The sequence below is a fragment of the Dromaius novaehollandiae genome, chromosome 13 (assembly GCF_036370855.1).
Source record: "Dromaius novaehollandiae isolate bDroNov1 chromosome 13, bDroNov1.hap1, whole genome shotgun sequence".
Lineage (NCBI taxonomy): Eukaryota > Metazoa > Chordata > Aves > Casuariiformes > Dromaiidae > Dromaius > Dromaius novaehollandiae.
In genome coordinates, this window is record NC_088110.1 from 4,508,504 (window position 1) to 4,611,685 (window position 103,182).

The 103,182-nt window shown below is 38.5% G+C and overlaps 2 protein-coding genes and 1 long non-coding RNA gene across 5 annotated transcripts; 2 read left to right on the forward strand and 1 right to left on the reverse strand.

Annotated features, from left to right (window-relative positions):
- Nucleotides 1-14,034: 14,034 nt before the first annotated feature.
- On the reverse strand, nucleotides 14,035-71,985 carry LOC112984314 (uncharacterized). The gene is made up of 6 exons (XR_010391366.1): nucleotides 71,747-71,985; nucleotides 68,101-68,148; nucleotides 67,096-67,147; nucleotides 27,775-27,873; nucleotides 20,416-20,555; nucleotides 14,035-14,106 (listed from the first exon to the last, which is right to left on the reverse strand). It is a non-coding gene; the product is annotated as an uncharacterized LOC112984314 (long non-coding RNA).
- LOC112984287 (receptor-interacting serine/threonine-protein kinase 2-like) lies at nucleotides 40,449-56,748 on the forward strand. Its single transcript, XM_026102051.2, has 12 exons — nucleotides 40,449-40,554; nucleotides 43,045-43,225; nucleotides 45,383-45,536; nucleotides 45,744-45,899; nucleotides 46,047-46,195; nucleotides 47,770-47,819; nucleotides 48,987-49,148; nucleotides 49,954-50,039; nucleotides 51,600-51,668; nucleotides 52,480-52,648; nucleotides 53,601-53,765; nucleotides 55,207-56,748. The coding sequence occupies exons 2-12, from the start codon at nucleotides 43,074-43,076 to the stop codon at nucleotides 55,527-55,529; spliced, it is 1,635 nt and encodes a 544-aa protein (XP_025957836.2). The 5' UTR covers nucleotides 40,449-40,554; nucleotides 43,045-43,073; the 3' UTR covers nucleotides 55,530-56,748.
- On the forward strand, nucleotides 69,463-102,157 carry SLC7A6 (solute carrier family 7 member 6). 3 transcript variants are annotated; one of them, XM_064519486.1, is made up of 13 exons: nucleotides 69,509-69,596; nucleotides 72,036-72,137; nucleotides 72,574-72,687; nucleotides 73,612-73,769; nucleotides 75,854-76,426; nucleotides 79,858-79,983; nucleotides 81,931-82,075; nucleotides 86,191-86,314; nucleotides 97,279-97,382; nucleotides 98,462-98,558; nucleotides 99,350-99,499; nucleotides 100,220-100,403; nucleotides 101,247-102,157. In XM_064519486.1, exons 5-13 carry the CDS (start codon nucleotides 75,895-75,897, stop codon nucleotides 101,339-101,341), a joined length of 1,557 nt encoding a protein of 518 aa, XP_064375556.1. In that variant the 5' UTR covers nucleotides 69,509-69,596; nucleotides 72,036-72,137; nucleotides 72,574-72,687; nucleotides 73,612-73,769; nucleotides 75,854-75,894; the 3' UTR covers nucleotides 101,342-102,157. The 3 variants fall into 3 exon arrangements, with proteins under 3 accessions (XP_064375559.1, XP_064375556.1, XP_064375558.1); XM_064519488.1 differs by lacking the exons at nucleotides 72,574-72,687; nucleotides 73,612-73,769; XM_064519489.1 differs by lacking the exons at nucleotides 72,036-72,137; nucleotides 72,574-72,687; nucleotides 73,612-73,769 and having other exon boundaries at nucleotides 69,463-69,596.
- Nucleotides 102,158-103,182: the final 1,025 nt, after the last annotated feature.

A 103,182-nucleotide genomic window follows, 5' to 3' on the forward strand; every position in this document is an offset into this window, starting at 1 on the left:
ACTAATTACAGCTGGTAGAGCGAGAGCAAGAGCCCGAGGGAAGTAAATCCAACTAGAGCTGATTAAGTCTAACAACTCCTTGGAGGAAGCTTATTTGCAGCAGCAGCCAGCTTCAACCAGTGGGGAGAGGTATCACATTACATACCCCACTCTACAGGACATTGCTCACCACAGAATTGCTTTAAAAGCTGGGGAAATAACATATTTAATGACACTAGCACATGTCTCCAGAGATGCCTTGCCTACTGAGGAAATGACCTGATAGGAAGATAGCAGGTCCCCCACATGCATTTAACTTAACAGCAAAAACATGGCTGTTTTGCTTATTTAAACTCCTAAACAAAGTTGTTTTGAGAGAGGTCCAAAATCTACAAAGTGTCTAAGCAACACATTAAAACAAGCCCGAATTTCAAGTTTGTAGTGTTTCTTTATAATCACCTAGTATCAAATATCATGAAGGAGTTCTTTCTGGCTGAGTAGCTGAGTATCAGAGAAGGATGAAAGGGCATTTGGTAGCTGTGATACTGTATGATAGCTGTACTATAGGATGATTGCATACAGCCTTAGCCAGCTATTCCCTTGCTTCCACAAGTACACTTCTCATGAAAACTAGGATTGTTTTCCTCCTGGTTTTATTCTGCTTAACATTCAGCAAGGTAGTCAGTCTGTTTAGAAGGTAAAACACAAACATTTTTCAGCTTGTAAATGCAGCTTACACATATTAATTACCCCTTCAGTCTCCTTGTCTGAAACACTAACAGGAATAAGGCTGTTGGTGGGAGAAGGAGCCTGTCAACATTCCTGAAAACTCACTTTTGGAGCATCTTCTGTGTTTGTTTTTAAGAAGAGTTTGATCCAAATCACACCACATTAAATGGAGAGATCTGGTGAAGCAAAGGTAAGCCTTCCATTAAATTTCAAGGGCGTTTGGAACAGCATTTCTATATAATTGATGTATAATGATGTTCTTGTATTACAGAAAAAGGTACAATGTTTTTCATACAACACCAAGGCAGTAATCTCAAAGCCTTAAGAAGAGACCTGACAAAGAAGATTAATTAAATTAAAGATCAGACTGCTCTTTCTAGTAGGCCTTTATATCTACTTAGAAAAAACATTTGCTCCCCTGCCCCTGGTGTGGAAAAGGGTAAATTAATATTAAATTAGAAATGAGCAAGTAAGTCTTATAGAGCTTAGAGCTGGACCAATCTCCTTCCATCCTACTCCTGCCAAAGGAAAGGCCAGACAAGCATGTCTTCCAGTTCATGTACGTAGGCAAAACATAATAACGCTAACCAGCCAAAAAAGGAAGCATAGCCTGTGGTTAAACAGGCTGCCAGTCTTTCCTTTTCCTAGGGATGCACTCCTAGCCTGTCTCTCAGGCAACCATTACAAAAGATATTTAATCCTGCCCTATCTGATGCAATCAATTCACAAGCATTAAATGTTTATGTAAAACACTCAGATAATAAAGAAAAACAGATTCTAGAAACCGTAATCTGCTTCCAGTTGGATTTATAGTTGCAGCTACTTTGTCACACCTGTAAGTCCTTTCTTCCCTGGCTCACCGGTAGCCTATGCAAATAATTCAGACTTGATCTGAATACAAGTCTGTGTTGCAGGTCAATGCCTGCTACTTCCATTTATGTGAAACCAAGAGTTCAGAAGTATCTTGCTTGCTTTCAAAGCACCTTCAGCTGCTCTTTCAATCCCCTAACTTGCTGGCAGCAGCACAGATGGGCTTTAGTTTCTATGACCTAGCACCTTCTCATTTTTAGCCCCTTAAAAAGATGGACAGACTCCTGAAGTGCCAGTTCTAGACTGACAGATACATTTTTAACTTTTCAGCTCTGGGGTTTTAAAATCATTCCCACTCATGCTGACAAAGCCAGCTTGCTGACCTCACCCACACCTATCACTTGTCTCCTGACCTCCTCCTTCCTGACTCATGCTCTTAGTATGCCAGCAAGTTCACTTTACTCTTACCTTTATTGCAACTGCCCCACTCCGGTCATTCTAGCATTTCAAAAAAATCTAGTCTCAGAAAAATCCATTGTATATTAAAAACCAGATTTTTACCTGCATCTCATATACACTGATCAAACAAGGAATGGGCAGATGGAAGCTGCCTTGTCATGGGTGACTAACTACAAGCTATTTCCTACTACTCAGTTGGCAGAAGAACCTGTTCAAGACGACTCACATATGAAGCTCAGTTCCAAAAAGTATTGAACTCACTCAAGACAACAGCATGCACAGGCTCAGGATCACATTTCCCTCACTCCCCAGTTAACAGTTTTATTACTTTGTACCATATACTTAAGGAATAACAAAGACTCAGATCTGAGGATAGTTGAACTAAAAGAAAATATCCAATCTAAGCAATAACCCTATGAGACCCTAGTGAAAGATCAAGACTCCCTCCCTGAGAAACCAGAAACCTGTTACTTCACATAAGCATCCAGCTTCCCAAAATAGTGAACTGTTAGCTCAGAAAGCATTAGCACGTGGTCTGTGCAGGGACATAATTTCTTACTGACTTTTGCATTCGCAGCAAGATCAACAGTAAGTGATTAGTCCCAAAAGATGGTGAAAAAACCTTTTATCCTTATCACAGATTCACTCAATTACACAGCTTGTTGTGGCTCCCTGGATACCCTGTGTTCACTGCTCAGCACTCTGAAAACATCATGTTTGGCAAACTATGGCAGTACTGTAGTCAGTTTACAGTAACAGGAGCTTTACTTCTGTCTGTGCTGTCTCTCTCTCAGAGCACTTTTCAGCCATACCCAGATACTAAGTGTTAATTTAAACTCAGATTCAGCTACTTGAAAAGCAATGCTTCCTAGCAAGATTCCAGAAGAATCTGATTTTAAAAGCAATGGGCAGAAAGATTTAGAAGGCCCAGGTCTTGACACACTTACTCTAGCATGAAAATAAGGGTTATTTCCTGATGTTTTTCTCATGCAAGGTAGGCAAGATGCACAGGAATAACAGAAACATCCACCTCTGGAACCCAGAGTTTACACTACTGGTAAAAAAGAACATGACGTAATAGATGGAAAATCAACTGAGATATTTGGGTTATCTCCAGACTTGAGTGAGATTTGGTAAGTCACTTCAGCTTCCTGTCCTCCGATTGTAGTTATATTGCATGGACAGGGAATACTTTTCAATTCATGTTTGTACACTGTTTAGAACAATTAGACTGCAATCTCTTTTACAGCTTCAAAATATAGTACAAAAATTAAATGGATGATATCTATAGACCTATAATAATTAACATCTGACTTTTAGCAAATAATTAGAGGCCATCTTTTCCAAATATATAATTACACTTCATGACTCTGGCTGAATAATCTGAAAACCCCAGCATTTGCTATATGGGCACCAGAATGGAAACCAAACATATTCTGTAATTCATTTTCATGGTTTCCTGAGTGGTTTTAAAGTTATATAGAGTTACATTTGTACGGAATCAGAAAGATATGTTACTCTTCATAAAGATACTGCCTCATTTCCTGTGGGTATTTCATTATCATGTCTCTGAACCGAGTATGGTCCCTGTGAACTCCAGCTGAGACACTAAAAAAATCTTCTGGACACATTTCTGTATTAAGTGGCCTGCAGCCATACCACCGCAGGCTGTGATCTCATACAGCTTCACAAGTGAAACAGGACTGAGCTAGCCACATTTAGCTGGAGAGGTCCAAGGAAAACAAACTTAACAAGCATTAAGGTGAAGTGTGATAGTTTGAATAAGATTACGTGATGTGATTGCATGGAAAAGCAGGGGTCTGTATTTAGTGATATGGGTATCTGTTTTGATGCTACAGTCTCACTCAAAATACTGGAAATCAAAGACAATATTACAAACATTAGGAGTGAAATGTGATCCTGATAATGCTGTGTGCTTTCCTATAAGTCAGTATTTGACAAAAATTCCAACAGGATACTTGAAGTGCCATCTTGTGGAAAGTCAGTCTGAGCTTCTGAGCAACATCAGCAACTGAATAACATTAAAGACATTTTAAGTCCACCTACAAGAGAAATTCAGATATAGTATCATGGTTGAATTCAGGTTTGATTGTCACAGTCTGTCCCCTGAGGAATTAGCAAAACAATAACATTCAACAAGCTGATGTCTCTCAGGTCAGTATTGTTGGCATCACAGATACACATAAATATTATGGAAGTGGTACACTTCACCCAGCTTGATCAGAAACTGCTCCACTGCAGCCAGAAGAGCTAAATAGCAGCTGGTTTGAAAACAGAGAAGGTGGTTCTATATATTTATGGAGCACTTTCTGAATGAAAGGTATTATGTAGGAGACTTTGCTTCTGAGATAACACAGCTATATGGTCCAGCTGATGGATGAAGTCCTGTGCTGGCACGCCTTTCCTCACTGAGTTCACAAGATAGTGCAGGTTTTGGCCCAGTTACTGTAAGATGAATAACACACTCAACTCCAATCCATGCAGCATAAGTGCAAGCCAAAAAAAAAGCTAGGATAAAATCTGCCTTATGAAACACCAAGAAGAGGGGTTTTTTTAAACAGTACTCAAACATATGCCATTGTGATTTACATTGGCATTTTGATCAGAAGTTTTCATTCAGGCATATTCTGTAGATTTGTTCTGCCTTGAGATACTGAAATACATATGTTTCTTTCTGTATTTGGGGTACAAATGTACATTTTTGAGATTAAGTAACTCCTTTCCAATAAAAGGAAACCAACAGAGCAGAAAATAACATCAGCAAACTCTTTAAAACAGCAGTGTGCCTCTAACACTGCCTGCATGCAATCTGAACACAGTTGCTCTTGCAGAAGGCAGAGGGGAAGGCACAATAAACAGGAAACACCTTTCATTTACAGGGCATTATTACACAACTAAAATATTAGCATGCATTGTGCACCGTATCTCAGCTTAGAATTTGACATGTTGAATGAGATTTTACTCTGAGACAAGGAGAAAGACAATCCTAACTATTCTGGTTTCAGAAGAAATTAGCAATGTGAAATTCACAACTTACAAGCTATGCTCTGCAAGGAGGGCAAGAGCACTGCAGCAAAGAAAATAAACATTTTTCCATTTCATCTACCACACCTACTTTCCTCGCCTGGAAGTCTTAGAGCTTATGGAAACTACACAGCATTCCAGTCCTTTATCAAAAGTGTCCATTTTTAAGTGATATTAATAGTTTATGCACAGCAGTTAGGGCTACTGTTCTGATTTCCAAAAATATATACCAGAAACTACTCAAAAGATATCTAATCAGTTTACAACAGATACTAAAGCAATGTATTAGAAATGTATGTTTTACATTACAGTACCTTTTTAGGATTGGCTCCATCTTTTTCTTCTCAGCTACCAAAAATGTTTTGCTTTGTATCATTAATAAATGCATAAAACCAATTAAAGACTGGTATAGTCCCAACTAGGTGACTTAAAATCATGAAGCCCTAATTTCAAAGATTAAATTGTTTTTTCAGCGGTTCTCCATGTACAGATTGTACTGAAATCTATAATATATGCAAGGGTATAAATATGGCCTAGAAGTGAACTTAATGGCTTGCCATGAGGCATTTCTAGTCAAAAACATGGGCAGAAGTTTCAGGTTTCTAACATTTCACACTTCCAAGTTTTCTGCCAGAAAACTGATTCTGTATTACCAAAATGGTAACACCAGGGAAATGGAAGCTTTTTCAAAATAGCTGCTTAGTACTGGTTTAAAAAACAACAGAATTAACACAGAAAGGAAGAGTCAGTCTCACTGAATGTATGTATACAATGTTTACTGCAACAGATAACTAGATGTTGTTGTAATACAATTACTGTTACTTAAGGCATGATTTCAACTCCTACTAGGAGTTCCCACACTGACAACTCTATAGGGTATGTAAGCAAAATGCCCCCAGACAGCCAGAGACCTGAAATAAATACATACTTAAAGGACCTGAAATAAATACATACTTAAAGAGGCACACTCAAAGGGCTTGGAACCAGTTAAGCTGACATGCAGGTGATATCACAAATATACAGTTCCAGGAGAGTGTCAAAGACTATTTCACACTCTGTATTTGACCTTGTACTATAAGCCTATCAACAACAAATTCAAGAAATACTCAGAGTAATTTGCTTTTAATTAAATATTTATATTTAGAAATTGACTCAGTATTGCAATTAAACTGAAGAACCCCCCTTGCACAGAGGGGAAGCAACCTTACCATCACCTTTGTGTTTGTTCAAGGAGTTTAATTTCATTGCACAGGTTTGTACCACTTCAGACAGTCTTAAAATCTCAACAGGAAGGTAAGTTCCACAGACCGCTTTCCACTGCCTAACCCACAAAGCCATGCTGTAATTAAGGAAAGGACTCTCAGGACATGGTTGATGATACAAACCATCGGCAGTAAGAACAGCTAAAGCATTGTATTTGTCCACCCTCCCTGTCACTGGTTGCTCATCCTACCCACACTGTGCTCAGTTGCGTCAACACAAGCAGTTGTTGACACAGTCTATCAGAATCAGGATCAAATCCATCTTTTAAAGAGTTAAACTTGTTTTCACCTTCCTTAAGCCAGTAAGCACCAATCCAGTCTGCCAGCTCCAACCTCTTTATTAGTCAACTTATATCTACCTTTAGAATTGCTACAAAAACAAAACTTTCCATCTGTAACATATCAGCTTACACCTGTGACAACCCCAGATGTCCAGGATGGAATAGTGTATCTGCATAGATGGTACTAAAAAGTTTTGGACAGGGTCATTTTGAAACAAGAGTCATGCTGCAGTGAAACTGGAACACTGCGTACATACCCAGGCCTCTTCCTCCAGTCAGCCTCGATTCAGACGCACATGCGCGCACAGAGCAGAGGGGCCCAATTTGTCATATGTAACTGAGTAAAAGGCAAAATACAGTCTAGCAGACTCTGCTAAAAGTTTTAGAGGGCAGAATTTAAATATTTTTAACCTTTTGATCTCTGAGACATCTACAAAAACTCTACACTAGCTGGGCTATTGGTCATACTCAACCTACTGCAGCCAGGACAAAATTGCACAAGCATCTGAGGTTGTTTTATGAGTCTGTGCACAAGAGGCACAATTAGTCCATTGGGACTCCAAAAGCAAAGGAAATAACTGTATCCAAGGCTGCATGCAATAGCATACATGGAAGGAAGGAAACAAATCTTTTTTTCCAGCCACCCTCTAGCCCTAGAAAGTAAAAGGTTTCACAGCCAAGAAATTCCATATGTAATTCAGGCTTTGCCTCTCTTCAGAGATCAACTCATTAGTTCCTTCAGAGACAGTAATCCATTGCATTCCAGCCTAGAAAAGCCTCGAATCTTCCTTACCTAAGAGACTTTATCACATAGCCCCCGTAAACATTACTGGGAGCAGGAGGGGAAATCACATTATTTCCACTCAAACCAGTGGTCTTCACTTCCTTGTTTCCTGTCATTCCCAGAGATTTGACCATGGCCCACAGTTTTGGAATCAAATTTCATGACTAGAGAGCCTATTAGAATAAATATAGATTACAGAAGACTTTGATAATGCATTCTTTTACCTCCAGCCTTCCTCTGATCAAACTCTGTTAAACAACTCAGTCTTATTTAAGGGCCTAATCCCTACCAGTTCTACCTGATTCCCTCAGATAAGGGCCATTGGCAGGTTTAAGAACCAACCTGCAGTTTACTGACTAAATAACCCATACAAAAGTAAAAATAAAGGATACCTAGCTACAAGTCACACATGGATGAAACAGCCGTTTTGTGACAACAGGAGCAAGATAGAGAGCAGATTTATGCAGCAAGTTTAGGCTTCCAACTAGAAACGCATTCAGCTAGAAATTCCAAACAAAAAAGGGAATGGCTCCTTAACATGCATTGTCACAGCACACACCAGGTTTTTTGCTTTGCTTTTTATCTCATGCTTACTATTTCATTGCTTGCAGTCTGATTAAGACTAGTCAAAGGTATTTCACAAAGAGTATTTCATGGAAATCAAAAGAAAGCTACTTGGAAGAAATGGCCTTGAAACTTGGTCTAGGGGATTCCAGGAAGCCATGGATTACTGCAGACTATTCTCAGAAAATGATGTATCGCAAACTGCTGTTACATTTTAAACCACAGAAACAGCATAAGAGAATTGAGTCCTTGATTTCTTCTACAAGCTGTTCATATTAGCTCCAGTTAGATGGTTCGCATGTCATCTCAGTGTGCCATTCATTATATAAATTAGAAGAGAACTATCAGCTTGTAGAAGTATTCTTACATAACTTGAATTATGAGATTAACACAGAACTATTTCAGAAATCATGCTGATGCTGCAGGCCCGACTGAAGTCAACACATGCATTGCCTTTTCTCTCTCTCACCTAAGGTCAGGTGATTTATTGCCAGGGCATAGCAAGAGCTAGATGCTCCTTAATGACAGGAAGCAGAGCACAGTAGCACTGCTGGTAGGGCAGGGGCCAGCCGCAGCCCCATCCCACCACCCCCGAGCAAGGCAGCCCCAAGGGCAGTACATAGATTCATCCAAGAGTCCAGATCTCCAGAAGAGTCCATAGCAGCAAAGCAAGTCTGAGGTCAAACCAAGAAGTCAACTGACAGGTTGGGATGAGCCCGGGGACTGCCCAGCAGGTCTGTGGTGACGAGGCAGGACCAAGGCCAAACCAGGAAGTCAAGCCACAGGTAACCAGGGCTCCGGCCAAGCACCAATACAAAGACCAGCACTCCTACAGCACAGTTCAGGTTAGGCCTAAGGGCCCAGGGCTGAGCTTAAATGAGGCTCCCGGGCCTATGGGGAGGAGGTGTGGGGTGGAGACACCAGGTGAGGCTGGTCAGGGCCATATGTGCCCCCAGGCCCCTGACAATTACAAAAATAAGTCCCAGCAACTCTTCTATTAGTCTATCCACGGGAGTCAAGAACTGAATCATGTCAATACGACAACACTGCTATTCTGAAACTCATCTGTCCACATCAGAAATAAGCACATTCAGCAGACATGGCTAATTTTTCCTCCTCTTGCTGCTTGCTGTATGGATAAATAGGCAATTTCCATCCCTGTGGTGTTAGTCTGAACTGCTCATAAACACTACTGTTCACCCTAAAGTTTTGGTAATTACATATGTATACAATTCTATCATAATATCTAATCTATCGTAATATATGCAATTCTATAAATGCATGGGAAGTGACCAGCATCTAAGTTGGGGTCTCAGGTCCTAATTGAAGTGCCAGTGAAATCAGCGTAAGTCTTTCCATTAACTTCAGTAATCTGGATCATACCTCAGTATATTAAATGAAGCTCTAATTTTGTAAACCTTCTTGAGCTTTCTGTTTTGGCAAAAAAAAATATTTAAAAGTTTCTTTTTCCCAAATGGGAGAAATGTTGTGTAAGAATAAAAGGATAGTATGCATCTTCTTGAGCAACAATCCTTGAAAATTGCCTAGCATGAAAAAAATTTGGTTTTTAGCAGTGTGAAAGTGAGTGTTGTGTTGTCCCTTGAGCAAAATACAGACAACATGCTTCTCAAGAGTAACAGGAATTATTAAAGGAATAACGACATCGGAGCATGCTGGAGGTGGGTTTGGGAACAACTTCTGATTTTTAGCATTCAATTCAACCAAACCAGAATGAACTGCCTTCAAAACAGCTCTGGATCTACTGGAAAAAATTGGCTATGACAGTATGCATAAAGATCAGTTTATCCCATGTTCATCCAATGTTAATAAAACATAGTGTCACTTTTTTTTTTGCATGGATCTCTGTTCAGTCCTTTCTGCTTTCCTACCAGTGTTCTGACCAGTATAATCTCTATTATTTCTGGTTAAAAAAAAAAAAAGAAAGAAAGAAAACAGAACTTTGACACTAGCAGCTCTGATTCACAAAAATCAAAAGGGAAATCTAGACTCTGGGGACAGGTAATAGATTTACAGTATCACGGGAGCTAGTGCATATTTGCTGTAAATAGCAGGTTAGCATTTACTATCTCTTCACATCACACTCCTAACAGAAAAGCAGAAAATTAGCCTGTTTTGCATTCCAGAACATTTTACTATTCTCTGAACAAAAGGGGACTGAATTTAGCTCTGTAGCTTCCTGTAATAAAACACACAAAATAAAGTTCCCATGAGTTTCTCACTAATGCGTCCTCTAGGCAAAGCAGTTGCAGAGAGCACATGACAAGGCTACCAAAGACTAAGAGCTCCGTTATTCTCAAGGGAAAGAAAACGCCTGAAGCCTCATGTGAGGGTGAGCTGTTGCCTACCACCTTGTCTGACCCTCTCCATCCCTTCCAGCACTGTTAATTCCTAAGGCCCTATGATCCCACTGGTGCCTCCAGAAATCACCCTTCTTCCAGCAGTGAAAAACAAGGGGGAAAATTAGGAGTGGTAGCAGCAGTGCTGATCTTCACAGAGACTTTAACTGGTGCCAGGGGAAGTACACAGCAGACAGCAGCTCGCACAGCCTGGCTTCCAAAGCAAAGCTTTCTCACACGCATTCAGTCTCAGACCCAAACATCTCAGATATATATCTCTACCTTCAGGGACTTTTCTGCCCTTTTAAACTCTTCTTTGTTCTTCTGACCTTTAAATAGGCTGTAAATCCATTGTTAAGAAATGCTTTCTACCTCAACTCAGCGTGAAAGGTATCTTCTCTCAACCTCCATATCCACAGTGATTACTTGCTGTATTATTTGTCTTTAATAATAAAACTTGAAAAAATAAAACAAAGGCTTCCTGACTGGAAGTTCTTTTTCAATATACATGAACTTTACCCAACCTGAGCTAGCTTCTACTTCAGCAATGTGTTTATATCCTGTGTCTACTCTGAAAGCAAGCTGTCATGGAGTGATTAGTGAAACTTTGACTATTTTTGAAGACATACAGTATACTACTGATTCACAGTTCTCTGCTCTCAGCTGTACGATAGCATACCCACAACAAGAACACTCCTTCAGCTCCCTCAGAACATCTTCAGACAAGCTAAGATCTCTGCCTACCTTCAAAAAACGAAACAGAAGAGCATAAAGAAAAAAAATTCTTGGGGAACCAAAAAATTCTATTCATTTTTATGCAGAGTAGATAGAAAAGGTTTCTTAGACAAGATTTATACATTCACTTTACCTCAGCAGAGAGAAAAATAGTTTCACTCTCTCACTTATATCATAATGCCAGTGTTATAGACAGAAAGGGCTTCATGTAGATAACTTCTTTCCACTGGATTTTCCCCCATGATTCATAGAACAGCGCTGCTGCCAGGCACATGTTTCAATACAAATGGAAAACAAACAAGTTAGTCTGAGAATGGCTGTGTCTAATCTGGGTTCAAATAAGTTTAAGTGACCTTTCTTCACATGGTAGCAATGCTGTATATTTACTGTTGTCTCCATCATGCTTTAAAATGATCTCTGCCTTTACATCACTGGCTGTTTTGGTGAAATCAGTAATCACTTTCTTTTACTTCTAGTCTATTAACTTGAGCACAGTGTTATATGGAGATGTATTTGTACCTTCCAGTGACCAGTGAAATCATGGACTTTTGATACAGAAGAATCTTTACATTCATTCTGAATAAGACAGTCCCTTTAAAGAAGCATGCAAGCATTTTGTCAACAATGAAATCCATCAGATGAAGGAGCTGTTTTCCCACAGCATGCAAACATTTAAACAACTTTAACTGACATGCTTGTCTCAGCTCCGACTGGCTCCTCTATCTTTCTTCATCCTCCTCTTCGCAAAGGTCCACTTACTAAGGAATTTTATTTACTGTCCAATAAATATTTACTGTACTGGAAGCTAAAATACACCCGAGATTAGTGTGCTAAATAACAATGACTGTGCTCTCTTTGACATCACTATTTTATAATAGCAGTGTCCAAATAAAGGATATGCAGAGCTGAGTTGAAAACTTACTGGTAACAATATACTGATGTTGGAAGAATGAAACAAAGAGGAGAAAAAAGCTACCTGCAGAAATTTAAGTAGTGAGAAAAGTAACTTAAGTCTGTCTATCCAAGCCAGTGTTAGATAACAGGACGCGGGGGGAAAAAAAAAAAAAAACAACCTTGGGTTTCTTGTTCCAAGGCATTCCATAACTATGTGTCCTTGGAACAGTCCAAATAACAAATCCCCCTTGTACAAAGCTTTCCTGGCATTCTGGTCTGATCTGCTTCTCCTCTCTTCTCATTGTTAAACATATGACTTCCACTTACAGAAGAAAAATCTTATTTGTGCTTATTTTTTTTCTTTCTTTCTACCTGCTGGAATATGCCTGACAGTACCAAGAGGCCCTAATCGCCCTGATCAGCCTCATCTGAGGCCTCCACCCACACACTGTCTGCCTTCCGGCCCAGGAACTGTATTTAAGCCCAGGCCCTGGCTCTTCATCCTTGTCTGAGCTGTAGTGTAGTTATGTTTAGGCTTAGCCTGGTATTTTGCTGATCTGGGCTTGCCTTCAGACCTGCCTCATTGCTTGAGGCTTCTGTGATGCTCCTCAGACCTGCTCTGCTCCCTGGTTCAGGTACTGTAGACTGCAGCCCACAGCAGTAAAAGCACTACTCCTGCCTGCTGTCCCCCTCGGCTCCCTGCTCACCTGTCCAGGCAGAGCAGCCTGCTCTTGCTGCTCCCTAACAGCCTGCTTGGTGAGTAAAGTATACAGAAAGTTCCCTTTCAAAGGGGCTGAGACAAAAAAGAATGAACCCCAGCCAAATGAAGGGGGATCAGGGGAAAAAGATGCAGCCACAAATCCCACTATGGAACTTCAGCAGCCAGAGAAGTAAGTTAATGAGAAACACCTCAACTGGGTCACTGTTTATCTGCTTGTTGCTGGAGCAAAGGCAGTAGCTGGGACTCTTCAATGGAGTCTCATCTATATAATGACATTTCTAGCTAGCCAAGGTACATACCTGCTGATGGCTTCTGAGGGGAAGTAATTGTCCAATGAATAAGCTGAAATCAGAAGAACAGACTGCAGTTTCTAGAGCCTTTGGGGAACTTTTAAATTACTATGAGTCTGTATTGCTCAGTTTGTGTGTCTCTCTGCTAATGTACAATGTAAACTTTAAAATGAATTCTCAGTGTCACTAAAATCACTTATTTGTAATATGTATGGAACTAATAGTCTGTGTCACAAACTGTGGCCAAAATGGGCATGTGACTGTGAAAGAGGTAATCTTTCATTCTGTATGTTATTCTAATTCTCATCTTCATAAGCTTTTTTTTTAAAAAAACTCCTTCCAACAGTAATACATTTATACCATTATAATTCAATTGCTTTCTGCAAGTTGACACATAAAGATACAAAGGGACAGTGTTCTGTAACCCCAGATAACTCCCACATTCTGCCCTCTTTGGTCCAGGAAAAGATTAGGGATGTGTTTTGCATGCTGTAGATGCGTTGCCTATGCTTAAAAATTATCCTGGCTTGTATTAAAATATGTAGTGTTTTGGTGACAGTGGGCAAACTAAAAATAAACCTGTCCAAAGTAGCTTAAACCTGCCCATAGAGGCAGTTTGTTACTGCTGCTTCCAGTTCACTGCAGTCTGAACTATGAGTAGCTTGGGACCCTGCAGGCTCAGGCTGTAGTTAAGATAAGACAAACAAGTGAGGAGACTCAAGGGAAATGGGAGGTTTTAAGACACAAACAGTATCTTGACACTTGGAGGTTGTTCAGGATGGGCTTAAATCAGCAACAGAAGACTGGGAATACTGCAAAGATCACGTATTAGAAAAATGAAGTAGAGCTACTTAAAGCTGGTGCATTCTTTTGCTTTCAAAATATGTGCTAGTAAGATGGACGATGAATTTTCCTAGTTGTAACAGGCAGATTTTTTTGCTTAAAAAAGGGTTCTGATATAGATAATACACAGAATACTGAAAGGTAAAAATGTGTAATTCCTACTGCCAAAGAGAAACAGACACTGTTACTGAGAACAATGAACACCTGTCAGGTAGGGCACCCTTGTCTCACACTTGAGCAGTTTTTCATGAAATCAGCTTGTCATAACAACCATACCTGTGGGATGACTGTACATTTCTGCCGAAGATTAGAAGCCTTTTGGATAGGCAAATCTGGTAAGCAGCTCCATTCTGCTATAAATATAAAGCAAAGATTTTAGTATATGGATGGATATGCATGTCAATTGTTCCTTAATTCTTATTAGGAATACCTTGATTGTCCTTGCTGTGTAACACTCCAATCGCAAATTAAACATATGAATTAGTTAGAGCTGCCATTTGCAAGTCTATTAAACTTTGTGGAAACCAGTGTATAGATAGCTCTCTAAAGTGGCAGTTTATGAGCCTTCCTGTAGAAACTCCTCCATTTCTTTTGAGATGACCAAGTGTTCACATTTGTCATTTCATGATTTTTCATCTCAGCTTGAGGGAAAGTAGGGATAATACAGGGATAAACATTCATATTGAAAGTGGCTGATACAAACTATTCATATCAATCCAGGCTGTGGGCACAGGTAAGCATCAATTTCAATATTAATTATGTACTTAAATATTAAAATGATACATCACAAATCTGTTTTTCTCCTGCTTCACTTTTAGCAGCTCTCAGGCCACAACCATTTACTTATATTGGCTACTGCCTTTTTACAGGGACTCAGATTGTAGCAAATCTTGTCTCGGATCTCTAGGGGAGAAATCAGTGGAAATGTCTCCATGAGTTCAATCCTCTCTCTTTCTGACAGGAGATATCAAAGTTAGAAGCCTTCATGCAAGGCCTATGAAGCACTGCTAATCCCTTTCTCAGGTTTGTTTAACTGTAAAATATTAGAACGCACACGTTCCTTTTAGCGAAAGAGAAATGTCACTGCCTCTCCTCATAAATGCAGGGAGGATTTCAGCATATACACTGGTGTCACCAGTGTCACTGGCCGTCTGTACACATTAGCCTTAGAGCAAGCACTGTGCATGATACAATCGTATATCTACACAGGAACTTGGCTCTAGCCAAAGCTTGTTTAAAGACAAACTGCCAGCATGTTACCACAAGGATGCTATAGTATTTAATTTTCATCCTTCTTTCACATTTTATTGTTCTACTTTTGACTAAGCTGTGCTAGTAAATAGAATGTAGGAAACTTCTGGTTAGTTCTCATGCTCTTTTTCAGATGCTAGTGTTCCTAGCAGGTCAAGGGAGGGGATCCTCCCCCTCTGCTCAGCCCTGGTGAGGCAGCACATGGAGTACTGTGTCCAGTGCTGGGCCCCCCAGTGCAAGAGACATGGAGCTACTGGAGTGAGTGCAGTGAAGGGCTAAGATGAAGGGACTGGAGCATCTCTCCTACGAGGGAAAGGCTGCAAGAGCTGGGACTCTTCAGCCTGGAGAAGAGAAGACTGGGGGGGGGGGGGGGGGGGGGGAATCTTATAAATGTGTTTAAGTATCTGAAGAGAGGGTGTAAAAAAGGATGGGGCTAGGCTCTTTTCATGCCCAGCGATAGCCTGACAGGTAACAGGCACAAACTGAAGCACAGGCAGTTCTGCCTGAACATGAGGAAAAACTTCTTTACTGCAAGGGTGACATAGCACTGGAGCAGGTTGTCCAGAGAGGTTGTAGAGTCTCCATCCTTGCAGATATTCAAGAGCTGTCTGGACATGGTCCTGGGCATCCTGCTGTAAGTGACTCAGCTTGAGCAGGAGGGCTGGACTTCATGATCTTTAAAGGTCCCTTCCAACCTCAACAATTTTGTGATTCTGTTTTCAACTGATATTTTCCCTGGCTTTTTTTTTTTTTTTTTTTTTTTTTTTTTTTTTTTGAGTGAAGAGTTTTGCTAGAACCTAGCCCAGTTTAAGGTCAAATAGAGGGTTAAAATAGGGATTGATTAAAGTAGATTAAATATACAAGTGATCTTAGCAACAATGCTAGTGCAGACTCTTTTTCACCACCTGATCTGATGCACAGAATACCACAAAGATTTAAGTATATGCTGGTTTCAAAAAAAAAAACAAAACAACAAAACAACAAAAAACACTTCCAACGGGAATAAAAACAAAGGTCAGATTCTGCTCTAAATGACATCAGTGATCTGGAATAGTCAGGGTATGCTTACTGCAGACTGAAAATAATGTAATGATGTCCAAACCTCCCCAAGAATTTCCGTACCATAATTTCTTATGGTTTCTGAAAGCTGCCTTCAGATCCTGTCCAGAGTCTACCCAGAAACCAGAAGAGGACTCAAACAGTGTTTCATTTTCAATTCCAAGAACCAACCCATACACTTTTTCTAAATAATGAATATACAGCAGATAGTGTAGTTCAGTAGGAAAGAAGACAAAAGTGCAAATCTGTGACCCACAAAGACTGGGAGATTTGGGATTCCTGAATCCAGAGAAGGGGCTGAGGCAAGGTAATGAACCCCAAATACATAGGACTGTTGCAGTTATGTCTAGCACAGGGCAGATAGGGTAAGCAGTGCTGTAAAATTGCAGCAAGGAAGAATTAAGTGCGTTTGGGAAAACCTTCTCAGAAAGTGGAGTGAACCTGTATAATAGATGGCCTGGAACAAACTGCCTTAGATTTTAGAGAATCCTATCAAAGAGGATTTCCAAACCTGGTTCAAAAAACATTTTCAATAGAAGACAAATTTACTGATCTTGTCTTGGATCATGGGGATAGACCATTCCTCAGACTGCTCTCAACATTATTTTCTGGGAAATGTGAAGTGCCATGATCAAATTACAGGGAATGGATATTTTCTACTGATTTTGACTATATTGCTGCTTCTAATAATAACAAATTTCCTCCCCTGGACTTGTCAGGCTTGCGGTCAAGGGACTGTCCTTTACACAGGTGACACTGGTGTCAGTATCCTGGTAACTCCTGCAAATAAGCTATCATCACACACTTGTGATAATGTTGTGATGAGTAATAACTTGGTAACCAAGTGACAGCAACATTCAAAATTGCGGTGAGACACAGCAGCGCCTCACGGAGGCTTCAGTAAACTTCCAGTTGTTTGCACTGATTATGATTGTTACAGAATAATCACTTTCTTTCATTTTGAGCATCAGTTGTATTTGCTGAACAAGAGGCGATCAGATTTGGACATTAATAGAAAGAAGTACCAGGTTCTGTAAGCTTTGAGTGTTGGTATTTTTTTGTCAGTTGTAAGGCACATCCTCAGTGCCTATACAGTCTTACAGAAACAATTATTTTCAAGCATGGAGAGCAGCTGGAGGGAAAACACTGGGGCATTTGTTTGACAGTTTTCAAAAGTAGGTTATAAAGGATGATAGGTCAAGCAGAGATGGATCTGGAAATGAAGGCAAGCAAGCAGTTCTCTGACCTTTCTACAGACAAGTCAGGCTTGAGAAAATTGGCAAGGTGTCATGGTTCACTGGGCCCACTCTATGTCAGTCCCAAGACAGCTACAGTGGAAGAAACAGCAGACCCAGTATACATCTACTAGAGCTTCTTAGTTTGGTTCTGCATCCTGCTGTTTTTGCCTTATTACTGAAGCTGACATCGGTTGGGTACCAACAGGAAAAGAGAATAGGGAGCTAGTAGGAAGAACCATAAAAAGAGACATGAGTCAAAATAATAGGCTAGGAGGACTTTAAATGAAATAGCAATCCAGACATGTATGGAAGGGCACAACTACTTTCATCATGAAAAGTAGGAAAATTTCTCAGGCTAAGGAAATTCAATCACAAGATGAGAATCTTCGTGAAAGTTTGTATCTTGCATTTGTCCTGCAGCAAGAATTAGGAAGACTTTAAGTGAGAGAATCTACAGACAGGTGTAAACTCAAAGTGAGCTCTGTGACAAGCAGAACAGAATGATTTCCCCAGGGATTTAGATTTAAAAAAAGATTTGCTGAAGTAGGAAGAAGGTTATGAGCTCTGGTTTAGCCATGCTGAATTTAACACAATGTTAAATTATCCATGAGTAAGTTTTAGTTAAGGTTCTCATCTGGATAAAGGACAGGAATAAAAAGGTAGATCTGTTAGTCCTCAGTAAGTGTTGACAAATAATTTTATGTTTGCAAATAAGATGAATCATAGAGAAAATGTGGCAGAAGAAGTGAACAAATAGAGGCATTTGGGTTTCCCACATACAGAAAACTGGAGAGAGGATTTGGAAGAACTCTCGAAGACAGACTGAGGGGAATGAACAGAAGGATGCATAACAGACATCCAGGAATTCGCAGGAGTCAAGGGAGCACGAGGTTTTGAAACAGTATGTCATCACAGTCAGGGAACATGAGGATGAAGTACCACTCTTGACTGAGTGTTCACTGTAAACTTTGGTGAGAACAGCTACTGCCTTAGGAAATTGTCCAAATTTTTTTGCTTTATTTATTAAAGAACTAACTAAAATATTAAAGCAATGCTTTCTTTTTTAAAAAAAAGATCTAATAATCTTTTATAGCTCAAATTATTCCTATACTCACAAAAGTTTCTGGGAAAATTTCTGAAAGCATATAAGTCACTTGGATGCTTCTGAAAAGTTCATCCCTCCATTGCTTTGCACTGTCGGTATTGCAGACAGCTGGACACTTAATCTGATCCAGACATTCCTGACTAACTGAAACCATGATTGCAGCACATCTCTGGTACAACTCACTTGAAAACACCAGCCGGTTTTTGTACTTATTTCCATTCTTGACTAAATGTCACCCTGTAATTGCTGCTCTCCCGCCTGTGCTGCTAATGGTTTTAAGGAATCTTGCCTTGCATAACTGAAGGACAGTTATATAAAGGATTCCACAGTTCTTGCATGACAATATCAGGTGGGAATTTACCAAGGTGCTTAGTTTCTTAAATAGGAACAGAAAAGACTATAACATAACAATATAAAGGACTCTTAATGCCAGGGACAAGTGCCAAAACCTCTTTGGAAAACAAAGAGTGCTCATGTTAAGATTTCCTGGGACAGTTTAGTTATGTTTATTAACTGTAGGAATTTTTTCCTCGTGCCAGCACTGATGTGTGATCATAATATGCAAAAATCTAAAATCTGGTGAACTTCCAAGGAGCAGACAGTTATACAAGCTCCATGTATGAAGTTCTTATTAATGGAATCCATATTCAGTCCTGCTTTGCAAATGTTCAGCTAGCACTGAACTCAATGGGTTTCATAATGACTGGAGGTCAGCCCTTAGTATCCACAGCAGAACTGCAGCCAGTATAGGCAGGTCCACGTTTTCATTAGAGGGTACTGTTTAAACTTTCCTCCATTTTGTTTGTAGCTCAGTTTGAGAAATAGCTTGGACTAGCTTTTCAGAGAGCCTGAAGGTTCACAACACCAAATAGAGCTACAAGATGAGAGCCACAAAGAAAAGAGAACTTTCAGCTTGTCTTGAAATGAACAGCTAAGGATACAATAATCCAGAAATTCCTGCTGAAAAATTTGGCCTAAAAATCTGTAGCGATGGTTAACATTCAGTCACATGAAGACTGCCTTGCTTGATGAACTGAACACGGGATGCAGAAAGGCCCAGAGTAGATTTAGTCTTGCCTCGTCTCCAGAGCTCTGGTCCTGGTCTAACAAGGCACCTCCTGAACGCAAGCAGGTAATTCTCCTGCACTGCATGGGCAGATGAAGTTAAGGGCACATGTAAATAACCTACTAGATTGGAGGCAGAGTGCTCAGCACTATGTAACATAAACATAAAAAGTTTATCTTGATACTAACCTGGCTCAGTTGTGATTACAGATAATTTCCAGGTAAATGTTCAAAAATGGTTTGGACCTTGATCCTGCTAGCTGTTTGGCAGAGGGGAAACTATTTCATTTCAGTGAGGCTCTGCTCCTTAGGTCTTTCTTAGCCTGAATTCTGATCTTAAACCCTCTCCACATTGCTCTCTGACAGGAACAAAGAAGAGTACAAAAACTCTTCTTCCTTGCACCTGTGCTTTGCTTTTGGCAGGCTTTCTCAGACCACTGGAGCCTCACCCTTTCTTTCTCCTAGGTCTGTGCATCCTGACTGACTGCAAAGCAGTCTTTAATATCTTCAAAATTATAATCAACAGTCCCCTGTTTTCTTTCTTTGCTTATTCCTTGATTGCTGCTCTTACAGGATTATGCCCAAGAACAGAGAGACCTGGTGCTGTGCTTTCATTCTTGTTTCTTTTAATGGACAAAGGCCAGTCATGGCACTTTTCTATTGAGGAAGAGCATGAAGAACATTTCAAACCACTTTCTAAAACCATAACAAAATTAAAAAATGAGCCCTGATAACACTCCAGAATTACTGAGGCACAAAAGAGTCACTTACTTTTTTAAGACTGCATAAAAATACTGATTTACAGGTTTGAATCTACAGTTACTAATGAAACTTTCCATTTAAATAGGAAGAAAATGTCAGGCAATACTACATTTCTTCATCTTTATTCCATGCCTAAGAGTCTGCATAGGGTAAAACTTTGCTGGGGTAGAGTTATTTCTCACCTTGGCAAGCATCCTGAAAACCTGGGGGGGGACCTGGGGATGCCTGGGACTAATGAGTCAACGTCACCATATCTCGCCTCACATTTTGGATTCACTCCATTCCACCTGACTTCAAAATGGTGCTGAAATGTTGCAGGCACCTAAAAAAATGATCAATGGTGTGAAATAGGTAACTATTTTTAAGGCATAACACACAAAGGAATAACTGAACTGTAAATTTACAGTACCTTAGCTGTTCTTTATTATCCCATTAATTGATACTTTAGTCACTTATTGAGAAAGAGGGCCTTTTGCTTTATTCATTCACAATAAGCAAATTTCATATGAAAAACTGAGTGGGATGTTAAAGTTGTATGAGATATTATGTTTGTTTCTTTATTAATATTTTATTTTGTATGTTGCTCGAAAGACTATCACCAGCTTGCCCTGAACTGCTTTGCTTGTCTCATTTACTGCCGTTGTGGATTTGTAAATAGAATAGAGCAAATACAATTAATTTGTGAACACAGACCTGCCTATGACACCTGTCTGAAAACACCCGAATCCTTGGAAAAGAAGACTGATGATCTCCCAGTTTACATTTGCTATTACATAAATACCTTTTGGCTAAATATTTTCTCCATAGAAAATGGATTAGATATAGTTTGGCTGTATCTGAAAATGCTAATGTGTTAAACCTAAAATGATTCAAGAACCTCAGGTATGATGAATTTTCATCAAATCCAAGACAGGTTTGCCTGAATTCGTGCCTACGCTCCTGATCAGGTATTCCAGAGTTGGGTCTCTTTCCCTCTTTACCAACTCCCCCCAATATCATCCTTTCATGACAGACTTTCAGACACGCCTCAAATCCATATCTCCAAAACAGACCTGCATGGGTGCTACTAACAGCAAAAGATGACATTATGTGAAAATAGCGCCCTGTGTGTGTGTACATATATATATATATATATATATATACACACACACACACACACACGTATATATATCTGTCTGAGCTTCCTGCTAGTCCAGATGAAACTGTCAAGAATGTAAACTTTACAAACAGCTGCAGCTGCAGAATCCTGGAAGTATGTTTTGTGTATATAGCTCATCTATTGCTTTTCTCCATGTTTCCAGGAGACAACAATTTCAGGGAAATGTTTATTTGCTTAAAATCGCAAGATTTCCTGTGAATTGGAAATCCTTTCAGGCAGGCCTATCAGCCACACTGCAACAGCATTTATCCAAATAATGCAACAGTGACCTCTGCTGTACAGATGACAGAAGTGTTTCACATTAGTTCAACTAAATTAAACCTACCATTAATATTTTTCTGGGTAAGCTGAAACAAATTTTTCAAAAGCAAGTATATTTGCCTGGATTCCTCTTTTTTATACTAATAGGAGGACTTCAAACCACAAAAGAATATTTTTCAAGTTATTGGCATGAATATACAACAACTTAGCTGTAATGCTTTTGCAGGATATCAAAGACAATATTAGCATTAAATGAACCTTGATCTACTCTCATAAAATATTTCTGTTAATTTTACTGGGAGGGAGCCTAAGGCACAAGCCACTGGGTGATTTGCCCAAAGCCACGCCCAGAATCAATGGGCACAGGCATAAAGTTCAGGAGGACTGATGATTTCAAGCCCTACACTTTAATCACAAGGTTATCCCTCCCTTTCCTGTGCAGGATCAGCAGAATATCCACCAGCTACAAGTGGTATGTGTCACACCCGTAGGTTATGCTTACACCACCCATATGATAAGGAGAAGCAATACAATGGAGAAGATAGAGGATGTTTATTTTCAGTTCCTGACTCTACTTGGTCACATGGGAGCACAGGGCCATAAAGCAGTCATGTGCCTCTTGGTTTGATTTGAACAAAGCACTGAGCAAAGGCAAACTCTGCGGAAGTCAGCAGGGGCAGAATGCGAAAACCCCTCTCCTTCCCCTCTCCTCCCATCACTAACTCTGTCTTTGTCTCCACTCAGTCCTCCTGGGGACCCAGACCTGTCCCTGTAACACATCCATCTGGAATTTGGGTCCGGCTCCCATATCAGTCCCTCATTATTGCATGCTGACTAGTTCAGTCAAACAGGTTGAAGGTGGCATGGAGCAAAGATTTAAGATCCCACACTGCTATTTCGGGTAAAATGGGCACAGCCCCCCTGTTGGGGAAGGCAGCAGTCCTTCCAGCCATAAGCAGAAAGTTTTCTGCTAGTGTTGTGAAGTTGTTATTCATTTAGCACTGACTGTGACTCCTAACTGAGCTGGTAATAAGAGAAGGAAAAAAAAGTGCTCTGAACTCTCAAAACGTGCAGAAGCAAAGGACAGCAAGCAAGTGGGGGGAGCTGGCTTTTGGTAGTATCAGTGAAACACTAATGCCAACTGTTGATTTCTTGCATTACTTAGCAATGGTTCAAAGAAAGAGGAAACTAGCGGTTAGAAATATCCCAACCCCAAAAGAAATACTGTGGACTTTCCCCTGGCTGCCATTCTTCAACCCCTCCTCTGCCCTTCTCCCTGTAAGCAAGCCAAGACTTCTGTCCTATTCCTCTTCTCTTTCCCTCCAGGCGTTCTAATCCTATCTTGCACACGCATCCTAGTTTGCCCTGATTTCAGAAAGTCTTGCCTATGTGTCAATTAGAAAAAATATCCACTGCAGATCCTGACCCACAAAAATACCTCAAGCCAGCCCAGGGACCAGAAAGAAATTACCAGCACTGAGCTCAGCGTGGGCTAATCTGCGCAGCTTCTTGGCAAAGCTGTACTTTGTGCTGCTGTGGCTAAACTGTATAATGCTGATGTGACTAGCTCTGTATTACCCTGTACTGTGGAGTGTATAAGCACCCTTAACTTCTGTGCTTCAATTCCCCATCCAGAAAGTAACCATTCCAGTTTTTATCTGACTCATGCATGTACATTTGAACCTATCTATAGAGGAGGAGATCTCTTCCCATGTGTATTTACAGTTCTTCACACAAACCTGTCTGACTACAGAACTGATGTCATTGAAACAAACATGTAATAATTGATAATTACAACTGAGGAAGAAAATAAATTCCAGAACACTGATATCAGAGTGTTAGATAAATGAGTTAAAGCTAACTAGGGCTGAGTGCAGTCAGACTTAACACCTTTACCTTTTCTGAAATCACGCCTTCTTGCATTAACTTAGAATTAGGCTCTAAATTTCAGCTGCTTGGAGATTATACCTTCATTACGTCAGATCTGTATCTGTCCTCTACACTGCAGGTTTGTGGTTTTAGAAATGCTTGCTAAGATAACTCCTAATGGACTATTTTCATCCAACACCATTTCATTCTCCAGTTCTGCTTCCATTCAGCTTTCTTTCTGTCTTGCAGTAAAGTATTTTCTCCAACTCTCAAGCTTTTTTGTGAATCCTATTCTTCACTCTTTCCAATTTTTCAGCATTTTTGCAGAGACATGCTAGAGCTGGATGCAGATTTCCACCTCACCAGTGCCTTCTACATAAACATCATTGCCCTGCTTCCATCTCCCTTGCCCCCATATCATTTTGGGAGGTACCACTTTCCAGGATATGTCTCTATTATCTAGTCTGGCTCACCTTCCTTGCTCCACGATGCATTAACTTCAGTGCTGCCTTTATAAAAAAAAGCATTTTGTTGCAATGGGCCCAGCAAGCAAACAATCTAGCTCTCTCTTATGCCTTGCTCTTTAACTTTCCAACCTTTTTTGCATTAATCACAGAAATTTATCATAATATTTCATATTTACTTTCAGATTGCAAATGATAGTGGTATTAGGCCTTCTACAAACTCCTGTGAAACCCTACTAGAGATGCATCTAATTAATAGCAGTTCTCCCCAACAACTACTTTCTTAGATTTTCCCATTAGTTCACCATCAACTTTATGTCTCCTTACTGTTTGTAAAAAGTCTGTTTACTTTTTAAAATATCTGTTATTATCTGGAATATCACAGCATACTAAAGCTCTTCACAAAAGTCTATGTATATTAAATCTATGCAGATATATTAAATCTAACCTGAACTCTTAATCTCAAAAGATGAAGTTAGTTTTCTTTGAAATAAATATTTCCTATCAAAATATGTCAGCTGACATTATATTCTGATCCTTTCTCAGATGAATCTTTCCCATGCTTTTCTATGATCTTGCTCAAAATTTATGTCAAGCAAACTAGTCTGCATCTTTGTTTTCTCATTGAATCCTGGCACAAAGACCAGCACTCTTCCAGTTTCATGGAAGTTTTTTTAATACATTTTATAACTGCAAAATATTTCATATTTGAGCCAAATAATACAATGCGGATTCATACTTCGGGAATGTTTTGTATTTTTATGTCATATTGGCACAACATTTGTAATGCTCCTTGGAGCTAAATGTCCCAGAAAGTAGGGATAAATAGATTATCTTACTGATACTCAGCAAGTAAGTACTCTTTACCTGTAACTGCATACATTTTACTTAGCATTCCTGAATGTTTTCCTCCAAATGAGATTCAAATGTACCTGTAAAGCTTCCTAGATTGATGGAATATCCTCCTATTATGATTGGTGTCAATATGGTGTTTGTAGCAGCAACTGTCATACTATCCCTCCTGCAGGAGCAATACGTAAGTCGGTGGCTTTTCAATTTATGATAAATTTAATCAATAAAGTCAGTAAGTTTGGTCAGATTGATTTTTTGGCACCAAGAACTAGACTAAATCTTTCTGGAGATGACAAACGGATGATCATCAGTACTCTCAGATTTGGTAACACTAAGTATCTGGAGACAAGAGATCTCTTCAGCTGACTCTTTGAGAACTTTTGTTTGCAAATGATTCATAGTCCAATGAAACATACATCTTGCAGTTGATGCTGTTTAACACTCTCTGTAGTTACTTTAGGATTAGAAGGTGTTTTCTTAATCCTCTGCTTATACAAGCATTCATCCTGCTTTTGTCAAATATCCAATAATTGCTTTATACAGAAATATTTCACTACTGTTGTGGTTTCTGAATCACAAATAATTTTTGTGTCACCATCTAAGAATGACCCTCTACTATTGCTAGAATGAGATATGCCTGCTTTTTTCTTCCTAACATATTTTTCTGATTCTTTTTTCAGTTTCGCACCCTAAACTAGGTGAAATAATATACCAAGTCATCCTTAGTTTCTCTGACACATCAATTTCAGGTACAAGCCTCCTACTCCAGTAGTCCCATCCAGCCCTTCAGCACACTGTGTTTCTGTTAACCAAACTGAACATAGTGCTTTCAGCTGAAAACAGAACTGAGTCCCCCTGACGATCGCCACCTCTGCTGTGGGCACTTTGGGATAATATCCACCCTTATAATGAACAGTGCACTTTACCTGCGAGACTGTGAAGCTCCATTTATGTAAATACGTGAGAAAAAGGTATGTATATCTGACACAAAGCAGAAGAGGGCATTAAAGGCTTGCAACAGTGTTCGGAGGAGGAAGAGAAACATCCTTGTCATAGTCCTCCATAAACACCTAAACTAAAGAACTGAACCTTTCCCTCTGTTGGTCGCGCAGTTTTGTAGTCTGCTAAGGCTACAAGCTCGCCTCCCACTGTTTGTGCAGCCCTTTGTCCACATCCACCAGCCTCCTAGATGACTGCTGGAATCCTCTAACCTTTCTGTCTCCTACAGCCTTAAGAAACTACCTCTTCTAATCCTGGAATTGAAGGTTTCTGCTCCCTTTCTCAGCTACTGACTCTGCTATAAACTCAAAATCCAGTTTACATGTGCCTCTCTGTTTAAAATTCTCCATAAACAATATTAGGAAATACCATCTTCTTGTTTACCATGTACCTCCTGTTCCTCTCTCACTACAAATCTCGTTGTTGATGATACCACTGGTTTTGGTAGCACTTTCCACCTCAAACATTTGTATGCCTTCCTAACATTTCACATTATTATAGCTATTCGTTCAGCACTGATACAGAGAAGTACTAATAAATGATCAGAACCTCGCTGTGCTAAGCACTGTACACATACATCACACTGCTTCAACCACAGACAGGTTACAGTCCTTCCAAACAATGAGATAAAACAAGGGAAGGGAGAGCAAATCTGTGGAAGTCAGTAAAAGAAAACAGCAGCAACACTGTACAGCCCAGCAAGAGATACAGTACTCTCAACACATGAACAGTTTCAATTAGGGCCAGAAACAGAGTGACAGTTTCCACCCTATTATCTTTTTTTTTTAATCTATAGTATTTCTTGGTTTTTGCCATATGTCTGCAATACTGGCAAGCATCTTGAGATTAATCTTGTAAGCAGATACTATAAACAGGAAAAGCAATGAGGTAATAGCGTATGCTCTTACCCAATGCTGAAAGGGACAGTTTTCTCTCTGAAATCAATCTAAAAATAGGTCTAAGATTCTTTATGAGACTAAGAATGAAAGTGGATGTTTTGCTTCAAGTAAAGCTACAAAAATTTGCCAGAAAAACCCACTGACACACCAGCAGGAAAAAAATTCCAGCACATTTTTCACAATACTGAATGGACAAGAATGAGAAGTAGTGGTAATGTGGAGGCTGGACAAAATAAAATTGTGTTGAGGTGCAAGAAAATAAAATAAAAATAGATTTCTTTTAGTACCTTTCTATTCGTATGCATTGTGAACTCAGTTTCTTTAAAAATAAGCTATCTTTGCAATTCAGTATATACACTGATTTTTCAAAACATGCATAATATTGTCTTGAAGGGTTAATGCTCTTTTTTGTCTTCCAAATGATGTGATGTGTGGCTTTCCACTTGTTGATAAAGCTCCCCTAAATGAACTGTGAAAGTTTATTCTGGAAGGAGACCACTGACATGAAACTTGCAGCATCTGTGAAACTGTCCCTACTCTAAGAAAAACTGAAATTGTTCACCTATCTGTCATAAAATGCTTTTTTGACCCAGCCTCCTGTCTCTCTTGGCTCCCTGCTCACCTGCCCGGGCAGAGCAGCCTGCTCTTGCTACTCACTGGTACTAATCACGATGCTTTGCATAAAAGGAGCAAGAAAGTAGCTGCTTCTTGTTTAAAAAAGAATTCTAGTTGACATAGAATAATATGAATACAGGATGAGCCATTATGGTAGCCCTTCTTTTACAGTTTGTTTCTACAAACTCTCTACAAACAGAAGTGAAATCAAGCACAGGTAGAATTAGGTGAGACAAAGAACAGCTGAGAGGGACCGAATTGAAAACTTATTTGAATTACAAGTAGTTCCATCAATACTAATGAAGTATGATCTTCTAAAGGCTTGGATCCTGTGGCTAATAATTTTTTTAAAATTCAAGTATACTAAAGCTGCAGCATAAACCTAGTGACAGGTAAATTCTTTGGTGTCTCATAGGAGCTTACCTCTTGCTGTAGCATCCCTGATTCATCTTCTCTGTCTTCCACCCAGCTCCTTATTTCCAGTCGACTGTTGGGAAGTCAGTGTCCCTGACAGTCTTCTTCCTAAGTAAAACATGGTTAAGAGTTTTCAAAAAATTAAAATATTATGAAAAATACATAGACTGAAACATGGAATGACTTTACCATTATATTCTTTGTAAACTAAAATTTAGGAAGTTCATGGACTTTTTCCTTGTGAATGCTGAGAATTCAATTATGCTTGAAATTACTGTTAATAAACTGTGACATACAAATGTAGGAGTGAATTAATATTTTTATCTTTCATTGTTGTCAGCCTTTCTGATTGCTTTGCTTACTTTTATTTCCATTGAAGGTATTCTTACAACATACCTATCATGTCACACTGTCTTGTAGCAGAGAGGCTCTTCCACAGTTTCTGAAAGCATCAGGAACTAAATCATAACTACAGTTAACAGGAGTATGGTGAAGTCCCAAGTTCTGCTATCCCTGGACTGGGTAACAATACAGTTCTGATGAATAATTTTTTGACTCTTAGAGAGGTAGGACAGCAGAGTTAAGCAAATGTTCTCTTCAGGCAAGCAAGAAAAGGCAGTACTGAAACTCCATACAAGCCTCTGGCCCCAACTCCCTCATGACACGGGGAAAACTACAAAAACCTTAGTTTTGGTTAACTGATCAAGCCATGTGTGACAACTCAGACACCTACTGCTGACAGGTCTGATTTACCTTATTGATAAAGAATTCATGACAACAGCTATTATAAGCAATTGGAAAGTTAACTTTAGTTTTGTCAGATTTAAAATGTTTTAGCTGAAGCTTTCCATGTTGATGGAAACATGGAAAGTACATGGTTGTATCTTACTGAATAGTCTGGAAAAAATAGGCACATGAAAAAAGAATGTATCCAAATTCTATTGAGAGTTTTAGACACAACATTTAGAATGTTCTTAGAAAGTCAAAAGCACAAGGCTGGCCAAATTTTAGGATAACAATATAATTATGTTTAAAAAAACCAGTATGGCCATAATGTACGGTATTCAGTATATACGAGGGTATCTGAGTTTGGCCTTTTGCTGTCTCTGCATTCTGACATAATTTAAGAAAGTCAGCCACTAGTGATGCAAGTGCATATGCAAACCTGAGGAAACTGTGGAACTCCCCTTTTCAGAAGTTGCCAGTAGTCTTTAGAATTAAAGCTAGAATCATAAGCCAAAGATCTCCTTTTTTCAAAAAAAGGGGACTAGCTGCCCAGCCATAAATATGCCTGTATTTATTTCATTACTTTTTATTATAATGTCGTTGCAAATGTCAATTAACTTCTCAGTCAGGAGGTAACAACAGACAGGTTTCTAGAAACAGGGAGCCTGAGCAAGAACAAAAGCAAAGAATGGAAGCAATGCAATTTTTCTTGCTATTAGATTTAAAAGTTACAGACAAGATAAAACTACTATAGAATATCAAATCTCAAACAGGCCTCACCTGTCCCCTTGATGTCTTTTGAGATGAATTTTATCTCCATTGACTTTCTTACCTAAACGTGTACAAAGCTAGCTGGCTTCTCTAAAACTCCCTCATCTTATTATATAAAGTACACCAGACTACAGCAAATGTTTTCCACGTCAAGATTTAACATACCTGACACTTTGTGTAGCAGCCTTAGAAAAAGAACTAAAAAACATGGCTCACTTATCTCAGTGAAGATTTTTCCTGATTTTTGCAACAGTTCAAAGCTAATAACAACGTTAAGCAGCTGAAAATGTTTTAGTGCATCACATCCCTTCTTAGAACTATAAGTCACAGTTGTTTTACAGAAAGATTTTTTCAAAAAACCACAAGACTCATAATCAAGCTGTGCTTACACAGTCTGTCAGTTTAGACTTGGTTTAATCAGCTTGATGTAAAACAGAACTTATCCTATGCACCCTAACATCAAAGGATATTACTAGATTCTACTATCCACTCATACAGTCAAGCAATTAAAAAGAAAGTCAGATGACCATAGACCATAGTCAGAAGTCAGAAGGAAACATGTATTTTAAAGCCAATATGTTTTACTCATTCATTAGCAAAGGTCATTTCCACATGGATGATTAGATATTTTGACTGAAAGTAACAATCTTTTATGTATTACATACTTTATCTTATCCTCTACTAGAACAGCAATCCAGAAATTATCCAGAGCTAGCAGCACATCTCGCATAAGCCCTGTATGCCAGGGAAAAAAAGACAGGATAAAGAAGAAATGGTATTTTGATTATCTGTATTCCTACTGCAGAATGAGAACATCTTGCTATTTTGGTTAAGTGAAATAAAGAACTTTGAACTGATTTGCTCATAAATCATAAAGAAAACTGAAGGGGATAGGGCCATTCTTTCTGCAGCAGACGGGTCTGCTTTTGGAAAGGAGAATCATACTCATTACAATGTACTCTCTGTGCCTTAAGGGTGCTCTCCATGCTGCAGAGAAGCACCAGATTCTTACCTTCCTTATTTCATAGTAGCCACTGTGTAAAAATTAGAGCATCAACTGAGTGTCTGGATGATCACTTTACTGAGATTTGGTCATGAGAGAGGGTGATTTAAGAGCCTATTAAACTTTAATTTAGTTTTCAGCTGAAGAGCACCATCAACTCGTATGCCCCACCTGCAAGCTCATCAAACTAAAACTACAGAATTCTTCAGAATAAAAACTTGTAGATTTGTAAAAACTGAACTCCTCTAACCAATTGCTAGACAACTGACATAAGCTGTCTCTTACAGATTGGACTCTACAGCCCATCACTAGGCTCCTACCACTAGAAAAATGACTTTTCTTTGTTTTCATGTGCTTGCATGTTCATTTTTAAAGTTACATTTTTTTTAGACTTAAAATTCTGTGGCTTGGGACTTTTTTGGTTTTAAACACTAATAATTAAGGGCCTAGGCACATGTTTCTTTTTTCTTAAAAAAAGACCATGCTAGCCTAGAATGTAGAAGTGGTATGATATGATGACTGTGCTGGCTGCAGTGGAAATGCCAAGCAAAAATCGCAACTTGTATGCACGCTTGACTAGAGATGTCGGTGAAGACTAATTAGCAAGCTCACAGCAGCAGTAAAGGAACAACAAGTAGTGTCAAGATCTTCCTGTCTCTTAAAAGAGCACCAATAAAGTGTTTTTGTTGCAGAATTACTTAACCCCAGTGCTACCTCCAGGCAAATGTTCAGAGTTTTACTGCTCTTCTCACTGTACATGAAGCCACACAGGGAGAAGCGACCTAGAGAGATCTGAGCTCTTCCTTAATTTTTCTCAGCACAAAAAAGGATCTGATTCAATGTATTACAGATAACTCCCCTCATGTGACTGAGCTGAGAGCAACCCTCTGACAGTTGTAACTACACCAAGTGAGGCAGAAAGAAAGAACAGGACCAGGCCTCGATGCCGACTGCAAACTTAAGAAGCCAGTTTCTAAATCCAAATCCCAGCTCTAACAGTCCATCTGATTTTTGCAGCTGGTAGTTGCTGTGCACAAGCAGCTTTACAAAGTCAGTGGGGGTGCAAACAGAGCCCAGGAGCAGGTGGGTGATGCCCGGGAAGACATTCTTGCCACTCACAGGAAACAGTGCTGAGGATTATGGTTTTGGTGCCCTGGAAAGGGGGATCAGGGAGGCCATGGGGACCAGTGTGGCAGGGCCAGCACTCTGCAACAGCACAGCACAAGTGCTTGCCAAGCTGCATGAGCGATAATCCAGAGTCACTAAATTCAGCATACCGACTGCTGAATGTATGCTGTTGTATTTTGCTGTCAAAGTATTTTTCTGTGGCTTGCATGCATTTGTGGCAATATGCCTAGTGACATTTATGAACCTCCAAGTGACATTTACGTAACCTGGAGAGACCACACCTTTCCCTATGCCTGCCTGCATTAGCGGGTATCAGTCTCTTGCACAATTTCTCAATGTTTCCTTTTTAATTTTTTTCCATATAGCTGTTTGTTTTGCTACCTACTTTCCTGTACAAGGGAAACCAAGGGGAAGAGGGTGTATGTGTCACTTCAGGACATGGGTAAGCCTTGGTGCTTTTTTTGTGTCTCACAGTATAAAGGGGGAATTTGCAATAGGTCTTTTTTTTTTTTTTTTTTTTTTTTTTTTTTTGCTGCTACTTCCTGGTAAGAACACAATAGAACAATATGCACCCTGTACAGAACCATTTTTCACTCATGCCACACACTGTTTTCAGCTATTTTCAGCTTTAAAAAACAAAAGGCCAAAAAAAAGTACTTAAAAGGTGATGTTAATAAGAACACAGTTTACTTTTTTCAGTTAAGTTTATCTGCCTGTATTCAAGTGAACAGTTAAAAACAGGTAATTAAGGAAGGCTAAAAACTCAGGTAATATCAGTCCTAAAAGATTATTATGTGCATTATTGAAATGTTTTCTTAAACCATACTGTTTCTTAATTCTTATTTTTTGGCTCAACTGTCTGCACTACATGGATGAAGCGCTGGCCTCTGAAGAAAGCTAGCAAGATAGCTACCCTGGCAACACACCTTACTGATGACAGCACTTGGCTTCTCTGGCCTGTTTGGAAGCTGCCTACATGTTATTTCTCTCACTGCATGCCCCTGTTTTCTCACCACTTTCATGGGAGAAAAGATAGCTCTTTGTATGGGGTAAGCAAATAGAAATCTACAGAGGAAAATGTAAAATAAAAGCTAAACATTATATGTTATTAAGTCTTATTTAAGGAGTCCATATGCAATATTGCTACCTCAAACATTTAAGGATTCAGCCCCTCAAACTGTAATGCAATGGAATGTATGATTGCTATGAAACTGTGTTATAAAAACTAAGTCTTGTGTCCTTCTAGTTGTTTTCCAGACTCTTGAGTCTGTAATGGATACAGTTTCAGAGGGTGTGGATTTGACAGCCCCCCAAATGAAAAGTGAAATTTGTTTTTAGTCTTCTGATTACCAGAATTGGGCTCTGAGAGAAACAACATGTTGCAAGATCTGACAAAACTGTAAAGGACTGAAATTTTTAAAATAAATTTTGAACAGGACTGCAGTTTCATAAGTAGTTTTTGCATAAAAGAACAGTTGCTTTACCCTTTTTTTAGCTGCTATCTCTTCACATCGCTCCCAGATTTTATGGATTTTAGCCCAGTTAAAGTTTTGCAGGTGGACAAAGGCTTGTTTGATCTTCACAGGGCAGCAGCACTTGTGGTCGGAAAGACTGTTGGGGAAACCATGGTAAATCCTCCTCCTTTTAAGTCCTTTGTACTAGTTGGCCATCTTCCACAGAAGACAAGGACATACTCGCCTCCTGGAGTGCTGTGCTTAATTCCAGTTTAGTGCGCTAGTGACTAAATTCCAAAAATGAGTTCAATAGCAGCCAATTTCAGGAGAGCACAGTTTCAGCGTAAGAAGAGCATTTTTCCTAGATGATTGCAAGTCCACTGATGTTTACTGGAGCAATTGAGAATTTTCTCTCCATGTCACTAAATTCAAGTGACCTACAAGTAGACTCCATTATACAAACATTTAAAAGGAAGTCAGTAGCAATATGTCTCTTCCAGCTGCCCTTTAATGTACCGATTGTTGCAAATTTGAGAAAGGCAGCCTCACAATGGAAAAAATATATATGAAAGCCAAGATGCCTCCTAAGAAAGTATCTGACTCAAAATGGATTCATTAGACAAAAGGGAAGAAGATACGGGAAGGAAGAAGAAAGAAAAGAGAAACCTGGCCCATTGACAAATTGCTCTTCCTGCTGAACACCACATAGCAATACTTCTAAAGATAGAAAAGATTGTGTAAGGAGTTAAGGAATTATCCAGATAGGACAAGTCAATTTACACAAGCCGATACAAAAAGAAATGGCCGGAATAAGGTACAGGATTGTGAGAAATAAATGAAGGAGAAAATGAAGAAATGAGTGGGAAAGAAACATGAGAAGAAAAAAGTGAAAGGACAAGCATAAAATACAGTTTTCTAGTTAGATTTTAATATTGCCTTGAGACTCAAACCTAATATGCTATTCATTATGCAAGCAGAAGAAGAATCAGGGAGTATAAACTTGGAAGGAAGGGCACAAAGAAGTGAAGTGACTGTCTAAGACCCTGCTGCAGGTCAGTAACAATGCTGAGAGTAGAACGTGCTTTCCTCAAACTGCATCCCGCTCCCTCCTTCCTACCAGGTGATATTCAGGTACAAACTCTGCTGGAGCTTTTTGCAAGTATCTATTCTGCTTATGATCAGAGAAAGCTTTTTTGATGCATCTGAGTGTCCTACAGACTGTATCTAACTCCCAGTTTAAATTTATGACAGGAAAAAAAGAATTTGCGGAATTCTTTTAAAAATATGCCCACAACATTCAAATATGCAGGATGCTCTTTCTCCACAAGTCTGTCTTATCTGTACAATTCTTGCAAGACAAAAGCTTTTCTGAGTGTGGTAACTCAACTCCTTTCCTGCTTTTTCCCATGTTAATTTTAGAGGTTAGATACAAAGTGTTACATTTTTAAATATGCTCTATGGTAACTTAATAATGGATGGATGTTGAAAACAAAGTTCACATGTATGTGACAGCAATAACACTTTCTTAAAAACATCCCATCAAAGTTTATCCAAACTGATTTCTTTTTTCACAAGTATTCCCAGTCTCCAGAAACGTCTGCCTAGGGCCTTCATATTCTCCTGATACTAAATTTTCTGCCAGATGTCTTGGTTTCCCTAGATATGGTTTGCCTGCTGTACCCATTGAGTTAGAGTTGCTGATTGCTAATGCTCGTTCAGACACCACACCCTCTTAACCTTACTAGAGGTGTTCTGCAGGTAATTAACTCATATACCTGTAAATGGTAGGCAGAGCAATATTCTAAAAAATCTTCTGATGAACAATAAATCGCAGAATTCCCTCAGCTTGGGACCACAATGAGTCTATACTGCAGACTCAATTTACTTTTGCCTTACATTGATAAAACAAGAGCTGATATCAAAGACCTCAGATTAATAAAGACTTTGCTTGCATTATTATTTGTGTTAGCTACATATTTCCACATTTCAGAACTGGCAGGTAGAAAAAATACAACACTTAGGATTAGAGTCAAACAATTGAAGAATTTGCCCAGTTTAATACTTCATTTAAACTGAAAAAGCAAACAGGAAGCTGACCTTCATATTCTCTTTTTGCAGTAGTCTTTCTGCTTTATAAAAGCATTTTGCATTTGAGAATTGTTTCAGCAAATTTGTATTCCCAAAGTTATCACTGTGCATGCACATACTTTCTATTGAGAAATGCTAGTATTTCAGTAACCACTCACACATTAGTCATCAGCTTTTCCTTGAGCATCAGCCTCCCCTTAAGAACTCATATTAGAAGTATTAAGTAAAAGTTATAACCATAGGGAAAAAAAAATGTTTTTGCTTATATTGGTGAAAAAATGATATGGTTGTATATTTGCACTCACAAAACAAGCAGAAATTGCATTTTAGATATTAATGGACAAAGTACATGTGACCTCAAACCATTGGTTTCAACAGGGAGAAAGGAGGGGAATCCTTTTGAACACTACCAGAAAAGAAACAAATGACAACATCATCCTGTTGCATTTGAGTTTCAGAAGTAATTTGAGAACAGGAAATTACATCATTTCTCATTGTAAACTGAAATGTGGGCTAAGTCGCTTGAAACAAAGGAGCACTCTGTAGAATTCTGTATTAATACGTTACAGAAGTGACACAATATCCCAACCAGGAAAATCAGACCATCACAAAGATTGAAGAAAAATTGGTGTTATGTTTAAAGGGGCTTCCCAGCTTAGAGGAGAAGGCAAAACATGGTCTGCTTTGAGCAACCATCACATGGGGCACTGTTATTTCTCTTAAATTAATAACACTCAGAAATCCACCAAAGAATCGCATTTCTATGGATATAGAGAACAAGACTACTTGGTGCCATTAAACACAGACCACTGTGCACCTGCTCTGACCCACCAGAAAACCCAGGAAGCAGGCACAGAGTTGGTAAAGCTGTTATTACTGTACCCTTCTATGGGACGGATTTCCTCCTCGGGATCTGGTGTATATGGCTCTACTTTCTCCTACCTTGGAAGACTGGTATTCTTGGGGGAACGAGGAGGGAGCACTCACTGTGCTCCTTTGCCTATAAGACCTTGAGTTTTGCTTGGGATTTGTAAAGGTTGTTTGAAAGCCTGCTTATGTCCTCTTACATACCTGTGCTACGCGTTCACAGAAAGCTCACACAATCTAGGTCTCGGACATTTCACCATTAGCTTTACTGGAACTATTCCTCTGCATGTACATAATTGATGCACCTGACAGTTTAGCATTTCTCCACCCTGTCTCAGTGTATCTTAGTACAACATATTCCAAAACAGACTGCAAACTCTTGGGTTACAGACTATGGTGTTTTTGTTTTACAAAGCATTTAACAGGTTCATGCATGTTTTCCTAAAATGATAGTTCTCTGCAGTTCACACCTGGTTCTTAATCTGATTGTTCACATTTACAGGAATTACACATTGTGTGATACCTGTTTATAAGATTCAACTATTTAAAATACTTGGGTAAAGCATTAATAATTTCCATGGTGTCATTAATTAGCAAAACTGCTTGGCACTGTTCATTTTATAGAAACTGCCTAAGGCCAGCAGCTGTGATACTTTTGTTTAGTCATCTAATTAATGACAGGGTGAATGTTTTCAAAACAGCATGGTGTGGGTGTTTGAAGAAACAATTTTCTTAGAAAAAGAAAAAAAATGGAAGCCCTAGTTCAGCTAGGAATACAAGAAATGGACATTACAATTTTATAGCTTGTTTGTGCCTATTTTGAATCCTAACTTCTAAAGCAAATGATTATATCACTGGCTAGTCATGGATTTTAGCATAGGTTTTATAGAAGCAAAATATAGACAGTTTGAACCCCACAAATTTAAAGCCTAACAACATTTTTATATTCACTTCTCACAACAGTGTAGGAGTACAGGAGGTGCAAGATAAAAAGAACCTTAAGAACCTAAGTCTTTGCTGAAAGTTCTCCTGTACAGATGCTCGACTAGAATAACCAGATTGAGAAGTGGTGATGAGAACTCTCCTCTGAAATATCAAAGTGCAGTATTTACTGAACATGCATCAGAGCCTTTGGTATTTGGGTCATCTAAATGCTTCAATCTTCTGATACTGTGTCATTCTTTTATTGTGCATACTCACTCTGTTAACACTTTGTTTTATGCTGTCAGCCTTCTTTAATGCTGCTGCCTGTAAAGCTCCCATATTGTATTAAATTTGAATGTATCTGAGCTCACTCTACTTGATTATTAGGGGGCAGGGTGGCTATAAATTACTTATGTCTTAGACCATAATATCTTTTAGGCATTACTGTTATTCCTACTTTCTTTGGATGATAAGACCACCCATACGTGTTTTTTGGCTCACTCTCAAGCTTAGACAGTATACGTAGCACACAGGCGAGTTTGAACTGAAAAGGTAAATGTTTTGGTTCTTTGTGCAACTTTAGGAATAGGTATTAAAAGGCCTCCTTTAGACACTTCAAAAAGTTTAAATATGTTCTTTTTTCACTACTGTTTGTTTCCTCCTTGCAAACCCAGTCAGGCTCAAAGCTTTGCTTCTGCCTTTTGAATGAAATGAAAACTATCTTTTGGATTTTTTTTTTTTTTTTTGAGATCCTTAGCTCTTTTGAAAAACTTGGGCTATCATTTGGCATGAACAAATCTACATATGAAAAATAATGTTCTTAATTCTCTCTGCAGTTACAGTCCCAACGCCTACTATGTGTAACTCCAATCATGCTGCGATGCATGAGTCACTCACTGACTAAGGAATCCTGCAGACACTGGCATGATGATCTTCTCTTATGCGCTCTTTGGATTACCTTTCTGTTCATTATTGTTCTCCCCTTGCATATAATCTAAACTGCAGCCAAAGGCATTTCTGTTAGGATTTCATAGTCTTTCCCTGTCCTTGACGACTGTGCACAGTCAACAGGCATTAAGCAGCTACTGTTTCTGCAAGACTTGTCTGCATGTCACCAGTATCTATGCATTTGAGTATTTATAAGGCAATGAATGAATCCTATGCATTGGAGACTGGAAAAATGTAATAGGTCTTTCTTGTCCATTAATCTTTCTTGGAAGGTTTTATTCAAAGTATTTTCCATAAGTTTATTTTAAAAAGGCTTTTCCTGCCAGTCAAACTGATATTTAGTTTTCCTAATTTTGCCCAATTACTGCCTAAGACAGCCCTTGTGTGACCCTACAGAATTTTTTTCCTTGTCCAGTATTTATAAACTTTCATATTATGCGAGAGAGGCTTTAAAGTTTCTCTAGATACATTATGTGTAGCTAAAATATTATTATTGATTTTTTTCATTATCATTTTCAATAATAACAATAAATATTTAAATAATTCTCAGATCTGCACTAGAAATTGGACTATGTGACTATATTCTGGTATCTCCGAATATGGACTAAAAGTAAGCGTTAGCAGTTCATTCACATTGAGTTTTCTAAGCTGAAAACAATAGTCAAAAGGAGTAATCAAATGAAGGATTGTTCTAGCACTTTGCTTCCCCAGCACGTGACATTCTAAAAATAGAGGAGTACCTCAGAATACCTTGAGTGGCAAAGAAAATATTTCTGGAAAATTAAGTCCTTTAAACTCCCTAAAGAAACTTCCTAGGGAAAGTTTTTTAATTAGAGTTTCAAGGATTTTTAACAATGGTGATTCTGCTGCAGCACAGTTGGAGCTGAACAGATTAACACCTAAAACAGGAAACATTATTAACGTACTTTTTATAGAAATGTAGGCTATGGACAGCACCCAATGCATTGTTGAGGAATTGAAGTCAAGGGGAAGCAGACCCTGTGGCTACAGTGACTTGCTGCTCTTCCAGCCTTCCCAGGGTTGTTACTGCCCACTTGTTTACCTTTGCTATCTCATCTCCCAGGTACTGGTTTCGTTTTTGGAAGGGTGTACTGACCAGAGAAAGAGCTGATGCTATTCTCCGTAGCAGCCCCTTCTGTTCAGATAGCTACAGCTTTCAGGAAATAATGCCCTGTACATGGACTACTGCCCACTTTCCATTCGTAGTGTGCTTCCTCTCATGCCACAGGGCCCTAGCCATATGATTTTTAGATTCGAGGGACTTTCCCAGGATCACAGGAGGATTAGGTAAGTACAGCTTGTCCCATCCCTTCTGTGGGGTTCAGCTTTGTTCCAAAACCCACTGAAGTCAGTGGACAGACTCTCACTGACTGAAATTGTTAAGATCAGTTTTAACAAAAGGCACTCTTTGTGGAGTGAAGAAGTTTCTGTGTACAAACTTGACCAACTGAAATATGACTGATTTCTCCCAAAGTCCCCACCCTGCACTGAGCAGTCCCATCAACCTTCAGTGTGAATGTGTAAGCCCAGCACCTAGCAGCAACACAATTCACCTCACCAAATTACCACAAAATGACAGAAATGCTGGACCTTTGGAGGTTTATAGTCCAATCTGCTGCTCAGAACAGAAGTAGCAGCAGTGCTGGATCAGGTCAGTCATGTCTGACTGACTGACGTGACTTGCAGTCATGTAGACTGACTCTGTCTAGCTGAGTCTAGAAAACCTTAAAGGAGGGAGACTCTACAACCTCTGAGCAATTCATTCTAGCACTGCACTACCCACCTGGTAAAAAATGCTTTTTCTACCATCCAGCTTTAACCTCCCAAGTTGAAACATCTGGCCATGCCCCTTGTTGTTATCACCTGCCACTATCAAAAAAAATTTGGCTCCATCATCTTTGTAATTGATCTTCAAGTAGTTGTTGGCTGCTAGCAGATCACCCTGCAGCCTCCCCTTCACCTGACTGAACAAGACTAGCACCCTCAACCTCTCCTTGTAAGTAGTGTGTTCTACAGCCCGTGACAATCTAGGTAGCCATCTACTTCACCCCCTCCAGTTTCCCAACATTTCAACATTTTCTTTGAACTGAGGGACCTAAAACAGTATTCCAGGGGCAGCCTCACCATCTTTGAGTACAGAAGCAAAATAACTTTCCTGACATTGCTGACCTCACTTCTCCTAACGTAGCCAAGTATGCAGTTTGCCCAGTTGTGATGAGAGCACACTATTGGTTCGTGTTCACCTGCACTTCCACCCTAACCCCAGGTCCTTTTCAGGAGGGCTACTTGTCAGCCAATTGAGTCTAATTTCTTTGCAACCTATTACCTCTAGGCTTACCTACCCTCTAATCAGAAAGGGAGCAGTTTTCGACCTATTTTAAGATCAACTTGACTTACAAATTTAAGGGGATTTTGTACCTGTGCTGGGGGTTTAATCTACCGCAGAGACAGTATCAGCTGCAAAGTCTGCATAAAGCCCTACACATCGTCCACATTTGGACTGGATCCAGTAAGGTGTTTTTCATCGCTGTATTGCTTTCTTTCCTTCCTGGCATTCTCCATCAACAAAAAGTAACAAGCCAACCTCTTTTTCTGTAATCTTTTCCACTTGTTATGGGCAACTGCCAAATCAGCTTGTGAAGAGACATCTGCAGGCATTGAAGAGTTGCAGCTTTTCTACCCTACCAGCAGATGTTAGAGGTTTGCAAGCAGCCAATAGGCAGAGAGACAAATAGTGCAGCTGACTCAGGGGCAGGAAAGCTGGGCTGGGCGTGCCGGAGGTTCAGAGCAGGCTCACAGCCTGCGTCCGCAGCAGTGTCACCAGGCTGCTCCAGAGTTTTTACGCCCGTGTTTCTGGAGGTAAGTTGTATTTTGTTTTCAATTTTCTTTACTTGGATGTTCAAATGTTACTGTAATGCAGAAAAGTTTCTCTCATACTAAGCAAAATATCCTCACTATGATTTACTTTTAAAGTTACCTTTAGAATTATAAACTTGGAATAAATTGTTTCACAGCAATCTCTTACCCTCCCTGACTGGGAGAAGATGACAAAGGTGTACTGAGACTTTTGGTGTCTCATTAAAAATAATAAAAAAAACCTTCATTGCAAAAGTAACTTAAGAAATATTGGTTTTGTGGTTTGATACTGAACTTTTTAAAAAGTCTACAAGAAAAAGCATTCAGATGAGCAGAACTATTGAAAAAAATGGCTTTAGTACTAAACTTTCAGTCTGGGAGTTAGAGAGATTTTGTTATCTGTACCTGCATTAAATAGTCTCATATTCCATGATTATTCCCTCCAACTATTTCAGTGGCACCTTGGATAAGCAAAAGATCTCTGAGTTTAGGGTCAAACTCTCTTTCGGGGATAATCAGCAAACTGCTCTAAGTCCCGGTGTGGAAACAGATGCACAAACCCTGATATAGGGAAAATATTGCTTGACATGTGATGGTTTGTAACTCATGAAGATAAAAGTGTGTTTCAATCTGCTTTTACAAAAATTTCTAGTCAAGTTAGGTTTTGCAAATCCAAAATAGGAGCTGAAGGCTAGGTTTTTATTTTTATCTAAACCACCAGTTAGCAAGAGCTTCAAACATTATTATAGCTTTACCCAGTTCCATCTGAAATATTAATAGACATATTCAGGAATGGTTTAGATGCTGTATTCATTAGTAGATCTTCTTTGTCCTGTATTTGGAGGTCCAAGTAAATTATTTTGATTATTTAAACGTTATTTATCTTAGTATATAGACAAAATGTGAGATAATTTTGCTTCTGCCAGCTTCTTGACTGCCTCCATTAAATTTGGGATTTTTAGATATGCATGCTTTGTCTTTATCATCTTTAAAGGATAAATGGCTCATTTGGAAATTTATCTTCATTCAGAGGAGCCCGTTGTAATTTTATCAAACTATTAACCTGTCTGTCTGCCTCATGCCATATTTCATTTATTCTTTATTAACTAACTGTAATTGATCCATTTATGGCAGCTGTTGCTTTCAAATTACAGTAACATAATAAAAAGTAGAAAGTTTACTGTCCTTTCCTATCAAAAATCAGATACTATTGCAGCTTTTAGGGCAAATCAGCTATGGTATTTTTATTATTTGCATTCTGATTCTAGTTACATGCAAAGCTGAGCTTAGCACCCCACTGTGACTGTGAAAATGTCTACATGGCACAACAGAGATGCTGAGATTAACTGAAAATATATTGGCCAGGAACTAGAAGCAGTTCAGCTATGACAGCACAGGTTAATTTATCTTCAAGTTCATATTTCTATTTTACACATGGAGAACTGTCTTTAAGTGATCTGCCCGAAGTCAGAAGACTTGCAAGCCTTCTGCATCTCAGAACCTCTTTTTATTGAGCCCTTCTTATAGAAGTGTACAGTTCTCTCTCAACAGTCCTTACTAATTACTTCAAAATTTTTGGCCCTGTTACTTCACTTCCCTCATGGATTTTCTTTTCTAGCACAGATCTACTAGACCCGGCAGGGAGTATTCCAGTTTGAGTACTTTTGATGCACTGACTACCTGTCTTGCAGTATTCCTTATGAATGACTTACTTCACTCCATCCGTTTTCTTTGCTTGCTCTCATTTTGTTTGTTCACCATTAACCTTTGATTATCTGTTTCTAAAATATCTTTGAGGCATCATTGAGAATGTGTTACTCCTGCAGTAGCACAGGTGATGCTTTGCAGAGGTTGGTTATCTCTCATCCATGTGTACTGTCATGTACTTTGTCTATGTCAAATATATTCATATATATATATAAAAATATACACTGTATGCCAAATTAGTGGCTGCTGTACAGACACGGTTCTATTTAACAGAGTTCTGCCAGTTTACAGCAGCAGGAAATGTGATCCATTACCTCACTTTTGTATTGACATGTGGTATCATATTAAATAACATATGAAGCAGTGATGCAGAACATGGACTGGCATTGGTTATTGAAAAATTGCATTGTATCCATGAAAAGTGGGGGAAACTATTTCTGTCTAGCATGTAACTGTAAGCTATTTGGTTTTGCCTACATATTTCAATATCATTTCAAAATCACCTTTTATATTATAAATAATGGATCTACATTTCAAAGTGATCAGATGGAAATAGTATGGAGCAACTAATTAGCCTTGCAACCTCAGATGGTAAGTTATGGTTCAGACACTCTTCTGCAATCTGTATACTTTCCCTGTCTTTATAAGAAAAATCTGACCCAGAGAACAGTAAAAGGAAACCTACTGGATTAGGGTGAAGAGTATTTCCGAAGTATGGGTTGGTGCAGTGCTTTGGTAGTAGTGAGAAAAAGTAGGCCTAAAAACATCTTTTTTCCTCTTCTGCAGATTTTTTTACCCAGGCCTGCAATCAGGAAATGGCCAAATCATTGCCTGTAATATCCCAGGAAGATTTGGATAGCTTTACCCTGACCAGGACAGCCTCGGGCTTTGCACTCAAAGCCTTTCACGTTCCTTGGAATATTCACATCTCGGTGAAGCTGCTGACCACTCAGAATACTACAGACAGGTAAGTGTCTTATCTGGCCTACGACCAATACAGATCGGCAGCAAAAAACTGCAGTGATGGCACCAGAATGAATTGTGGCATGCCCAGGATCATCTGATCCCTCATCACCTCTCCATTCCTAGGGATTGCAACTAGCCACAAGGCAATGTGGAGGCAGTTACACTGAGAAATGAGCTCAGTGAATTTTTACAAATGTTATAAAAGTAGGGCTTAATTCTAAAGTCATTAATTATTTCTGCTATACTAATGCACACTCGGATCAGTACTCAGCATGTCACAGTATAACATACTCCTGCAGAGCCCTGAAGAGATCTCAGTTATTTTCATATAAAGCAGCTAGTACGGAAGAAGGAGCACAGAAATGGTAGGAGGGAGGGATAATGATCAGGGTTACAGAGCAGTGAGATGCATGTGATGTGGTAATTATAAAAACAAACTAGCAGCAACCGATGGGCGTCAGCCTATCGCCTACAGAATTCCAATGTGCTAACAAACAAAAGAACAGAAAGTTTCCGAGAATAACCCGGTACTATTTCTGATGATGCAAGACCAAAGCATTTTAGAAAATGCGTTGACCTGACTCCCTCTATCAAAAAAAGTGTGTCTGATGTACACCTAAGGACTGTTAGAGCTCATTTGTTAACTGAGAATGTTGACATGTATAGTGTCCTAGTGGAACACATAGTATTTAATTTATTCCATTATAAAGACAGGGGAGGAAAAAACAGTATATCAGATAAAACTTTAACTGCTCCTGACTTCTGGCAGCATTTGCTTTTTGAATTATCATCTTCAATTAAAAATTGGGCGGGGGGGTATTTTGCTTGTTTTTAAGGCAATAGAAGTTCAGTAATTTTGTAATCTGAACCAAAGTTATTTGTTTGATAGTTTGTTTAAAGAAAAAAGTAATTGTTCCCTCCATCCTCTCTCTACATTTTCTTAAAAAAATAGTTAAATCAAGTTATAAAGAAATCAACTTTTTATTCTCTCTTTTGAATTTAACAGGCTATTCTGATTTGGCATCTTTTCACTCAAACTTGCTCCCTAAGACTTAAGCTGGTATTCTGCTTTTTTCTCTCCTTCTACCATTCTGATCTCCAGTTTACACCAGATAGAGTATACGAATACTGGGACAATAAGCTGCATTCTACTCTGCCTGCAGACCTTCTAGCTATGTGCCAATGGTAAATATTTCAGATTTGTGGAAATAAGAATAAAAACACAGGGAGCTGTAAATCAGTTCCAGAGATTAGTTTATAGACTTGTGAATCAACACAGCAAATACGAAAAACTGAAACTGAAGTCCCAGTGCAAAGATTGGTTAGAATAAATAAAGTAACCTCTAGATCTGTTGATATAAATTGAATTTTGAGTGAATTCCAATGTATTTTCAGAAATAGCATAGAGATAATCAGATCTTTAAAATCAGATACACAGTAAAGAAAGTTGAACCTATAGCAGTAGTTCTGTTATTTTCCATGAAAACACAAAATTGAATTTGCAGTTCAGTGTTTGCTGTGCACAAAGAAGTAACTGAAGCCCTTAAGTGAAGTTTTACTTTTCTGATAATGATGATCAAAGCAAAGCTTCATTGTTTTTTGTAAATACTTTCCATTTGAATTCGAGGCTACAATCCAACTGCAGACAAACTGAAATCAAATTTTACAAAGTTACTAGAGTGACACTGTTGACATTAAGTCGGAATTTGGCTTGTTTTATATCATGCTTTGACATGGTCCTATCAGATAAGCAGGGAAGACCATAACTTCCTTGTAAGAGAGGGTATCGCTAACAGCAAAAGGATAAAAGGACAGTAGGGAGAAAACTTGATTTTTTTTCTTTTTTTTTTTTATCTAGCATTTTATATAATACAGCTTTCTCCTGCCTTTGCATTTCACATCCTGCTTTAAACTGTGCTCAGACATATTAATGCACCTAGAGCTCTTCCATATTACATTAGGAAACTACACTACAAAAGGTATTGGTCAATTTTCTTCGAATTGGTTGGTAGACAATAAAATATTGGTATTATTGAACACAAACTAAGAGAATGCTACTAACCATACAGTTATCTTTCATTCCCATATCTCACTCTATCCCACCTCTAGCTGAAATTCCTCTGTCCAAACTGCCTCTAAGCCTTGCTATTTGTTACAGGGAGTGGAAGTTGCTGCTTCAGGATATAGCAGACATCCGACACTACCAGTCTGAACGTCTCCTACCTTCTCTGGGGATTTACCAGTGCCATGGACTTGTGGGAACAGTGACTGAATGGATGAGCAATGGATCCCTCCATTCCCTCATCCATGAGGTACACAAAAGAAGTTATCTATCTTTTATGTGATAAAATGATTTACAAGCTAAGCCAACAGAGAACAATTGGCACGTAATTATGGACAGTGATGGACAGTAGTCACAGTCTACTATTTAGCTGCTGTATTGCACTTTTGCTTACTGGCAATTAAATGTGAATAGTAGCATTTCCACATTACCAACACCTGTACTTTGTGTTACTTAGCGTCAGCTGTACCCAGAGCTTCCATTTCCCTTACTCATAAGGATCCTATCGGATGTGGCTGAAGGACTGCATTACCTTCACAGCCTCGGGCCTGCCTTCTGCCATGGCAGCCTTAAGCCTTCCAATGTCCTTCTGGATGCACAGTACAGAGGCAAGGTGGGAACTTTTTTCTTTTAGCCTATAGCCTGTTTATGTAAACCCAGTGATTGTCCTGTCACTGCATATATTTATTCTAACGATCAACATTTAATACCAAGACTGAGGTATCATTATTAAAATTTACTTTTTCTCCCATCTCTGTAGATATCAGATTATGGTCTAACCTACTGGAGGAAAGAGCAACGGAGGTCAGACCTGCAGAACTGCAATCACAGAAACTGCCAGGATTTAGTGTACCTTTCTCCTGAAATATTTGAAGGAGGTTTTCCTTCACAGGAAGGTGATATTTACAGGTGAATGGGATTTCTAACAGCAGGTCATACCTAATCCTTGCTACCTTCCATAATGTTGCTAAAATGCTTGTTTTCAAAGCCACTACAATAAAAATACCAAATCTACATAATGCATTTGGATAGTATTCTACAGGCCTATTACAGCAGTGAATTAAATTTGAAATTCCTCATATTTGAGCAATATACTAAAGTTAAGAACTGTTCTTAGAATTCTTTTATATTAATATTTATATAATGGACCTAAATGTTGAAAAAAGTGTAACATAGTGCCAAAACAGCTGGTACAACTTTTTCATATACATTTAGAAACCTAGTAACTACAATTCATATTGTTTCTAAGTGTGAACTATTGTTGGACTTCATTTCAGGAAGAATTGCTGACATTCAGGTGGCCATTCAGGATACCCAAGAAGATAAGGCCACCTAAAAATAAGACCTTTTTCTCAACAGTGTCCCATTAATGTCTCATGGAATCTCTCCCAGTATAGTTTACTGAGCCACTCAAGCATTAATAACTTTTAACTTAATATTCCTCCTTCATATAAATCACTTATCTACTCTGTCACCACATGCACCTTTTGGACATGTAATATACTTCATAATTGCCTCAACAAATGAGACAATATCCAAAACTGCAACTATTGGCTGTATGGACATACATCATTACAAGAGGCATACACAGCCTGTGGACTAACATTATAAATAACTTCTAAGCATGACTGGTCTTCTGTCCTCAGAGCTTTTATCTTTTCTGGAGACAACAAATTGAACTCCTGTTTCACTGCCACAGAGGAAGGCACTAAGATGAAACATGCAATGTCTACACTTCAGGATACCTATAAATGATGTGACTAATCTGATGCTGCTCATAAACACAATATTTCAGCACAGGGAAGAGTGGAGACTTACTTTCAGGTGGCACAATTCATTTTCCAGTGTGTCATTCCCTGTTTAATTTTAGATGCTCAGATGTGACTCAGTGCATTAGACAGGTGTATGTCTAGATGGTGGTGCAATAGGAAAACAAAAGTGTGTGTCATATGTCAAATATTACTTAACTACATGTAAGTTACATGGATGTCCATATTACACTAATATTTTCCTAGAAGGTATTTAAGTAAAAGTGATTGCAGGCTGTATGTGGAAATATCAATCAAAATCTGCTGAAACAGAGACACAGTGGGTCAAGATCAAGTTCTTTATAGGTTAACTGACTGATACCCTGGTCACTACCTGCTGTAATGTCCAGCTCGTTTTGTTGCTATTTAAATTAGTTGAAAACAACAAAAATGAAGGAGAAAGGAGACGAAAATGTTTTGAAATTCATAAGGGCAAATTTAGATTTTTACCTGAAATGCAATTCTAATTGTACCTTATTATTTTGTAAAAGCAAATCAGTTGGTAACTGAACCTTAATAATGCAGGGAAAAGAATCTCCTGGACTCGGGAAAGACTTGGATAGACTTTGTCTTGAAAAATCCCTGTCTTTCAAACCAATATACTCATTTTTGGGAAATAATGAGAACACAGACTTCCCAACTAATAAGCATTCTTTCACTGTTCTTTCTTTCTAGTTTTGGAATACTGTGTTGGGAGAGCCTTAGCAGACAGAAACCTTTTGAAGGTATTTATCTCTGTGTTTCATGTCTGATTTTATGTCTCCTCTTAATTTTTTCCACCAACTCCTTTATCTTAGGGAAATTATGATGCAAATAGTACTGTTGTTTCAGATGTCCCTTTGCCTTATATCACTGTCACAGTGCATAGCTCCACATTATGGGACCCAGAAGTCAACAAATCCTTGTTGTTTCCAAAGCAGCTGATTTTTTCTTCAGGGGAAAGATGTAGATTCTTGTCTCACTTTTATTATTTATCTCTGTTTGCTGAAGCACTCTTGTTACTCTCAGAATTGAGTTTTATGCCTACCTTTAGTGAGAAACAATACCCTTTCATATTTGTGACAGTCAACATTTTAAATCAGGCAACAGTTCAGTGGCAACAGTTCAGTGGCAGGTAGCTTACTGGAGGAGCAGAACTGAGTCTTCTAGTCCATTTTTAAAGTTGCTCTGAATTTCAGATCCAAGAAATGCTGGCTTGTGCTAAATGCTCTTCAGGAAGCCTTGAAACTTGCTTTCTTTATCCTGGTAGATGAAAGGGAGCAGTTTTAAAGAACTTGGTTTACAAAGCACTGTGTAATATCTGTCGTGGTCTAAGAATGATCCCCATTTTATGGAGGTGGAGACCAAAGAAAAGGTTCTTTGGTACAGGCTTTTTTTCTGGCAAAACTGATTTAAAGGACTCCTATATTTTGCAGGCTGAGAAGGACATATTAAAAATACTGCATAGAATATTATGTTAATATTCATACAGCTTTTACTTGTGGTTGCCATCTTGTGGCTGCCCAGAGTAACTAGTTTACTTTTTGTACAACAGGATTTATATTCTTATAATGCAGGTGTATGGCCTCATACAAAACTGTGTGCTTAAGACATATCCATAATAATGGCACGTATATCTAAGGTATTTGTGCATGTAGTTTACAAAGCATGTAGACATATCCATTTGTGACTTATTTGGATGGAATTCTTTATCAAGAAATGACCTGTTGCAATGTAGCTACGGTTACTGTTAAAGGTTAGCAGATCTATTTACAACAGTGTTAACAGGTCTCTATTTTTGCTTTAAAAGCAGACTATGTTTTCAAATACACAAAATAACTTATGCTGAATACATTTTAAAAGAATTCTGAGGTCTTCAATATTTTTCACTGACATTTTTCTGTAAATTGCAGGCCACAAAACCTTGCTGGAAGTTTTGACAAAAGTCTGTAGTGGTTTGCGTCCTGAGATTTCAGCAAAGTTTATACCAAGCAATTTGCCACAGAGGAACAGACTGTTGCACCTCATCGTTCTGTGCTGGCATCAAGAACCAGATTACAGGCCACATGTCAGAGGTAACTTTCTGGATTTGCTATCTTTGCAGGATTTGCAATGGAGATAAATCCTTTTTGAGAGTTTGCTTTAGCACACTAAACAACTGAAGTAGAAGGCAAAGCAGTCTCTGGATCATCATCAGAGTACTGTATTTTTTTTTTTTTTTTAACTAAAGTTTCCTCCCAGAGGTGGTTTACTTATCTCCAAACTTTTTAGTATAATGTAGAAAATTGCATACAAAGAAAGGAAGGGATATTGTCAACTCTGTACTATTTTAACAAAGATCAACCTCTCTTCAGCATTTCTTGTTCTTCATGTGTAACGAGCTCCCTTCAAAGTGTGCTAGCATTGTTTATGGTCATGGATCTGTGTTAATTTATACTTATCCTCTGTCCCTAGAAATATAGCCAAGAAATGTTAAAACCCTGTTATTTGAGGACTGTTGATCAGATTTTCAAAGCTGTACATTCAAGAGCTAGGGAAGCAATTTGCATATAGTTTTATTGTGATAACTTTATAGAATCATGTTCAAAGCTTTTGCAGATAAGTGCACTACATCTGTACGAACACTTAAGTCACATTAAAAGCACATTTTCTTTAATTGTTCTTTAATATCAGTTCAAAAAGCAATCCAAGTGGAAGTACCAGGGAGAAGTTGCATTAAATTGATCTCATCTACTAGCAGCTACTCAATATAATAGCAAAGTTAACATTCAATAGACTTGAAAAGTTAGGTGCAGTACATGCAACTAACTATGATGCAGAAATATACACATATTTTTAAATGTAACCTGTGGTATTTAAAATGCTTTATTCCTTCTGCAGAATGCACAGACCTTCTAAAGGGAATTTTGACTAGTATAAATAAGGAGGCAATTTCCACTGCAATCTACAACCTGATGGATGCAAAGGTTAGTGCAAAACTAAGCTGGTTCCCATACAAGAACATTGCCTGATTTATAACAATCTTTGTGATTCACGGACAGAAAATGTTTGGTCTTCATTGCTTTTTCAGACATGCCAGAAAGATGGAGAGTACCTTCGAGCTTCTCATGTTCATTCAGCAATTGGAGAAGATAGATACTGGGAGGTTAAACATAGGGCTAATTCTCTAGCCTGTCCTCTGGAAACACTTTGCCAATTGCTACCTGAGATTATAAGAATGTGATCACTACTTTCTAGCCAGCAGGTGTAGTAAGATTGGTAAATCCATGCGAGTGAGAACAAGTCTCAAGTAGATCAGATTAGGTCTAGAACCAAGGCTAATTTCAGATGTAAGAAATGGTTAGAGGATATTTATTCCAGAACCTGGATGGTGCTGCAGCAATGCCAGTATCAACACTCTTCTGTTCACTGCTTCTAAATTGACCTGCTATGATTTTTATCAAGCACAAAACAACTACTGTTTGCCCTAGGGTCTAAGAGGGTGCTCTGATACTGAAGGAATGGATGGGGAACAGTATCAACTGAGGGACACAGCAAACACCATATATGTCTACATTGCCATGGGAAATCTGACTGCCACAAATATAGCTGTGTGCTATCTAGCTAGCTTAGAGAGCCATAGCGGTGAAGCTGCAGTGACAAGTGCTTCACTCACTAAATCAGAATTCTGACTTCATCTGTGCTTACACAACCCATTCTTAAGCCCATGTTGCTACAGTTTCATTACTGTGCTTATGTGAGCTGCTTACATTAATGCACTCAGGATTACTTCTACATATCGTGATCACATGCTAGGATTATAAAGCAGACTTGGTCATTGTTTCAATAGGTGACATAGCTACAGTCTAAGTCACTTAATTACCACTGAAATTTATGGAGTATTTGGCAATACATCCCTAAACAATTTAATGCTGTAGACTCCCTTGAGCAAGGTGTTATTTTTCCATTGACTAAATCAGCAAAGAGCACTATTTACTGTTCAAACTAGTGATAATATGTACAAAACCACTTGAAAAAGCTACTGGAGATACTTAAGAGGGAAACAGATTGATTCAGAAGTGTTAAAATGCAAAAATAAGTTGAACAAATCAGCAGCAGACATACAAATCGGGGAAAAAAAAAGTTGCAAGTATCTACACATCCTTATTGCAGACAGCTTGGTGTACTTAATACAGGATGACCTTGCTGTTTGGATACTTAAAGGAAAACATGTTATAGCTAGCCCAGTGCTCACATATATATCTCAATATAAGGTTATTCTCATCTTTCCTTGCATGATTCAAAACTAGCTTTTAAATTAATTTGGAAACAGCAGTAACAGTAACAGGGTAGAGTTGTCAGATTCTACACCCTGTTACATCTGTTAAAATTCAAAGTTGTTCCATATAGCACCTTATTGTTACACAACAGCATACCTAAGGGTAGAATATGACCCAGTGTCAATATAAATTCTTGCTCTTGACAGCTGTAAATTGAACAAAGATAAAATACATGCTTTACTACCGTTACTGTGTTATTTTTTTCAGGAGACAGCACTTAATGCATGCAAAGGTTCAGAAATATACACATTGCAGACAGGCATACGCAATTCAGAGGTGAGTAAAAGGCATGCATTTGAGAGTTTTGTTTATAAGAGTATTTTGTAAGCTGTATGTTTCTCCTGCCAGGTAGGACAATGCATAATACACTCCGGAGCAAAATGTCTTAAGCTTTTTGTCCCTAATCAGGGTAGCTGTCCAGTTCATCAGAGAAGCCCTCTGCTATACTTCCTTTCAAGCAGCAGATCTTGATGTTGCTCTTAGGAAAACAAATTCCTCCACTTAGAGTCACTCTGAACCTCTTCTTGAAGATGTCCTATCAAAATGGCAAGAAATGGCCTTTTCTCTGACCTTTTCAAAATGCCAGCTGGGGGGGAAAAAAGCCCGAAGCTTAATTCTAGCATTTGTAACCAACTTTCTTACAGAGCAAGGCCAATTGCTTTGTAATCTCTCCAAAATACAGTTAACTCCCACTTTCAGATTGATTTTGGCACTTATGGCAGATCTGCCAATACAGAAAAATCCAGGGGTAGGACTAGAGCTCTTGTGCATGGATCAGAGCTAGCTTTAAGCTAAACAGCTCATGTTCTAGTGACACCATGACTGTTGGCAGCATGGGCTGCAGAAGTCATCAAGGACAGCAACAAAATCCAGGAGAGTTAGCCTGTGGATCTGTGCTGCCACAGCACTGCATGATAAGTAGCTGAAGTGGAACTAAGTAAGTCTTATAGGTTCAGCATTTTCTTGCCCCCTTCACCCCACCGCAACAGACACAGCCTTAGATTCCAAAAGAAAACTGCTTAGGAAAGGACATCTCTGAATAGAAGTTTCCAAGAAGATAATTCTTCTCTATTTTGATCTTTTTCAGATCATCTGTCCACAAAAAAACAACCAAGTCATCAACAAGAAAATTCCTTTTGTAGTGCCAAACTTGTCAGCTATTCTATTTGACAGCAGTGCAAATAACTCAGGAAGAGAAAATACTCTTGAGACTGCTTTGGCAAATACTATCCCACGGAACACAACAACAAAGCAAGGTCTCTACCTTGAAACATATTCAGCTCTAACTACTCTACAAAAAGGAAAAATATTCCTGGTTGTTCAACATTCACATGTATTTTCCAAGCAATTGCAACTACTTGGAAATTCCAAGTAATTCCATTTTTCCAATTGTCCATTCTCAGAGTACAGCTGTGCCCTCTGCCAGCGTCATTCAAAGCACAAGGGTTCACTGCAGAAAACCAAAGGCACCCTGAAATCTTTTGATTTAGTGTATATACCAAAAAGCCTCTTTCAGAGAATTTTTTTATAGAACCCTGACTGTGATGTACAGTTGCCTTTCCTTCACACATTGAATACTGTTTCTACAGGAACAAGTGCTTTCTGGGGCCCACTGCTGCAGTTTCTATTGCCTTGTGCCACCATGAATAACTATGCCTTTTTTGTAATCTGCCAATAAGAAAAGGAGTTATATTTTAAAAATACCATGTCTCCAGGAACATATTAACAATTCCTGGTAGTCACCATTCCCATATAAATAACTTCCTTTGCCTTTCCCCTGTGGATTTATCCTGTCAAAGTGTTTAAATCTGTATCAAGAAATAATACTTCCTTAAATGTTCTTCTGTATTCCTCATGCCTTCGGACATAAAAATTGAGCCATTGGAAATTGATTCACTTATCATAATGGCCTCTGCATTCCCAAGCACTTTAGTTCTGATCAACAGCTGTCAGACTTTTGGATAGAATAAAATTTTCCATAACTTCAGAAACAAATTCCTAAAGGCAGTTTTACTGAGGTTTGAAAAACCAGATGTGCATAGTAATATTTGTCAAATCTTCTTATGAAAAATTACCAATTATCCAGTGCCCAGAGGACAGCTCGTGATAAGTAACTTCTCTCAAGCTGGCTTTCAGTGGCTAATATATATTATGTCCTGTTGTTGTTCAATTCAATGTTCTCACCTTTCCCATCTTAAATTTTTCTAGATCATCCTGGTTCTGACAGCAGAAAATCAAATCTGGGGCCTTCCTTTTCCGCTTTTCCGTTATCTGGTCCAACTACAGGCAGAGAAAGCAGTCTGTGCCATAAGGACCCACCACTGCTACTCCAGCACAGCCCACAAAGCACATGTCTTGAGCAAGCACTGACAGGTGAGACTCCATTTCCAGTCTGAGGTGGCACTATTCTGCTTGGTCAGATTACAGTCGGTGATTAAGTGTTTAGAGTTTGCAGGACACAAATGACATGTTTTCTGAATTTTCTTGCACATTTTCAGGTATTTAGTGTAATACCTCACTCAAATTTCATTGTTGCTGCAGTGAGAAACAGAATACTAAACAAAATGACTCAGGAGTCTATTGGGGTATGACTATTCTTATGTTCTCAGAAGTTCAGGCACTGGCTGCTGAGAACATTGACTTGTTCCTTTCCAGTGTCATATTTAGGCTGAAAACAGGCCTGAAAAGACTAGAAAGGACCATAATGAAAAGACAAAAAATATAACACACACTGTGAATACGAAATACATTCACTGTTTAATAAAGTCTAGAAAAATGCACTTTGTGTTATTTTGAGCTTTCTTTGAGTATTTCATACCTCTAAAAAGTAACTATTGACTATAGAAAAGGGACAGGGGGAACCATTCCTCTCCCTTCCTATAATGGTCTTGACTTTTTCCTACTAACAGAGGCAGAAAATATCAGCTTCTGGTTGGTGAAGCCTATCTCTTTTCTGTAGGAAAAAGCTCACAAACTTTCTTGTCAACTTTTTTGCAAACTGGCCTATGGTAACTCTCACATCTAGCTTGCCGTCTTTCTCTACTTCAATTTACTACTGAGTAATGACATAATTTCTGGATAAACCAACAGAATAGCTCATGTAGAAAGAAAGAAACCAGAAAATGACAGAGGCATGCTCTCCAAAGTAACAATGGCCTTTGCTTATTAATTTTCACTTAGTGTACAGTATCTACCCCACACTAAAACCCTAATGTCAGTACTAAGCATCCTAATAGATGCAGTCTAACCAGTCCATGAAAAGGGGCAGCAGAATCCAGAGCTCTTGACCATTTTGACAAGAATATTAGTTTTGCTGCCAGTGTGGCCTCAACATATATTCAAATTCTCAGTTTCAATACAAAATACAAGAAAATACAAGTTTCAAACAGTCTGCCATCCTGAACTACCTGGGCTATTATCTATACTTCCACATTCTACAGGACAAAGTTTTCTCATCTAGGTTAAGCTAGACTGTTTTGAGTAAAGTTTGATACAGATATACAGAAATATAATACAGATGCTAGAAGAATGAAAATCTCCTCCCACTACACAATCTGATCACTTAATAAGCAATCTTCAGAAATAATTGTTTTCTGTATTCTGTTCTCCATTAGTTTTGAACAAAAGTACAAATACTTTGTACTAGTTTTGAACAAAGGGTGCAAATAAACTAACGTTTCCTCATCACCTTCCTTTTCTCCACTGAATTTCTATTTCTGGAGGTTACTTCATTTCTCTGTGTCAATGCACTTGCTAACAACTTATGGAAGAACACAGCACTTAGTTCACCATATTGTTTCCTTTTTCACTCAAGGTCCTTGCTGCAAAGGAAACTGCTGTCAAATACTAACCTGCCGTCGAGAAGCCATACTGAGCCGCATGACAGAAGGACGCCTCAACCACATCCTAGATGTTCTTCGCTCACAGCAAATGTTGTCCCGAGTGGACTATGAAACAATCACCTCGTACCCCACAGTGACTGGCCGTGCTCGGGCACTGTTAGACACTTGTCTTTGCCTTGGAGAGAGGGCAGCAGAGGTTGTAGTGACTGTACTTTCAGTGAGCAAATGCAGTCCCTTGGCACAAAGCAGCCATTGCACAGACTGTCCTTCTAAGATAAATAGGCTATTGCAGTGACTTGAATTATTTTTTGTGGCTTGTTACATGGATCAGAGCACTGGTAGTTTGGAATGGCAATGATTCACGTTCATTCCTCATAACTGTTGACTGAAGTCAATCCTTCCTACAGCCCATGATTTTAGTCCTCTAATGGAAAAGGCTAGCTGGATTAAAACGTCAAGTTACCCACTGCCTGAAGAAATTACCAAGACTGGTAAAACAAATTCTAACTTGGACCTCAGAAATGGGAGGATTATAATGCGTGCCAGAGCAAATATACTTCAAGTCACATGACAACTCATTTACTTGATTCTGAAAGAGCACAAAATGGATCATGAGTTTTTGGAGCTGACATTATGGAAGAAAGGCTGTTACTAAATCCTTCCAACTAAAGGCACTTAACAGGGTGCTGGATGAGGAGGAAAAAAATCCCTTCCTTTCACTGAGCTCATAAGCAAGCCAACTGTTAGAGAGAAAAGCTTAAGAAAGAATCAAGAAATCTCTCTTCAACAGGGCATCAAAAAAGCTTTGGAAATTTTACAGTATGCAGATAAATTATTTTATTTTCACTCACAAATGATCATACACTCTCAAAATAGGGCACTGATAGCAAACACATTTGGGGGTGAGGCTTAAAATATCTGGAAAATTGAACAAACTTAATACCTCATATTCATGCAGTTCTCTGAGTATGTCTGCAGTTCAAATGTGAAATTAAATCAGGAAGAAGAGACACCAAGCTGATCATCTGAAATAGTGGTTCTGCTGAACTGTATAGGAAAGTAGTAAGATTATCTTAATTATAATGAAAAGGAGGTTATACAAGCTAACTGCTTTTGAAGGCACAGTGGGATTACTTCAAGCTTCAAGGCACTGGATTAATGTGAGAACATTTGTTATATGAGCTACAAGTATTTTATATGTAAAACTACAATACTGGGTTTCCTTGCATTGCATTTGTTCTCTTTGCACTTTCAAACTGCTTATCTGATTTGGCAGTCTGAGAGGTTGTAGTCTTAAATATGGTAATGATGTGTTCTCTAAGAACATTTCGGATATAAGGGATTCATTATTTCATGTACTACAATGCTGCTGGAACCATAAACTTTAGCTAAATTTTTTTAACAAATTTATTAAGCTTTAAGAGTGCCTTGAAGTGATATATTGTTACGATTTAAAGCAATGTCTGTCAAAATGTATTGAAAATAGTTTTGCCTATTAAAGGTGCTAAACATCACTGTTGAATTTTTTCTACAGTTTAAATGGGAATTTTCAACATTTCCTACCAAAGGATGTCTTATGCATGAGGAATAGAACTACTGTCACGATGTTTAGAAGGTATATGATATTCAGAGTAAAACAGAAAATCTTTCATCTATTGGAATTATGTATAGACTATTAAGAGGGAAACTAGCAATATTGTTAAAAATTATCGGCTTTCAGAAACAATTCCATTCAGTTGTTCTGCTGAACATTTTATACTTCCATGGAATATGTGCCAGCTGGCAAACTATGCTGATTTTGTCATAATTGTTTTGACATGGAAACAGTTTTGGTTCTGGGGCGTTTGGAGGAGGGTTTTTTTTGTTTTCTTCTTGAAACAGTTTCCTATTTGAGAATATCATTTGATGCCAGACCTAAGGCCCAAACTCAATTGTTAATGGAAGAACTGGCATGAAACCAGTAGGTGCACAAGTTGTCTATTTTTCCAGACAGGTTTTGTTCTCTTCATATTTGGCTTTCTAATTTAAGTATTCTTGATAAGATGTGACTTTTCAGAGTTACTAATCTATTACCATCATGCTTACACAGATTTTTGTTAAAATAACTCAAGAAGACAGCTTACAACCAATTATAAAATAGGGGCAAAATTGCTAGTTCATGTTTAAATAAGTTTGAATGGACTCCTTTATTTTATTTGATAATTAACTCTAATCCACGACCAGATTTTGCCATCTACTCAACTGAAATCAATGCTTCAGTTTATTGAAACCTTGCATTGATACCTCAGCTAAAAGCATTGTCATAACTAGCTATAACACTGCTAAAGCCTTGCTGTAAGTCTACTTGGGCTAAGGAGAACTTATGCCTTAGCCTAGGAAAATGCATAGACTTCCTCATAATTCTACCTTGTGCAATATAAACCTTTAAGCTTTCATTTTTGTTGACAGTTACAACTGTAAGGAATCTTTTTTTGTGTGCGCAACTGGGGGGGTGTTATTAGTTATTGAGATTAAACTGCTATTTACATGAAAAGGTTTGATACAAAACCAGGACAGGATAAGCTGAAACTTGAATAACTTAATTTTCTGCCACCAAAAATACACATTCTTATAAGGCCTATCATGCACTAGCCATGTAACAAAGTAGTTAGTGTAGATATATTAATCACTGATGTGAAATATCAAACGGCCTAAAGCTTACTGTATTTTGTTATACCTGTATACAAATTATGTTCATTAGCAAAGATTTCTAGTGTCCTTGCCTCTGTCTTCTGCAGTATTCTTGATACCACAAAGAAGAAACACAGCTTATATCTGGAAAACAGCAAGGGGAATAATAAAAAAAAATTACTTTAGGAGCAAATATACAAAGTGGTTAGTAAAAATTATCTTGGAGTTGGTCAAGAAAGGCAAAACTAGAATTAATAGCTCTTAAAAGATGAGTCATATTCAAATGCTATTGAGCAATTTAGATTTACTAAAGGAAGAGTAAGTGGAGTATGCAAATGGTTATTTTTTTCTGAATTAACTATAATATGTATTTTTTTCTTAATGTTAGTTTCAGCTGTCTTTTGCTGGCTGTAGCAAAATGGTGACTGTCCCCTGTCCTTTCTCCTATCTACTTCCTGCAATGTGACAACATCTCCACTAGAGTTTGTTTGAAGTTAACTTGTGGACAATTAATCTCAGGTACTGAAAAGAAGCTTCTAAGGGATTAGTCCTTCCAGTAGAGAACAAAACAAGCAAAGCTATAAAGAACACACAACAGTTGCCACCAGTACATTTTAAGAAGCACAGTTCCAGAGAACAACAGAGGAAGAGAACAAGTGTATATCCATAAAATACACTTGCTACGAAATTAAAAAATTGCATTAATGGACTAGTAGCATAAAAGAAATTTACACCAGGTAGGTAGTTTAAAATGTTCAAGAACTGGAGCACTAAGCAAAACATACTAAACCTCGTGGATTTTTATGATACTATTTCAAGTCTGAATTCTACATAATCTTGCAAACATCTTCACACTTGCATAGCTTTACTCATTCAAGCTGTCCATGTGAGTATTTGCGCAAGTAAGGTTGAGTGTATATGTAAGTACTTGCTGGACTGGTTTATTAGTGAAAGACCCAACTATTGTCAAAGCTGGCACAGAGAATTTAGGATTCTTTACTGCTATTTACTCATTAGGATGTTATAACAGCTATTAACTATGCTCTCCTTCAATAATTCATGTTGTCTCCAAGACTGATGGTTCTTTTGTGCATGAAGAAATCTTGTCTTGCACTATATTCCCTCTCTTTCTTTCTCTCCATCCACCCCCTTTGTAATATATTATACAGAGGCTCCAAAAGGCCTTAGCGTAGTTTTGATTTTGTTCCTTATCAAAGGAAGTAATTCCTTGCCTGGTACTGCATTCACTTTATTGAGCACATGGTTGGCTTGACAGCTGGTACGCCAATCAAGTTAAACAAGACTTCTGGATTTTGAAGGTAAGTCCACCATAAATTAAACAACCTTACAGGGTCTGCAAAGAATATATTTAATGAGTTATTTGTGTTACATTAAAGTTAGTGTAGCTGCAAGGTACTACATTAACTCCATGGTTAAATTCAGTATGTGTTCAGAAAGGTTGCTGATAATTGAAGCATTGCATTTTCTTTGATCCCAACATGACAAAAATGGTAGATGAGAAGCTCAGATATATTATTTCCAACCTGTGTTCTGATATGACATGAATATCGTGCTCAGTATTTCATTATTTCCTACTTTTATTTCTCTTTTGCCAAGAACACATTCCAGGTAAGATTTACGGAGAGGTATAGTCCCAAACTGCCATCTTCACTTAGCTTTAAGGTTGGCCCTTCCTTTTTCACAGAAGTAAGAAATGCATCGGTTGAAGGAGCTGTGGACTCTTTCAGCCAGGCTGAATTAAATGGCAGTTAGTGACTTCAAATAAAGACTTCTTCACCCTTGAAATGTGATACCTTCTGAAGTATTTCAACACCCGTTTCCAACTGTTGTTCTTGAACTTTCCACAGAGCAGCAGAAATATCCATATAAACAGAATGTGCAACTGAATTTCACCCTTCCAGATGCAATCTGGCTGTACTCCAGAAAGCTCTGTACAGTCAGTCCATCCTTTAGTTTCAAAGAAAAGTGTTTGTACTAGGTAATAGAGTGACTACCGACACCATATTTGTTTTCCTTTGTTAGCCAAACAGGGCTCTATACTTTTCTCAGCTCATTAGAATGTTATCTGTGAAAAAAACCTGAGAGAAGAGATTAAGCAAGGAATACATCTGGAGAATAAAAAACAAAGATATGAGGATTTCAACCTTGGAATAGCCGCATATTATGTTCCCAACAGAATTGTCTTTATCCCACTTACATGTGTTGTGATAGCATCCCATCACAAAAGAACAGGAAACCAGCAAGGGAACACTGAGGTGACAGCCTGCCACATTCGCTCAAGTATGTGTGCAAAACACTGAAGTAATCATTGTTTTCCATTCCACACTGGCAAGGTCTTAGCTGGAAAACAGGATTCAGCTCTGGGACTGCGGAGAGCCCAGAAGAGGGAGGAAAGCTGATAAGCAGTGAGGAAACCTGACATGTACGGATAAATTGATAAAACTCTGTCTGATCTAAAAAAAAGTGAAGGCCAAGGGAAGACATAACAGCTCAGCTGTCCAGTCTGGAGAAGGGATAGTGAATATCTAGTAATGAAACAGAGGACCTGGTACCAACCAGTTGTCCATTCCTACAGCTTTTTGATTCTGGTGTGGCTTTCAAGCAGATGTTCAGAAAGATTTAAATGACATTATGAAGACAGCCTCCTCCTTTCCCACATGCGGAGCAATTAGCAATATTCATGAATTACTTCTTTTACCCCAGCAAAACAAATACTTCAGAGCTCTTTAGTAGGCAAAATTAACAAAAACAACAGTGATTTATTAAGAGCTTTCCCTCTGCCTGACAATTAGGTATTTGGGATCTGTTTATGCAAACTACAATGTTTAACTAAAGTAATTTCAGGGAGAAATCAATGTCTTTTTGTTGTGTTATACAGCATGAATATGATACTCATCCTGCAATTTAGTCAGTGTTTATTTCACTACAATCTATCTGTAAGCCATAAACCTGTTAGCAAATCAGCCATACAAAGAATCTATGAGGAAGACACAATAGAGAAAACCTGACTTCCTGTTGCTTAAAAACAAACCAAAGAGCCCTGGGCTTATTTCCACCTTCTACGGGAAGGGGGCGAACCCCAAAATAAAAGGCAGCACACCTACATTTTCCCTTTCCTGCAGATCATGATTGGTCTTCGCTCTCCAAAGAAAATCTTCTCCACCTTTATCGCAAGGCAATCTCTACCAAGTAACATTTCTGTCAATCCCGTGAATATTTGCTGAGAGTCAATAAAACATGGAAACCTTATTTAGAAAAATTCAAACTGTATTTAAGATTCTTTGTTACCTATAATTTTCCCTAGTTCTTTGTCTATTTTTGCAATGAGATTTTCTCTTCATTAAAATATTTTCCTCCCTCTTTTGGCATGAACCCACAGGAACATAAAAACTGACAACACAATGTCAAACATACAAACAAAATAATAGAAAAACCAGAGATTATTTGTACTGAACTAGTAAGACCTCACACAGAAATTTGAATTTTTTCGAAAGACTGCATGTCTCTGATAAAAGTTTCACTACACAAAGTGAAAAACAAAGAAATATTTCAGCTCAAGGAAGCTTCTGCAAAACAAGCTAATACTCGTGCCTCCTCCCTTCTGCTCTGACTCATCAGAGCCGGTTCAAATGCAATCTGCACATCTCTGGCTAAAACCCTGTTCTCTGAAGTAAAATCAACTATACCCTGATATTCAAAGCTACAGATTTCTTTATTTTACAGAAATCTGTCACTTAAATATACAGTTAATTAAATATACAAGAGAAAAGAGATTTAGGCACTCTTTTAAATTATCATGTCTTTTTCTGGATAAATCAAAAACAAAATCAGATAGTCCTTGAGTTCATTTGCTGTATGAGATAAATAATAGGGTTAAATATTCAAAATAGGCATAGGGTTTAACAACTAGCTAGCTGTTTTATTTTATTTTAATGTAGCACAAATGTATATGGCTACCCCATCACTAGTATGTCAATAAAGCAATCTAATTCATTCTTAGCTGGGCTGGGACAAGTTTTTTTAATCTGATGGCAACTCTCTGTCTCTTTACCCAAACTGGCCACCAGCAGCAAAAGCTGTCATTTCTTGTTCAGTGTTCTGTATATTCATCTTCAGTAGCAAGAGAAAAGGCATACACTATAGCTGAGCCTCTCTTACTCACAACTATTAGTGCCAATCAACCGTACCAATTACTGTGTATACTGACAACCACAGAGGTAATGGCTCACCACAAATTCGTTACTTGAGGGTATGCTTAGCCATGTGCGAGGATGTTTCTTGTCTGCTTTCCCAGCTGACTTTCTATTTAATCACAGACAGTTTACCAACGTTGCAAACAAGATTTTGTTGGACAAAGAAATCCCTTTTAAAGGACAAAATAAAATATTATGATTTCACAGCTGTAATTTTACTGTACAGTATACACCAGATATGACTCCAGGAGTATACAATACAGCTGTCTTTGGATGATTTCAATACAGTCACCTAAGGTAAATCTGTCTTTGTTTTTTGTTTTAATGACAAAATGGTATTGACAACAATAACATATGCTATTCCAACACAGCATGATCCAAAAGAACAACTTTTCCATTGATACAGCACTTCAGTAATAAACTGTAACAAGGAGAAATACAGAGCTGTGGATGTAGTGTGACACTGAGCAATCTGCATGATCGACTGATTAAAGTGTGAGGTGAGGACATTTAAAAGGCTCCGACCACAAAACTTGTTGTGTGAGATGACACTGGCCCATCTTAACAGTTAACCTGGCCATCCCCTGTAGTTTCAAAATAAGCTGAGGTCTTCCAAGTTTTCCCACAGTAATGACACTGAGGTAAAAATATCTTCCTGATCTCCACACACAGTAATATGACACCCAGAACCATGAGGTTTAGTTTTCTTTATCATACTGTCTGAGCACTAACACATATGCCTAAGTACTTGCCCTCATTTCACTTACTCTTACAAATTTATGTAAAGATGACGATGTCACCCATGTTGCATTTTAAGTGATCATGTCTCATTAAATCAATGTTACTGTTATTCAAACACTCTTAGCTTGTGGGATTTAAGCTAAGAAAAAAAGTACTGAAAAGTACTGGGGGGAAAAAAACAGTAGTAAACTTTAACAAAAGTATCCTCTTTCTTCTGAAACTAAAATACACCTGTAAGTACATGCAGCAGAGCTTTGCTTATTTTCAAAAGTTTGATTTATGGCATTTCACAGTATGTGAGTGGGAAGCTGTAAAGGCTATTCATAGTTGTGAGGATCTTGCATAATTTGGGAAGCTCTTGGTAGTTTTTAATTAGTCCACTACAGTTCGCTCTGCGGGACACTATACGCATCAAGTAAACAAGAGTCAAGTGTGGAACAAAGGAGCAAAGGGGAAAACACACACAAATAGACTGTTGAGAAATCATTTTTGAAAAGTTAGCTAAGTCAACTCCAATTTTAATTTTAGGGCTGAATACATTCTAATATTAGCAAAGATTAGAAATTGGAGAGACTATGCTGGCTGAAAAAAGACTAAATCCATTAATGGGGCTATCCTATTTATTGTAAAGGCAAATGGATTGGCATTAGATCCTCCTGTGTTTCAATAAAATGCAATTTATTTAAAGACTCCCAAAACGTTAAAGTAATTCACATCTCAATTTTTAGGGTTTACTGCTAAATATTCAAACATATTCTGAAAATCTTACTCACGGGTCCACGCAGTCTTGAGTAAGTACTCAGTAAAAACTTCAAGGGGGTTCTGATCTCATATTTGTGAAAAGCACAGTTTTGTTTATTTTACAAGGAATGCCTATGCTATGTAAACTTACAAATTAGAGCTTGTTTAACTTTCACTATTTCCTTAGGTTTAAAGGAGTACAGATTAGTCTGTTCAATTTCTGTTTATGTGCAGCATGTATTAAGCATGCATAGGCACAATGTTTGATTTGCATACATTGTCTGGGAATCTATACAAACAAGTCTTTGGGCTTATGTTTTAAAGAACTTTACTTTTAAAAATGGTCTACATTTGCGGAAAATATAACTAGAGAAACCTGCAGAGATAAAGATTCTGAAAGTTTTGGAAATGAAGGCCTTCCTTATCACCAGCTCACTCAACAATTGTTCACACCAGCACAATGTCTTGTGCTATTATAAGTTTTCTAAACAAAATGGGAGGGACCTCCCTTATAAAAGATACAAAATTTATTTGTATTGTATAAGGATTTCAGTACAAATCACTGATTAGGAGAAAAGTAATAGGAGTGCACTGAAGTAAAGTATCACCGGGGGTCAGAATTAATGGAGTTATACTGTAGCATATTGAATTCAAAGTAGCTCTGCTAAGGAACATCTGGTTGAATTTAAATTGCAAAGTTTGGACTCAGCATGTTAAGACAAACAAAATGATGACATTGGCTTCAGCCTTTAGTAGCTAGCTGCTTGTAAATATGGTATCGATGTAACTACTGCTGAGTATTAGTAGCATTTTCTAAACTCCTGCTTTTATTCACAGAAAGAGACAAGTACCCCAAGTGAGAAAGTATTTCACAGAAGGACTGACACTAATACAAAGGAATTTAGCTGTTTTGAAGAAAGGCTGAGTAGTCGTATTAGCAGGCTGAGTTGCATTATATACATACATACATACATACATACATACATATATATATATATTTATAAAAAAGTCTTCAAAATGTTTCATCTACAAGAAATTTATCAGAATATTGTCAAGCCAGGTTACAAATGCTAGCACTGAGGACTTCATAGACCATTTGGGTCCTGAAACAAGCAAAAATGATTTATTCTTAAGAAACATTTTTTTACAGCCAGAAACTCTCCTCAGCTTGTTTTTGTACACCGTCATTCTTACTAGCCTTCAAAACAGACAAGGACAAAAACCGTATCTACAAAAATCCTTCCTGCTTTATAAGTCCTGGTGAAACAGTCAGAATAATTCCCATGTCATTTTCCAAGAAAATGAAGCTAGTGATTAATAAATACCCAAATTCTTATGAAGGCAATTCAACATAGGTAAGACAATGTGTATCATCCATGAATAGGGTCTAATAGTTAAATGCTGATTTTAGTTGTCTAAAAATTAAGTTCAATTTACTTTCTTAAAAATAAGTATAGCTACAAGGGATCATTTTTTTCCAACTAAACCCCAAAAGCTGACTGAGGAAGCCACAAGTACTGAACATTCTACTTATAATAGAGAAGATTACAGTAGCAAAAGAAAGTAAATTGAAAAGAGAAAGTTTGCAGGATTACTCAAAAGAATGCATAATAAATACATGAGTCCTTTTAAATTTACCCGAAGATCTGGCTTTCTTTCATTTTCTTTGCTCTCCTAACAAGGTTTTACTGATAACATTTGAAGTACTGTCTGTACTTTAGAAGACATCTGTCCCTACTTCTGCTTTGCAGCATGGACAGCACTGAAGAAAAAGATACCATAATAATGTGCACCATATGTATAAGCAAATAATAAACTTTGTTGAGTGTAGGTGAAGGAGTGAAAAGGTTACCTGAAAGGCAGCAGAACCAAGTAAGAAAATATAAATGAAAAGACAGGATGTGGAAGCTTATTTTACAGTCTTTTTTAAAAAAACTGCTGAATAGAGAAGCCAAGTTTTCCATAAAAGGAGGCCTAATGTTAACCTACAGAGTATCTAAATAAGACTGCAGCCAGACAAGACAAACAGAGTCATCGCTCAGCTTCTGGTTCTCAAAGGGACATTTCCACTCCCTCCTCCTCTTCCTTTTCTTTCTGCTCCTACCTTACTCCATGTTTTGTACTTGTTCAATTTTGATAGCAGAAAACTAATGCAAAGAGAGTATTATCTCCTGCCAGCTTAGTGAGCAGAACTGCCTCACCAAGGGGGTCAGACAAGTGCCAGAGCCAGTAAAACGCTGAAAGTCAGTCAAATGGAGTAGGAGGAGGCATGCAGCTAGTGGCATGGGAAGATAAATTTAGAAGCCTAAATTCAGACATTTTTTTAACTGCCTGTCATCTTGGTGCTTGTAGTCACTCCCATTTGTAATATTCACTCTGCTTAAACTACCTACATCAGAAGTTTGTACAGTGGAAGAGAACTAATAAGAAGGGGCAAAGAATCAGCTAATTTGTTTTTGTAAACAAAGCCACTCAAATTTAACCAAAGAAAAAAACAAAGGCACTTTAACTTATTTTTGGAACTGTTTCTGTTGCTCCCCTGAAAGAATATGGAATAAATGGTTGACACTGCACTGAGCTCACATGGTGTTTGAGATGATGCAGGTTACAATCTACCGAGAGGAATCTCTACTTTTAAACACATATAAAAATTGCCATTTGGTAGGATCTGATTTGTGCCATAGATTTACTCTCCCAAATCATGTTATGATCCCTAGGAATAACTCAGGTATCCACAGAACGTACATTTCAACAGAAGCACAAAAGTGGTCCCAAGACTGATCTTTCAAGGTAACATTTCAAAAGAAACCAACATAAATTCTCAAGCACACAGTTGGAAGCAACATCTCTATGCCATCTGCATTAGTTTCATGTAATGACAAGTGCTACTTATATAAACAAAACATGTTTTCAACTTACATAAACAAAACATGTTTTCAACACTGACCTACAAGGAGTTCAGTACATGCTCATTATTCTTCCATGAATGAAGTGCCTGGGTGACACATTCTTGAGAGACTTATGTGGTATGGATGGGCTTAAACTCGCCCTGCACACCAGGATTAATTTGCTAACAAGCACAAAGCTGATGATTGGGCTTCAGATTCACTTAGAATCGACAGCAATTTTTACCATAGCTCTGTCATGTTCTAAAAACATTTAACAAGTCTCCTGTGGATTTGGTTTCTTTTAGTCTTACACAAGTTCAATTTTGATTTGTTTAGGGGTATTTAATCTGTTTATTCTTTGAGTTTTTTTGGTTGAATTATATTTTCTGAGAGGTATTGAAGCGGAAATATTAGCCAGCCAAAAAAAAGCAGATATGGCAAAACTCACAGAGTTATGAAACTCTGTTCGACTTTGTCTTTACTAGCTAAAAGAGACGTGATCTTCAGTTAATTAGCATTGGATAAAATCCTAGTGAAAACAAGATAGGTGTTAGGCTTTCTCTGTTAGCACCTAAAAACTGTGGAGTCTTATATAAACATAACTTACCAACGGCCATTTATGGAGGATCAGGGTGAGACATACAGTTTGTAGAGGTAATCTGTAGCGAGAAGAGAAGGGGATGTAGAGCAAGAAGTTCAGACTTACATTTATCTGAAACTGTAAAACTGCAAAGTAATTCATAAAGTTATGAACCCATTTTCCTCAAGTCTAAAATAGACAAAAATATTTATTTGGTGATTATTGTGAAATTTGCTTATCTGGACACTGATCTTGCAAACACTTTAGGAGTACTTATGATGTTGTCATAACTCAAGTCTCTCATACCAACCTCTATAGTATTACAAGTTTTCAGAATTCAAAGGGTAAACTTCTATTTTTAAGTCTATTTGAAGTCTATTCTATTTTGAATGGACATTTTTTCCAATAAATCTTTTTCAACATTATAAAACCAAATGTTATCCTCTATACTCTAGCACATGCAGAATAATTCGTTTCTTATGTCCTTTCAGCTTTCATCTATTTCTCGTTCCTAAAAGCAACTTCCTAGTTATTTGACATTTTATGAGTCCATTTTTTGGAGGAATGAATGTTGTCTTCAGCAGATTCAATTTCTGAGAGAGCTTGAACGGCACTCTAGCAACAATTGAAGTCAGCTGCATCTTTTCTATCCACATTCACTCCATTTTTTTGATTAATGTGAGAGAAGACAGCTACACAATTCCATCTGCTGAAAGATGCTGCGTTAATATTACCAGAAAATGGATCACTATTGGTACCGGTCACTAACGACTAAAATCTTTTACCACCTGCTCACTATTTCATATTATCTTTGTAACTGTAATCAATTAGTTTCACATTGCATATACTTGCAACATATTCTGGGTATGTCTACTACTTCTTTTTGGTTTGTATCAGTTCTGTGCAAGTGGATTAAAAACAAAGAAGTCATTGACCAGGGCTGTTAAGCACCAAGAGAAGGCAGACTGGTTTTGTTTGTTGTGTTACAGCATTGTCAGTAGCTTTAGGAGGCAACAGATAAAGTGTAGTTACCTCCACGTAGATACAGCATTGTGTCGTCTACATGTACTTGCAGAAGACCTAAAACAGACAAAAGCAAAATGAAGAGTTGAAACAAAGGTAAAGATAATTAAAGAGTTAAGAAAAACAGGCTCTCTCCCAATATGACCTGCCAATAGCAGTTTGTTTTGCTATGGTGCTGTAGAGTTTGGAAATGAAGTCTACGTAGCAACCAGGAAGCTTCTCTCCTATATGTGCGCTTAAAAAGCCAACTTCTAACAAAAAGACTTTGTTTACTGTTGTCCAGACACAGTGTAAGGAATATCTACAGATGTAGAAGAGGGCAGCACTTGCATTGTATGCTAACTGTCTATGTGACAACAAAGGCAAAAAAAAACCCTCACTAAAACAAGAGCTTTGAGAGAGGGGGCCGTATGGAAATTAGAAACGTAAGGTTCACGGTAACAGAACTGGGCTCCACCACTGCGCTTACCAAACGTTTGTGGGCACTGCAGTATGTAGTTCACCTTTCTCCATTCTTTTACAGCCTTATAAATTTTATCTTCTCGTCAGGTTCTTAGCCCTGTATAGCCTATTGGAAAAAAACCTCCCTATGACTCATCTGTTTGAGAGTGTAGATAATAATCATGGATTGGGGGAGGGATAATGAGGTTGTTTTGAGCAAGACAAAGACCATCGCATCACGTCTCCCGAGCCCTGTTGCCTTTTCAGCCAGTGACCTTCTCTTGCCTCATGGGGAATAGCAAGAAGGGCAGTAAATGAAAATTAAGAGGAGGCTGTAGCCTGGAGTTTACTGACTTAAACATGCTAAAACCATTAACTTGATGGGAGGGGAGGCAGATGGGAAAATCTTGGCTGGCCTATTCCAGATAAGTCAATTAAATGGCAAATGATTTACTACCATTTTCAGACATCGCGGGGCATTTTTAAATCCCAATTTCGAGAGACCCATTCGAAGCCTTTCCTCGGGGCCAAATTTCGGGCCTGTGGCGCAGGCACACTCCACCTGAAGTGGCGAGCTGTGGTATTTTGGGGGACTCTCTCGGTATTTTCCCAGCGCTTTATGGCTGCTGCCCACCGTCCCAGGCCCCGCGGTACGGGGACGCGCGTGGGCCGGGCTCGGCCCCGCCTCGCCTCGCCGGGCCCCACGCGGCTCCGCGCCCTCCGCCCCTCCCCCGCTCTGGAAGGTGCTAGAAGCGGCCGTTGGGGCGGCGCCGCGGCCGCCTCGCGCCCCCCCGCCGGGGAGGGGCGGCTGCCGCTGCCCCGCGGGGGAGGGGGCTCGCCGCGCTCCCGCCCGCCGCCGGCGCTGAGGTGAAGCCTCGCTGCCGGCGGCGCGCGGGGGCCGGGCCCCGCGGCGGCTGCCTCAGGCAGGCGGCGGTTTCCTGCCCGGGGAGGGGAGGCGGCGGGCTCGGGGCCGCGGGGCGGGGCGGAGCGGCCGCCATCACGTGTCGTGCGGCGACGAGCGAGCATCCCTGGGACACGCAGCGGCGCGGCCGGCAGGAACGGAGGTAACGCGGCCGCCCCGCGGCGCCGGCCCCGCGGCGCGGCGGGCTCCCGCGGGGAGGGGGCGGCAGGCGGGGGTCCCTCTTCCCGCCGCTGGAGGCTGCCGGCGGGCCGGGGGGCAGCGCAGCGGCTCGGCGCGAGGGCGGCGGCTGGCGGCGGCGCAGCTCGCCCGGCACCGAGGCGGCCGCGCGCCGCGGTTTCCGGCGTCCCTCCGCGGAGCCCGCGGCCTCCGCCGGCGCTGGGCGACCTCGGCGGCTGCAGGTGCGCGGGGCCGGGCGGCGGCCTCGAGGAGCGGCAGGGCGGCAGGAAGGACGCCCAGGGCGTTGTTTGTCTGCCCGCCTGTCTGTCTGTCTGTCTGGGTTTCGTTGCCTCAGGCAGCGCGCGGGGGGCGAAGGGGCGGCCTGCGCTGCCCCAGCCCGCCCGGGGGCGCCTCAGCGCTCCTCTCGCGGCGCCGCGCGGGCAGGCAGCAGAGCGCCTCGTGTCTTGCGCCGAGACCAGCGACGGCTGCCGGGTGCCCCCAGGGCCGGGCGGGAGCCGCCTGCGCGCCCTCGGGGCGGTGGCGGCGGCGCGGGGCCCCGCACGTGGCAGGGCCGGCGCGCGCGGGTCGGAGCGTGGGGCGTTTGCCGGGGCGGGCGCGGGGCGCTGCCTGCTCTGTCCGCTGTCGCGGGGAGCTCGGGTGCCTCGGCACAGTAACCTCGAGTAACCCTGTATTTGTCACCTGGCAGCGGTTTTCATTATTTGTGTACTCTTAAACGCAGTATATTAAGTCCAGTGTGATTAGGTATGGTTCTCTAAGGTGAAGCTCAAAAGCACACGTGTGTGTGTATATACACATAGATAAGCGTGTGCTTTGTGCGATTCCTTTCCGCTTGTTGAGAGGGGTCTGCTTTTAAGCCCTAGCATATATAACAGGGTAAACTACTTTAACAAATCCATAATATTACCTCCTGTCTCTTTACCCGTGGTTCATTTTGTGCGTTTCTTCAAAAACTGGGCTTATCAGAGTTGCCTTGCGCACTCCCAACCTTGTTTCTGCCTATGTCAAGATGGGCTACCAGCAAGTCTGTAGTAGTGAGCTTCCTTCTATTTTTTTCCTCTTGGAAATCTGAAATAAATCTGAAGTGTGAAAGATATAGTGGCATGTTATTTTCTACTTACACCCATAGTTCCTTAATTTTGAAGTGACTTGGTTTTAATTTAGGTCAGTACTACTGACTTGGATTTGTCTAGGGTTGGTACCTTTAGCAAACTGTGAAATGTTTCTAAGACACTGTAACAGGATATCTGCCTGTGAGCTGTTGAAAAGTCTTTCCCCCATTTGGTGTTCATAGTGTTGCTCACATTTTGGCAGGACGTGTGTGGTCAGTGTGGTGCATGCTTGCTGATCACCTATTGTGTGGGTGTATTGCAGGTGTGTGAAGTCAGACCCTGTGGCCATCACTGATACACTATGAAGTGAATAATTGTAAACCTTGACCCAATAGCTTCTCTTCTGTTCCTGTCTACGTGATCAACACAGTTTGTACTTTTAAAAAAATGGATAGTAGTCGATTTTATTTGATCAGGGGTTTATGTCAGTTTTTACAATGCTAAAGATTGTGTGCATGTGTACCTATGTGAGCGCACAAGGCTTGGACAAATGGATTAAATCTTTACATTGGGAGTTGCTTTTTTGCAAGGGCTTCCTGTCTGTTAACTGTATGTATAGCAGGAAAAGTGATTCTTCTCTCAACAGAAACAAGAAAACACATAGCAGACAAACTCTAAGCCTTTCCCACTTAAATGCTTAGCCTAAGGGGTACCTAAATATATGACAAGGAATAGGTATTTCTGGGTTTTATAACCTTTGCTCTCCTGGTGCCTAATTCCCTGAAGGCTTTTATGCTGTTTGCCTGGGTAGGGCAAACTTGACTCTTGCCCGAAGGGCAAATCATTGTGTTCAGAAATAGGAGTTTTACAGCTGTGGCACTCAAATAGTAGCACTCAAATAGTAGCTAGGTAAAGCTATGTTACAACAAGAGTTATTTTATGAGATCAAGACAACTGCAGAAGACAGGCAAGATTTCTAGAAATCTTTGCTAATGAGCATATCTTGTGTATGAGTATAGCAGAACGTAGAGTTTAAGCAGTTTGGTATTTCATATCGGTGACTTACCCGTTCACAGGTTCACCTCCCTTGAACGAATCACTGGTAAGCTGCTCTCCTGCTCAGGGGGCGAGAGAGGATCTTGGCAGATGATTCCTCTTTCTCCTTAAAGTAGGACTGCCTGGTTTTAGAGTGTTAGTACTTTGCTAGCTGCACGTGAGCCTTCATTTGCTTCTTTGGTACATGGGCAATGTGTGATAGGCCTTATCAGAATATGTATTTTTGGTGAGACAATAAAGCGATCCCAATTTCAGGTCATTCTGTCCTGCTTTCATATCGAAGGCTTTTATATCAACAGTGGTGTCGTCTCAGGAAAAATCCTACACATATCAGCAAAAAGATTCCTCACAGCTGCAGCCATCAGCAAAAACAAGAGTTTAAGAGTTTTTATTGCACAAGGGTGAGTGATGAGGAAATCCACATGTTAGCCTGTGTGAAGACATTAGACTGCTTTAGCCTAAGTAGTCCTATGGCAAGGCATTATAAAGTTCTAACAGTGTTTTTAGCTGGAGTATTACGTGATTTCTATACATTAGAAAATGCATACTATTCCTTTGTGGATCTCCTCCTCCAAACCTGTCTTCTAGTTCCACACAACTCATGGCCTTGCCACAGAATCATGGATTCTAGTAAATATTTTCTGTTCGCAGTATGTGTTTTTCTAACCTTGACATAGCTCCAGTTTTGTTCACTAATATTTTTCCAATCTCTGCTCTCCCTCTTCCTCTTTACTGTTTTTTCAGCTAGCCAAAGCTGTGCAGTTTAGTTCCAGTTAAAATGAGGTGAAATGTTTTTGAGGAAAAAAACCTGCCAGTACCTCTGTTTCTATCGTACAGGTGGTATAATAAAACATGTGACTTGGGCAAGTAAGCAGTTCCTGCCCTGAAGGCTTTAAGGATACAAACAAAACAAGGTTAGAGGAGAGAATGAAATGCCAAATCTGGAGTGAGGTATGGCATGCACACTCATGCACTCTTTAGTTGTTAGCAGATACCTGAAGCTGGGGGGAGTGGGGGTGGGGAACCTCAGAGAGAGAAGCAGAGTGTTGTGAAAAGTTAAGCTAGACTGAGAGGATGTTGTGGTCGTTCCTTCTTAGGCAGGGTGGATTCGGGCAAGAAACAGCCAAGGTCATTAGTAACAAAATTGTATAGGACGGCAGGCATGTGCTGCTGATTGAGATGGAGGCATTCAAACAGTGACAGGGCCAATAGTTACAGGTAATTAAACATACCTCATGGTGCTAAGTTCAGGGTAAATCATGGTTGCTCTTAGTACAAAATTTGCCTGTGTGTGAACAGATATATCAAAGTGCCTGAGTATTAAGCATAACTTTTATGCTCCTTAACAAGCCATACCTTAAAGCAGTTTCAGGAAGAAATAGGAATGATGATCAGGGTGTGTGGGGTAAGAATTCCCAAAACTGTACAGTTATTACCAAAATGGTAGTTCACATCAGGGAGTTAATTCTTAACATATTATTGTGTATTATCCCTTTAGCTAGAAAGGTTGAGAAAGAATATGGTGTATATACAAAGGGGCAGTTGGATGGCATTATAATAATTTGTGTCCCCCCCCCCCCTCCCCCAATGATTTCTCCAGAGTGGTTTGCCTTCTGAGATATATTTGCAGCAAGTGTCCTGTCTGAATCAAAATAGAAATGAAATGACTCAATTTGAAGTTGAATGCTATTTTTATTGGTGACAGCTGGTCCTTAGACCTCGCTTCTTGCTGTCAAATTAGTCATGAAGACATCCACTTTAATTATTTTTTCTTGCTATTTTACGCATATTTTCTGAGGATTACATCATAGCTGTAATTGGTTCTGATAATAATTTAAATTAATTTACACAGTGATAATGTTTTCCCTTTTAAAGCAACACAAATAATCCTAAATGCTCATAACCCACAAGTCTCTTTCAAGACTTTGCTCTGCTTCACTAATAGAAGATCAGTCAGTATGTGGTTGCAAATGCATTTGGCACAAGATTGGTGGAACAGTAAATAACAAGGAGGACTGGCAACAACTGGTGAGGTAAACTTGCTCTCATTTTCCTTTGCAGTTTGGGGCACGCTCATCTGTAGAAACTGAGTGGGTCCCTCTCTCCTAATTAGTTTAATGCTGCTGAAGGTGCCTCGTGATAACACTTTGTTATTTAAGTCCTGAACTAGCAGAGCTTAGTTGCTGAAAAGTTTTAGTCTAATTGAAGTCTGGTTCTGCGTAAAGGTGCCTGGGTGAAATTTAATGGCCCATGATACATGAGTGACACTAGATAAGAGATGACTCATCTAACTGATAAAATATACATTTAGTAATTAAACCACTTTAATGTGTTTCTTTGGAATAGGGGAAAGAATAAAACAGAAGTCATTTGGCTGAACAGACTGAGAATCTCATTTTGAAATGTGTTGTTTAAAAGGACAGTCCTTATTTTAATAGAATAAGAATTTAGATAGTCAAAAGGAGCATGAAAAAGCTAGAAGATTTGTATGAGTTGGAGATGAATGATGTATTCTGTTTCAATAGATGACTTGTATTCCATTTCAGTAGAAGTTACTTATTTTCCTTGGTTGAAAATAGTTTTAAAGGCATGAAAAGCGTAAAGATCATTCTGATTCAAGGATGTCAAGTCAGATTTCCTGTATGATAACATACAGGTGTTGGGTCTATAATTAAGTAATGGTATAATTGTTACATTTTTCTCTCTGAAAAGGTATGCCTGTCACTGCAGGAACAAAACTTTGTACAGTGATGCACAATTGCTGAACAAACTGTATGTGTTAGTAAGTCACGAGATGCAATGGATACATATGCAGTTTGGGTGATTGCATATTGACCTTTCAAAAACCCTCTACTCAGGGTCTGGTCTGTCTCCTCCTAGTAAACATGTTTATTGCTGGAAGAACCAAACCTTCTGTAAAATTAGTGTTACCTGCAAAAAGGGGGCAAAACTAACTTTTTTTTTCCTAATTGACCCAGAGTTATTCATCTTTCTGCTCTGTAGCAAATAGCAAAAGCATACACTGAGGGGCAAGGGCAGATGAATGGTAGTGCGTTGTGGTGTTTATGTTCTTTACCTGACTGATAATCCAGTAATCAGAGGTACATTTGGAATTTTAACTGTTCTCCATACAAGACTGCTCCTTGAATAGATCATTTTACTTGAACTTCTATGTAATGTGCCTCATTCAGAATGATTGGTAACAAGCCAGTGTATTTTGTGCTTATAAATGTCCAGTGTATTTTGTGCTTATAAATGTGATTAGCCCTAACTCCTTAAGGAGGCATGGTAGAATTTCCTGGGTACTTGAGAAGGTGGTGGTTTTCCATATAAGCAATTCTGAAGCAAAGGAAAATGTTTATTTCATTTCTGTTTTCCTAGATACTGTTAAATACAGCTGCTAATGGGGGAATTTGGATCGGAACAACTCTGTTTTTCCTGTGCAGCTTGCATTCTTAGATAAATAACTCCAAGAAATGAGGAGGCAGTGGGAACTGGGAACAGGGTTTCTTAGAGGGGGGGAAGGGAGCAAGCTGTAGGATCAGACATGAGAGCAGTTGGAAGAAGGGGTTTCAGGAGTAAGTACCTCATTATATTACCCTTGGTGAGATTCCATGCTCTGTTAGTAAAATGCACAACCCTTTTGCTAGATCACTCATCATGTGTAAATGCAATCATTTGGTTATTTTTTTTAGTACTGCAACAAGTCTGTGTTCATGCTCTGAAATTCTAGCTTCTGGTCTTACCGTGCTTTGTTTTCTGTATCACCTCATTTTGCTTCTCTGTCTCCTCTCTTCCTTTACAACTGTGCAATCCCTCAGTTTTGTTCTTTCCACAGCCTCCCCGCCCCGCGGTAGGTATTCCTTTCTCTCTCCGAGATATACTGGAGTGTGTCTCTTGTCCTCTGGCGTATAGGGTTTTTTGTTTTGTTTTTTGTTTGTTTGTTTTAACTACGCATGGATTTATTTTAAGGTAAAAACAATATATGAAGTAACAAAGGGGGATATCTCAATTTAGATAGGTAAATCATAGGGTGAAGAAGTAGAAAGTATGTTTGGCAAGAAAGTCATAGGATAAAGTTTTTATAATGATTTCAGCTGTCTGTATTTTGTTTTAGATTGTTATTTGGAGTCGCGTAGAATTGCCGGTCTTTCCACAATGGGAGAAAGGACTGATTGTACAAAGTCCCATAGCTCACTGGCTGAATACAGCCCCGTCAATAAATCAGACAGGACAGATCCAAGTGACAGCTGTGAAATGAATGATGGAAACCAAAATACAATGCAACTGAAGAAAGAAATATCTTTGCTAAATGGGATAAGCCTTATAGTAGGCAACATGATTGGTTCAGGTATCTTCGTCTCTCCCAAAGGAGTTCTTATCTACAGCAAATCTTACGGATTGTCTCTAATAATTTGGGCCATTGGAGGGATTTTTTCAGTCTTTGGAGCTCTCTGCTATGCTGAACTCGGAACTACTATTACCAAGTCAGGAGCCAGCTACGCTTATATCTTGGAGTCTTTTGGGAGCTTCATTGCTTTTATTCGTTTGTGGACCTCACTCCTAATTGTTGAGCCAACTAGTCAGGCGATCATTGCCATCACCTTTGCTAACTACTTAGTTCAACCTTTCTTCCCTTCTTGTGATCCTCCGTATTTTGCTTGCCGTCTCATAGCAGCTGCTTGTGAATGTAAGTATGTCTTGAAATTTACTATGGTAATTTTTTATCTAGGATTAAGCTTTATTAAAACAAATCCTACAGAGTCCCACAGTTGTTGCATGCTGAATCTGAAATGATTCAAGTTACAGTGGGGGAAAGAAAAATTTCTAGCTTATGAATAACCTCTAGGTATGTAATCAGTGAACTAACAAATGTTCTCATTCAAAAGCAGAACAAGATATTTGACTCTTCAGAGTTTATTTATGTGGGAGAAATGGATGGGGAAACTATTCGTCATCTGTTTTCCTTCAGAGAGGTAGACTAAATCAAACTATATGATATTCCTGGGGCAGTCTAAGAGTATACCTGGAGTTATTGCAGAACAGCTCGTATGCTATAAATTCTGCTCTAATTTTTCACAGTGGTGTCTCGGTGTAGACCTGCGTAAGTGGTTACTCTAGCAGGTTTTGAAAATGTCATTCATTCAAGATTATTCTTTATGCTTGTGTTTAACCATAGCATATCAAAAAAAATGTACCTGTTGTAAAGCTGTTTTGATAAGTGGAAACTGTATGTATAAAGAACTTGTAAATGTTTATAATCAGACAGCTACTTCCATTAGTCGGTACAGAAGAACAACATCAGACTGTCCACATGCTTCAAATCAGGGCTGTTCTGCTGTGTCAAGAAAATGAAACTCTAATGTGTATGTCTTATTTAATTTTAGGTATTTCTTGTTGAAAGTGTTTTGTTTTATATGCGTATCTTACGTTTCCAATAAACACGGAAAAAATGCATTTTGGCATGTCAGTTATGGCAAGCATTTGTCATATTTTGATGAAAGTTGCCACATGCTATGGAGCCTGCCATCACTAACTAATAGCCATATCGGAAGGCTAAGAAGGAACTTGCACTTTTTTACTGCCAGCAGCACACTCTAGGAAGGAGATGTGCTGTTCCTACTTGGTTCATTTGGGGGCAACAGGGAAGGCAGTCTGCTGAAATAGCTGTAATGTTCATTATTAAAGTTGTTTCTGTAGAACTAGAAGAGGGAAAAGAGACAGAATAGTAGTGCTTACTCCAGGGACTCCTTTCTCCTTTATCGGAAAAAATAAGATGATTATGTACAGTTGATACAGAGTTAGAATGTGATGTCCTCTACCTGGTGCTAAGAGAAGAAATTTATCACTCTTTTTGCTGGAAATGTGACAGCAAGGTCACACTTGTGTAGAAACAGGATTCACTTTAACAGTCTGTTTTATGGTCTAAATGCTTGTCCTGCCCCCTATGAGACTTCGGTACTGAGACTCTCACCCCTGCTCTACTATCTCAGGTAGCTATGGCTGCTGAAGCCTACCCTTCTCCCTGGCAGAGCTGATGTTGCATGTCATAGCCTGTGGATAAATTTAATAGTCTATTAATGGAGTCACTGGAATTGAAAGTCTGAACATTGGTTTAGGTATAGATTGTAAGTGAGAATTATTTTTTAAAGTTTTTTGAAAAAGAAAGTACCTACTAGATCTAGTGTAAGATCTGTCTTGCAAAATCCATAGTGTTACGTGGTGTTACTCCATCACTCGTTTTGGAAATATGGCTAGCATCTGGCAGTGTAGAATGATACCTTACAGTTCTCAGCAGCTTTAAGTAGCTAAGTGATAATTAAGGTGAAGAAAACAGGAGAGAATAATTTTAGTAAAAGAAAGAGGACATGGCCTGTTCACGTTCTTGATTATCTTTTTTTCTCAGTTATCTTAAGACACCAGAGACAGAGTAGCATTTCACCTAAATTGAAGACCAAGCCTTAGCATGTGAATATAAGAAAGAATTAATAGTAATTGCTCCCATGTTGAAAGTTGCTATCAAAAAATCAACACCTAAGATGATAAACCCTATGAGCAAATACTCTGTGGATAATATCAATTGTTAATGCTGGAGAGCAGAGACCAAGCAGATTTTCTTTTTCCTGAGAATTTCTTGGGAGTTGCTGCAGTGCTGACTTTTGAAATTTGATACAACTGTTCCCCCCCTACCCCCGCCATCTTGCCAAGCTCAGTGGGATCTGATTCAGCCGTTTCCCTTGGCCAGACGTTCTAGTCTGCTTTTATGAGATCATTACCTTTCTTTTGTTACTGTTTTTAGATGATTGCTTTCTTACTTGGTAGCTGCTCTAAGTGCATTTATGTCTTAATAATATTATGTTCTTCTTGGATTATGGGAAAGGAAATAATTTCCTTTCATTCCTTCCTTTCATTCAATCCTTTCATTTAATTTTAGTTCGCTACTACCTCAGTTCTTAATCAATTTGAATTTCTATTTATACATATATTTAAAATACACAGTACAATAAAAATGTACAGAAGTATATAGTGCACTAGAATATAACTACTTTAATACTGTTTGCCAGTGGAAGAATTAAGATTTGAGGAAAATGCTTAAACTTCAGGGTTGGAATCGATAATTTAATGATAATCTGGATAAGAAAAAAATTCACCAAATTAATATTTTGTTGAATAAAGAACACTAAAGATACTGAGCCCTTTTCAACATTCAGCTTCTGAGTTCAGGCAGAGGTTGTCTGGCTCTCCACTTAAGAAAAAGTAATGGATGCAAAAGAGAAATGAGAGCTATAAGAACAGTGTATTTCAACAGCAGCTTGAAAAGAGTTTTTCCTGGGGAAGTTGATCATATGAGTAACTTACTTGTGGCAAAATACTTGCGAAATCTGAAAGTCTTACCTCAGTACCATTCCCATCTTGTGAAATAGGTCTGACACAGTTCTGTTTTGGGGTGCTGGGAGGAATATATTCAGAATACACATTATTTACTACCAAATTCTTAAAAATCCAGATTGATGTTGCATTACCTGTAGAACACATGTTATATGGTCAGATCTGTTCTAACCTTGCTTAATGTAGCAGAGCTGGAGAAGGATATTAAATCACCTGTGACCATATTCATTAATACAAAAAAAATTAATTTTTTGACGCTCTTAAAGCTGTAAAATTCTGTGGATGTTGAACTGGTCCTCAGACTAACAAGGAAAAGATAAAACAGTTAAAACACTTTTTTTATATGTTTGCCTAAAGGGATTTCTAGGCAATCTTTCATTAAAGTGAATCACTTCATATAAATGACTTCTTTAGCTTCAGGATAGTTGTAGAATGCAGGTCACGAGGAGTAAAGTTAGGAAAACAGGCATATAATCAGAGAACATCTGATGTGGGGGAGGTCTTTCCTTCCATCTTTTGAAAAAGTATGTATTATGAATCTTTGGAACATCTGTTTCCTACTGTTTTGTTTAAACCATATATTTTGAGTACCAGTGTGTTTTGCTTAGTTTAACCCAAATACTAGTATAACAGGTAAGTGCATATTAAGATAGTCATGGAAAAATCTTTGAAAAATGAATTAAACTGAAAATTGACCAAATTGTCTTTTTACTTTTCTTTGTTTTCTTCTAGGTCTTCTAACATTTGTAAATTGTGCCTATGTTAAATGGGGGACACGGGTGCAGGATATATTTACTTATGCTAAAGTCATTGCTCTTATTGTCATCATCATAACTGGGCTTGTTAAAATCTGCCAGGGTAAGTTTATAAAATTAAAGGTTTGTATGTATCAGTTAGGTTGAATAACTGGTCTAGAGACTGTAAGTGTCTCTTTATAGGAATTATCAAATGCCTCAGTAAGTGCATAGTATAGCCACTTAGAAAACACCAATAATGCCAACATTAGGAATAAATATCATGATAAGCTAGCCTATCTTAGTTGACTTTGAGCTAGGTAAAAGAAGGTAACTGATTGCTCAGCCATATTGTGCAATTTACAGCCTGTGGTATGAAATAATAAGGGAAATGAAAACAGCAAAATACAGAGCTTGTGAAATATGATAGGAGTGGAGAAAGCTGTAAATTCCCACAAAGGGGTATTTACACTGTAACGTTACGCGTTATGGTGCTTTACACTGAGATTAACTGAAATCTTTTTTTATAAGATGAATTTTGTGTGACTCTGAGAGTGACAGAACTTCAGTAGAAACAGATAAGCAAATTTGTGAAACAGAAGCTCTTTTTTGTAGAAATCCTGAGTTCTGTTATAGCTGTTGAGAATTACAAAGTTGCTGTCTTTCTGGTTTTTTTTTTTTTCCTTAGTAGGCATTGTGCCTTCAAGTTAGATGAGAACAATTCTGAACTAAGTTTTATTCTTACCCCTTCCTTCGGAGAAGATAGCTTAAAAAAAATTAGCCTGCTTTCAAAGCTGCCCTGAAAGTATTTCCCTGGCAATTTGTGTCCTTTGCTCTAAGCAGTTATTGCTGAAAGTTCACATGCAGCGTAATTATCATTGTGAAGGAAACAAGAATATGCATACGTGAGCACCGTCCCAGTATGTTCAATCTTTAGTGTGTCTGCACCATCTCTTGTTTTGTAGTTACTGAATGTGTTTACTACTAACTTCCTTGACCTTGTCCCCCTTTTCTGTTCCCAGCTGAGCAGTTACTTTGCCTTTTAGTGCCAAGGGACTAGCAGTCAGATTAGGGTAAAAAGTAGGAGAGAGAGAGATGCAAAGTTACAGCAGGGAACTCAAATACTTGGCTGGCCAGTTTTGATAAGTCTAAATATTTCTGGATGCACACTACAGTGCACACTTTGGAATTAAATAGTAGCTTGCCCTTCTGTATTTAGTGTCTTGTGCATGTCTGTAGGTATGAAATTATTACATTGACATTTATCAGCTTGCCTTGACTTGCTTAAAGTCAAAAGGTAGCATGAGTTCTTGCAAACAATGGTCCGCAAAAATATAGACTTCTCTTAGCCTGGGAAAATTTTATCTCAACTAACAATTAATAGTGTTTTATGTTAATTCCTGTCAGTTTTCTGTTTTCAGCAACTACAACTCAATTTTCATATTTTTAACAGATACAGTCACAAATTTTCAACATCATTTTAATATGGTCTAAGTATTCACAATAGAATGTTAACTGTAGTGTAGTAACCAGTGAATATTTTGCTAAAAAGAAAATATATACGTTAAATATTTAAAAAATCTACCCAGTTGATAAATGATGCTGTGTAAATCTGCTTAGATTTTTTTCTCATTGTTCATTAGTAATCTTAAAATCAGCTGTAATCTTTCTTTTATACATCAGCTACATGATTCAAAATTTAAAAGGATGCAGCAGGATAGAGTGGATTATTTTATAAATGTGTGTTTAAAAAAAAATTCTTGGCTTGAATACTGTCACTGCCAATTTTTTCTTTATAGCTTAGTCTGGCACTTAATATTCCTGAAGGTTTTGTGCTGTTTTGGACAAACTAGGTCCTTAATTATAGAGCAGTGTCATCCACAGAGCGTCGTTTTTAGTAGTTTAAATGTTATAATTCTCAGTGCAGAACAGAATTGGAGAAATGGCTTAATAAGCAGCCTTGAAGGAAATTACCCTTTCTAAGTTTTTGTATTTGTTTACCAAACGGGGAAAAAAAATTACTTGCTATATTTTATTTTCCTGTACTTCATTGTGTCTCCTCCATACACAGGACATTCGACACACTTTGAGAACTCTTTTGAGGGATCCTCTTTTGATATTGGAGACATTTCCCTCGCACTCTATTCTGCCTTGTTCTCTTACTCTGGTTGGGATACGCTCAATTTTGTAACGGAAGAGATCAAAAACCCAGAAAGGTAAAAGACTTAAATTTTCTAAAACTGAACAGTTCTTAAGTCACTCATCTTGTGGCTGTCTTTCACTGATGAGTTCTGAGCCTATACAGAAATAAGCAGACCTTCTTCACTCTGAGATGGTAAGGCTGTAAACAACACAAACTAGAAATTACTAAATTCGAATGCCATTAAAAGATGAAAAATGTTAAGAATAAGTCTAGGTGATTGCAGGATGCTTTATACAGTGCTTGGTAAGCTTTTAGTTGAAGATGTTGCATGCTATTGTTTACAAATATGTTAATACTGCATTGTAACAACTACGTTAGTGTAGTCTGTGCTATGTTTATATCTGTGCAATAACTGATCTATTCTGAAAAATGTTCTTTTCCATGAATCTGTGTTGCAAAAGCGTGACTAAGTTCTTATCTTCGTTCAGTTATGAATCTATACACAGATGCCTTTATGTCAAATATAGAATCCTATTTAATCATTTTTACTTCCTATTATAAACACCAGCTCAGATTGCTACAACTGGAAAATAAAGAATGGAAGTTTTTCAGTTCTCCCAACTGATTTGACTTCTGTCAAAAGTTTGTTCTCTTACCCCTGAGTTCTACGCTGCATTTTTTTATTTAACCTGTAAAGTTACCTATGAAAAGATAGAATTCTAACTCTTAAAAATAGCTATTCTTAATGGAACTGAATTTCAGATTGACAATATTTCCTTAAATTATCTTGCAAGGATTTGTTATATGTATGCAGAAGAGACTTGCATTTTGCGTTTGCATCTGTCATTCAATGCTCAAAGTTCTTTTTTCTGCTGAAAGAGCTCCCCTTTGAGGTTGCAATACCTTTTCATCTTTTAAAAATTGCTATGTTGTCAGGTAACTCTTGTAATAGATGCACTGTTTTGAAAAATAGTTTTTCTGATATGATATATATATATATATATATATATATATGATGTATCAGATATCTGCTAGGATATTTATGGTTTTTTTCTTAATTATTTGATCCATAATGCCTTTGTGCTCATCCTGTCAAAGCTGTAATCCACAAGTTCAAAGCCAAGGGACCGTTTCAAATTTTTCTTGGGTAGTCTGAAGTACTTAAGTAGATTTCACAGTGGTTTTCTAATTCTGTTTCTTCTCTGTGCTGAGGTCCACTGGATTTTTACTGTGGCTGTGCAACCTGAAATCAGAGCCAGAACTCCCACTTACTGATTTTTTTTTTTTTCTTTTTTCTTGCCTGTACAGCATCAGACGGGCCTAGATGGAAGTCTGGACTTCACAAAATTTTTGAGGAATCTTCCAAAATACATTTCATTTTTCTATTTTGTTGGGGGGGGGGGGGTTATTGAAAATTGTGTTTGTGTTCACATCATGCACATTCATGTCACCATTCTGTGTGGGTGGGTGGGAGAGGAACACTTTCAACTCTTCTTCCCCTTTCAAAACATCTGAATATCCCTGCAAGCTCTGGGGAGAGAGCAAGCCTGAGAAAAGCTGGAAACTAAAAGTTTGCTTTTGCTCTGTGGAGCTTCTCACTGGGGAGCTCCAGCCTCAGGGCTGTGAGTTGATCTGTGCCCTCATGACATGTGGAATCCCTGCTTCTCCATGCAAAGTCGGAGAGACAGCAAATCTCTTGGGCCTTTGGGAAAATAAGGGGGAAGACTGGGCAAGATTAGGCTCCTCTTGGAAGAGGGAATACTTGCAAAGCTAGATGAGGAAAGAGCAGCCTGGTGTGTCCACTGCTCTAGTTTGAAGCTAGAAATGAAAGCATACCAAGGGGAAATTACACCTGAATTCTTGCAGTCTCCTCCGTTTGCTGTACTCTGCCACGTCTTTGCTTGCAAAAGCCCCATGTTCAGGTTATCTTGCCTTTGTTGCAGATTGCTGTGACTTGTCATTTTGCTGATTTTTGTGGCAACTTGATGGGATAATGGTAACTTGTCTGGCAATACTTCCATTTCTTCCTCTCTCCTTTAAGACCAAGCCCTCAACTTCCATATCATCTGTGTTGCTTTTACCTCTTGCATTTTTCTGCCCTCACTTAATCCTCAGGACATAAAGTGGGTATTAGGTATTCAGACAGATACTGTTGCAGTTTTCTTAGTGAGACATTGGGAAAAAACTGAAGTGTTGAAGATATTTAGAAACTGCAGCATAAATGAAGTCTATTTAAAATTCCTGGTTGCTGCCAAAGAGATGCTTACTCAAGGCAGATGGCAAGTAGTGCAGTCAGTGAAGTACAGTATGAAAGTGTTACCTTTTAAGTAGCCAAAAAGTGGACTGTTCATGTGACCTCATCTGTGCTGTTCTAAACAAAGCAGTTCAAAAAATGAACACTAACAAATATCTAGAACTTGGTGGTATTCCTCAAGAACCGGAACATGGGAAAAAGGGGTAAGCAGACATGGGGAGAAAGGGGTAAGCAGAGAGGTGTTACAGTTTGCTGAATTTACAAAGTTATTCAGAGTAGTAAGAACAAGGGCAATTGTGAAGAATTTTTACGGGGCTTTGTAAGACCGAGTAGTAATCTATGCAATAGAATAGCAGTTAAAATTCAGCATAGCTAATTGTGAAGCAATACATGTGGGATGTAACAGTTCCTGCTTTACACATAAAAATGATAGGCTTTGAGTTAATAAGTACTGCCCAGAAGTAAGATCTTGCAGTTATGGTGGAGAGTTTTCGAAACCCTGGCTCAGTGCTCACTAGAGGCCAGAAAAAGTTAATAAAATGTTAGGAATTGTGAGGAAAGGGATAGAGAACAAAACAAACATTGTACCCCTTAAAAGTCAGTGGCTCACCCACAGTTTGAATACTCTGTGCAGCCCTGGCCCCATCATTTGAAAGAGGATACAAGAGATGTAGTAAAGGTTCAGAGGAAGGACAGCAAGGGTGATCCAAGATATGGAAATGCTTTTCCATGAGGAAAAAAAACTGAAAAGACAGCGATCCTCAGCCTGAGGAAGAGATGAAATAGGTAGGCTATAACAGAGGTCTAAAAAACCTTAGAGTCACAGAGAAGTTAGTAAAGAATTGCCTCCAGTTGTCCAACACAACTAAAGCTGTGATGTGAAGCTGGCAGAGGCTGGTTTCAAAACAAAAAGAAGTGGCTTTTCCTACCGCGAGGAATGGACTTGCGGAGCTGCTAGTCAGGAAGAGACTGAACCTGGTGCTTGGAAGAGTTTAATAACTCTAAACAGACAAATCGTGTCAGGTTCAGGAAACGTTCTCAAAACAGCTGTAGGTTGGAAAAATATTGAAGGTATTTACTAAATATGCTTGGCCTCTTCCTTCTCTTCTTCAGGCATGTATAACTATTCTTTTGTTAACAAAAGTTTAAAACATTCTTTCAAGAAAGCTCATCTGTCAGGAAGGATATGAATGTTCTTAGAAATTTGCCTGCCTTTTATGAAGTGACAGCTTAAATCTTACCTATTCATGTTTAGAAGTTGGTTTGCAGTGTTTTCATATTTCTTTCTAGATGTTATTGACCTGCGTGTTTGCTAATAAGATGCACTTCATCCGGAGTCTACAGCTGGGAAGCAGTTTTGGATCTCTACCTTCTGCAGAGATCCAGGCCAATTTGTTTGATTGCTGCTGTGATGACAAAGGAACGCGGATGAGATGATCTAGGTTTTGTTTTGATTTAGAGGATTCTACTGTATCAGTTCTAGAAATAGGTGCTAGAAGAGCGTCAGCATTCCCCAGGTGGAATGAGTGCAGTGGCTCAGAGCTCTGCTCCTTTTGGTCTCCTCCTAGTTGTGATAAACAACATGGTTAGTAGGAAATAATTGAAGGTGTGTGACTTTGAAGGCCTGTAATGACTGATCTGGAAACCCTGAAATTAGCATACTTGAAGAGCAGTTGCACATAACGCAACTACAATAAAACAACACAGTTTTCCACATAATTTAGGTTTAAAGTTCTATTGCAGTTAGAATTTCTAGCTTTTCTGGTATTTTACATTAGATTTTCTAGTTTTAAACCAAACTCTGCTGGAGATAGCTATTTTGAAGTTTTTTTGTGTCTTTATACTTTTTATCTCTGAAATGAGGGATGCAAATTCATAAGGTAATTTTATTATTAAGGGATTTTTTTGCTTTTTTTTCTTTTTTTGTCTTACAGGAACTTGCCACTGGCTATTGCAGTGTCTATGCCAATTGTGACTGTTATCTATATTATGACCAATATAGCTTATTATACAGTGCTGGATGTTAATGCTGTTCTTTCTAGTGATGCTGTGGCAGTGGTAAGTTGACTATGTAGCATTTTGCTATATTATCACTTTTCATGTTTTAGGGATGCATTTACTTCTGAGGAACAAAACAGGAAAAATCATTTGTTCCTTATACTACTTCACTAATACAGAGCAACTCGTCCTGAGTAGTTTAGTCTTAAATAGGAAAATAACTAATGAATTTATGTATAATAGTATCAGGTTTATTAAAATAAGCACAGATCCAACCTCTTAATGTATTTTGCAAAGAACCTAACTGGACTTGTTCACTTTGAGTTGATTGTAATGAGACCGATTAGTACTTAATCCTGTCTTCTGTTACTTCATGCTACAATTTAACAAGCTGAAGTAGTCTGCAGAACAGTGTTGCATTGAGCTACATTGTGTTGAGTTAATCTTTGCTGCAAAATGTATCTGTAAATGGATGTGTTGCAGCTGAGTTGTGACAAAGTTTAGCTTTATATCACTGATCTTAATAACTTAAATCACTCTCTTCCTAACACCATTAATTCCAACAACTTTCAACATTTTAAAATTCATTATTTTTGTATATACATTGAAGTTGGAATCCAGTTAAAATATATAAGCTTCTTGAAGTGAAAGATGGTCAAAACATGTTTATATGTAAAAGCTAATCATTAAACAAAGGTGAAGGGTTTTTTTCCTCCATAGGTAGAAAATTAATTGAACACTGCTGGTTATTGCATCCTTTAGATATGAGACCTGGAAAGTATTGTCTTCTGTTGGGTTATTTACATTGGAGGAAAAGAAATAGCCTTTCTCCTACTTAGATTCCTGTTTGGCTTCTGAAACTTAAGTAGCTGGACGTTAGACAGAGAGAGTTCAAAATGAAGGAAGTATTTTTCTGTTTCCAGACAAAAACGAGCTTAGCAAATCAGCAAACTCTCTTTTCAGGTATTTAGGGAGAATGTTCTACCACAGTATTTATTTGACTTTCTTTCAAACTTGAGAAATGTTTGTATTTAGTGTAAGCTTTCAAAATAGATTATAGTAAATGTAAGCTGTAAACTGTAACATATTGTTACATAATTATGAGGTTGCTTATTTCAAAATGTATTGAAAGTAAATAAATGTAATTCTTAGCCTCTGATTAGCTGGAATATGGAAGTACAGAGTTATTTTTTAACAGTACATTTTATGACAAAACACAAAATGAAGATGTGGATGAAAAATATTTAGTTCTGAATCTGCGTATGCTAAGGTATAACAAAGCTGCCCGGAATATTTATTTCTGTTGTAGGCTATGATATCCCATATAGTTGCTTTTATTATATGAAGTACCTTCCAGTGACTTATAATGATATTTTGAATTTTTGTTAAGAATTAACTAATGCAGGCAAAACTAAAAGCCACTATACAGTTCACTGTCTGTACTGACTTTCCAGTACTGATTTCTGTAAAGCGATACACTACCGTTCCTTCTTTTCGAAGGACTTGGAAAATGTGTTCCTCTGACAGCAATGAAATGCTCCAAACCCTACCTGTCCCCTAGTAGGATATTGTGCCTACTTTACTGCTCCTACTTTTTGTCATCGCAGAGGTTTATCTGGCCATATGGTGAAACAGGATCAGGAAAACTGGTCCACCTCGGGGGACAGGTTCACTGTGTGGCCTCTCTGATCTTTGTGGCTGTACAGAGCAAGTGGTTGTGCTGCAGCAGGAATGGGTGGCCAGGTAAAGGGAGGGATGGGGCTGGGGGTGGTGGTGCAGGTGCCTGAGCCTTACTGCACAGTTGAAACCCAAGGCTAATTTTTTTATGATTTTATGTACACTTCATTTAGTTGTTATTTGACTTGGTTCTTGATCAAAAGTGGTATTATGTTCATTTGCATGTGTATGTTTACATTTACATATGTGTATATACACACACAATGTAATTTTACTTGAAATTGTGGTACTCAAAATTGGACCGATCAGGTTTCCTCTCTAGTATGGCATGCTTCTGGACCTGCAGGAGAAAAAAGGAAGACTTAACAGTGGCAAAAAGGCTTCAGTCAGTCTAATTGTATGCAGTGAAATTGGGTGAACAGAATATCACTTATGAAAAATATTATTTGAGACTCCCAAAACTATTAAGGGATTTACATCTAGTGCTAATTTTAACTTACCTGAACAAATGACTTTGGAATTCTAGAGCTGTGCTTTGTTAGCAGATCTCAGGATTGCCAAATACTTATACTTAGAAGTTTAACTAATGTTTTATCTAAAGGCATTTTTGCTGAGACATCTCATCAGCTGGCAGACAATGTTCTGCTGATTGCCACTGCTTTTATCCCTTTTCCAGTAACAAGGAGAAAGTTCAGCAGAAGTTTAGTACTTAGCACGTGGCACATTAAAGACTCCTTGTCATTGCTGATAAGAATCTAATTGTCCAGTTTTATGAGACCACCTTCAGGCTTGATCTGATACTGAATTAGCAAGTAGTGTGGGCCAGTAGGAGGATTTCTGTAGAGCAGAACAGTTGATGCTGAGGACTTGACACCTGTACTGTACAAATTTCAGGAGTGTTTTACTTTGGACTACCTCTGATGCGGTCTCATGGAGTGAATGCTTGTTTGCAGCTGGGGTGCAGTAGGGGTGCTCTTGGAGTGCATCTGCCAGTTTAGCTTCATCTGAAAGGAACTGAGACCGCTAAGCAATGTGAACTGAAGAGCAGCAAGTGATGATTATCTGGAGATTTGCTTCAGAAGTGCACTTGTGATCCAAACAAAAACGCTGATGTAATATACCCGTAGGTTTCTAGTGAATAGGCAAAAGAGTTAGCAACTGTAATGGTCTGTATTTGAAAACTCTCCTATAATGTAGAGATTTAAAAATCTTCATTCATGGTGAAAAAGGTTTTCCCTGAGTGGTAGAAGGGAATTTTATCTTCATAGGAATTTTTATTAAGACTCGGGGCATTGTGGTCAGCGGATGGATGAAGAACAGAGAAGAGAATTAAGCCGATCAGAAAACGAACCTGATGAAAATAAGGCACTTTGACCTGCTCATATATGCTCATGAATTTTACATGTGTTGTAGGATACAGATGGCTGTAGCATGCTTACTTTTAAGTAGTTGTAGGATGAAAATGACTATAATGAATTTTTAAAGAAACAGCAATGATATTCCTACATTTCAGAGCCTTTTCCGTAGTAAAGAAACAACCAAATTTAAGCTTTCTCTGTTGCTGTTTTGGGAGGGAACTGAGTACCTTTCTTCTGCTCACTTCAGTCAAGAGGCCTGGAGCTAGAAAGGAAAAAAGCCTTGCCATTTCCAGTTTTTAAAAGAAGAGGATAAAGTTACAAGTAAAAGAAATACTAGCAATAGTGTATCTTTGCATAGTACCTTGCATGATTTCAGTGGTGGCTAGAAGCCAAAAGCAGCCTTACCAAGGGTTGGTATCAAAGTAAGTGATAAAATACCCTTCCTTTCACCTCAGTATTAGCGTCTTTTGAGGCATAGTCCTGGTGTCAGGACTACAAAGCCATTTCTTAAGCTCTTTTCTGTTGTCTTTGAAGTTATTTTGCAACAGCTAGCTTAGAAGTTCTGCAGATGCTTTTCAGATGTTTGCTGATCGTGTAAAAACTGCTTCCTTTCTGGAAGGTTCCTTACAGTAGTTTGCAGTTCTGACTTCTGTTTTAGCTCCTTTTGGAAACCATTACAGCTCCTACTGTTAAGTTTTATACATATAAAGCAATTGCTCTGTAGCATGAACATGCTTAAAAACTTTCACCTTCCCTGTCAGTAAACCACTATTTTTGCATCTGTTGAGCTGTTGTATTTTTTGCTTGTGAAGAGGGCAGCTGGGTTCCCAGGCACTTGATCTTTTTGGTCTGCTTCATCTTCTAACAGGAAAGAGCATAATGGCTGCCAGTGGAGAGCTTGCTGCCTGCTTCCTGAGTGTGTTCATGTCTGTTTTTCCTTCCATGGTTAATTGAGTTCATACAATGGGTGATATTTGGCTTGTCACTTCCATTACTCTAAAAAGCTAAAAATGGATGTCAGTCACTGATTGCAGCAAGCAGTTGGTTGCCCTGCACAGGTGGCTGTCATCTTTCTTGGAACTGTGCAGCTTTGTCTGTGGTGAGAGGATAAAGATGACCACTTCACTTGTATCTTTGTCCTCTGTCCTCAGAGTCCAGCATTGATCAGTCTGATTACACCCTGGTGTGCTCAGCTTCTAAACAGACCTGCACTTCTTAGACATGCCCTTTCTGATGAAAAAGGAATATGGGAGGCTGTGTCTTGTAGCTATTTTATTCTTCTTTGGTTTATAGTTTAACAAACTATGAAATTAACTTTCTTCTAAGTGAATTCAGCCAGAATTTCTAGGTTACTCTAGGTTACTAGGTTAGATCTTTGGATACTACTTCTCTTCATTCGTTTGGACAGTCACTGGCTGCTTTTCTGAAGAAGAAAATTTGCCTGTCTTTAGCTGCCAGGATCATGTCCGCCTTCTTTGGTTGCATTGACACCTTCCAATAAGACTCCTTCGGAAGACATGCACGTTCTGTACCTTATAACGGACAAACTCTTCGTCAGAGACAGGCAGTTGTGGGCCACCGCTTTCAGAGAAGGCCAGTTCAGTAAATTGGTTTCCCTCTTTCTTGGAGCTCACCATCACTGACTACCATACAGAATTCCGCTTGCCAGTTAGAGTAAAAGTTCTCTGGCTTTGGAGGCAAAAGTGAAGAGTTGAGCCAGCCTTGGAAAGAGTGCTACATAATATTTTTAATATCAGAATAGTAAGAGACTTTGGAAAACATTGTACCCTTAATCTGCAGCTAGCTATTTAAATTGCTAAGAACAGGATAAACACTGGAGTTGATCTAGGTCAAGTATCTTTGCCGCCACAGTGATGACTTAAACTAAATGATTTTACTGTTGGAGCTGGCATGTCTATTTTGAATGTAGACCATGCAAAAGAGATGCCTGTCTACGTGCAGTAGATGTGCAATATGTTAATGCAGTGGAGTAGTGCAGGTTTTTCTTATTTTAAGGTCTTATTGAGTGACCTAAGGATGAATTTCGTACTGGACCTTGCCCTGGATTGATACCATTTCTCCCTCTAAGAAGAGGCATTTCAAGTAATGTGAGGGGAGAATTATGCCCGTTTAAGGTTAGAACCTATCAACAGGATGGCAGCTGAAACAAGAGTTAAAGGAGACCTGAACAGTTTTCTCAGATTGCTTTTTATTGCACCTTTGCAATTTCCTGGCTCAGTTTTCAGTTGATGTGTGTATGTTCATTGATGTTCATTCTCATTTCTTTAACGTATGTGATGTTAATTTAATTTTTAATTTCTGAACGGATGCCATCTGAAAGCTTGACAAATATGATCTATGGCAATGGAAGAAAACTTCATGGACTCAGTTTTTTTGTTTTTTGTTTTTTTTGCATGTGCAGCTTCCTGATTGCCATAAATCACTGTTTCTTTGCTTCCTTTGAGAAGTAGCTCCTTGAGCTAAAAGTTGAGAAAGCAGGCTATAGGTCTGACTAGTAGTAAATCTTTCTGTGGTTTGGGAGCTGTATTTATGCTCTGCCTCAAGGAAAAAGGTAAAGAGAATTAATTGCACTTCCTAAATACTAGTCAGATCACTTGCATATCCTAGAAGTCAGCAGTTACAGTGGTAAGGAGATGAGAATGTTATAGAACAGAGCCTGGAAAAGTTCATGTGATAGGATCTTGAAATGAGCTATATAAAGTGGTTCTGTAGGTGCCTTTTAAGCCTTCCTAGTACAAGTACCTCATCTTTGGCTGTAGTTTTATATATGTTTCTGACTTATATTAGACTACATTCTCTTTGCGTTTATCTATTTGATCGGTAGTGTTTTAGTACTTTGTCAGCATAACATCCTTGTTCCATGTGCTCTCAGTGTAGTCTGGCATTTTTCTTGTGCCTCTAAGTGCACTTCCACTGTGCAACTAAGTGTGATGAAACAGTTCTCATCTTGTGATTCCTAAAATAAATGTGGGTCTTTCTAATTGTCTGGTGTGCCTGAATTACTGGATGTGAGACAGCATCCTGTGCATTTTGTTGTGGCAGCTCTTTATGTAGGGTAATTCCTGCTGCTTCCAGTTTAATCTGTACGAAACTGTTGCTTGGACATTTAAGAGGTCAGAGGAGTGTTCTTGCAAACTGTTCACCTATCACAAGCTGATGATCATGGAATCAAACTAACAAAATAAAAAGGTAGTAAATCAGCCATTCATATCTTGAAACAAAGCTGTATTTTAGTTTTTGGTCATTCTTCTGGAAGTAACATACAACACTCTAGTCATGAAGAAATGAGGGTTATTCAACTGAAAAGTGCATGGCTGGAGTTTCTTACTTCTTCCTTCATTATTATTCCCTGTTGATGGTTTGGGGAAAAAAATCAGAACTAAGGGAAACAATTCCAGGTACATGTCTTTCTACGGTGTATATGTGTGCATATATATGTATATAATCTTTCCTGTCCAGTGGAGGGGAGGGCATAAAAGGATTTTGCCTATAATTGGAAGTGCTATATATGCCACTTAATTTTTTTTTACTGTTTTCTAGCTGTTAGAAGCAGTTGTAGTTCAAGGCTGGACTACAGGACATGTCAGACTGTAGCCAAGATGACAATTTAATCTCTTAATCCTTCTTGCTCTTTAGACTTTCTCAGAAGAAACCTGAGAAGAAATCCATCCCCATAGTGGTGGCTTTCTCCTGTTTTGGTGGACTAAATGCTTCTGCTATAGCTGCCTCCAGGTAGGCTCCTCTGTCATCCTCCACATAACCCTGTGAATGTTCCATTCTTTCCCCTGTTGCCAGCTCTTTTTTTTTTTTTTCTTTTTTTAAATGCACTTTAGTACTCCCAGAAGTAGTGGTAGTTAAGGTGGAACTGGTCCGATGCTCAATTCAGAGCCCTGGACTAGCTCTTTTGTGGAGGATCCATGACCGTATGATTATAGTTTTAGCAGAAAGCAGCCACTAACTCTTCTCCCTCCCCTCTTTTTTCCCTCTGGGTGCAGTGCACCTGATCTATGTGCTTGATAACTGGATTGCTTTTTGTATCTTTTCTCTGCCCATCTTTCTTATGCAGAATAACCCTCTGATATGCACACATAGTTGAATCCTTTTTGTGGCCACTTTTACTTACATTTCAGTAACACTTTGTGAGAAACAATGTAGAGAACTTTGTTTCTTGGCATCTGTTAAAATGAGATTTGAAGAATTTATAAATACATACTCTGAAAAGTAAAAATGTGTTTTTGTCTCAGTAGGAGTACAGAAGCTTGGCAGATTTTTATGTTGGAAGTGAGGGTCATACATTGTCAGAAAACAGCTGCATAGATGCTTAGATCTATACTTGTCATGTTAAGCTAGTGAATATCACTTGGAAGTTTAACCAAACTTCAGGTATGTGTCAACTGAACAACTATATTTTGCTGAAAGATCATTTTGCAAACAGATCTACTTGGCAGACCAAGCTGAACTTCCTAGATCATCCTAAATTAAAATATTCTTTTGTATTATCTCACTTAAGGAAAAGTTAAGCTCTTGAAATTAATGCTCCACTTCTTGCTCTCTCAGGAATCCTAACTACAGCGTTGAAAAGTTCATCTTATTTGTCACAGTATTTGGTAAAGGCTTTCAGTTTTTCTCTCAGAGGCTGACTAGCACAGATCTAGAGAAAACAATTATTTAGACTTTGGGCTGGACCAGCAGTTGTAACATACCATATAGCCACAAGCCTGCATCCAGAACACCTTGAATCTGTAACGTCTTCATCTGTGTAAAATTTCTGGAAGTGATATCATAGCTTTGCCTGAGCTCTTTCTGCATTCTACTGCTCATATGAGTGACTATCATTTTCTAGGATGCGTGGAACAACATTAGGACATCTTAGAAAAATAGGATGTGCATTATTGGATAGAATTGGCCTTTGAGTCAGTTCAAAATCTGGCATTCCATGCTAGCCCATTAGTAGATGTTTCAGAAGGAAATGGTAGATGCTTACAAGAGACAAACACCAGCCTGTCTTCTGGGGAAACAGATATTCCAAATGACTTATCAGCTGATGTGTATTCTGCAGCATAAGGTTACATCCTTATGTTTTCCCTTTCTTCTTTAACTTTAGCTGTTAATATTACTTATCTAAATGCTTATCCTCTAGGCAACCTTACTAAACTTCTTAATTCTCTAACATCTTCTTGGAGTTCTATATCTTACCTTTGCATATTAAAAAAATCCTCTGGCAGTTTTATGGTTGGTGTCTAGTAGTTTCGCTTGCTGTTTGGCTTCAGAAATAAGGCAGTCCAGGTTTGAGTCTTTCTTTAGAATATTGTAACAGTTGCGTAATAGAATTTTCATCTCCTCCTTGTTCTTACTTGCTCTGGAGAAATTGTGAAAATTCTTTCACTGGATCATTATGAACTACATTCTGCTTTGGGAGATCAGTTTTCTCAGAGCTGCTTTTATTTCAGATCCAGTAAGAATCTGGAAAGCACTGTGGGTTCTAGCAAATTATTTATTCTTGGGCAGCAGAAATCTTTTATGTACAGTAATGTAAATTATTAGGTGGGTTTTTTCAGTTTCAGTGGACTGAAAATGGGCATTCCATGGTATGTAAAACAATCCTTATGGCATGGACTTCTGCTAAATTGATGTTCCGGTTTCTGCATAAAATCAAATTCGTACATGGTTTAGTTCTTTCATTCATACTTTTCTTCTGTTAGTTTTTATAATTTCTGTGGGAATTTGTGCATGTGTGGTTTGGGTTTTTTTTGTGTGTGTTCTTCCCCTCTGTTGAAGCTCCACTGTCTGGGAAGCTATACTAATGCATGTAAACTATCTAAAACAGTTCGGGGGGTGGTGGTGGGGGGCAAGGTGTTTTTACAAGAATTGGGGTGACTAACACAGTTGATGTATTGACTTTGAATTTGGCAAGGTTCCTTTTGAAATGCTTATAGACTCTTGCATTGGCCTTTAGCAGCAGGAAATCCTGTCTGCCTCTGAGGCTAAACTAAGCTGCCTGAGAGGATGGAAAAAGTTTTTCTTTTTAGTGTAGGTGATAGCATGTAGCTAAGCAGAGTTGGAGTCTGACCCTTAAACTGGATAATGTGCTGAACAAAGCACTTTGTCAACCCAGACAAAGAACAGGAAACTGAAAATGGGCAAGCTGTGTTTTACGTCAGTGAAGCTTCTGAAACTTACGGTTTAAAGATTGAAACTATTGGCAGGGTTTTGCCCATAAAGATCAATCACTCACTTCACAAAAAGTCAGTCTTAATTTGTTTAGGCTCTTCTGGTATGCAAGAACACTTAGATAACAGATCATGCTGCACTGCTTTTGGTGATCTTGTTCCAGGAGTAATTAAATCAAAGTTTGTCTGCCTTTAAACCCAGATAGCTTTGTGTGCTACAAATAAAGACCAGTTCTGAATATCAGTCCACTTTGACTGAACATCTTACTTCATCTTAAGATTTATGAACTATAGTAGTTTAAAGGGGACGTTGCAGGTCTTAAATATTAACTGTTGTGGTTAAAAACTGATTTGAAGGCAACTCTCGTAATAGAAAAGACAGACCTTTACAAAGCTGAACTAGTACTTATGCTTTTATGGTTAAGGGTCACCGTGTTCTTGAAAATGATAAAGCAAAAGAGAGCTGAGAAAGTGACTTAGAGAAAACTTCATAGAAGGACTTAGAGGACTGCTGCCTGCTGAGATGTAAAATGTTCACTGTGTATATTCTGATACCCACAAAATCTTTGTGGTTTGCAAAAATAGTGTTATCAATTTCAATTGAACACCATTTATCTGCAAGTAGAAGTAGGTACCTTTCTATAAATACCGATTTAGTGGTGTGTAATGCAGACACCATCCCTTTGCTACCATGATTGTTAGTTTGTTTCAGAAAGAGAAATCATGGAGGTAACTTAGCTATTAATAAATAAAATGGGGATAGGAAGTGCCCCTCTCTGAACACAGCACTAGCAGATTGTTGCTTAACTTCAAATATGTTAAAGGTACAATGCTCAGACTGAGAGACGCGATTTTGAACAGCTGTCTGTCGTCATGTACTAGATTCTTACAATATCAAGCATAAAAATATTCAAAAACAAAAAAAAAGCCAAGAAATCTGTCTTCTTTCTTCCACCCAGGAGGCTAAACAGAATTGACCAGGACAATATCTTGCGAATTATTACGCGCTTGCATTATATTTCCCAGGTCACTGGCAGTTGATGACTTTTACTACCTGCTGTGAAACTTTGATGATCCTGGCTTCTTGGTTTCAGAGCTTTGTCATGACAAGTCACCACAGCGGCCTGCAGTATTGTCTAGCAGTAGTACCAAATGAGTTAGACTGTGATAAAACACTTGCTGTGTTGGTTGCCATGCCATCTTGTAAGAGTAGATCCCAAAGGACCTGCTAGTGATGCTCAAGGCAGGGGGGGAAGAGGTTGGAGAGGAAATAAATAAATAAATAAATAATTTTTTAAAAAGGAAAATCAAGCAGAGAGATGGCAAGAATAGTGTTCACAAACAGTAGGTCCAGTAATTGCTATGTTTGTCATCTGTGGTATGAGACTTCTCTTTTAGGATACTTAATTATATTTTTATCTTTGGACTTAGCTTTATTGATTCTCTGTAATCAGTATGCTATACTAGAATTCTGTAGTTAAGTTGGATAATAAAATGTATTAGGATGGGTGAGAAAATTCTAAAAGCACTTTGTTTTCCTTCTTGAGCATTGTTTTTGTGAGCAGAAAATGCAAGGTCAAGTGCTTTGCTGAAGAAGTTTGTATGTGCTTAGAATCTAAATAAAAAACTATATGCTTTTCTTGTGTGGCATTATGGCATATCCCTACTATATTGTTATTTTTCCATACAAACTTAAAACTGTATTTTTGATTTCATTGTTTTACATATGCTTTGCAGATATTTTAATGTTCCCTTTCTTACTTTCTTTTTTCTTTTTTTCCTTCCCCTCTTTCATTAGACATTTGCTGACCAGGTATTTGGTATCTTCAGCTGGACAATTCCCATTGCTGTAGCCTTTTCTTGTTTTGGTGGACTTAATGCTTCAATTCTAGCATCATCAAGGTAGTGAAACTTTCTGTTTGACAAATGTTCATAAGCATTCTCATATAGCGTATTATTGTCATGCATATCTGTTATGAGAGCAGCAAAATGACTTTCATGTCAGGACCTATAATGAGTAGCTACAGTAAGATTATGGACCTAGATACATGTGTATGTATGCTCTTAACATCACCTTACTTTCCCAAAACTTTCTTAGCTGTATGCAGAGTACAATTAAAGATTAAATGAATGTTGTCTGTGAGGTGAGCCCCTCATGCCTTCTGATTACTTGGATTGAGTTATTTTCCATTTTATTTGATGCAGTAATTCTAGCTAGTTCTTGTTTTTAAAAGTGTTTACTTAAAACTTACTGTCTTTTTTTAAATCTTAATATCTTTGTAAGTTTTGGGTTTTTTTCCCCCAAAGTAAAAAGTTTTAAAGATGCTACTGCTATTAAACTGCAGTCATAAAGCTTAGAATACAGTGTAGGTTTTTTTTCTTCTGAGCATTGATGATGCATGTGACTAGAGCGAGTCCTGAATGGATTTTTTTCAGACGCTGTAACATCCTTGCTGTGCATTGAATATATGCACAGTGTCTCTGAACTGAAACAAATGTGAACGTGATCTGGTAAAGTAGCCAATCTGGAACAATTTACAATTAATAGTGAAATCCTACAGGTTTGTTTTTTGAGCATGTGGTTGAGTGAACTCTTTTTTGAGACCTAATAATCTCTGCTTGTCATTGAAAACTATTCTGCTATAAAGTGGAATGTTTTCAGTGCTGGCTTTTAGAACTTTTAGCAGTAGAAATTTATTTCAGTCACTAGAAATTTGCTATTGTATTTGTAGCATTATTTTCTAAAAATGGGTGTTAATAGCAAATTTATAAAAGCTTATATAACTTTTAATGGTTATATTACAGTATACCTTTATAAGCAGAGTTGAGTATGTGTTCTGGTTTAAAAGATGGAAATTCAGTGGTGTAAATACTGATTTTTGACTGGTATTGTTGTTTTCTTTTGTGTATGCATTTGCTCTCACCTGTAGCCTTAAGATTTGTTTTGTGATTTCCCCTGTCCTCCTGCCTTCCTCCTCCAGGCTATTTTTTGTAGGATCTAGAGAAGGTCACCTTCCTGATCTGTTGTCTATGATCCATGTAAAGAGGTTCACACCTGTGCCAGCACTGCTCTTCAACGTAAGATATTATTGTTTTTCTTTTCAACTGTTCAGATATGACTGGAAGAATTACTTAAAGGAAATTTGAGTTTTTATATAGGCTGGAGTGAGATGATAGAGGAAGTTCTCTTCAATAAGTCACTCTCTTGCAGTAACAGTCTCTGGAGAGTTTCATTGTCTGTATGCATGAATACTCTTAACTGAAAAACATCTTGCCAAATCCCTAACTGTATAGAAAGTTGAAATTGAATTAAAATGATCAAATTATTCTGCTGGGTTACTGTCATGTTAAATAAATTATCAGATTTCTGTTTTCTCTAAGCTAAATGTAGATTAAAAGGACTGGTTAGTTAGTGTATGGTTTCTGTATGCTGAATAAATGGAGGATGAAGATACTATCAATAATAAAAATCTAGCTGCTATATAATCTCACATACTGATAAAATCCCTTAAAGGACATTGGCAGTCTTCTGATGCATTTTTCTCAAGGGGCACATAACTGAGAAATTATTTCCCTTAATCACTGCCATACTGTAAGAAGCATCATGCCTGAATCACTATTGCCATGGAAAGTATCAGGAAATCTCGACAGTAGGAATTCTCAGAAGTAATTGTTTAGTTGATAGCACGAAAGAGAACCTCAGGTGTTCTGTTATCCATGGCATTTGTAGGAGAGTGACTATTGAGATAGGAATAAAATCACGTTGAATACTAAGAAGTGAAAGATGGTGTTACTTTAATGTGAAGGGCAGCATAAAAAGTAAGTTTCAAACTTTTGTTGTTCATCACATTCCTGTTCTTTTCTGACAGTGTACTATGACCCTCATTTACCTGGCTGTAGAAGATGTCTTTAAGCTTATTAATTACTTCAGTTTCAGTTACTGGTTTTTTGTTGGTCTGTCAATTGCTGGGCAATTATATCTACGTTGGAAGGAACCAGATCGACCCAGGCCTCTAAAGGTAAACAATTCTGTATTAAGTAATTTTTAAGAGCCTTTTCCTCCCCGTAATGTAAAAATACTGTCTAAAAGGACACAAAACATGGCTTCCATTTTAGATTGCACCGTGAAAGCTAGCTTGTCTGCTACATGAGAATAAGTCATTATTGTAATAGTATATGCTTTTTTGTATGTTAGTTCAGCCAGTACCCCATCTGTCAACTGGAGAATGTCTCAAATAATCTAAAATAGTAGTTACCTTTTTTGCCTTGGATTAAAAATCTCTCATTTAGGTGAGTACGGGAAGGGAAGTATAGTTGTTGTTTGAAGTTAGGAATAGTTAAGTTAGTTTTGTCACTTTGGACCACATTTAGCTCTGATGGTGTCGAGTTCAATATCTGATCCCCTTATCACCTTCTTGTATTTAAAGTTTAATATCCTTCATGGAAAGTCATTCTTACCATCTGAGATTGACTGGATTTGTTTAAACACTTCATTCTGTTATACAGTTTCTTTCAACAAAGCAGTATTATCATACTCAATTACTGTTGTAAATTTTAGCAGCAGTTCTTTTGGATAATTCTATTGTTTGCTTATGTTTCTAACTAACCAGATGTATAAGAGGAAGAACAGATAATTTCATAGTGGGGTTGGAGGGGGGAAAGGTAATTCTCACCAAAATGTATGTAATTGTAGACAATGAATATTTCAAAAACATGCTGTTTTTTTTCTCCATCTCCAGCTAAGTGTGGCTTTCCCAATAATATTCTGTATATGCTCAGTATTTCTGGTGGTAGTACCACTCTATAGTGACACAATAAATTCATTGATTGGAATTGGCATTGCTTTGTCTGGAATTCCAGTCTATTTCTTGGGAGTCTATTTACCTGCATCAAGGAGACCTGCTTTTATCAACAAGATTTTAGGTGAGTCTCTTTGTAGATGGAAACATTGCTCACAAATGAGGAAAATTAAATTGTTACATAAGTGAGTATCAGTTTGCTAATTAAAAGAGCATACTGATGTTATATGCATACACACTCAGATTTTATTTATTTACAATACCATTTACTTCCTACTGATTTTTGTCCTCAGTCTTAATACATTTCTCTTTAATCAAGCACACAAAAAGTCTTTTTCTTGACCAAGGCTGATTATTGTAAAAGGGCTGAACATTCTTGGTAATGACAAGCAAACTGTCTTGCTCCAAATCTTTTGTTTGCATCTGTGACTAATAAAAATTGTCCATCTTCAGTTTTGCCTGTGGTTGAATTGCTGTGGTTAAATTACACATCCCTTCCTAGCAGTCCACTGTTTTCATTGTTAGTGTCTAGGAAGAGAAAACCATGATGAGGGATGTTCAAAAGGTTTATAGCATAGTCTTAGAATACAACAGGATATGGTCCTGCAGCAATTGGTGAATACGCAGGTATTCAGTGATATTGTCACTCTCCCATGTGTTGTTTGAAATTATTTTTAACTACCAACTTTATACTTTTAATTATAGAGAAAAAAGATTCTACCTCAGTTACCTGACAGGGTGCCTAGGAGGAAAAACACCTTTAAGGTATCATCAGAACAGCTTTAAGCATTATTTGTTTAAAATTATTAAGTGGAAAATACTCTTTATGAAAACTCTCCTGGGCTGTGTTTCCCTTGTGAGAAGTGAGCCAAGCATTCTTGACAACTAACCTAGTCATGTACATGTTGCCTAATTAGAGTTGTGCTGGGTGGCTGTTCATCCGATTTATCTTCTATTTCCTGTGCAGGTGCAATCACACGAAACGTGCAGCTGCTCTGTTACTGTGTTTTAACAGAAATGGACACAAGCGAAGAAAAGAAGTTAGAAATCAAGTCCAACTAAAACTGCAAAGCCATTACAAGAGGCAGGAGGGAGGATAAAGCAATTATTACAATTAAAGGGAAGAGAAGAGATGCAACTGGAAAAATGGAAAAACTGGTTCCAGTGGTCTTTCAGAAATACTGAAAATGTATTTACCTGCAGTTGGATTCCTGAACAGATTGTGCCCAGATGTCATCCTCCTAAACTGTGATGCATTTTCAGGGCATGTTTTCATTGGACAATCATTAGCTACTTATTTTGGGCACATAAGCACTGCCTCAATACTGTTCAGAAACGGTATTAAAATAGTAAGAGGAGAGTTGGATTTCTAAATCAGAGCTAAGGGATCAAATTAGTTTTCTGCAGAACTAGGCAGTGCAATAATGTGTGTTTAAAGTTGAACTGAAAACCACTTCGAGTCAAAAGACTAAAAGTCATTTCCAGCTCAATTCTGATGGATGTTTGAATGAAACAGTCTGCTGCGCTCTCTCGGTTCTTATTCCAGAAGACAACTGGTCACAACAAACAAAATTATTAGCAGGAAAAAGAATAGCATTTATGCTACATTGTTTAAAGACTGAATCACCCTTTTTCCCTTAAAGATAGACATTTCATTTTGTATACCATACTGAAATGTGGTATCTTGGCTGTTGCAAGGATTTAATCAACAAGATTAAATCACTTTTCATGACATACAAATTCCTTAGCACTAAAGATTTGATTAACACTTGATGATTATGCATGGATTCTTCCCTGCTAGCTTGTAAGTACTTGGTCATCTTCTGACAAGTTTATATGAAACTTCCAAAATTAAAATGCTTGGTTTGAAGCTTGCAAGCATTTGTCTCTGAACTGTTTCAGTGGAACACACATCATCAGCATTACATTAGCAGTCAGAAACTTCCCTTTCTGAATTTCAGTACAGTTCACTAGGAAATAGTCATCCATAAAACCATAGAACAATGGGTCTTTTCCCCCTTTTATAGCATGGTAGTGACTTTATCCTGAAAGCTGAGTGAGTGACCTGGAAAGAAAATAATACAGAGAAAAGAGTCCTAGTGCATCTCTGAATGCAAGGGATGCACAATAAAAATAAAGATCCTTGCTACATGCTGTGAAACTTGAGGGAAAGGGGAAATTGCATGCATACTGTCCTAGTCTGTATTATTTGTACCATTAATTCTCTTCTAGAGAGTTTGTGGAGAGAGAAAAGCAAAAACACTTATTCTCTTGTACGCTTAAATTCCCCAGATTACATATTCTGCTGAGTGAAATAAAAAGAATTCCCATCAACTGCAAGAAGCATACTTGAGTTGAAGGTCAGTGTTGACCTAGTGATCACCATCTTTCTTCTGAAGGTTAAGGTGCAAAGTTTGAGACAGGGGAAAAAAAGTACTAGTGCAATACAGACATAGAAGTTAGCAAGTCTCACAAGTTTTGGCGGACTCCAAGGCTGCAAGCCTAACCTCAGGACATGCAGGAATGTTGACACTGAATCCAGGGGTGACAAAAGGAAGCATGAAGCCAGCCTCTTTGGCCAGCAGAGTAAGATATACTTCAAAAACATATTGGGAATTCTTATCTTATTTCAAAATGTTGACCAAGTTTGTCCATGGGTGCAGTTTGTGTGTTTGTTTCCTTTTAAGTTAAACCAAATCCTCCAATCAAAAGATTGGCTGAAGACATGCATACTTGAAATGCTGTTCCACATTTGCGTCAGCCACTTCAGTAACAGTAAAAACAATTGGATTCTTGTACTGACTTCTTGCCTTAGTTTATATTAAACAAAAAAACCTAGAAATTGTAATAGTTGTTTAAAAATTAACCAAATAGAGGCTATGGGTATATTTATGAAGCTACTT

What these genes read in the sequence shown, in the direction of transcription:
- LOC112984287 (XM_026102051.2), top strand. Translation starts at nt 43,074, where the DNA reads ATGGCCAAATCATTGCCTGTAATATCCCAGGAAGATTTGGATAGCTTT. An exon ending in TCCATTCCCTCATCCATGAG is followed by an intron (nt 45,537 to 45,743) that starts GTACACAAAAGA and finishes TGTGTTACTTAG; the next exon opens with CGTCAGCTGTACCCAGAGCT. An exon ending in CAGGAAGGTGATATTTACAG is followed by an intron (nt 46,196 to 47,769) that starts GTGAATGGGATT and finishes CTTTCTTTCTAG; the next exon opens with TTTTGGAATACTGTGTTGGG.
- SLC7A6 (XM_064519489.1), top strand. Translation starts at nt 75,895, where the DNA reads ATGGGAGAAAGGACTGATTGTACAAAGTCCCATAGCTCACTGGCTGAA. An exon ending in TCAATTCTAGCATCATCAAG is followed by an intron (nt 97,383 to 98,461) that starts GTAGTGAAACTT and finishes TTCCTCCTCCAG; the next exon opens with GCTATTTTTTGTAGGATCTA. An exon ending in TGCCAGCACTGCTCTTCAAC is followed by an intron (nt 98,559 to 99,349) that starts GTAAGATATTAT and finishes CTTTTCTGACAG; the next exon opens with TGTACTATGACCCTCATTTA.